This window comes from Salvelinus fontinalis, chromosome 1, assembly GCF_029448725.1.
Source record: "Salvelinus fontinalis isolate EN_2023a chromosome 1, ASM2944872v1, whole genome shotgun sequence".
In the NCBI taxonomy this organism is placed as follows: domain Eukaryota; kingdom Metazoa; phylum Chordata; class Actinopteri; order Salmoniformes; family Salmonidae; genus Salvelinus; species Salvelinus fontinalis.
In genome coordinates, this window is record NC_074665.1 from 89,364,063 (window position 1) to 89,485,958 (window position 121,896).

Below are 121,896 nucleotides of genomic sequence, written 5' to 3' on the forward strand. Positions count from 1 at the left end.
TAGGGAGGCTCGTCATTCTCATGACCTTTACCCTCCCCTCTACCAAAAGAGGTGGAGTCGGTTTGAGTGGCTATGGTTCTGTATCACCGACATATTAGCCACTTGGGAGCTGGAGGACCGAAATAGATAGATGGCTCCTCCCTCTGTGAGATACCTAAAAACAGCCCCTTGGACTCAATCCAACCCCCCCCCCCCCCCCCCATTACCACAGGGGGGGACACAGTACCATAAAGAGGCTCTAGACTTAGGGAGTTACATTTGGGACACAGACTTACACTTAGCCCTGAAGTAGTTTCAGAGATCACCTTGGAGCAACAGAAAATAAAACATTGCAAACCATTCAGGGAAACCATTTGAGAAGTACATGCATCAGCATTCTGACAATGTTTTATTTTATTTCTGATCCACATTTTAATGTACGGACAGATATAGAGGGGTACATGAAGTAGTTAAGGGCTCGAACCCGTCTCCGAGGTGGCATGTGATGAGCTTAAATTAACAGATGAAACTGACAACAATAATGCCGATCAAACTAGCAGTCTTTCAGCATTTGGTGAATTATGGACAAATCTTTAAAGCTCATGGATTTGCATCTCAAAATGCTTCATGCAATGAAACAGCCTCAACTGTGAAATGGAGAAGACTTTTTAATGGCCTCTTATATAACATGTGAAAAGCAACATCTACGATTACAACTTTATCTGTGCCTGCTATTTTGAGAGGCGGCAGTTTGGATGTCACTAAACTGAGCTATTAATTGAGTTACTTGTGTGATAACGCCAGGGCAAGTCCCAGACCAGAATCTTTTGCAGTAGGCAGCAGTCTCTCACCTTTGATCTGGGCACACTGAGCTTGTTCACTAACAGCCACATTCCTGGGCGCTCTCGGCCTGTCCCCTGCGAGGGGAGCGCAGCTGTCGCAGCGCCGCGTCTCCGTACTGGATCCCTGATCCCATCCGCTCCGGGTCCAACTCTCCTGGAAGAGAAGAGAGAGATTCAAAGAGAGAGAGAGAGAGAGAGAGAGAGAGGAAGGTTGAAATAAATTCCCTGAGCTGAAACAGTTCAGCTGGTAAACTATGCTTTCATTGCTGTTGGTTAAGGTGAGAAGACACTGATAGCCGAGAGATACCCGACTCTATCTTGTTGAGAATTTTCCTAGCACACTGCACAAAGGCCTCCTCCACGTTCTCCCCTGTCAGAGCACTGGTCTCCAGAAACATCAGCTCTGAAACAGACAAGACAGCGGGACACAATATTAACATTGACTATCCTTGATGGATAGGAAACCCAGTGCTCTATTCAATAAGTAAAGCCGAAGTGATACAGAATGCACAATGGAAATTTAAAAGGTAATTTCTGATTCAAATCAAATGTTATTTGTCATGTGCTCCAAATACAACAGGTGTAGACCTTACAGTGAAATGCTTACTTACAAGCCCTTAACCAACAATGCAGTTAAGAAAAATAAGTGTTAAGTAAAAACAAAAAATGTAAGTAACAAATAATTAAAGAGCAGCAGTAAAACAACAATAGCGAGGCTATATACAGGGGATACGGGTATAGAGCCAATGTGCGGGGGCACCGGTTTGTCGAGGTAATATGTACATGCAGGTAGAGTTAAAGTGACTCTACCTGGAGCGGACATAAGCAGTGTTTACCATGAATACAGTCACTGCTAATGCGAAAACATTGCCTTTAAATTTCAATCACGCTGCAACACTGAACTTCTGTGATATGGATTGAATAGAGCCCTAAATCAGCATTTAGCTGTGGAGGACATGAAGCTGCCAAGGTTCTGTGTGCACTAGTTCACACAGTGTTGTCCTACAGTGACCTCTAGTGGTGCATGGAAAACACTCAAATTAGGATCTTATGGTAATTGCTTCACCTTGGCGTCTGTGGAATTCCTAGACGTTCAGGTCTACAGTAGTGTCTAGAGGGTAGGAGCTACCTTTTTGGGTGATATATAACAAGCGTTTTAGAGCAGGAGTGCTGATTTAGGATCAGCTTAGCTTTCTTGAACACAATGACTAAAATGACAGAAGACCTGCTCCTAAATCAGCACTCCCAGTCAGACGCTTGATACATACCGCCGTTGGATTTCAGTGTTAAGCGGGATCATCATTCATTCTAAAACCCACCATTTTCCTGAGCAAAGCGAGACGCCTCCAGGAAGGTGACCTCCCTGTCTGCGTCCAAGTCCTTCTTGTTACCACACAGGATGATGACAATATTTTGGCTGGCCAGCATCCTGGCGTCTGTCAGCCAGTTGGTCAAGGCGTTGTAGGTTTCCCGGCTGAGGACGATGAGGTCAGATAGATAAAATAGATTGAGAGGACGAGAGCAGTGAAGACACAGATGAGATGGTTGTTTCCATGAATCAAATTTGACTTTAGAAAGGTTAGAGCAGTGTTTCCAAAAAAAGATGACAGGAGCCAATGTGCTACCAATGAGTCATATATCTAAACTCAGCAAAAAAATAAACGTCCCTTTTTAAAGGACCCTGTCTTTTAAAGATAATTCGTAAAAATCCAAATAACTTCGCAGATCTTCATTGTAAAGGGTTTAAACACTGTTTCCCATGCTTGTTCAATGAACCATGAACAATTAATGAACATGCACCTGTGAAACGGTGGTTAAGACACTAACAGCTTACAGACGGTAGGCAATTAAGGTCACAGTTATGAAAACTTAGGACACTAAAGAGGCCTTTCTACTGACTCTGAAAAACACCAAAAGAAAGATGCCCATGGTCCCTGCTCATCTGCATGAACGTGCTTTAGGCATGCTGCAAGGAGGCATGAGGACTGCATATGTGGCCAGGGCAATAAATTGCAATGTCCGTACTGTGAGATGCCTAAGACACCGCTACAGGGAGACAGGACGGACAGCTGATCATCCTCGCAGTGGCAGACCACGTGTAACAACACCTGCACAGGATCGGTACATCCGAAACATCACACCTGCAGGACAGGTACAGGATGGCAACACCAGGAACGCACAATCCCTCCATCAGTGCTCAGACTGTCCTCAAAAAGCTGAGCGATGCTGGATTGAGGGTTTATAGGCCTGTTGTAAGGCAGGTCCTCACCAGACATCACCAGCAACAACGTCACCTATGGGCACAAACCCACCGTCGCTGGACCAGACAGGACTGGCAAAAAGTGCTCTTCACTGACGAGTCGTGGTTGTCTCACCTGGGGTGTTGGTGGAATTCGTATTTATTGTTGAAGGAATGAGCGTTACACCGAGGCCTGTACTCTGGAGCGGGATTGAGTTGGAAGTGGAGGGTTCGTCATGGTCTGGGGTGGTGTGTCACAGCATCATCAGACTGAGCTTGTTGTCATTGCAGGCAATGACAACGCTGTGCGTTACAGGGAAGACATCCTCCTCCCTCATGTGGTACCCTTCCTGCAGGCTCATCCTGACATGACCCTCAGCATGACAATGCCACCAGCCATACTGCTCGTTCTGTGCGTGATTTCCTGCAAGACAGGAATGTCAGTGTTCTGCCATGGCCAGCGAAGAGCCCGGATCTCAATCCCATTGAGCACGTCTGGGACCTGTTGGATCGGAGGGTGAGGACTAGGGCCATTACCCCCTAGAAAAGTCTGGGAACTTGTAGGTGCCTTGGTGGAAGAGTGGGGTAACATCTCACAGCAAGAACTGACAAATCGGGTGCAGTCCACGAGGAGGAGATGCACTGCAGTACTTAATGCAGCTGGTGGCACACCAGAAACTGACTGTTACTTTTGATTTTGACCCCCACCTTTGTTCAGGGACACATTATTCCATTTATTTTAGTCACATGTCTGTGGAACTTGTTCAGCTTGTCTCAGTTGTTGAATCTTGTTATGTTCATACAAATATTTACACATTAAGTTTGCTGAAAATATACGCAGTTGACAGTGAGAGGATGTTTCTTTTTTTCCTGAGTTTAGGTCCCCTAGAGTCGTGCTCATGTACTAAATTCAATATGTCTTTTTAGAAACATTTGTTGTTTATTCACAAAGATGGATGACAGTGTAACGGATGTAAAATGGCTAGCTAGTTAGCGGTGTTGCGCGCTAATAGCATTTCAATCGGTTACGTCACTCGCTTTGAGACCTTGAAGTAGTGGTTCCCCTTGCTCTGTGGAGCGATGGGTAACGATGCTTCGTGGATGACAATGTGTGCAGACGGTCCCTGATTCGCGCGAGGGGACGGACATAAAGTTAAACTGTTACAACAGCTCCAAAACAGCATACTCCTTGAAGGTAACCCATAATAAAGCATGTATTATTTCTCCTGACTTACCTGGTGATGTCATACACAAGCAGCGCTCCTGCAGCGCCTCTGTAGTAACTCCGCGTCACAGATCTGGGAGAGAATAACAATTGTAACATCACTTTGAAATACATCATTGAACCACCTGGGACATTTTACACATCAGAACTGCATTTATTAAATTGACATTATCCATCTCCTACTCCAAATATAGCTAGCTATACATAACAGCATTTAGTGCTGTCCTCCAAAGATGATCAGGTGCCATCCAAGTCGCAAAACAAAATCCTACATGGTGCTCAGTAGTAGTGCTTCAGAATTTTAGCTGCACTCCACATTAGTAACTACCCAACATCAGCATTTTAGCAGCGCTAAAATAAATTATGGCCATATTGGCCATTATTTATTTCCTTACTGTTCTAAGGATCTGGCACCAGTTCTCTAATGGTCGCCTGGAGATTAAATGGTCCAAGTGTAACGGATGTGAAATGGCTAGCTAGTTAGCGGGTACGCGGTAATAGCGTTTCAATCAGTTACGTCACTTGCTCTGAAACCTAGAAGTAGTGGTTCCCCTTGCTCTGCAAGGGCCGCGGCTTTTGTGGAGCGATGGGTAACGACGCTTCGTGGGTGACTGTTGTTGATGTGTGCAGAGGGTCCCTGGTTCGCGTCGGGGTGAGGGGACGTACTAAAGTTATACTGTTACATTGATGCTGTTGACCCGGATCACTGGTTGCTGCGGAAAAGGAGGAGGTTGAAAGGGGGGTGAGTGTAACGGATGTGAAATGGCTAGCTAGTTAGCGGGTACGTGCTAATAGCGTTTCAATCAGTTACGTCACTTGCTCTGAAACCTAGAAGAAGTGGTTCCCCTTGCTCTGCAAGGGCCACGGCTTTTGTGGAGCGATGGGTAACGACGCTTCGTGGGTGTCAGTTGTTGATGTGTGCAGAGGGTCCCTGGTTCGCGCCCGGGTCGGGGCGAGGGGACGGACGTAAAGTTATACTGTTACACAAGCTGGTTTGAATAAAATGTCTGATGCCCTGCCACAGTATGAGTAGGTATGTGAAATGCTGTCTTGTATCATACCTGAATCTCTCTTGTCCTGCAGTGTCCCAGATTTGGAGTTTGACATATTTGTTCCCCACGTTGATTATCTTTGAGCCAAACTCCACTCCGATGGTGTGATTCGAATCGTCTTTGACTGCGATTTAAATTAAATCGTTTCATGTTAATAGCACAACACATCAGTTGATCACAACATATTTATTGATTCAAAGCTCTTTTAACCTTAAAGTGTAGCTTGTACCTAAAATACATGTTATAGCTAGCTAGATAGGAAGTACATGTCAGTACAATCCAGGCATTGGACAGGACTTACATCTCTTCTCAATAAACTGGTGAAGAAGACATGATTTTCCAGTTCCGGCATTCCCAATCACTAGGAATTTGAACAGGAAGTCTAGAAGAGGGAAAACAAACTTCATTTTTATTCATATTTCATATTCATTGTAATCATTAGATCATGCATATTCATTAGGCTAGTTGGATAGCTAGCTAGTTAACATGTGTACACGAACAACGCATTTGCAATGCCAATCATCCAGCAGCACAGCACCCGACTTAATCAGCTTGCTATAACTAACGTTAGCTGAACTAACGCATTTGTTTTGCTTCATGTATAACTAGCTATTTTTTCGCCGACATTTAACGTTAGCTACTGTCGCTCTCTGAAATGTAGAGGATTGTCTAGATAAGAAACCAATTAGCTAATGATGACATTTGACAGAGATGCAAGCTATCTAGCTAAAGCTATACCCCCATCAACGAGTAAACAGGAAACGCTAACGTTAGCTAGCTAGCATAGGCTATTTGTTTTGATAGAGACAGCAATGACGTTACACCTGCTCCATCGTCGCCTCTGGATATCTATTGTAATGCGACCTTACTGTACTAGTGAAGATTTCCTACCGTATGTCTCAGACATGGCCAGGGTTGTGTTTTGTTAGCTAGTTAAAATAGTTATGTCCACTTGTTTTTCTTGAGGCAAAGCAGCTTCGAAATAAAAATAAGAATTGAAGGAAAATCCCTAATGATATCCGTGAATCCTACAGGATTTTCACTCTCACTTCCCGTAGAACGCTTTTTCAAAATAAAAGTTGCATCAATCAACATAAAAATATCTATATATTATAGCAACTACAGTTATGTTGAAAGACATTTAACTTAATGTATTACTATTTTAGAGGAATCGGATTAGGCTACTTTTGTATTACTTCTATTTCTAACACCCAGATCTATATTTTAACCTGGAATAGGTACATTTTATTCAGAAAATGTGTGCTTTTTTCAACTATTACTATTGGTTTTAGATCTATTGTCTAGCTAGACATGTTGTTAGCATTTTGTCTTGATTAGACTATGCCTGGTCTCAGATCTGCTATCATTGTCAAGCCACACATGTTTGAATGACAATGAGTGACAAAGCATCGTTATGATGGCACAAACAGACTGGCTTTCAACAATATTTGGTCTCATAGTTGGCCACGATCTTAAAAGTCTAGTTGGTCTGGATCTAGGAGTAGAGGCCAAGTATGTTGGTCTATATACTGATATACTAAAGACTAGTTAGATGTCTAGTTGGTATGACTGGTTTGATTTAGTTGGCCTAGACCTAAATCTATAATGAACTTAGATATTTAGCTTGTCTAGTCTCGGTCTATGTTATAGTTAGATGTGTAGTTGTGCCTATCTATAATAAAGGATAGCTATTTATTAAGATTGATCAGTACACAAAGAACCTGCTGCTTGCAGCTTCTCATAAGAAGAGAAGCTTGGTGGTAAACATGGTATACTGTAGAACAGGTTGTTTGTGGTCTAATATACCGCGGCTGTTAGCCAATCAGCATTCAGGGCTCGGTGTCACACAGTTTATACTGTAGAACAGGTTGTGTGTTTATAGGTCATTTTCTTGTATGGTTTGCCCGATTCCTACAGAGCAAAGTACATGTACATTGAAGGTGAAATGCAAAGGCAATTACATAAATATTACTTCACAAGTTATACCTGTCTAATGGTTCATGTATGATTGAATCAGATTGTACATGAGCTTCTGTATAGACCTAGGCATATTGTTTGTCTCTGAATAAAATTGATATTGTCTACAAAATAAAAACAAGTAGCCTACCAATACGATGCAGAAAACTATAGTAAACCATTTACAGATAATATATGCAAAGAATACATATAAGTAGGAGAAGCTCAGTCTTCAGTGGTATATATAGCCTATAGTGGTACAGTTGAAGTCGGAAGATTCCATACACTAAGTTGACTGTGCCTTTAAACAGCTTGGAAAATTCCAGAAAATGATGTCATGGCTTTAGAAGCTTCTGATAGGCTAATTGACATCATTTGAGTCAATTAGAGGTGTACCTGTGGATGTATTTCAAGGCCTACCTTCAAACTCAGTGCCTCTTTGCTTGACATCATGGGAAAATCAAAAGAAATCAGCCAAGACCTCAGATAAAAAAAATTGTAGACCTCCATAAGTCTGGTTCATCCTTGGGAGCAATTTCCAAACGCCTGAAGGTACCACGTTCATCTGTACAAACAATAGTTTGCACGTATAAACACCATGGGACCAAGCAGCCATCATACCGCTCAGGAACGAGACGCGTTCAGCACCTTGTGAAGATGCTGGAGGAAACGGGTACAAAATTATCTGTATCCATAGTAAAACGAGTGCTATATAGACATAACCTGAAAGGCCGCTCAGCAAGGAAGAAGCCACTGCTCCAAAACCGCCATAAAAAAAGCCAGACTACGGTTTGCAACTGCACATGGGGACAAAGAGCGTACTTTTTTGAGAAATGTCCTCTGGTCTGATGAAACAAAAATAGAACTGTTTGGCCATAATGACCATTGTTATGTTTGGAGGAAAAAGGGGGATGCTTGCAAGCCGAAGAACACCAGCCCAACCGTGAAGCATGGGATGGCAGCATCATGTGTGCTTTGCTGCAGGAGGGACTGGTGCACTTCATAAAATAGATGGCATCATGAGGTGGGAAATTATGTGGATATATTAAAGCAACATCTCAAGACATCAGTTAGGAAGTTAAAGCTGGGTCGCAAATGGGTCTTCCAAATGGACAATGACCCCAAGCATACTTCCAAAGTAGTGGCAAAATGGCTTAAGGACATCAAAATCAAGGTATTGGAGTGGCCATCACAAAGCCCTGACCTCAATCCTATAGGCAGAACTGAAAAAGTGTGTGCGAGTAAGCAGGCCTGTAAACCTGACTCAGTTACACCAGCTCTGTCAGGAGGAATGGGCCAAAATTCACCCAACTTATTGTGGGAAGCTTGTGGAAGGCTACCCAAAACGTTTGACCCAAGTTAAACAATTTAAAGGCAATGCTACCAAATACAAATTGAGTGTATGTAAACTTCTGACCCACTGGGAATGTGATGAAAGAAATAAAAGCTGAAATAAATCACTCTACTATTATTCTGACATTTCACATTCTTAAAATGAAGTGGTGATCCTAACTGACCTAAGACAGGGAATTTTTACAAGGAATTGTGAAAAACTGAGTTTAAATATATTTGGCTAAGGTGTATGTAAACCTTTGCAATCATCTGTATTACCTCACAGTGGAGTGCAGAGGGTATGAATGGGTGTGTGGGTGTTCATAGACAAAACAAAGGCCTTAAAATGTCCAAAATCTTCTCGGCTACATGTCAATAGTACCACCCCACATCAATACAGTTCAAATAACAATACACAATAAACTTGCAAGCAACCTCCCTTTACCTAAAATGTCCACCCAAATACTTCTGGCAGGGCAATAATAGTCCAGCGACACTGAACATCAAAGGGAAGCGCATTGAAAAATAAATAAAGTCTGCTGTAGTGATGGGTAGTTCGTGAACGAGTCGGCTCTAAGAGCCGGCTCTTGTCGGTGAACGTTGGGAGCCGGCTCGCATATCAGAAGAGCCGAATCTATTTATAAGAATATTTTAAAATTAAGATATGAATAATCAAAAGATTAAAATTAATAGAATTAACTAATTCAATGAACGAAAAAATATGTTTAATAATATAGGCCTAAATGCTCAAGCGCACACATTCGTTCTGACTGTCTGCTCAGACTAACACCTGTTGTTCCTGTCAATCAGACACGCAGTGTCAACCAATGAACCAAAGATACGTGAGGTGAGGGAGGGCCAAGCTTTCTCACTCACAGTCACATTTAGCAGCCGAGGAGAGAAAGGTGATAGTGATAGTGGTGGAGCCACACGTGGAGATGTATCCACTCAGTCAAGTAGGCCTACTCCGCGACCCACAGCAACGCAGTCTTCTATGGACCAGTTTATGCTAAAGTCTATGTCTGTAGCAAAACAAGGCCAAATTGATATTGCATTGGCTAAAATGATTGCCACCGATTTCCAGACATTTTCTGTCATGGAGGACAGAGGTTTTAGAAATTATAGCAATAGTCTAAATCCAATGTACACAATTCCAAGCAGGAAAACCCTTTCAAAATCACTTATTCCACAACTGTACGAGAGCACACAATGCTCACAGTGCGGGAAATAGTTCAAAAAGCTACTGCAGTTTGCCTTACCACTGACTGTTGGACATCAAGGGTAACCACTTCTTACATGTCGGTTACATGTCACTTCATTGAAGATTTTTCGATGTCTAGCGGTCGTCTGGACTTCCTTCAGTTCAGCGACAGACACACCTCAGAGAACTTGGCAGAGGAACTGTTGAGAGTGGCCAGAGAATGGCAAATAGATGGAAAAGTGGTCTGTTGTGTTAGCTACAAAGCAGCTAACATAACCAAAGCCATGACCACATGTCTTGCCCACACAATCAACCTGATTGTAAGAAATGCTCTGAAGGTGATGAAGCCCACTGTGGACAAAGTGAAAGCAGCTGTGGAATACTTCCACAGGATCACAGTAGGTGCTGAAAAACTAAAGTCTTCGCAACAACAGATGGGGGTGCCTGAGCTGAGGCCTAAACAAGACTGCACTACAAGGTGGAATTCAACATTTTATATGTTGAAGTAGTTTCTTGAGTCAAAGGATACCATCATCTCTACCCTGACAATTGTCAATGCAGCTGTTGATGCTCTAACCCAAGAGGTATGGGAGGTGGTGGAGGAGGTGTGCAGAGTCCTGGAACCCTTTGAGCAGGTCACTGTGGAGATCAGTGGAGAGAAGTGGAGGAAGCAGTTATTACTACATCATTATTTAACCCAGTATTATATATTGTTACGTTCCCCAGTTTCTGTGCTGTTTTGGGTTTGTACGTGTTTGTGTGTGTGTGTTTCAGGATTGCTTCCTGGATTCCAAGCAGCTGATTGGTCGGCCCCATTGCAGATTGGTGCTCTGACCCCGCCCTCTCGTCAGGGGATACAGCTGTCTGCAATTACCAACTCCTTCTGCAGCTTGAAAAGCCAGTGTTCCTTTGTTAGGAGAGCTTCTTTGTATGTGCTGTGCTGGTTGTTGGTCTGGTAAATTTGTTGAAAAGTATTTTGTAGCCAGTCCTGCAGAGGTATGTGTTTGCTATAGTACCTAGTGTTTTTGGTTGATTCAAATTGTTCACTGAGTTTGGTGACTTATTCTGTTTAATTTGTTCCTAGGGGTAAAGGGGAAGGCACCTTGGGAGTGTTTAGGCAAGAGGCCTAAATATACTCTGTCTATGCACACTAGGTAAGACTTGGGTGGACCACCCCTATATTTTGGTTAGCGCGCCAGGTGGCGTTAAGAATAGGTAAGTAGTGGGTAGGCAGGTAAAGTAGGAGAGAGGACTTAAATTATTTTTAAATTAAATTACTTTTACTTTCTTTGCTTTGGTTCCATCCAGCCCCTTTCCCCCACATTTACCGTGTTATGGAAATAAATCCCCTTTTAACGGTAATATTCTCTGCCTCTGTCATCCTTACCCACACCTACAATCACATACCTCTTTCACTCTATGGGGAGTTGAGTTGTAGCAGGGTGTTGCGTTCCCTCTTCCAAGAGGCATACGTAACACAATGGGGGCTCATCTGGGATCTTTAAACCCACCGGATCCCGCTGCTCTTAGCTCTCTGTGATTGGTGATTGAGGTGTGATGGTAGGTTGTGAGTTTGGGTGACTTGTTTTGTTTGCGTTCAATAGGCTGCTGTGTACCATGGCTGCCTCAGCCGTCTCCCAGTTTATTGAAGCGCCCTCTGTTGGTGGGATTGCGTAAAGTAGACCTTTGCGCTATAGCTAACCATGAGAAAGCCCTAAAGTCTGAGCTTTTGGTGCTAATCGGGGAGGGTTTAGTGAGAAAATGAATTCTCATTGAAAGATGAGGAGAGGGAGGCTTCAGGAGAGGAGACGGATAGACCTTTCGATGCCAAGTCAGCGGAGGAAGGGGTTGCTCGTACCCCTTTTACATTGCCTCGATTCTACCCTTTATCTTCTGCTTTGGGTTGTTCAGACGGAACCGCCAGGTTAAAGGTGAGGCTGGCCCGTTTGGAAATGGAGCAAAAGGATAAAGAGCGCGTTAGACAGATGGAGTTTGATTTAGAAATTAGGGAAATGGAAGCCGACAAGGAGGTTAGGATCCGACAACTGGAGCTAGACACTGGCTCAAGTGCGACTCCACAACCTGCCCATCATCAAGCCTGCTTCGATGTAAGTAAAAAAATATTGCTTTAGTCCCTCCATTCCGGGAGTCGGAAGTTGATTCCTATTTCTCTGTGTTTGAAAGTGTGGCCGCTGCGCTGCATTGGCCACTCGAGGTTTGTCCCCTCCTGTTGCAATGTAAATTGTCTGGGAAAGCCCAGGAAGTAGTAGCCGCTCTCTGCCTGGAAGACAGTTTACAGTATGATATAGTAAAAACAACCGTCTTGCGGGCTTATGAGTTGGTGCCTGAAGCTTATAGGCAGCGCTTCAGTAACCACAAAAAACCCTCTTGTTGTACTTTTGAGTTTCCAAGGGACAAAGAGTCTCTGTTTAATCGCTGGTGTTCAGCCAGCAAAGCTAACACATTTGCTGATATTCAGGAGTTGATGCTGTTGGAGGATTTTAAAAGCAACCTGCCTGATAGGATTGTAGTTAATTTAAATGAACAGAAAGTGGCAACATTGGCCCAGGCAGCAGTGTTGGCAGATGAGTATGCTTTGACACACAAGACTGTCTTTGGTGCGCCTCGTTTTGAAGGCCAAACGATTACGTCATCAGTGCCTTGTTCGGGTTGCTTTTACTCCGAAAGACCCTTCGCACAAAATCCGTGATTGTTTTTACTGTCACCAAAAGGGTCACGCGATTGCGGACTGCCTGGTTTTGAAAAATAAACCGAAACAGTCCCTATCACCATCCCCTAAATTAAAAAGCGTGGGTTTAGTCCAGTCTTTGGCTCATCTGTTGGACCGAATTATTGATTCAGCATTTGGGAAACTGGATCCTATCTATGCTCCGTTTATCTCTGCCGGTTGTGTTTCCTTAACTGGAGAACAAGCTGATCAAAAGCCCATACAAATCTTACGAGACACCAGGGCGGCACTGTCAGTAATCGTTACTGATGCTTTACCCTGGTCTTCTGAAACGTATTGTGGCTTGCATGTCATATTACAGGGTATAGAGACAAAAACTGTACCTGTACCATTACACTGGGTCCACTTAGTCAGACTTGGTATCAGGACGTTTCCGTGTTGGTGAGTGTCTACACTACCAGTAAGAGGAGTCACATTGCTAGTAGGGAACAATATCGCTGGTGGTAACGTCACTCCTGTGTTAGAAGTAGTAGACAACCCAGAAATCAAAACTGCAGATAAATTGGTTCAAGCATTTCCCAATGTTTTTTCTGCCGAGGGCACAATCTCGCAAGCTGGAAGATGTGGTGGATTTGTCTAGTTCCATTTTTGAGAATGGTGAGGTAGAAGACAAGGTACCGAGTATTCCTTCTGCAAGGCCTATGGTATTTACCCCCTTAAACTAAGGCAGGGGAAAGCGAAATCGCGCCCCAACTACATGACATTCTTTTGTCTGTCACCCCCGAGAAGGTGATTTGAATGTCAAAAGGGAGACACCGGTCTTCGCAAGTGTATTGCTTTGGTAATTTCCATTGAGGAAGCTAAAACTAGGGAGACCGCCTACTTTACGGAAGCAGGAGTTTTGATACGTAAATGGGTAGCTCATGACACTGTTATTGACTGGAGTCAAGTGGTTGTTCCTACAGCTAGTGCTGTCACTCGCCCATGACCAGGTGTGGTTCGGACATTTGGGGATCATGAAGACCTATAACCGAGTCCTTCGACATTTTTTTCTGGCCAGGTTGAAGTCTGACGTGGTCCAATTTTGTAGAACATGTCATGTATGTCAATTCACTGGGAAAGCGAATCAAACAGTTCCTCATGCGCCCCTCTGCCTGATTCCTGTGGTGGGGGAACCGTTTGAACGAATTATAATTGATTGTGTAGGTCCGTTGCCGAAAACCAGGTCAGGTAACCAGTTCTTACTAACAATAATGTGCAGTGCTACTCGATACCCAGAGGCTATCCCTCTCTGTACTATAACGGCTACGACTGTGGTGAAGGCACAAGTGAAGTTCTTCTCTACGTTTGGACTCCCTATAGTTATCCAAACTGATCAGGGAACCAACTTTATGTCAACTGTTCTCAAATGTGTTAAAGACGCTGTGTATTTCCCATCAGGTCTCCAGTCCATATCATCTGGAGAGTCAAGGGGCCCTCGAACGCTGGCATCAGACGCTAAAGGCGATGCTACGCAAGTATTGCATGGATACCAGTACCGATTGGGATGAGGAGGTGCCCTTTGTCCTATTTGCTATTAGGGAAACAATACAAGAGTCCGTAGGGTTCAGCCCTGCTGACCTTGTGTTTGGACACACCCCACGGGGTCCGCTAAAAGTTTTGAAGGAGAATATCCTATCTCCTACACCCAGTAGCGCCCCTAAAAATGTGTTGGATTATGTCAGTAAGATACAGGAGAGACTGCACGCCGCATGTGCGTTAGCCCAAAAGTCTCTTCTCGTCTCAAAAACTCATGAAATTACATCATGACAAAGAGGTTGGTCTTTCTTTTTGCACCAGGGGATCAAGTTTTAGTTTTGTTGCCAATCCCTGGCTCATCTGTCGGCACGTTTTTCTGGGCCATATCTTGTGGAAAAGAAACTCAGTGACACCAATTATGTGATAAAGACCCCAGATCGTAGGTGTACTTCCCATGTGTGTCATGTTAACATGCTGATAGCATATTATATGCGTGACTCTCCAGACAGCTCCTCAGGTAAACCGGTCCAGCCCGCCATCTCCTGTGTGTATGCAGGGGTGCTGAAGCCTGGCTGGGACCTAGAGGAGGATAAGGAGGACGGGTTGGAGTTACGCCATACGTTACAGCAATGTGAACGCTTATGTAATTCGGAGATGCTGAAAAAGTTACCCTCTCAAATGGGACATTTGGATAACGATCAAACTAATGACCTTATCCTATTGATACTTCCTGCGCCGACAGAGATGGCCGCCTTGCTTCGCGTTCCTATGAAACTATGCAGTATTTTGTTTTTTTGTGTTATTCCGCTACGCATATAAGGCCCTCCCCTGCCCTCCTTTCGGAAAAGCTGACCACGAATCCATTTAGTTGCTTCCAGCATATAGACAGAAACTAAAACGGGACGCTCCCGTGCTCAGGTCTGTTCAACGCTGGTCTGACCAATCGAATTCCACGCTTCAAGATTGCTTCGATCACGTGGACTGGGATATGTTCCGCATTGCGGCGAACAACAACATTGACGAATACGCTGAGTCGGTGAGCGGGTTTATTAGCAAGTGCATCGGCGATGTCTTACCCACAGCATCTATTAAAACATTCCCAAACCAGAAACCGTGGATTGATGGCAGCATTCGTGTGAAACTGAAAGTGCCAACCACTGCTTTTAACCAGGGCAAGGTGACCGGAAACATGACCAAATACAAATAGTGTAGCTATTCCCTCCGCAAGGCAATCAAACAAGCTAAGCGTCAGTATAGAGACGAAATAGTGGCAATTCAACAGCTCAGACACGAGAGGTATGTGGCAGGGTCTACAGTCAATCACGGACTATAAAAGGAAAACCAGCCCCGTCGCAGACCAGGATGTCTTGCTCCCAGACAGACTAAACAACAAGATTCAGTAGATGTTATAGAGTACAGTATATACATATGAGATGAGTAATGTAGGGTTTGTAAACATATGAAGTGGCATTGTTTAAAGTGGCTAGTGATACATTTATTACATCAATTTTTCCATTATTAAAGTGGCTAGAGTTGAGTCAGTATGTTGGCAGCAGCTACTCAATGTTAGGGGTGGCTGTTTTAACAGTCTAATGGCCTTGAGATAGAAGCTGTTTTTCAGTCTCTCGTTCCCTACTTTGATGCACTTGTACTGACCTCGCCTTCTGGGTGATAGCGGGGTGAACAGGCAGTGGCTCGGGTGGTTGTTGTCCTTGATGATCTTTATGGCCTTCCTGTGACATCGGGTGGTGTAGGTGTCTTGGAGGGCAGGTAGTTTGCCCCCGGTGATGCGTTGTGCAGACCTCACTACCCTCTGGAGAGCCTTACGGTTATGGGCGGAGCAGTTGCCATACCAGGCGGTGATACAACCCGACAGGATGCTCTCGATTGTGCAGCTTTTCCAAAAGGAGGGCGGGGGAGGGCCTTATATGCGTCGCGGAAGTTAGAATAACAATGATCTAGGGTTTTACCAGCCCTGGTAGCACAATCGATATGCTGATGGAATTTAGGGAGTCTTATTTTCAGATTAGCCTTGTTAAAATCCCCAGCTACAATGAATGCAGTTTCAGGATATGTGGTTTCCAGTTTACATAGTCAAATAAAGTTTGTTCAGGTCGATGTGTCTGCTTGGGGGGGAATATATGCGGCTGTGATTATAATCGAAGAGAATTCTCTTGGTAGATAATGCGATCGACATTTGATTGTGAGGAATTCAAATTCAGGTGATCAGAAGGACTTGAGTTCCTGTATGTTATGTTCACACCACGTCTCGTTAATCATAAGGCATACCGCCCCACCCCTCTACTTACCAGAAAGATGCTTGTTTCTGTCGGCGCGAAGCGTGAAGAAAACAGCTGGCTGTACCGACTCCGATAGCGTGTCTCGAGTGAGCCATGTTACCGTGAAGCAAAGAACGTTAGTCTCTTATGTCTCTCTGGAATGCCACCCTTGCACGGATTTCGTCTACCTTGTTGTCAAGAGACTGGACATTGGCGAGTAGTATGCTCAGGAGCGGTGCGCGATGTACCCGTCTCCGGAGCCTGACCAGAAGACTGCTTTGTCTGCCCCTTCTACGGCGTCTTTGTTTTGGATCGCTGGCTGGGATCCGATCCATTGTCCTGGGTGGTGGGCAAAACAGAGGATCTGCTTAGGGAAAGTTGGATTCCTGGTCGTAATGTTGGTGAGTTGACGTTGCGCTTATATCCAATAGTTCCTCCCGACTGTATGTAATAAAACCTAAGATTACCTGGGGTAACAATGTAAGAAATAACACATAAAAAACTAAATACTGCATAGTTTCCTAGGAACGCGAAGCGAGGTGGCCATCTGTCGGCGCTGGAAGGTTTGTGTTGGGTTTTGTTATTGCGTGTTGGGTTTTGTTATTGCAAACTGGAAGTTTGCCGGTTTTGGGGTGGGCATGTTACGTTCCCCAGTTTCAGTGCTGTTTTGGGTTTGTGTGCGTGTGTTTCAGGATGGCTTCCTGGATTCCAAGCAGCTGATTGGTCAGCCCCATTGCAGATTGGCACTCTGACACCGCCCTCTCGTCAAGGGATACAGCTGTCGGAAATTACAGACTCCTTCTGCAGCTTGGAAATACAGGAAGCCATCCTGAAACACACACACACAAACCCAAAACAGCACAGAAACTGGGGAACGTAACATATATGTATATGCACAGTAGATGAGAATGTAGTGTCAGTAGACAAAACATGAACCTGAAATGCTAAGTTTCTGTTCTCTCTTTTCAGCTATGTGACAGCCTCAAAAATTATACTCCTGTGTAAGGGTCTGCAGCGAATCACAGCCAGCTGCCAGAGAAGCAAATGTAACCACAGGACATGTGACAGAGTTGGACACCCTATGTTAATCAATGGACAGAAAGTTCCACAGAATGGAATATAATGACGTGCTATCAGAAACCGCTACACTTGACCCCAGGTTTAAGAAGTTAGCCTTCAGTGATGCCAGAGCGATTGATGAGGCTCTTCAAAGAGGGACAGCCCCAGCAGTCAGCTGGCTCAGGCACCAGGACAACAAGAGGGATCAGATGGAGCAGAAGCACCAGTAGTGCCACAAACGTCTTCTGTTTGGATGCTGTTTGACGAGAGAGCAACTGGGAATGCAGCACGAAGGAATCCCTCAACTATCGCCGACTGTTTGACTTCTGTTTGATATTTTTTTTAAAGAGCCAGTTGGGAGCCAAAAGAGGTGGCTCTTTTTGGTGAGTTGAGCCGAACGAGCCAGCTCACTGAGAAGAGCTTGAATGCCCATCACTAGTCTGCTGCAGTGTAAAGCACTGGAATGATAGAGGGAAGAGAGGGGTCTTAGCTGTTGACTTCAGGCTTGCAGTTGCACTGTCTGTCCTTCTGATGGTTTGTTGGTTTTTGTCAAAGCTTCGCATCAATGTTGCTACTAATCAATACGATCCATAACCGGTGCGGTCTTAAAAAACAACCACGACCTAGAGCGGTAAAACAGATGATCGAGTTAAAAACTTCACAACCTAAGCATGCTGAAAATAAACTTCAGACTTTTGACAGCATTGCACACTATCAAACTGCCGCGCCAACAAAGACCTTTTCAACGAAAGCCGGAAGTGATATTTTTGTTTCCTCCTTTCTGACTGCTGATGCACTCTTAGTGGCAGCGCACGGTGAAGGCTCCGTGTTGGATTTCGCCACAGTATATATAGTCAATAGGGGTATATATAGACTATAGTGGTAAACTCAGCAAAACGTCCTGTCAACTGCGTTTATTTTAAGAACTTAACATGAGTAAATATTTGTATGAACATAAGATTCAACAACTGAGATATAAACTCAACAAGTTCCACAGACAAGGGACTAACAGAAATGGAATAATTGTCCCTGAACAAAGGGGGGGTCAAAATCAAAAGTAACAGTCAGTATCTGGTGTGCCACCAGCTGCATTAAGTACTGCAGTGCTTCTCCTCATGGACTGCACCATATTTGCCAGTTCTTACTGTGAGATGTTACCTCACTCTTCCACCAAGGCACCTGTAAGTTCCCGGACATTTCTGGGGGGAATGGCCCTAGTCCTCACCATCCGATCCAACAGGTCCCAGACGTGCTCAATGGAATTGAGATCCGGGCTCTTCGCTGGCCATGGCAGAACGAGCAGTATGGCTGGTGGCATTGTCATGCTGAAGGGTCATGTCAGGATGAGCCTGCAGGAAGGGTACCACATGAGGGAGGAGGATGTCTTCCCTGTAACGCACAGCGTTGAGATTGAGCTGTTGTCATTGCAGGCAGTCTGATGCTGTGACACACCGCCCAAGACCATGACGGACCCTCCACCTCCAAATCGAGAATCCAGAGTACAGGTCTTGGTGCAATGCTCATTCCTTCGATGATAAACACGAATTCGACCATCACCCCTGGTGAGACAAAACTGCGACTCGTCAGTGAAGAGCACTTTTTTGCCAGTCCTGTCTGATCCAGCGACGGTGGGTTTGTGCCCATAGGTGACGTTGTTGCCGGTGATGTCTGGTGAGGACCTGCCTTACAACAGGCCTACAAGCCCTCAGTCCCACCTCACTTATCATATTGTGGACAGTCTGAGCACTGATGGAGGGATTGTGTATTCCTGGTGTAACTCGGGCAGTTGTTGTTGCCATCCTGTACCTGTCCCGCAGGTGTGATGTTTTGGATGTACCGATCCTGTGCAGGTTTTGTTGCACATGGTCTGCCACTTCGAGGACGATCAGCTGTCCATCCTGTCTCCCTGTAGCGCTGTCTTAGGCGTCTCACAGTACTGACATTGCAATTTATTGCCCTGGCCACATATGCAGTCCTCATGCCTCCTTGCAGCATGCCTAAGGCACGTTCACGCCGATGAGCAGGGATCCTGAGCATCTTTTGTTTTTCAGAGTTCGTAGAAAGGCCTCTTTAGTGTCCTAAGTTTTCATAACTGTGACCTTATTTGCCTACCGTCTGTAAGCTGTTAGTGTCTTAACGACCGTTCCACAGGTGCACGTTCATTAATTGTTCATGGTTCATTGAACAGTGTTTAAAACCTTTACAATGAAGATCTGCGAATTTATTTGGATTTTTACGAATTATCTTTGAAAGACAGGGTCCTTTCATAAGGGACGTTTATTTTTTGCTGAGTTTATATATCGGCTATAGTGTATATATCCTGAAATTTCCATCCCTAACTATACATTTTTCAGACCAGCTAGAACTGCCAAATGGGGCGGCGTTAGCCTGCAGAGTTCTGTCATACTATCCAGGTCTGTGCCCAAACAATTCGAGCTTCTACTTTTAAAGATCCACCTTTCCAGAAAGAAGTCTCACCGTTGCCGCTTGTTATAGACCCTCTTCAGCCCCCAGCTGTGCCCTGGACACCATATGTGAATTGATCGCCCCTGTCTATCTTCAGAGTTAGTACTGTTAGGTGACCTAAACTGGGACATGCTTAACACCCCGGCCGTGCTACAATCTGAGCTAGATGCCCTCAATTTCACACAAATGATCAAGGAACCTACCAGGTACAACCCGAAATCTGTAACCATGGGCACTCTCTTAGATATCATCCTGACCAACTTGCCCTCTAAATACACCTCTGCTGTTTTCAACCAGAATCTCAGCGATCACTGCCTCATTGCCTGCATGCGTAATGGGTCTGTGGTCAAGCGACCACCCCTCATCACTGTCAAACACTCCCTAAAACAATTCAGCGAGCAGGCCTTTCTAATCGACCTGGCCCGGGTATCCTGGAAAGATATTGACCTCCTGTCAGGAGAGGATAATTGGTTACTCTTCAAAGTACTTTCCTCTCCATCTTAAATAAGCATGCCCCATTTAAAAAATTAAAAAATAAATAAATAAATGTAGAACTAAGAACAGATATAGCCCTTGGTTCACCCCAGACTTAACTGCCCTTGACCAGCACAAAAACATCCTGTGGTGTTCTGCATTAGCATCAAATAGCCCCCGCAATGTGCAACTTTTCAGGGAAGTCAGAAACCAAGATAGTCAGTTAGCTTTCCTAAGGCTAGCTTTTCAAACAGAAATTTGCTTCCTGTAGCACTAATTCCAAAAAGTTTTGGGACACTGTAAATTCCATGGAGAATAAGAGCAGCTGCCCACTGCACTGAGGATTGGAAACACTGTCACCACCGATGACATTCTCGATTATCGTAGATTTAATTAGCATTTTTCTACGGCTGGCCATGCTTTCAACCTGGCTACCCCTACCCCGGCCAACATCTCAGCACCATGTGCAGCAACTTGCCACCCCCCCACCCCCCGCTTCTTCTTCACCTAATCCAGAATGCTGACATTCTGAAAGAGCTGCAAAATCTGGATCCCAATAAATCAGTTGGGCTAGACAATCTGAACCCTCTCTTTCTAAAATTATCCGCCGAAATGGTTGCAACCCCTATTACTAGCCTATTCAACCTCTTTTTCGTATCGTCTGAGAGCCCAAAAGATTGGAACGCTGCCGCGGTCATCCCCCTCTTCAAAGGGGGAGACACTCTAGAGCCAAACTGTTATAGACCTATATCCTTCCTGCCCTGTCTTTCTAAAATCTTCACAAGCCAAGTTAATAAACAGATCACCGACCATTTCGAATTCCACCGTACCTTCTCCACTATGCAATCTGGTTTCGAGCTGGTCATGGGTGCACCTCAGCGATGCTCAAGGTCCAAAACGATATCATAACCGCCATCGATCATAACCGCCAACTGCTGCACTGTACTGTGCAGCCGTCTTCTTCGGCTTGGCCAAGGCTTTCGACTCTGTTAATCACCGCATTCTTATCCTCAGACTCAATATCCTTGGCTTGTCAAACGACTGCCTCGCCTGGTTCACCAACTACTTCTCAGAGTTAAATGTGTCAAATCAGAGGTCCTGTTGTCCGGACCTCTGGCAGTCTCTATGGGGGTGCCACAGGCTTCAATTCTCGGGCGATTCTTTTCTCTGTTTATATCAATGATGACGCTCTTGCTGCTTGTGATTCTCTGATCCACCTCTATGCAGACGACACCATTCTGCATACATCTGGCCCGTCTTTGGACAATGTGCTAACCTCAACGAGCTTCAACGCCATACAACAGTCCTTCCGTGGCCTCCAACTGCTTTTAAAAGCTAGTAAAAATAAGTGCATGCTCTTCATCTGATCGCTGCCCGCACTTTCCCGCCCGACTAGCATCACTACTCTGGATGGTTCTGACCTAGAATATGTGGACAACTACAAATACCTATGTGTCTGGTTAGACTCTAAACTATCCTTCCAGACTCACATTAAGCATCTCCAATCCAAAATGAAATATAGAATCGGCTTCCTATTCCGCAACGAAGCCTCCTTCAGTCATGCTGCCTATTCTACCGATCCTTGCCTTCGGCGACGTCATTTACAAAATAGCCCCCAACACTCTACTCAGCATATTGGATGTAGTGTATCAGTGCCATCGGTTTTGTCACCAAAGCCCCATATACTGCCCACCACTGCAACCTGTATGCTCTTGTTGGCTGGCCCTCACTACATATTCAGCGCCAGACCCACTGGCTCCAGGTCATCTATAAGTCTTTGCTAGGTTAAGCCCCACCTTATCTCAGCTCACTGATCACCATAGCAGCACCCACCCATAGCACACGCTCCAGCAGGTATATTGCACTGGTCATCCCCAAAGCCAACTCCTCCTTTGGCTGCCTTTCCTTCCAGTTCTCTGCTGCATATGACTGGAAAGAATTGCACAAATCTCTGAAGCTGAAGACTTATATCTCCCTCTCTAACTTTAAACATCAGCTGTCAGAGCAGCTTACCGAACACTGTACCTGTCCACAGCCAATCTGTAAATAGCACACCCAACTACCTCATCCCCATATTATTTACCCTCTTGCTCTTTTGCACCCCAGTATCTCTACTTACACATCATCTGCACATCTATCACTCCAGTATTAATGCTAAATTGTAATTATTTCACCTCTATGGCCTATTTATTGCCTACCTCCCTACTCTTCTACATTTGCACACACTACATGCATTTTTCTATTCTTGTTGACTGTACGTTTGTTTATCCCATGTGTAACTCTGTTTTGTTGCACTGCTTTGCTTTATCTTGGCCAGGTCACAATTGTAAATGAGAACTTGTTTTCAAATGGCCTAGCTGGTTAAATAAAATAGTCATTAGTCGTGTGTATATGTGTGTGTCTATATAGCCTATAGCGGTATTTATAAACTGGGTGGTTTGAGCCCTGAATGCTGATTGGCTGACAGCCATGGTATATCAGACTGTATACCATGGGGATGACAAAACATTTATTTTACTGCTCTAATTACGTTGGTAACCAGTTTATAATAGCAATCAGGCACCTCAAGGGTTTGTGATATATATGTCCAATATACCGCAGCAAAGGGCTGTGTCCAGGAATGTTAACTGTGGTATATTGGCCATATACCAAACCACCTTGGGCCTTATTGCTTAAATATAGCCTATAGTTTACAAGACATCAAGACGCATGCAACACGGTTTGACTACAAAATCTTCTTCAGACAACATTATTATATATATTTTTTTTTAGATGTTTATGGTTCAAAATTGGGAGTGAAGTGAATACTCCATGCAATCAAGTCTCCTAATGCAGACACCCAAACCACCACAAGGGTGCACTAGTAGATTAGCTATATCTGCCATATTCATATTCTCTGTATCAGTTTGCTTCAAATTCCTGTACCCCATACCCAGTCTTTCCCAGAGGAGGCTCACAAGGACCCCTACGGCAACATCCATTCCCCATAATAGTTTTTTCTGTAAAATCAACAGAAGCAGAAACGTCTTAAGGCAGGAGGAAAGAGTGGTTGAGGAACCACCATGGGGACACTGCTCACGCCTTTGGATTTCACAGAGCTGGTGTGTTGAATTCTGAGGGCTTGGGTCCTATGGTTTGAAAATGTACTGAATTACACATATGAAGTTCTCTGAGTTATAACTAGACATTCCAAGCCCCCACTTACCTCCCCCTACCCAGATGTAAAATGATGAGGACAGGACCTCAATAGGTGTTATTTTGAGATTTAAAATGGGTTTATTGGTAGCCAATTAAATTCTACAGTAGTTGTTTTGTCAAGTATTCAATAAACAAAGTAGCTTATCCCCAGATGAATATGAGTGGTATGTTACATCATGCCTAAGGATGTGTAAAGAAGTCTTACTGTCGCTACGTCAGATTTCCTGTTTAGTCAGACTCCTGAATGTACTGTATATGTTATGGACATCTGCTTGACCTTTCAATGAGATCTGACCAGACACAGTGCCCTACATTTCTATGTAAGTGCTACTACGAATATGTTGAGATAAGAGAATGCAAACTACCAATGCCACTGGGGTAAGAAAAAAGAACATATCCAAAATTCAATTAGTTCACCTCTAGGTTTTGAGGAAATTGTAATTGATTTAATTTGACAAAACTATTGTTGGATAGCTTCTAGTGTTGTATGTTTTCACAATCTTTTCCCATTGCAACAGAAAATAGTTTGATGCTATTTATTTCTAGGGAAATGAATGATGTTGGCTCCTACTTCATGCTACAGTACAACCATATCATATTATTCCAACCAGCATGTTGTAACATGAAACTACTAACTTTCTGCCATACTGAGAACAGCCTCTGAAGTCTCAATATACAGTAGACCGGCCTACTGTAGAGCCTTCTCTTTTTCAACTTGTAAGCTAGTTTAACACCATGGAACCTGCTCCCCCCGAGGACCAATGGTATCACTAGAAAACAATATAAACCAGGAAGAGGGGAAATGACCTGTCCTTGGAATCTAAAAATGTCATCAGGATGTTGCTCCAAAATATGGGAGGTTTCTTTCTGTGAATCAGTGAGAGGCTAGCATCTGTGTTCAGGTCAGACCCTGGGGCAGAGCACACTGAAGGTCTGGAAAGACAATGGTAATGACTGGGCGGTGGACATTGTGTATATGCTCCTACTTGTTACATCTATTTCTGGTCTAATATTTAAATTGGGGTATGATCATATATTCCAGCTATGGAAGAGCAACAGAGAAAGGGGACGGAGTTGTAAATGATGTTGCTTTACCTGTGTGGGCAGATGTATGTAACTATATAACAAATATAACTGACTAATATAATATCTTATTCAGATGATATTCAGAGTAGAACTGGTTGTGATACTCTCTCATTCACCAGACAGACTTGGGTCCTGTAACATAATACTGTAAGCCCTCTGTGGTTAGGGTTACTGTATAAATGTTTTTGAAATAATAGTGTGAAAATAAACACACCAATGGACTTTGTCCCTTTAAACAAAGAGCCCCTCCAAAACAACCAGCTCTCCATTGCCACAAGGGACCAGACTGTCAACAGTATCAACATTGTGACAGAAATTCCAAACAACCAAGCTAACTAAAGAATTATCTTTCTTTGGCCATGTTTAACAGGTGAGAGTGATTTGAGGAAAGACACCATGCATACAAGATATATGACTCGTGGTCATTCGATACCACACTGAACAAAACGGTACTTGTTACTTAAACTGGGGGAGACCTTAAGACTCCTGGCAGTATATGAATAAGGATGGCTCTCAGTTGAGCTGCCTGCAGACATTGCTGACCCCTGCTGGGGTATGATGGGCTGCTTTCCCACAGGCAAACTGGCCACCTCTAATGGTATTAACCTTATTTACCCCCCAGAAGAATGACTCTCTGGAACTGATGGAGAGCTGAAGCCTAGCACTCTTAACACCAGTGTCAAACAGTGACGCAGACGCCCTGAATGGTCTCCTTGTACAGGCTCCAGAGAAACTGCAAGTTGTCCTTAAACTTGACAGATTGCTCTGGAGACGGACCACAGGACCCCAGAACACTAGGAACCTAGAATTACAGGAGCACAGTCAGCTTGAAATGTCTGCTGCCAACAACATCTCCTTAATGGCTTACACTGCAGGTATTAATAAGCTGATCTAGCCTGTAAAAGGCAACAGTTTGTAATGCCTGGACAATAATATTGTAATGTTACGATGACTTGAAATGGTTTGGCGTCAAGACCACTCCAAATCAGTAGTGTGTAATTTTGTTGAAAACTACTTGCATAACAAGTTTGTCAGGGAAGTACATCCCCTCTTGATCCCCCAGCAGTCCAGATTTAGAGAGAATTCTGACTGAAATTCTTTCCTCAAGTTACTCAGCTAAAATATGTCTGCTGAATATTCTCAAGACAGATACAAGCAAAAAAGACTTGATGTTCATAGTCCCTCCCAGTCACAAAGTCCATTATAACTGTCTGCCTGGTATTTTTAGACCTTACGAGATGTGGGATATTTTTCATTATGCAATACAAATAAGCACACATATCAGATGTGCTATGCTGACCAGTAGACTTGTAGCTTAGAGGTTCAAAACAGTTTTAGCACTCAGTACATGTCCATTTGAATCGATGCCGGCAGTATTTTCCATTAAATTGGCACAGAGTTACATTACCAGAAAGAAAATTAACAATCAAAGAAACATTCCCTCCTACTGCTCATAGGCCCACGTTGAATGTCTTCTTTCAGGCGGTGATGCCCCCACAGTACTTCATTGTACACAGAGTTTGCCATTGTTCCACCTCACATCAATATTGGGGGATGGACAGCCTGGGAGGCAGTGGACAGAGAGCATCAAAAGCGTCGACCATGTAAGAGGAGGGCAAGGGTGTGGGACTTGGCTCTTTTTGATCACTTAAGTGTTCACTAAACACACACAAAGGAGCTGGGATCACTTGGCATGTCTACTGAGTGTCACTGGGAGCATTCTGGGCCCTGATGGGAACCCTGGCACTGCTAATCTTAAGAGGTCAGACAGGAAACAGGAAGTTGTCATGTGAGCTGATTCGTAAACCGCCAGCCTGGGTAGATTTCCATCCTGTCACTGTCATGTCATACCCCGTGTTTGAAGGGGATGGGGGATGGAATATCTACTTTGTGTGTCATCCTTGTCAGCAAGACAGAGCCTGATACAAAGTCCAGCAGAGGCTTCCACAATAACAGGAATGGCCTCTCCCCTGTCTGCCTACCACACCAACCCCTCATCTCTCACCCACCCTCCTTCCACCCTCTCTAGTTCATTGTTTGAGCATCAGAGGGCAGTGGCTTTGAGCTGGGTGATGCTGGCTGGTAAATGTTTGATAGTTGGGGGCCCTGAGGACCAAGGACACCATGACACCCTGCAATGAACAATGTATATTAAGTTGAACACCGGTCACTGTGCAAAAAATGTGACCAAGCAAGGGCCCCCTCATCTGAGATGTGAATATGAAATGGGGCAGATGCAACTCTCAGCCTACTGATCCACAAGTCAATTGTTTCATTGGTGGCCCTATTGAGCCATTTTAGTGAAAAGAGCCTGCATCCATTCACACTCATGGGAGACGGTTTATCAGGACTTACGTACTGCGGACAGGTATGTGCTGTCAGTGGGGTAGGATAGTCAATGGAAATAGTTTCCCCATGAGGACACTCTTCAAATTGACTTATTAGAAAGTTATGAATAACCCAGCGATAGCCAGATTAAAGATGGGGAAGTGCTGTATTAGTACTCTGGCTTCAAGCAGGCAAAATGTGCTTGGGAAAACAATAGAACCAGTAATTCTCTTCATCATCAGATGTGCTGATTTCAATGAGATGTAGCTTTGGATTCTTGTTTACTAGATCCATGAGAGTCCTCTTTAAAGGTCACCCTTGCTGAGAATAGAACCATCCCCCAACACACCCACACACATCCATGGGAAACACTAAAGACTTGACCGTTAGGGAGTTGACCATCTACTCAGGTCAAAGTTACCTTCCAACCAAAAGAGAACTTCACAGCAACATTTCCCTTTATTCGGTAGTACAAATCCTCGACATTTCATGCAACATCTAGAATAACAGTCTAACTGCAGCTTGGTCTGCTTGAGGACGTTCTCTAAGCATTCCTGTAGAGAGTGGGAAAGAGGCTGAGGCTTCCATTGGGTTCACATGAAAATGTCTGAATCAAGACACCCCTAAATCACAGCAAATGTGCTGCTCTGCCGTTGAGACTACAAAGTCCTCGCCGCCTCCTCCATGCGAACGCGTCACACTGCAGAACGCATTGACCTTTCAGATTTCATTAAGCATGAGGGGGCGTGAGGCCGGGGGAATATTCCCAGTGTGCTGTAATTAGAATCTAACAAGGGAAAAGTTGAGGGAGCATTAGCGAAGTGCCTGGTGGAGTTGACGGAGCATGAAGACCACATAGAAACAGTTGACAACGAAGATGAAGGGATTAGAGGGTCTACGACATCACAGGTTCATTTACCGACCAATTCAGCCTGTCTTCATTTCCCTCCATTCATGGTCAATCACCCTCTGTCCCAATGTAGCACATGCTATGGGCTCCACCCCCCATTACCAGAATGGATGATGAGTGTGAGTATGGGACTCAGTTAGGATGTCTCTGCTGTCAGCCTCACCTCTAGCATTGAATGTGAAAATGTGTGTCTAGTCTCCAGTAGACTAATTGTCCATTGGAACACGCATTTGTTGAAATACTGTCATTATAACCTGCTGCTTTTTTCATGAACCTCAGTTTGCTTCTGCTTTCCCCACAGTGTTTCTCATCCTCTGTCTAACCAGGCAACTGGAGCTGGTTTCCACAGTGTTTCTCATCCTCTGTCTAACCAAGGAACTGGAGCTGGTTTCCACAGTGTTTCTCGTTCTCTGTCTAACCAAGGAGCTGGAGCTGGTTTCCACAGTGTTTCTCGTCCTCTGTCTAACCAAGGAGCTGGAGCTGGTTTCCACAGTGTTTCTCGTCCTCTGTCTAACCAAGGAACTGAAGCTGGTTTCCACAGTGTTTCTCGTCCTCTGTCTAACCAAGGAACTGGAGCTGGTTTCCACAGTGTTTCTCGTCCTCTGTCTAACCAAGCAAATGGAGCTGGTTTCCACAGTGTTTCTCATCCTCTGTCTAACATAAGAACTGGAGCTGGTTTCCACAGTGTTTCTCGTCCTCTGTCTAACCAAGCAAATGGAGCTGGTTTCCACAGTGTTTCTCATCCTCTGTCTAACCAAGCAACTGGAGCTGGTTTCCACAGTGTTCCTTGTCCTCTGTCTAACCAAGCAACTGGAGCTGGTTTCCAAAGTGTTCCTTGTCCTCTATCTAACAAAGCAACTGGAGCTGGTTTCTTGCAGAGCCTCAGGCAGAGATGGTGTGTTGACTCAATGGCTGGCATTTAGGAAGAGAGACACAGTTGCTCTTTCAACCTCCAATCTGTTGGGAGAACAAATCCTGAGTCGTGTTGTTGGAATGTCCTTCTCACACATAAGCTTGACTGTATTGGGCTGGGAGGGGGCTGTCAGGGAGTGTGTGGGACACAGAAGATAAATTCAGTATGTGGAAACAAAAACATCTGACAGATCTGTTGTGGACGTGCTTGGCAGATTATGTCATGTCCCAGGCTTTCCGCTATCTGATTCTCATTCCAAAACACAAGAGTGGGCAAGAGGTATGACACAGTGGCTTGATGATAATGTAATAAACAATGTCTCGTAAATCATAAACATGTTCAGCAGGAGTCAGACGGTACATGAAAACATTTCTAAATTCTAGAGATGAAATAGTCAATTTACAGATCTCAAGTGCCGTACTGATGGTGGATTCACTTATTTTCATAGCCTTGAAGTCTGAAATGATATTATGCCCCAAGACAGACTTGTAATGAATGGCATTCAGCTCTATAACATGAAACTGAAGCTTTCTTCTTTGGAAACGATTACATGATTTTATGACCTGCAGAAAAATCTAAGTATTTCATGTGAAACTATGTGAAAATATGTGTTTTTGGAACACTTTACACGTGATCGCATGTGTAGTTTCATGTTATCAAATGTTGCTTTACATGTTGTCAAATATTATCACATTAACTTGTAATTATTGTATTGACAAATGTTACAAGAATGCTACTTTTGACTAAAAGTTTCAAGTTCACTCAATAAGTCATTAAAGTGTGATCTGTTCTAATACAAAAACATTTGTGATTTCTCCATTTTATGATGTAAGTGTAACAATGACTTAACAATGCAATTTGTTAAGACTGATCATGAGACAACCTAGGGGCTACAGTGAGTTTTGAATGAGTATGAATATTCACTGGCAATGAAGAACATTCAACTTGTGGGATTCCCCTTGTTCTTACAAATTCCCTTTAGCAAACAGACAGACCGTTGCACAACTGATTCCAGAATATAATCACAGACATATGGATTATTACATCAAGTGGTTTTGACTGAGATGTAGATGGTTTCAGTAAACCATACAATTCATTTGACATTTTTCCTCCCTCTCCTAAATTTAATCACATTTGACAAATATCCCTTTCAAACAGAGATGAAAACCGGCCAACTTTAGCATTCCCTCCAACTTTTTGCCAACTTTTCTTTATATCTGTAAGGTATTGCCGACAACAAAGCCTGTACTTTTATTTCAGCCAACCGACCTATTCATGATTGTGGTAATGCATTTAAAAGACCTGTCAAACCCTCAGTATAAACATTGGCCTTTTAATCTTATTGTCTTTGTTACATGTAATCTGTTACTCCCCAACCTGTCATACAGAGGGGTTGTTCACGCAGAGGCCTGTCTAATGCACACTGGTGACAAGCATATCTGTCTTCCAACAAGATGGAGCAGAAACTTCCCTTTATTGTGTCAATCACATGCTGTGACAGAGCAGTGCTCTCTGCTCTTTCCCTACAAACATGTATCTGGTAGAAGAGGGTATCTGTGTGTATAATCAGTCTATTGCATGTGATATCAACCCCTGGGCTCACCTCAATTCATCATCATCACACACTGAGACTCTCTATATTCCATTTAAAGTGTGGGTTAATGAAGTCTAACGTTTGTTATGTTACATAAAAGAGATACCCCAGCAGGTTTCTCACCCCACAGGTCATATTGGATCAATGTTCATAAAACCAGGGGAGGGTTTTATGAACATTGATCCAAAAATGTATATCGAATAAAAATGTTGTCGAATAAATGTAGACACACATATTTACAGCAGAAACATGAAATAGACAAGCTAGCATAAAAATCCAGGTTGTTGATTTGATTGGTCCACCAGGTTCCGAGGCATCTCTTTATTTTGCTGTAACAAACTACCACCAGATAATAGTTTCCAAATTAGAGGGGAAAGACAGTGGAATGACTGTATTAGCCACCTCATTGCAGATAACAGATTGGGTCCTGTGAACAGTGTTGGAATACATGCTGTCTGCAGCCCCCAGACACTGTCTGTGTCCAGGCAGCCGCCCCTGCCGCCCAACCGTGGCCCCATCACAGTTCTCCTGGTTAGGTCATTGCACTATCTATGCAGAAAACAGCTGCCTGCAGCTCCCTTCCCCTGACACTGTGCTGGGCAAAATCACCAAAATAGAGGAACTGGGTGCAGCCCATGGAAAACAATGATACTTGTGCCAACTCATAGGAATTGAAAAATTCATGGTTTAGAGGTCAACATTCCAGTAAACGTGCCAGTGACGTGGAAATTGTTAAGATGGTATTGCTTTTAGTAAATGTCTGTTTCTGTGTGCATCCGTATACAACCATACTTACAGTGCCTTCGGAAAGTATTCAGACCCCTTGACTTTTTCCACATTTTGTTAGGTTACAGCCTTATCCTAAAATGTATTAAATATTTGTTTCCCTCATCAATCTACACACAATACCCCATAAGTTTGCTAATTTATTGAAAATAAAAAACAGAGAAATGAGTGGCCCAGCCAGAGCCCGGACTTAAACCTGATCAAACATCTTTGGAGAGACCTGAAAATAGCTGTGCAGCAACGCTCCTCATCCAACCTGACAGAGCTTGAGAGGATCTGCAGAGAAGAATGGGAGAGACTCCCCAAATACAGGTGTGCCAAGCTTGTAGAGTCTTACCCAAGATGACTCGGGGCTGTAATAGCTGCCAAAGGCGCTTCAACAAAATACTGAGTAAAGTGTCTGAATACTTATGTAAATAAGGTATTTTTTTATAAATTAATGAAAAATTATTATCAACCTGTTTTCACTTTGTCATTATGGGGTATTGTGTGGAGATTGCTGAGGATATTTTATTTAAATTAATTTTATAAATGAATTTATAAAAGAATGGCTGTAACGTAACAAAATGTGGAAAAGTCAACAGATATAAATACTTTTCGAAGGCACTGTATCTGCATGGAAATATCGAAATTGATGCATATACATTTCAGTGTTGTTTTATTGACCCCAGGTACTAATGTGCTTGAGTAATCCATTGATTCAAAATTGTTTTTCATACTTCATTTTCTATTGGTCAGGCCCAGATTATCAGGTTTGCTCCTTTTGATCTGGACGTCTGATCACATCAGTTCATTGAATGTGTTCAAATGGAACTAACCGGTATAGAAACTGAACTAAACATGTTGATGTCTGTCACGCCCTGGCCTTAGTTATCTTTGTTTTCTGTAATATTTTGGTTTGGTCAGGGTGTGACAGGGGGGATGTTTGTCTGTATTTGTCTCGTCTTGGGTGGTTGTATGGTATAGGGGGGTTTTGGTAGAGTATATGGGTTTGTGTTTGAGTGTAGGTGTCTAAGTATGTCTATGGTTGCCTGAATGGTTCTCAATCAGAGACAGCTGTCATTCATTGTCTCTGATTGGGAGCCATATTTAAGGCAGCCATAGGCATTAGGCTATGGTGGGTAATTGTCTATGTGTAGTGTTTAGTGTCAGCACTATTTGTTTGTATAGCTTCACGATCGTCAGTTTGTTGTTTTTGTTTGTTTGTTGGTCTTCATTAAAGAAGATGTATTTCTCTCACGCTGCGCTTTGGTCCACTTTTCCTCAAAGTTACGACGATCGTGACAATGTCAGGCATCTCCGGGAGGTTGTAACGTATTCCTCCCAATCTTGGGGTCAAATTCAGCTCAAACTGTAAATTCAACTCACATTGTTCCATCATGTCTTAAAACCCCTTTACAATGCCTGCCTTTCATCAGCACAAGATCAGTCACTCAATACCAGGTCATCAGATCCCAACTGACAGTTTATTGGAGGCTCAGTGGCTTAAAGTATTAGCCAGTAAGACATGGGGGCAACCGATTGTAAACCACTTGCTGGTCATATGGGGTAAACGGATCAGATAGAGTTTTCAAGACAAAACACCTGTCTCAGTCAGCATTATACTGTAATTCAATGTGTTTAATGCAGTTTGGGATTTCATTACACCAATAGTTCCTAGCAGTGTGTGAGAGTTGTGTCAACTCTCTCCAATAATCTTTAATTTAAAATAATTCCTGCTGAAATTATGGAGATATGGTCATCTTATGTCGTGGAAAAACTATATTCATATGATGCAAATAGGATTGCCTATTTTTTCTCATCTTGTTTGTTTGCTGCAGAGCCTATTCTTTGAGGATGTGAGAGCCATAAGCTATGAGGTTACAGGAGGAGAATGTAGGTGGTTTGTTTTTTTCCCTCAAAAGCCTTGCCTGTTGTCTTCGTTTGCGTCAGCTCACAAATGTGGAAAACAAGACAAAGGTTCTGGTCCAGTGCCATGACTCTGACTGGTTCTGGTTCTGGTTCTGGTCCAGTGCCATGACTTTGACTGGTTCTGGCCAAGTGCCATGGCTGACTGGTTCTGGCCAAGCGCAATGAATTTGACTGGTTCTGGTCCAGTGCCATGACTTTGACTGGTTCTGGCCAAGTGCCATGACAGACTGGTTCTGGCCAAGCGCAATGAATTTGACTGGTTCTGGTCCAGTGCCATGACTTTGACTGGTTCTGGCCAAGTGCCATGACTGACTGGTTCTGGCCAAGCGCAATGAATCTGACTGGTTCTGGTCCAGTGCCATGTCTCTGACTGGTTCTGGTCCAGTGCCATGACTCTGACTGGTTCTGGTCCAGTGCCATGACTCTGACTGGTTCTTGCCCATTGCCATGACTCTGACAGGTTCTGGTCCAGTGCCATGAATCTGACTGGTTCTGGTCCAGTGCCATGACTCTGACTGGTTCTGGTCCAGTGCCATGACTCTGACTGGTTCTGGTCCAGTGCCATGACTCTGACAGTGTGCATAGAGGAGGGGGTGGAAGGGGTCGACCTGATGGTGGCTACATCTGGTTTCTAGGCCACAACTTAATAAAAACACCAGAGGGAGGCTGTTTTTTCCCTCCCTCTTCCCCTCTCTTAATATCATTTTTTGTCTTCTTTTCCCAGCAGCACGTTGTGTCCACACACTCTGCTGCTTTACAATTTCAAAATGTGAATATGTCAGAATCCTCACCTCATTTTTCTGGGAAGGATATAATATAACAAGCGTACAGAAGTTCTATTTGGATGACTGCTGAGACAGTGTGACAAGGGACAGGTTTAAGATAAAGTACAGTGGTAGTGACATCTTAAAGGCAAGGGTACGCTGTTGAAAAGGGTTTGGGACACTTTCCAACTGTTCTGCCAACACAGTAAATATGCACACGTCACACAGAAATAAACAACCTCTCGTCTATGTAATCATCCCATCCAAGAAAAACAACATTTGATGTTCCCCACAGTTGCTGCAACCTGGTCTCAGAGCATTTCATATCATTTTGTACTTAAATCCGAGACACTACATTTAGTATGATATGATATGTTTCGTATAGTATGTATTAATTTGTGAATGTCCATACTTCCGTTTCGTACAATATGTTACAAATTGAAATTCCTACAATATGTCACGAATTTGCTAAACATATGATATATTACGAATTCCAATTTCTTGTGGCTAACGTTAGCTAGGTGTCTAGGTTGCTAACGCTAGCTAGGCTAGGGGTTAGGACTAGGGATTAGGGGTTAAGGTTAGGGTTAAAGGGGTGAAGTTTAGGGTTAAGGGAAGGGTTAGCTAAATCAAATCAAGGGTTAGCTAAATCAAATCAAATCAAATGTATTTATATAGCCCTTCGTACATCAGCTGATATCTCAAAGTGCTGTACAGAAACCCAGCCTAAAACCCCAAACAGCAAGCAATGCAATGCTTCTGACTAGACAAACTAACTGCTGGTTACTGTATGATAATTAGTTCTGACTAGACAAACTAACTGCTGGTTACTGTATGATAATTAGTTCTGACTAGACAAACTAACTGCTGGTTACTGTATGATAATTAGTTCTGACTAGACAAACTAACTGCTGGTTACTGTATGATAATTAGTTCTGACTAGACAAACCAACTGCTGGTTACTGTATGCTAATTAGTTCTGACTAGACAAACTAACTGCTGGTTACTGTATGATAATTAGTTCTGACTAGACAAACTAACTGGTGGTTACTGTATGACAATTAGTTCTGACTAGGCAAACCAACCCCTGGTTACTGTATGATAATTAGAGCTCAGTTTAACGGACCATTACCCCTTTTGATTTGATGTGACTGACTGATCAGTCTGTGAAGGTCCGCATGGGTTTTAAAAGTAAAAGCATCTGGACATTGAAAGAGAGAGAGAGTTCTAGCCTTAAATCAGCTGGTCTGCAGTCATTTGGACTTTTGCCAATACATTACTTTTGTTGCAAAGAGCATGGTTTCAAGAAAGCAGTGATAAAATCTTAAAACGGCACTAATAATTGTGCTGACTGGGGACCTGATATGGTTCCCAATCAGAGACAGCTGTTTATCGTTGTCTCTGATTGGGGATCATATTTAGGTAGCCATTTTCCTCGTTTGTGTTGTGGGATTTTGTTCTATGTTTAGTTGCCTGTCTGCACTATTCGTATAGCTTCACGATTCATTCAGTTGTTTGTTGTTTTTTTAGGTGAATTTCAGTTGATTAATATTATGTGGAACTCTACTCACGCTGCACCTTGGTCTCATCTTTACAACGATCGTGACAGAAGATCCCACCAACAAAGTACCAAGCAGCGTGCCCAGGAGGAGTAAGTATCCTGGACTTGGGAAGAGATCCTGGATGGGAAGGGATCCTGGACTTGGGAGGAAATCCTGGCAGGACAGGACTACCTTCCTTGGCACGAGTCGCCTAGGAGCATGAGAGGACAGCAACGACGTCGGGGAGGAAGGCCACAGAAACCCCAAGAACATTTTTGGGGGAGGCACATGGAGCAGTCGGTGGAGCCGAGGAGTGAACCAGAGCCAGTCTGGGAGAAGAAGGAGAATTCGGAGGAGAGAGAAATGGGGGAGTTGTTGAGTTAGTGGAGGACGCACAGATTTGGAATAAAGGAACGTGTTGTCAGTTTGGTGCCACCTGAGTCAGCTCCCCGTACTCGTCCTGAAACGTGTGTTAAAGTTCCAGAACAATTGATGCCGACTATACACACCAGGTCTCCAGTATACCTTCACAACCCAGTGTGTCCTGTGCCAACTCCTCGCACTCTCCCTCAAGTGCGCTTTTCCAGTCAGGTGTGTCCTGTTCCTGCTCCTCGCACTCTCCCTCAAGTGCGTGTCCCCAGTCAGGTCCGTCCTGTTTCTCTTCCCCGCACTCACCCTGAGGTGCGTGTCATCAGCCCGGTGCCACCTGTACCGGTCCCACGCATCAGGTCTCCAGTGCGTCTCCACAGTCCAGTACGTTCTGTGCCTCCTCCCCGCACTCGCCCTGAGGTGCGTGTCATCAGCCCGGTGATACCTGTACCGGTCCCACGCATCAGGTCTCCAGTGCGCTTCCACAGTCCAGTACGTCCTGTGGCTCCTCCCCGCACTGAGGTGCGTGTCATCAGCCCAGTGCCACCTGTACCAGTCCCACGCATCAGGTCTCCAGTGCACATCCACAGTCCAGTACGTCCTGTGTCTCTTCCCCGCACTCGCCCTGAGGTGCGTGTCATCAGCCCGGTGACACCGGTACCGGTCCCACGCATCAGGTCTCCAGTGCGCCTCCACAGTCCAGAGTTTCCGGCGACAGTTCCCTGTCCAGAGCTTCCGGCGACAGTTCCCTGTCCAGAGCTTCCGGCGACAGTTCCCAGTCCAGAGCTTCCGGCGACAGTTCCCAGTCCGGAGCCTCCGGCGACGGTCACCAGTCCGGCGGAGATCCGCAGTTTGGAGTCTTCGACGACGAGCTGCAGTCCGGAGCCTTCAGTGGTGGTTCCCAGTTCAGAGCCTCCGGCGATGATCCCCGGTCCTGTGCCTCCAGCGACGAAGCCTCCAGCGACGGTCGGCGGTCCAGAGCCTCCAGCGACGGTCGGCGGTCCAGAGCCTCCGGCGACGGTCCAGAGCCTTCAGCAGGGGTTCTCATTCCAGAGCCTCCTGCGACAATCTACGGTCCGGTTCCTCCGGCGACGACCCATGGTCCGGAGCCTCCAGAGACGACCCACGGTCCGGAGCTTCCAGCGCTGCGTCCAGAACCGGAGCCGCCACCAAGGGTAGATGCCCACCCAGACCCTCCCCTATAGGTTCAGGTTTGCGGCCGGGAGTTTCATTCGGTTGTTTGTTGTATTGTTAGGTGAGTTTCTGTTGATTAACATTATGTGGAACTCTACTCACGCTGCGCCTTGGTCTCATCTTTACAACGATCGTGACAAGCATACTGAGTTTAAACGACTGGTATGAAGTGTACAAGCATACTGAGTTTAAACGACTGGTATGAAGTGTACAAGCATACTGAGTTTAAACGACTGGTATGAAGTGTACAAGAATACTGAGTTTAAACGACTGGTATGAAGTGTAAAAACATACTCAGTTTAAACGACTGGTATGAAGTGTAAAAACAAACTGAGTTTAAACGACTGGTATGAAGTGTAAAAACATACTGAGTTTAAACGACTGGTATGAAGTGTAAAAACATACTGAGTTTAAACGACTGGTATGAAGTGTAAAAACATACTGAGTTTAAATGACTGGTATGAAGTGTACAAACATACTGAGTTTAAACGACTGGTATGAAGTGTAAAAACATACTGAGTTTAAACGACTGGTATGAAGTGTACAAACATACTGAGTTTAAACGACTGGTATGAAGTGTAAAAACATACTGAGTTTAAACGACTGGTATGAAGTGTAAAAACATACTGAGTTTAAACGACTGGTATGAAGTGTAAAAACATACTGAGTTTAAACGACTGGTATGAAGTGTAAAAACATACTGAGTTTAAACGACTGGTATGAAGTGTAAAAACATACTGAGTTTAAACGACTGGTATGAAGTGTAAAAACATACTGAGTTTAAACGACTGGTATGAAGTGTAAAAACATACTGAGTTTAAACGACTGGTATGAAGTGTAAAAACATACTGAGTTTAAACGACTGGTATGAAGTGTAAAAACATACTGAGTTTAAACGACTGGTATGAAGTGTAAAAACATACTGAGTTTAAACGACTGGTATGAAGTGTAAAAACATACTGAGTTTAAACGACTGGTATGAAGTGTAAAAACATACTGAGTTTAAACGACTGGTATGAAGTGTACAAACATACTGAGTTTAAACGACTGGTATGAAGTGTACAAACATACTGAGTTTAAACGACTGGTATGAAGTGTAAAAACATACTGAGTTTAAACGACTGGTATGAAGTGTACAAACATACTGAGTTTAAACGACTGGTATGAAGTGTAAAAACATACTGAGTTTGTTCAAGGAATTTGATGTTGTGATAATTGGAAACACCTTTTCTTTTTCCGCCTGCTGCATACATGAAATGTTTGCCTTTTGAAACATGCAAGGTGCTAGTAATTGTTTACTATCTTACAGTAATTCTTACCACATTTAAGCACAGCTGTAGGCCTCAAAGCATAACAAACTGTTCAAACAATGTTCAAACAAGTTTGATCAACACCACAGTTTGTAAAGCTCCTTTCATCATCACAAAGGATTGACAATAGCCGACACAATATTGTAGTGCGTAAAAGCCATTGGCTTTGCTTACATACTCAAACCACAACAATGCAATGTGTTAGAGTAATGAAAAAAACCTGAAGGGAAAGTAAGATGGAGTAATTATGAGACTAGTATGTCTATAAGGCCCTTAATCATTCTAGTAAAGCAAGTCTACATTAGCCTCACTTCTGTAGAAGATCTAGATGGTAACTTAATAAACACATTATTGTTGTGTGGTTAATTGTTTGTTAAATGGAATTATTAAGGACAGTGTACTCAAGGAGGACATGGCAATTCTAAGGCCTTTCTTTCATGATTTCAAGTGGATATTGTCCACACAATTGAAAAGCCTGGACCCAATTATGTTGGTGGTGGTTGAAAGAGATGGCAGTTTGCCAAGGCCAGTACAAATGATCTGCTGCCAGGTTACCTGGGCTAGGTCTTTTGACCTGTTCATTTAACACACGCACGCACACACACACACACACACACACACACACACACACACACACACACACACACACACACACACACACACACACACACACACACACACACACACACACACACACACACACACACACACACACACACACACACACACACACACACACACACACACACACACACACACACGTTCCATAAACCAAAACAATAAAACATTGTTACATAAGCTATTACATCTTCAGTGTTCTCTTTAGTCCCTCCAGATGACATGGCAACACATGTATTACACTATCTTCAAATCTGGGGTGCCTTGCAATGTCAGTTATATCTGGCCGATATCATTTTGTTTGTTCCTCGGTCATAAAAAACAATTTTTGTGAACATTCTGGTTCCTCCCTTGGTTATATAACATCATATGACTGGTTGAGTTGTAATTGTGCCTGAAACCATAATGGTCTGCAATGCCCTCCTTTTTGGCCTGTGTCAGAATGCATGTTGCCCTGGCCGTGCTGTGTCATTACAGTTTACAGAGTACCGAGCAAATTCATTCTGTAATTCTAGGAGGAAGAAAGAGAGCAGTTGGAAATTTTCTAAAAAATACCCTTTCTCTACATGGGAATGGGTCTATATCTAGACTACTTGTTACTGTGGCTTAGTTTAGAGGCAAAACATGCCTGCATTAATTAAAGGGGAATGATGAGGGGAATGATGAGCAGCCATCTGTTACATCTGTTACTCTGTTACACTCCTCCTCATGGAAATGATGAACAGCCATCTGTTACTCTCCTCAGGGAAATGATGAACAGCCATCTGTTACTCTCCTCAGGGAAATGATGAACAGCCATCTGTTACTCTCCTACTCAGGGGAATGATGAGCAGGAATATATTACTCTGTTACACTCCTCCTCATGGAAATGATGAACAGCCATCTGTTACTCTCCTCAGGGAAATGATGAACAGCCATCTGTTACTCTGTTACTCTCCTACTCAGGGGAATGATGAACAGCCATCTGTTACTCTGTTACTCTCCTACTCAGGGGAATGATGAACAGCCATCTGTTACTCTGTTACTCTCCTACTCAGGGGAATGATGAACAGCCATCTGTTACTCTCCTACTCAGGGAAATTATGAACAGGGCCTTTTTCTCATCCAACATTTGGAATTGATTAAAGGAGCGCACACACACAACCTGTTTTGTGGTTATTCCAACCACTATTAACTTTAACACCCCAAACATTGCCTCTCAGATCCAATAAATAGCTGTGCTAACTCCCCATAAACAATCACATATGGTGACATTGTTTGCCACAACTATGGGTCCAGTCTCTTGAACAGCACACACTGTGTATATGCAGAATTTCATTGTCGGGTTTTGAGGATAACCAGACATGTCTGATGTGGACCCATTTAAAGACGTCATGGGGTGTCTTGTTTGCTCTTATGTAGACTTCTACCAGAGTGATCTGATAGTGGACTCAAGAGATATCTATTTTTGTAAATAACAGCCGGTGCAAGATATCTAAGGAAGTCTCGAGCTATTGCTCGCCTGAGGAAGAGTATCTCATAAGCTGTAGACCACACTACCTACCTAGAGAGTATTCATCTGTATTTTTCGTAGCTGTTTACCAACACAGTCAGAGGCTGGCACTAAGACAGCATTGAATGAGCTGTATTCCGCTGTAAGCAAACAAGAAAATGCTCATCCAGAGGCGTCGCTCCTAGTAGCTGGCGACTTTAATGCAGGGAAACTTAAATCCGTTTTACCAAATTTCTATCTGCGTGTTAAATGTACAACCAGAGGGAAAAAAACTCTGGACCACCTTTACTCCACAAACAGAGACGCATACAAAGCTCTCCCTTGCCCTCCTTTTGACAAATCTGATCTTTATTCTATCTCCAGATTCCTGCTTACAAGCAAAAATTTAAGCAGGAAGCACCAGTGACTAGATAAATAAAAAAAGTGGTCAGATGAAGCAGGTGCTAAGCTTCAGGACTGTTTTGCTATCACAGACTGGAACATGTTCCGGGATTCTTCCGATGGCATTGAGGAGTACACCACATCAGTCATTGGCTTCATCAATAAGTGCATTGATGACGTCGCCCCCACAGTGACCGTACGTACATACCCCAACCAGAAGTCATGGATTACAGGCAACATCTGCACTGAGCTAAAGGCTAGAGCTGCCGCTTTCAAAAAGCGGGACTCTAACCCGGAAGCTTATAAGAAATCCCGCTATGCCCTCCGACGAACCATCAAACAGGCAAAGCATCAATACAGGACTAAGATCAAATCGTACTACACCGGCTCCGATGCTCGTCGGATGTGGCGCAGCTTGCAAACCATTACAGAATACAAAAGGGAAGCACAGCTGCTCAGTGACACAAGCCTACCAGACGAGCCAAACTACTTCTATGCTCGCTTCGAGGCAAATAACACTGAAACATGCACGAGAGCACCAGCTGTACCGGAAGACTGTGTGATCACGCTCTCTGTAGCCGAAGTGAGTAAGACTTTTAAACAGGTCAACATCCACAAGGCCGCAGGGCCAGAAGGATTACCATGACGTGTACTGTGAGCATGCGCTGACCAACTGGCAAATGTATTCACCAACAGTTTCAACCTCTCCGTGTCCGAGTCTGTAATACCAACATGTTTTAAGCAGACCACCATAGTGCCTGTGCCCAAGAACACTAAGGTAACCTGCCTTAATGACTACCGACCCGTAGCACTCACGTCTGTAGTCATGAAGTGCTTTGAAAGGCTGGTCATGGCTCACATCAACACCAAACCCTAGACCCACTCCAATTTGCATACCGCCCCAACAGATCCACAGAGAATGCAGTCTCTATTGCACTCCACACGGCCCTTTCCCACCTGAACAAAAGGAACACCTATGTGAGAATGCTATTCATAGACTACAGCTCAGCGTTCAACACCATAGCACCCTCAAAGCTCATCAATAAGCTAAGGACCCTGGGACTAAACACCTCCCTCTGAAACTGGATCCTGGACTTCCTGACGGGCCAACCCCAGGTGGTAAGGGTAGGTAACAACACATCCGCCATGCTGATCCTCAACACAGGGGCCCCTCAGGGGTGCGTGCTCAGCCCCCTCCTGTACTCCCTGTTCACTCATGACTGCACGGCCAGGCACGACTCCAACACCATCATTAAATTTGCAGATAACACAACAATGGTAGGCCTGATCCCCGACAACGACGAGACAGCCTATAGGGAGGAGGTCAGAGACCTGGCCGTGTGGTGCCATGACAACAATCTCTCCCTCAACGTGATCAAGACAAAGGAGATGATTGTGGACTACAGGAAAAAGAGGACCAAGCATGCCCCCATTCTCATCGACGGGGCTGCAGTTGAGGAGGTTGAGAGCTTCAAGTTCCTTGGTGTCCACATCACCAACAAACTAACATGGTCGAAGCACACCAAGACAGTCGTGAAGAGGGCACGAAAAGCAGTATCGTAGCGCCAAGTCTAGGTCCAAGTGGCTTCTTAACAGCTTCTACCCCCAAGCCAAAAGACTCTTGAACACCTAATCAAATGGCTACCCAACTTTTTGCTTCCCCCCCCTATTTTACACTGCTGCTACTCTCTGTTGTTACCATCTATGCATAGTCACTTTAATAACTCTACCTACATGTACATATTACCTCAACTAACCGGTGCCCCCACACATTGACTCTGTACCAGTACACCCCTGTATATAGTCTCGCTATTGTTATTTTACTGCTTAATTACTTGTTACTTTTATTTCTTATTCTTATCCGTATTTTTTTTAACTCCATTTTTGGTTAGGGGCTCGTAAGTAAGCATTTCACTGTAAGGTCTACCTACACCTGTTGTATTCGGCGCATGTGACTAATAAAATTTGATTTGATTTGATATGTTTTCCTCATTTCACCCATCTTGTATTTATACACTATATTCAAAGAAGAGCATTAGTAGGTCTCGGATATTCAGACTAAGTCATCACTGTTGCCTTTCTCTGTCACGCACAGAGAAACAAGTGGATCATAACTTCCTGCTAGTGACGACCTGGCCAGCAGCCCAATTACTTTTCAACATCCATCCAGACTTGAGCCTCTTACAAGTCACAGCTTTACTTGATCTGCCAAGTCCCTCTGTTCTGCTTACAGTTCTATGCACCACGTTTGCAACTCTGGGATACCGTTGGCTTTTCTGCAGCTGTGCTGTACAGCTACTCTAGCAAATCTAGCAGGCCACCGGTATCTCTCCCCCACTCTTTAGGAAGTTATGGAACTTGTCTTGCAGGACATTCTTCATAGGTGAGTGTGGGCATCAGTGTGCATACATCAAAACATGTTATCTGTACCATCTAGACATCTGTCACATTTATTCTGTTCTAAGTTGAGGCAGTTATTTGTCATGTGGTTTTGTATGGTTGGGAAAGACCTCTACACATTGCACCGCCAAGACCTCTACACATCGCACCGCCAACATCTCTACACATTGCACCGCCAACAGCTCTACACATTGCACCGCCAACACCTCTACACATTCCACCGCCAACACCTCTACACATTCCACCGCCAACACCTCTACACATTGCACCGCCAACACCTCTACACATTGCACCGCCAACACCTCTACACATTGCACTGCCAACACCTCTACACATTGCACCGCCAACATCTCTACACATTGCACCGCCAACATCTCTACACATTGCACCGCCAACACCTCTACACATTGCACTGCCAACACCTCTACACATTGCACTGCCAACACCTCTACACATTGCACGTCCAACACACACACATCTTTGCAATATGAAACAATCACAGAAAAGTGGCCTTAAAATGTCTCAGTCATTCAGCAGGGCCAGCTGCGGGCTGAGAAAAAAAGAGCAGGCTGTCAGACTACAGAACGTTTGAGTGACTCACACAGACGCCAGATGAATTGGCCTAACGGCTCATAGAGTTGTGACTACAAGTGAAAGCATAAGAGGGCTTCCAAATCAACTTGTTTCTTCATATTTCCATTTCAACTGCATAAACTCTCCTTATTGAACTACATTTCTACAATATTGACAACCTTGGCATTTGTATAACCTTGGCATTCTCTCAACCAGCTTCACCTGGAATGCTTTTCCAAAAGTCTTGAAGGAGTTCCCACATATGCTGAGCACTTGTTGGCTGCATTTCCTTCACTCTGCAGTCCAACTCATGGCACACCATCTCAATTTGGTTGAGGTTGGGTGATTGTGGAGGCCAGGTCATCTGATGCAGCACTCCATCACTCTCATTCTTGGTCAAATAGCCCATACACAGCCCGGAGGTGTGTTGAGTCATTGTCCTGTTAAAAACAAATGATAGTCCCACAAATGATAGTCCCTAAACGCAAAACAGATGGGATGGTGTATCGCTTCAAAATGCTGTGGTAGCCATTCTGGTTAAGTGTGCCTTGAATTCTAAATAAATCATAGACAGTGTCACCAGCAAAGCACCCCCACACCATCACACCTCCTCCTCCATGCTTCACAGTGGGAACCACACATGCGGAGATCATCCATTCACCTACTCTGCATCTCACAAAGACACAACGGATGGATCCAAAAACCTCCAATTTGCACGCATCAGACCAAAGGTCAGATTTACACCTGTCTAATGTCCATTGTTTGTGTTTCTTGGCCCAAATAAGCCTCTTATTATTATTGGTGTCCTTTAATAGTGGTGTCTTTGCAGCAATTCGATCTCCTCTGAACAGTTGAGATGTGTCTGTTACTTGAACTCTTCTGTGAAGCATTTATTTCGGCTGCAATTTCTAAGGCTGGTAACTCTACTGAACTTATCCTCTGCAGCAGAGGTAACTCGGTTTTCCTTTCCTGTGGGGGTCCTCGTGAGAGCCAGTTTCACCATAGCGCTTGATGATTTTTGCGAATGCACTTGAAGAAACCTTCAAAGTTCTTGAAATGTTCGGTATTGACTGACCTTCATGTCTTAAAGTAATGATGGACTGTCGTTTCTCTTTGCTTATTTGAGCTGTTCTTGCCATAATATGGACTTGGTCTTTTACCAAATAGGGCTATCTTCTGTATACCACCCTACCTTGTCACAACAACTGATTGGCTCAAACACATTAATTAACTTTTAACAAGGCACACCTGTATCACATCCGGCCGTGACTGGGAGTCCCATAGGTTGGCGCACAATTGGCCCAGCGTCGTCCAGGTTTGGCCGGGGTATGCCGTCATTGTAAATAAGAATTAGTTCTTAACTGACCTGCCTAGTTAAATAAAAATAAATAAATGTGTAATTTAAATGCATTCCAGATGACTACCTCATAAAGCTGGTTGAGAGAATGCCATGAGTGTACAAAGCTGTCATCAAGGCAAAGGGTGGCTACTTTGAAGAATCTCAAATAGAAAATACATTTTGATTTGTTTAACCCTTTTTTGGTTACTACATGATTCCATATGTGTTATTTCATAGTTTAGATGTCTTCACTACTATTCTACAATGTAGGAAATAGTCCAAATAAAGAAAAACCCTTGAATGAGTAGGTGTGTCCACATTTTTGACTGGTACTCTAATCCCTGCAATACTGAGTAACTGGACATTGGAAGAAGTTTGAAAATGTATACCTTGTCTTTCATAAGGAGATAAAATCACTAGCTGTATATATTATTTATTCATGGTTATGATTAACATTGAACTGACCGTTGATGCAACATGGTCGACTAAGAGTGATCCAGTAAAACGTTAACTTCCCCATTGTCTGTCTTCCATTATTTTTCCCTTTCAGAGGTCCATCATACATCTAAGGAGGTGAACCTGATCACACATGAAACTGTATTGTTTAGCCCAAGGTTTAGTTTGGCATTCTACTGGAAGAGCTCAAGGCTTGAGTTACAATGCTTGAAAAACAAATCTCTGAAAGAGGTGACAGTTATCTCCATAGAGATCCTATTACATTACTACAGGGGCTATGTCATAAAACCTCAAAGCTACAGAATGGGGTCAAAATGGCAGCCATATTGGTCAGGGAGAAATTCAAAACCTGTAACGGGTGCGTGCTGGTGGCAGGGAAGTCAGGCGCAGGAGAACGAACTTGGTATAAACGGAGTCGTTTAATAAATGCTCACAAACTCCGAAAACCAACATATACAAAATAAAAAAAGTTAATACAAAACCCATCGCACACCAGAACATAACTTGCACCTAACATACAATCAAACAATCCCTGGCAAGGACAATGAGGGGTAACAGAGGGTTAAATACACAACATGTAATTGATGGGATTGGAACCAGGTGTGATGGAAGACAAGACAAAACTAATGGAAAATGAAAAATGGATCAGCGATGGCTAGAAGGTCGGTGACGTCGACCGCCGAACACCGCCCGAACAAGGAGAGGGACCGACTTCGGCGGAAGTCGTGACAAAACCAGTGTAATTAGAATTAATGGCAGTAGAGGCATAGGAGATGCATGTATCAGAAATAGAATTATAATCAACAAAAAATATTGTCATATAATTATAAATACAGTTTATACAGGTTTTATACCAACTTTCTGTATAAATAGCCTCTAAAATATATGTAAACAGACCATAAATGTCTCAGATTTTATTTTCTTGGAAAGTTGTGAGTGCTTTTATGATACAGTATCAGTAGTTGTTGCATTTACAAGTTGTCTCAGTCCTATCATCAACTGATTTCGGCCAGTGTACGGCTGTGGATTGACTGCATTGTTTGAATGGAATGTTGGCATATTGGCATTTAATTTGAACAATTAATGGAAAAATTCCTCTAAAACTGGCTGGCTAGCTAGCTAACAAACACACAGTACAGATAAATTCTACACATTCATTGTTTCACACCATATCTTATCACAGCACTGTCAAACCATAGTTGCCCAACTCCCTGAACAAAATGGCTGACCTTTGGACCATCTTAAGAATGTTCATGTCCATTTTAGTATTCTAATTCCTAATTCTATGGTTATCATTTTGAAATTCTAATAACCTCATCTCTATAGGTTAAATCAGAACACTGTATTGACAGAGATAGACATCACATATGCCACAGTGATAGGAAAATAGGTATTGACAACTTTTTTTCAACATAATACAAGATTATGGTATTGTTAAGCTTGCTTGGGACAATTAACATACTCTTTCCATGGTATTGGTTTCAGAAAGATATTGAATTATTTGCTCATAGTCATTAATAACTACCTTACTCTGCTAGCTGTTAAGAGTTAACGTTGACTCAGCTGCAGTCAGCCCTGTACAAAGTAAGGTAGTTAAAAGTTAACGTTGACTCAGCTGCAGTCAGCCCTGTACAGAGTAAGGTAGTTAAGAGTTAACGTTGACTCAGCTGCAGTCAGCCCTGTACAAAGTAAGGTAGTTAAGAGTTAACGTTGACTCAGCTGCAGTCAGCCCTGTACAAAGTAAGGTAGTTAATAATTAACGTTGACTCAGCTGCAGTCAGCCCTGTACAGAGTAAGGTAGTTAAGAGTTAACGTTGACTCAGCTGCAGTCAGCCCTGTACAGAGCAAGGTAGTTAAAAGTTAACGTTGACTCAGCTGCAGTCAGCCCTGTACAAAGTAAGGTAGTTAATAATTAACGTTGACTCAGCTGCAGTCAGCCCTGTACAGAGTAAGGTAGTTAAGAGTTAACGTTGACTCAGCTGCAGTCAGCCCTGTACAGAGTAAGGTAGTTAAGAGTTAACGTTGACTCAGCTGCAGTCAGCCCTGTACAGAGTAAGGTAGTTAAAAGTTAACGTTGACTCAGCTGCAGTCAGCCCTGTACAGAGTAAGGTGTTTGTTTAAAACTCCTCAGGTGGTGCTATGGTGAAGTGAACCAAAGGTCAACAAGTCTAGTTAGAATTCCAGCACATAGCTAGAGACTGTGACCCTCATATGAGCTTGGACAGAACACATGTCCTAATGTAAACAACAGCTAGAAATTCTGAAAAAATATTTTTGGAGAAAACAAATCTATGTTTCTATGTGGTTTGTACATTAGACAACAAGCCAAATGAGGCTCTCCAATATGGGCTGAAAGAACACGCATTAAAATATTGAACGTTACACAGTACTCTCCTCGCATTATCTGATTACTGCACAGATTCTTTTTTTTTACCATAGGCACTGCTAAATCGAAGAGATGGTAAATCCCACATCGGAAAGTTGACTCAATCTCATATGCTAAATGAATCTGAGTTTACATACTGTACACTTACCATGGGAAAGGTCAGAGTAAACCAGGTTAATAAAACAATGATATAACAACATAATCCCTCCTGGTTATCAAGAGGGCTTCATCTTCCACAGTAGTCCATGTAGAAGCTGTCCCGTCCCCCGTCCCCCCCCTGGGATCATGGATATAAGGCAATGGAAAGTCAATGAGTAGTCTTTGAGGGAAGTCAGCTCTGTCTCCAGTGCAGCTCACGTTGGTAAAGCAAAAATAGCATGGGGTCATTGAGGCCTAACCTACACATAACTCAGATACTTCAGACCAGACCTTCGTCCATATTCCAGTCACTGTTTTCCTTACTGCCCCTAAAGTCTGTTAACGTGCTGACATGGAAGCAAAATTGGAACCTATGCGTCCGTCCTGTCACACACACAGATAGAGGCTAAACCACGCAACAGTACTTCTTCCACCATGACTTAGAAAGCTTCTTCATCTTGTCTGGAGTCCGTTTTGTCAGTCGATGCTGCTGCTGCTGACTGTCAGAGTGCTGGATGCTGGCCACGATGGCTGCGTCAAACACCTCTTTGAGATTCTTCTGGGTGAGTGATGAGCACTCCATGTATGACACGGCCCTCATGTCCTCGGCACACTGCTGGGCCTCCTGGGGCACCACAGGCCTCTCTTTGTACTTGGCCAGCTCAATCAGAACATTAACATCCTCCCGCAGGTCTGACTGGGTGCCCACCAGAACCACCGGTGCCTGCGGGCAGTGCCGGCGAATCTCTGGCACCCATTTCTCTGTTACGTTCTGGAAGGAGGAGGGGCTGACGACACTGAAGCACAGCAGGAAGATGTCTGCGTTGGTGTAGCAGAGCGGACGCAGCTTGTCAAACTCATCCTGCAGGGAGGAATGGAGAGGAGAGGGGGGTTCATGGCACGACCTGATAACAAGTAGAATCGAGAATGGGCAAGCTCTACTCAATAGCTCTCCTTGTGAAAAGGTCCTTGAGTACACTTAGAAAAAAAGGTGCCATCTAGAACCTAAAAGGGTTATTTGGCTGTCCCATAGGAGAATCCTTTGAAACACCTTTTTTCGTTCCAGGTAGAACCCTTTCCACAGAGGGTTCTACATGGAACCCAAAAGGGTTCTACCTTAAACCGAAAAGGGTTCTACCTGGAACCAAAAAGGGTTCTCCTATGGGGACAGCCGAATAACCCTTTTTTCTAAGAGTGTAGAGGGTTGACAAGGGCATAGTCATAGCCAAGAGAAGGAAAATCCTGCCCTCATTGGATATGTCACCATGTGCATGGCTGTAACTAGTGGTGTCTCAGCCTCATGACAAAGTGTCTGTGGCAGGCAGGAACACACAATCTGTGTCCACAACCTGACAATCCATGACACCTGTATCAGTTTCAGTTAGCGTGACATGCCGTAGTGTGTCTGATTAGGGACAGCTTTTTCAGCGTAGCCTACAGTTGATTTTAATTTCCTCTATTGTTGCTGACTGACATGCCATTTAGTAATGAAGGTACTGTTCATGCCGACCAGCATATAATACACTAGCACGAATGCTAAATAGAAAAACTACCAATAGCTAAATTGTTGAGAGAGAGAGCATTGTTAAATTGCTAGAACATGACTATATTATATATTTAAATAATTATCCTGAACATAAAATATAAATGCAACATGCAACAATTTCAAAGATTTTACTGAGTTACAGATCATATGAGGAAATTAGGCCCTAATCTATGGATTTGACATGACTGGGCAGGGGTGCAGCCATGGGTGGGCCTTGGCCAACCAACTAGAAAGCCAGGTCCAGCCAATTAGAATCGGTTTTCCCCCACAAAAGGGCTTTATTACAGACAGAAATACTCCTTAGCACCCCCCCAACCAATCCTGCAGGTGAAGAAGCCGGATGTGGAGGTACTGGGCTGGCGTGGTTACACGTGGTCTGTGGTTGTGAGGCCGGAAGGACATACTGCCAAATTCTCTAAAATGACGGAGGCAGCTTATGGTAGAGAAATTAACATTCAAATATCTGGCAACAGCTCTGGTAGAAATTCCTGCAGTCATCATGCCAATTGCACACTCCCTCAAAACTTGAGACATCTGTGGCATTGTGTTGTGTAACAAAACTGCATATGGCCTTTTATTGCCCCTAGCACAAGATGCACCTGTGTAATGATCATGCTGTTTAATCAGCGTCTTGATATGCAACACCTGTCAGGTGGATGGATTATCTTGGCAAAGGAGAAATGCTCACTAACATGGATGTAAACAAATTAGTGCACAAAATTAGAGAAACAAGCTTTTTGTGCGTATGGGAAATATCTGGGATTTTTTATTTCAGCTCATGAAAACAACACTTTATATTTTTGTTTAGTATACATAAGACCATGAACCATAGTCCACACTTTGTCTGCCCCTGGAGCGGTGACATCATTTATATCACCAGCTAAAGAGTCCCTGAGTAGAGCAGTGACATCATTTATATCACCAGTTAAAGAGCCCCTGAGTGGAGTGGTGACATAATTTACATCACCAGCTAAAGAGCCCATCAGTGGAGCGGTGACATAATTTACATTACCAGTTAAAGAGCCCCTGAACAGAGCGGTGACATCATTTATATCACCAGCTAAAGAGCCCCTGGGTGGATAGGTGACATCCTTTATATCACTAGCTAAAGAGCCCAAGTGGAGTGATGACATAATTTATATCACCAGCTAAAGAGCCCCTTAACAGAGCGGTGAAATAATTTATATCCCATCTAAAGAGCCCCTGAGTGGAGCGGTGACATCTTTTATATCAGGTATAAGTGGCAGCTGGGCCATTGCACTGACGCCAATATGTGTGCTTATCTTTGCTAATGTGTGTTTAGTCATTTTATCTGGCAAACTTATTACACAACATTCATATTACGTTTGCATATCTCCAATACATCTTGTTCTATAGGAGGGAAGATAACGGTGGCATTCCACTGCGATTATATTTTGGTGTTAATTGACAAACGTGCATTCTATCACTCTCTCATCTGTTTCTCTGATACACCCAGCTTGTGTATACCCATTTCTTCCTGAGATTTTAATAGTGCATTTCCCTCCTCAGAGAGTAGCAGCAAAGGGTCTCCAGATCATTTCTGATTGGCTGGGAGTTAATTAGCGGTATCAGGAACCCAATGAGGTCAACAACATCCCCAGGAAGAGTAGCTGCTGCTTCAGCAACAGCTAATGGGGATCCCAATAAAATACTAAAACATTGACAGTGAGGGATTCTGTATTTGGTATTCAGGCAGTCTTCTGCATGCTTAGTACGCTAAATACATGGACTCAGTTATGCCCAGAGGAGCAGGCTGACATTGAGCATTGAAAAGGTAATAACAATTATTTTGTTGAATTGGCTCAGCCATTATCTCATATTTGTAGCACATCATAGGGTTGGGCGGGTGGTGCATGTGCTTTCACAATTATTTTGGTCTGTTTCATGAAAGCAAAATATTCATGCAAACGGAAATGTCATCTTGATTATTTTTCAATGTAACCAAGGTTCAACTATGTTATAACTAAGTTATAACTATGCTATTGCTTGCATTGTCTTGTAAAACATTATTTCAAAACAATTGAAAAGATAATTGGTGTCTAATGAAAAGCCCATCGTCTCAGAGCCTCGCTGCTCTTTCTGCAGAGACAAAGCAGAACCCTATGAACCCACAGAGCTCAGCCTCCAGCCAGGGGCTCTCTCTGCGTCTAGACAGAACCGCTCTGGATCTCTCTTTGCCTGCTTTCATGGGCTGTTTTCCACTGCCGACTCTCTCCAGCCTGCTCTGCTCCTCAGAAACAGACCCATCTCGCGTTTCCTCTGACCAGTCCCAGCTGTGCCGAAGATACGTTTCCTTTCCAGGCTCAGATTCAATTCATTACACTTATAAAGTTTCCTATCTGTAATCGCCCCAAGCCTGTTACCCCTTCACATGTGGGGAAGAGAGCATTTATCTGAGTAACCTAATTTCTGGTGCAGACTCATGACTGGACAAAAACACTACTGGAGCGCATCAATTTAGACAGATCCCTTATCTTCCCTACACTAGTAGACCATTTGAACCCATTCCGTACGTGTAGTTGCCTAGGGGGTTAGAAGAAGTTTGAGACATTTAGGAACAGCAAAAATGTCAACTTGTTTATTTTTAACGAATCCTTTACACTTCCAGGATTGTAGCGATCATATGAAACTGTCCTATAGGTGTATTTGAATTACAAACCTGTCCAGCTGTGTCACAAAGCTGCAGTTTCACTGGCTTGCCATCAACTGCCACGACCGCTGAAAGAAAAGATACAACAAATTATACATTTAATCAGCCAATATAACAAAGAATAAATTGGTAACTACAACGCAATTAAATACTGTTAAGGCCAGAATCGTGTTTTTATGGACAAACTATTGAGTATAACAATTACCATAGTCTTCCTGTTGCCAATGTACGGCAGCAGACAGTTGACAGAAATTTTACACAACAAAAACCGTTAGATTGTTGTAAATCTGAGGCTGTTCAAAAATAGAATTCATAGAAAACAAGGTAAGGTAACACCTGTGCTGTTAAAAGTGCCAGATAAAAACAATTAATTGCATAGCCGTTGGACCACAATAGGTCCTAATAGCCTACCCGACTTAAAAAGGCACATATTTGTCAAGTTACCTGAAAAATTATCAAAGGCAGTTGGGACATATTTAGTTGGATATCCATTTGTGGTGTAGCTGACAATCAAGCTCGTCTTCCCAACTGCGCCGTCACCGACAAGCACACACTTCACTTTACGCTCTCCGCCACCGGACCGACACTTGGAGCCCGAAAACGACTCTCTGCTCCGAACCCTCGGAGGAGGAACCGGTGGGACCGCCGCCGACACCGCTACAGGTTTATAATCTCCGTCGTCCTGGGGTGGCATCGCCTTGTTGTATCGCCAATGGAACTGTCCAGCAACCAGTTAATCCTAGTTACGCCAAACCATTCGTTTCCTAGATCTGACATCAACGGGACTTTCACAAGAACTGTCCCTTATCTCTTGTGGAGTTCCATGGCTGGAAAAAGTGTTGGCTTTCTACAAAGACGATGTAGACACCTTGATGTAAATCCCCCATTGTACAGAAATAAATTCCTCAAGCAATAAATCCAATAGGTGAAAATGTTTCCACCCTGTATGATTAGAAATGTATTTCCTGAATCTTTTCCAAAGTTGTAGTTTGCACTCCCCTCACCTACTCAGCCCTATGACTGTAAAAAAATCTCAGCCTTCTACTCGTGAGCAACATGACATCATCAAACACCAGAGTCAGAAAAAACATTGCACCATTGACCAATAGCAACAAGCAAGCCCCCCGTAGATTGCAAATATATCCTACTCTGTATGGGGTAGAATTTGATTATTTTTGTATAAAAATATTTTTTTATGAACTCATTTGTAAGGCTTCGTCTGTTCAATGGTTTCCAATGCTCTACTATTGATGGTTAAATTGGACACAATTCTTACATTTGTATCCCTCAGCCTGTTTGATCTCACCAACAGTACTTCTCTCGGATGAAACGACTGAGCGATGATACAGCAGCTCAAGTCTGCCATCTTGTGGACTGTGACATGAAAGACACTGTATTGAAAATCTCTAAGAACAAATTCGTATGTACAATGACGGCCTACACCGGGCAAACCCTCCCCTAACCCGGACGACGCTGGGCCAATTGTGCGCCGCTCTATGGGACTCTCGATCCCTGGTATCTTTCAAAAAGAGGGTGGTGTCATCTGCGAGCTGACATGATAATATCTGTCAACAATAGAGATCCCTTTTATATCGCTGGATTTTTAAAAATTTGTAAGAAGTTGGGTTGCAAGCAGGAAGAGGTAAATCGAAAATGGGCATCCTTGCCTAATTCCTCTTTTCAAATAAAATCTAGGAGAAGTGCCATGCTTTAATTGAACGGAACTGGTTCCATTCATATAAAGAATTTTAATAGTACTACAAAATATTTCCCCAAAACCAAATGTCTCAAGGGAGAGAAATAGAAACTCAAATTCCACTTCCAAGGCTTTATAAAAGTTTAAGAATACAATAAAGCTATCTTGGAAGTTTAGATCAGAATAGTTAATAAGGCCTAACACCAGTCAGATATTGTTAGATATATGTCTATTCCTCATGAAGCCAGATTGGGTATGTTCTATAATTGAGCACAATACTGCCTTCATTCATTTTGCAAATATAGAGGCTAATATTTTGTAGTCATAATTGAGCAGACAGATTGGACGCCAATTATCGAGAAGCAAATATTTATTGGGTTTAGGTATTAATGTAATCAGACCTTGAGTCAAACTGGGAGGGAGAGCATTATTTGCAATGCTTTCAGAAAAGACCTCCAACAGAAATGGGGCTAACTGTTGATAAAACGTTTGTAAAACTCAGCAGATATACCATCAGTCCATCAGTTTTAAGTTGTTCATTTATTCTTTATTCATTGATCTCTTCAACTATAATAAGGTTATCACACGGTTCCCTCTCTAAAGTGTTTTAATTGCAAATAGGCGATATGGCAGGAGCGCGAATTACAAGGAACGTTTGCCTCTTAAAAGTATTGTTCCACTCCGGACATATTTTAAAGTTACAACAGTGACGCACGTTGGAATTTGTTGACAGACAACTAACCAGCGATTGAAGGAATACGATCAAATCAACACTATGGCACAAACAGGGGTTGCTCTTGGCTTTTTGGAGGAGGCTGAACACTGGCAACTACAGAGTTATCAGTTCCCCAGCAAAGTTGGAGGCAAACCTGCATGGTTGAGTCAGTTGGACATCCCAGGTCTTCCTGAGTTAGCATGTGGGAAATGCCAACTTCCTACCGCATTTCTCATGCAAGTTTACGCTCCAATAACTGGACAGGATAGAAGTTTTCACCGAACTCTTTTTGTATTCTGCTGCAAGACACCAGACTGCTATTCACGAAACGACAGCCGTTGTCTGAAAGGTAAATAGCAGTTAGCTAACTAGCTATTGCATTTCTATCAACATCACACCTATAGTCACATGGTCAGGGAAGGAGAGGCTGGGATTATCCACCGCTCCCACCAGTGTAACGTTAGCTACTGCGGTGCAACAGTTGGGAGTGGGGTTTGAATTTGCAAACCTGTTAGAGGGCAAGCACATTACCACAAGTTGGAACAATGAGCCAGATATTTCACCGATTGAATAAGTGTGAAGCATCCGGTTGGCGTTTCCACTCACTACCAAATATGGTGAGAGGAAGCCCAGTGGTCGGCAGTGGAAGATGGAGCCAGATGGATTTTGCCCGACATAATGGCAATTTACTCATTGATGAAACGTTTGACGTTGAACGTTTTCTGTTCTCAAAACTATAATCAAACAGAGTGGACTAAATTTTGTAGATTTTACCAAAGTAAAAAAAAAAAAGTGGTTTAGAAGTAGTGCAACGGCAAATTGAGTTATTTCACACGTGCACTTCAGAGTAGGCGTTCCCTAACAGAAAAATGGAAATACATGCTTCAACGCACCAATAGGATCTCGCTAGCTCTGCCCCCTCTGACTCATTTGCTCCCTTTTAAAATACCAGGCTTTAGTCTTAGGTTAGTTATACAAATTTTTGACACTACCAAAGGTCCAGGTCCATTCCTTGGCAAGAGGAAGCTGTTTGGTAGTTGCAAAAAGCTGCTGGGATTCATAGTGAACTCTCCTTGTCCAGCTGAGCCTTGAGTGTAGTTATGATGTGCAACATTAATGATTATATTAATCAGAGGCAGGAATAAGCCTCGATCCACATCAACAGGACTGCAGTAGAGTCAGCTATTTTAAGTTCCTTGGCGTCCACATCACCAAGGACTTGACATGGACCAACACCACAACCCGTGTCAATATTTCCAAAGGCGGCTGATGAAATTTGGCATGCACCCCGGATCCTCTCCAAATACTGCTGCACCATCAAGAGCGTCCTGACCGGTTACATCACAGCCTGGAACAGGGAATTGCTCTGTCCGTGACCGCAAGGCCTTCCCGCAGGTGGTGAAGACGGCCCAGTACATCACTGGGGCCGTGTTCCCACCCATCGAGGACATCTACTTGAAACAATGCCTGAGGAAGTCCAACAGCATCATCAAGGACCCCACACACCTCAGCCATGAGCTGTTCATTCCCTTACAGTATTGTAGAATGAGGTCTGACACTAACATACTCAGAGAGTTTCTATCTACAAGTCATTAGAGCAGAGACTGCTGAACACTTGAACTGACCACCTGCTCTGACTCTCTGCACCTTATTACACACACCACAATGGCTGCTAGCAAACTCTTATTTACTATTGCTAATACTGCACAATTTAAACACTTATCCCCCAATACACATTAATATTGGACTAAAAATGGTCCCTTCCTGTATTATACTTATGCTAAAATGTTTATTCTATTGAGACATTTACTTTGTTCATATTTTTATTTCTTGTTGCATTGTTTCGAAGGAACCTGCAAGCGTTTCGTTAGACGGTGTATACCATGTTTATCCTGTACATACGACTAATAAAACTTGAAACTAATTATGTTCCTCTGCTTTTATTCTGCTCAAGCTGACATTGAGATTACTCTTTTCCAGTATTTCGTAGCCAGTTGCCAAGGAGAAACGACTTTTATCCCTACGATCCTCCATCTGATGAAGACCCCAATTGGACTGAGCATGACCCCTGTGTCCACGGTTCAGGGGTTAAACTATGCAAGCTATGTGGCTGTCCTGGCCAAAAAGTTTGCTCTAAATGCCATGCAGTGTCCTACTGCAGCAAAGAACACCAGACCATAGACTGGAAACACTGTCACAAGAAAGAGTGTTGCAAACAAGGTAATTATACCGCTACCATAAACTGTCATACTATTTGTAATAATGATGAAGTGTTTTCTTGCCGCCTGAAAGATAAACATTCAACTTTCAATACATGTTTAGTGCCGTCCAGTGCAGTGCCTTCCCCATTCCTGTTCCCCGAGTTGGAATTGGTCACAGAGCCTGAGGAACATCAGAAAGAAGAGTCTAGTCAACTGGTGGGGGATGCACAGAATAATGTGGAATGCTCCTCAGTTGACGGTAAGAAGTTATTAGACTGCATTGCATTTACATGCCTAGTCTTTTCAGATCCATTAAGACACCAAAAGGAGAAGGATGAGAGAAAATGTTGGCATTGGACCCAGCCTAAATAGGAGCCTATACATGATTACAATTTCTGTTGTAGAAAAGCATGCTTTCTATTCCACAGATTTGGCAGAGGCAGAACTTGAAAACATGGCCATGCATGAAACCGAAGATGTCAAAGTGTTCCAAAAGTTTAAACGGAGGATTGCATCAGAGCCACATCAGGTAACATAACTCTTCAAGCAGAATCCTCAGACATGAAGTGCATCAGAATTACTCAAATATATATTTGGCCATTGTGTAGATTACTCTGAAATGAATCTTTTTTTTTTTACTCTTAACGAATCGCTCGTGGACAGACGCACATCATTTAGGATGGTATCGTAGCTTCTGTCAAGACTGGGATGCAAAGACTTAACAGGAACTTGGTTCCTGTGCTCATATTTTTTTATGTCAGTGATCATTTGGACAGATCACAATTTCGCAGGTGTTCACATCTTTCGAATTTCATAAAGGGGGGGGGGGGGGGGGACATTCGGCGAATGCTCTGGCTGAGAGTTTCAATGTAGCCGGGTGGAGACTTATTAGTATATTTTCATACATGTCCCCCAGAACTTAATCGAGCACCTGATGCAATTACACACGATTTTAGTTCTGGGTTTCCTAGATTACTGAAGACCATAATTGTGTTATTGTAGGTTTTGCGATATTTCAGAGATGGCTCTCCTCTTTGGGTTTCGTCTGAACATGTTCCAGTGGAGAAGGGCATCCCGCATTGTCCCTGTGGTTCCAGGCGTATCTTTGAATTTCAGGTATTTGCAACAGTTTCTATTAAACAAAATAAGGTAGGTTCTTCAATTTCTTTGTTTAGATCCTAGAGTAAATGTTTTGCAGCGGTCTGCGACTAATGAATACACCTCATATTAAGCCTAATCCTGGACTAAACCACACTTTCAGTGAAGATCTTTGATCCAGGACAGAACTTAACCTGAATCCGGAAAACCAGACCTTAATGTTTCAACGTCTAAGGCTTGCTGTTTATAAAATGACAATGTGCTGATAGTGTTTTGCATCGCAACAGGTCATGCCCCAGCTACTAAATGATCTGAAAGTGGACAGCCCTGATGCCAGTATAGACTGGGGAACCTTGGCTGTCTACACATGTGCTGACAGCTGTGACAAAGGCAACAAGTACTCTTCTGAATTCATCTGGAAACAAGATTTCACAGAACAGAAATAATTGTATTAAAATCCAAATGTACCTAGTTAAGAAAATATTTTGTGGGGTTTTTGCATAGTTATACTGTCCCTTCATCTCAGTTTCTCTAGGAAAGGAAATAGCAACTATGCATAAACAGTCACAATCTGTTCCATTTCCAAACACTCATACATTTTGAGGAATATGACTTCAGGTTGTTACATTCTTACTTTATCACCATAAGCAAAAGACATGTCATTTGTTTTGCCATAGGACTAATAGTTTGCATAGTTTCAACAGGTTTAAAAACATTCTGTAATGCAATGTTATTTTTAGAGCATTAAAGCTCAAATTAAAACACACTTAGCATGTTAATGTCATGTGACATTGAGTCCATTCATTAAACTGGTCATGCACAGTCATTCCCTGGATTGTTGTAAATCTTGCCCTACCCTGAAGACAAAGCTTTTTAAACTAAAGGAGGGAGATCAATCGGTAAGGAAACATTTAACTGCACAAGGTAGCAAAATAACATTTAAAACTAGAACAAATTACTGACAAGGCTTTCATGGTAGACCAAAAATACAGTGTGTAAACTGAAACAAAATCCATAGTGAATTAGGCTAGTTAGTCCATTATAACATTAAAACATGAGGGTTCTTCAATCATGACCAAAAACTGAATGAGAAATAAGATATGACTAACATTCCTAAGATGCAGACTAAGGTTGTATGATTAATGTTCCATTTTTCTTGCCTTCAGTACCAGTCATCCAAACAATGTTCAAATAATGACAAATTGGGTAGTTAAGCCTTGCCCAAGTGAGATTCTTCATACAACAATGAAAAAGACTAAACACCATTTAAAGAATCTTAAAATGTCTATAGGGAATGTGTGGACAAAGACGCACAGAAACTGTAGGTTAACAATAAAACCTACTTTAGAAAAATTAAAAGCCAGCCAAGACTGCCTCATTTAATAACAAGCAAGAGTCACTTAAAAATAAATAAAACTGCTAAAATACAGCATTTCTCCTAGTATCACCTTTATCTACTCCCCCAGATTCAGATCTACTCGTGAATACGATGTGTGTCCAGCATGAAGGAAGTTAGAGGTAGTTTCGCGAGCCAATGCTAACTAGCATTAGCGCAGTGACTGGAAGTCTAGCATTAACTCACAAAACTACCTTTCACTTCCTTCATACTGGAAACAGACATAAAAATGGTATCCACGAGGTCATCTGACTAAGTAGATAAAAAGGCCTCATTGCCAAAATCTCAAAAGTATCCCTTTAAGGTGAATAGGAGGGGTCCCTGATTTGTTGATTAAACTGTACAGGTTCAATCAGAGTCCCAAAGTAACAGGTCACAACATAGGACAAGTGTCCCTGTGACTATTAAAACAAATTTAAAAAATAAATGGTCAGACATATTTACGTCGTCTTCCTGAATCCTTTCAAGATGGGGTAGATGTTTTCAAATGCTTCATAAATTTCTCCTCTCACCTTTGCACCTTGAAATAAGCAGCAACAATAGTAAAATACACAAGTTACATTTGACAAATTAAGGACAACAAAATTCCCTTTTTCTACAGTGGCTTCCCAAAGTATTCACCCCCTTGGCATTTTTCCTATTTTGTTGCCTTACAACCTGCAATTAAAATGAATTTGGGGGGGGGTTTGTATCATTTGATTTACACAACATGCCTACCATTTTGAAATATGAAACAAAAAAACAACTTATGTGCATAACTATTCACCCCCCCAAAATCAATACTTTGTAGAGCCACTTTCTGCAGCAATTCCAGCTGCAAGTCTCTTGGGGTATGTCTCTATAAGCTCCCGGGTGCCTCCCGGGTGGCGCAGTGGTCTAGGGCACTGCATCGCAGTGCTAGCTGCGCCACCAGAGTCTCTGGGTTCGCGCCCAGGCTCTGTCGCAGCCGGCCGCAACCGGGAGGTCCGTGGGGCGACGCACAATTGGCATAGCGTCGTCCGGGTTAGGGAGGGTTTGGCCGGTAGGGATATCCTTGTCTCAGTATGTAAAATGTAATGAAATGTAAAAAAATGTAATAAAATGTATACACTCTACTGTAAGTCGCTCTGGATAAGAGCGTCTGCTAAATGACTAAAATGTAAAAAAAAAAATGTAAATGTAAGCTTGGCACATCTAGCCAATGGAATTTTTGCCTATTCTTCAAGGCAAAACTGCTCAAGCTCCTTCAAGTTGGATGGGTTCTCAATTGGATTGAGGTCTGGGTGTTGACTAGGCCATTCCAAGACATTTAAATGTTTCCCCTTAACCCACTCAAGTGTTGCTTTAGCAGTATGCTTAGGATCATTGTCCTGCATGGAAGGTGAACCTCGATCCCAGTCTCAAATCTCTGGAAGACTGAAACAGGTTTCCCTCAAGAATGTCCCTGTATTTAGCGCCATCCTTCAATTCTGACCAGTTTCCCAGTCCCTGCCGATGAAAAACATCCCCACCACCATGCTTCACTTTGGGGATGGTATTCTCGGGGTGATAGGTTTGCGCCAGACATAGCGTTTTCCTTGATGGCCAAAAAGCTCAATTTTAGTCTCATCTGACCAGAGTACCTTCTTCCATATGTTTCGGGAGTCTCCCACATGCCTTTTATCAAACACCAATGGCTTTTTTTCTGGACACTCTTCCGTAAAGCCCAGCTCTGTGGAGTGTATGGCTTAAAGTGGTCCAATGGACAGATACTCCAACTCCAATCTCCACTGTGGAGTTTTGCAGCTCCTGCATGGTTATCTTTGTTGCCTCTGATTAATGCCCTCCTTGCCTGGTCCGTGAGTTTTGGTGGGCGGCCCTCTCTTGGCAGGTTTGTTGTGCCATATTCTTTCCATTTTTTAATAATGGATTTAATGGTGCTCCATGGGATGTTCAAAGTTTCAGATATTTTTTTATAACCAACTCTGAACTGTACTACTTCACAACTTTGTCCCTGACCGGTTTGGAGAGCTCCTTGGTCTTCATACTGCCCCTTGCTTAGTGGTGTTGCAGACTCTGGGGCCTTTCAGAACAGAGATCATGTGACACTTAAATAAAGTCCACCTGTGTGCAATCTAACTTATTATGTGACTTCTGAAGGTAATTGGTTACACCATTTCTTATTTAGGGGCTTCATAGCAAAGGTGGTGAATACATATGCACGCACCACTTTTCCATATATATATATATTTTTTAAACAAGTTAGTTTTTTCATTGCACTTCACCAATTGACTGTGTTTGTCCATTACATGAAATCCAAATCTATTTAAATTACAGTTTGTAATGCAACAAAATAAAGAAAAACGCCAAGGGGGTGAATACTGTATGTCATTAGGAAAAGGAGAAAAACTCACCTGTTAATACAACTTTCCCTGAAACGAATATCAACAGGACAATTCTGGGTTTGATCATTCTATAGATTAGCCCAGGGAATAACTCTGGTTCATAACTGAAAAACAACAAGAAAACAATTAGGCCTAGTACTGATATTTGCTCTCAGTACTAAATCACTTTAGGAATACCAATCGCAGTATTATAAATAATGAACAAAATGACAGAATTCCAAGTATGACAATGCTCAATCCTCAGATATTATATACTTTAGTATTGCAGTAGTGAATTTTACAAACCTGCTGAACTGCTGGTGAGTTAGTACAAGTCCCTCTAACCGAATGGGGAATTTGACATCACAGCTGCCCACCATGTTCTGTATCTTGAAATCAAGGAATTTGGCTGGGAAGCCCAACTTCTGCACAACTCTGGCATATTTCCTGGCCGCCAGGCGGGACTGCTCTTCGCTAGAGGGGGTAGAGGGAGCATGAGGCCTTTAAATAGATGTTCTCATACATTGTGTTTTTTCTTTGTTGAAAGAAGATACTAACCTTTTGGCTCCTGTGCACACCATTTTCCCAGAGCTGAAGATAAGTGCAGTTGTTCTTGGCTCTCGTATTCTCATGATAACAGCAGCAAATCGCTGTAAGACAAAGGTGCGAATTTTTCAATAGAACAGTGTCTTGGTGGGACATTCTCAGACCAGAAGCAACATGCCTTTAAGGCCCACTCTAGTTAGCATTTTAGCTTGGTCCCATTTCACCTTTCCCTGGGCCCTGACAATGATTTGGAAAAGGTATGTACAGCACTAGTTATTATATAGGATGAGCTGTGTATTCTTGACATGGGTCTGAATACTTTGCGAATTCCCTTTCCCACATTTTTAGAATAAGGCTGTAACGTAACATTGATTAAATTGTCTCTTAATCTACACACAATACCCCATTTTGACAAAGCAAAAACAGCTTTTTAGAAATGTTTCCAAATATGTAAAAAATAAATGAAATCACATTTACATAAGTATTCAGGCCCTTTCCTCAGTACTTTGTTGAAGCACCTTTGGCAGCGTTTACAGCCTCGAGTCTCCTAGGGTATGACACAACAAGCTTGGGGCACCTGTATTTGGGGAGTTTCTCCCATTCTTCATTGTAGATCCTCAAGCTCGTCAGAATGGATGGGAAGCGTCGCTGCACAGCTATTTTCAGGTCTCTCCGAAGATGTTAGATCGGGTTCAAGTCCAGGCTCTGGCTGGGCCACTCAAGGACTTGTCCCGAAGCCACTCCTGCATCGTCTTGGCTGTGTGCTTAGGGTCATTGTCCTGCTGGAAGATGAACCTTCACCCCAGTCTGAGGTTTTCATCAAGGACCTCTGTACTTTGCTCCGTTCATCTTTCCTTTGATCCCGATTAGTCTCCCAGTCCCTGAAAATCATCCCCACAGCATGATGCTGCCACCACCATGCTTTACCGTAGAGATGCTATTGGCCAGGTGATGAGCGGTGTCTGGTTTCCTCCAGACTTGACGCTTGGCATTCAGGCCAAAGTTTAATCACGGTTTCATCAGACCAGAGAATCTTGTCAGAGTCCTTTAGGTGCCTTTTTGGCAAACTCCGGGGCTATCATGTGCCTTTTACTGAGGAGTTGCTTCTCTTCACCATAAAGGCCTGCAGATATGGTTGTCGTTCTGGAACGTTTTCCCTTCTCCACAGAGGAACTCTGGAGTTCTGTCATAGTGACCATCGAGTTCTTTGTCACCTCCCTGACTAAGGTCCTTCTCCCCTGATTGCTCAGTTTGGCCAGGCAGCCAGCTCCAGGAAGAGTCTTGGTGGTTCCAAACTTCTTCGATTTAAGAATGATGGAGGACACTGCATTCTTGGGGGCCTTCAATGCTGCATTAATTCTTTGGTACCCTTCCCTAGATCTGTGCCTAGACACAATCCTGTCTGAGCTCTACGGACAATTCCTTCGACCTTATGGCTTGGTTTTTGCTCCGACTTGCACGGTCAACTGTGGGACCTTATATAGACTGATGTGTGCCTTTCCAAATCATGTCCAATTAATTGAATTTACCACAGGTGGACTCCAATCAAATTGGAGAAACATCAATGATGATCAATGGTAACAGGATGCACCTAAGCTCAATTTTGAGTCTCATAAATACTTATGTAAATAAGATAACTTTTTTTATTTGTAATAAATTTGCTTGAAAAAAACTGAAAAGATTGTGTGTAGATGAGGGAAAAATCTAATATAACCCATTTTAGAATAAGGCTGTAACAAAATGTGGATAAAGTGAAGGGGTCTGAATACTTTATGAATGCACCAACTACATTTAAATAATTTAGCAGACAAACTTATCCAGAGTGACTTACAGGAGCAATTAGGGTTAAGTGCCTTGCTGAAGGGCACAGACAGATTTTTCATCTAGTCAGCTCTGGGATTTGAACCAGCAACCTTTCGGTTACTGGCCCAACACTCTTAACCACTAGGCTACTGATGTACATACCCATTACTTATATATTGTCCATACTAACCACACACACCCCATATTTATATTACGGACTGACATTGCTTCTTCTGATATTTCTTGATTTCTTGTTTCTTTTTTGTGGGGGCCGGGGGGGTTTATTAGCATTGTACTGTTGGACACACCCTGCTGGAGCTAGAATCAAGCATTTCGCTGCACCTGCTTTAACTTATCACTCGTACCCATATACGGGTAGAAAACAGAAGATTTGAGCACTGATAAACAGCTAAATTGGAATGCGGTGGCTGTAGAGTAAAATGCCATACATGATGTTAGAGCTCTGGCTTTGCGCTTCACAGCACTGTATAGGTTCAGAGCTTGAGCATTTTGCACGACAAGACGTTGCCCCCATTCCTCCCGCAACTTTTGCACAAAAAAAAATGTCTGAGAGGTAAATGCTGTAAATTAAGAGGACTCAATGTATTTTGAAATATGAGATGTTGAGAACTATAATAAATACCTTTGATGTCATACATCAATATATACATATCTTGCATTACTCATCTCATATGTATATACTGTATTCTATGCTATCTATTGCATCTTAGCTTATGCCACTCTCACATACATATATTTATACATTGTTATTCCTTTCACTTAGAAGTGTGTGTATTAGGTTTTTGTTGTGGAATTGTTATATTACTTTAGATATTGCTGCACTGTTGAAAATAGAAGCACAAGCATTTCGCTACACTCGCAATAACATCTTCTAACCATGTGTATTGTGACCAATAAAATTTGATCCAATTAAGCCAAACGTGCACTTCACATTTCCATATAAAAAACTCATATACAGTGTCAACGTTTATGATCACCATGTTTGAGGTACAGTTACAAGACGGCATGACAACATACCCTTGGTTGTTCTGAACAGAATGCGTGTCTGTTGTGAAGAAAATTCACCACGGCACACACATCTGAATGCACTCATGACCCCTTTGCGCACCAAAATGATGACCCGTTTCCTTGAATTGCGAAAGCCTAACACTGTTGTCCTATATTATAACTTAGCTAGTCATGTTGACAATAGAACAGGTTTTCAAATGATGCCCATCTGACCCAGATTGCAAATTATAATGGACCACTTTTGGATTGCATAAACAGTAATTGTGTGATGGTGGGAATGTGTTCCAAACAAAGCACAATTGACATAGCGTCGTCCAGGTTAGGGAGGGTTTGGCCGGTAGGGATATCCTTGTCTCAGTATGTAAAATGTATGCACTCTACTTTAAGTCGCTCTGGATAAGAGTCTGCTAAATGACTAAAATGTAAAATGAGACACCAGTTAGTCCTCTCAAACAAACCCTTGTCATTTTTTATGTTGCACTTACCCCACATTCTCCAGAAATAGTCTTATGTTACTGAATGTATCCAGAGTATTTTCAGATTTCGTTATCAAATAATGTGGCGAATAGTACAGTAAATGTAAAATGCACATCAAATCAACAGTGTAATGTTTAGATTCAGTCATGAGTCAAGTGAACTGTTGACAAACTTTCAATAAACTGTTCCCTTTCCATTGTTACCATGGTCAATTCACACGACGGTAAATGGTTAGCATCTGCTAATCTGTGTAAGCAACAAATTAATTTTGATTTGCAAATGAATAATAACAATATGCTTACCTTTGGATTGTACTCAGCATTTCTAGCTCGGAGTGCTATTGTTTTTAAGTCAAGTTTGCAGCCCAAGTTCACAGTGGATACGATATTCCTAGAGGGAAGAAAATAAATCATGCAATCAGGATGGGAGATTCTCCTTTTTGATATGGTCACATCACTATAAAAATCAAATTCAAACCATCACTATTCACCTTAATCTTTTAGCTTCTTGTGTTTCAGCTTTATAGCAGTACCTACATAGTGGTTGACACTAACACATTATTCAAGAACACTTACTGTAGTTGTGGGACAATCCCAGAGCTCTCAGAGGCAGGTGTGGCAGGTGTGATGGGTGTCATGGGGGTTAGCGGTGTAGTGGTGTAGAGAGGGGTGTTTCCCGGCAGTGTGGTGGTGGTGACCGTTTGGGAGTGATAAAGCTGTGGCGTCTGTCCCGAGCCCCCTGACACCCCACCCTGCTGAGTCGAAGCCTGCTGCTGCTGTTGTTGCCGATGCTGCTCCTCCAGGAGAGAAAGGCTGTTGGTGTTCGTCACAGGTTGGGGAGTCAGACCACTGCCATAGGGCATCATGGGGCTGAAGATGGGCATTCCAGGGGTCATTGCCCCCTTTAAAAGATGTGAGAACAAGCCCTCCATTAGGCTAGTTGAATCTAAAACATTTGAGAACAGCTGTGTTGTGTGCTGTGCTGACAACAAAAACATCTCACTGAAATGTATTAATAGTCTAATTAGTTACCTGAGGGGAGGCAAGACCCTGGAAAGGAGGCAAACTGTTGTTCTGCTCCATGTCCTCAAAATTATGAAGCGGGACAGTTGGTTGACCGTCTCAAAGGAAAGAAATTCAGAGACCTAGGACTAGGAGCAATTCTGTATTTGAAAATGTCGACAAAAGTCATGTGTTGGAACAGAGCGTAGCAGCGAACCCCTTATCTAGATTATTTTGACCTGAAAGAATATTAGAAGAAAAAAAACACATAAAGTTAGCTAAGCAATTGAGACCGGTGAAATTGATACCAAGTAACACTGCTGTCAAGAAACTTGATCATGACTCAACTATACCACATTGTAGCAAGCGAAAAACTATTGACCGCTAACGTTAGCTAGCTAGTTAACAAGCTTAGCCTTTGCATACCTTCAGCTAGCTACAGACAGCAATAGTGGCGCACGAAATCCCTCTTAATATAGCTAGCACATGTTACAATGTATGCAGTTGTTCACAGAACGCGTGTGCGAGTAAAATTTGTTTGGTGCAAAAATCGCACCTGAATTGATGATCGGCAGAGCTGGCCAGTCTAACGTTAGCGTAGTATTTACACTAGCTAGCTACTCCCATGTCAACACTCATGTGGTCATAAGTGTTTTGCACACTAAGTGGTGAAGTTGTGAGCTGTTGAGATATGACAACGTTTTCAAATACTCACCACGTCTCTAAAACTGCACTTAAAATGTCACATTAAAAATCTAGCCGCTGTTTTCACTGGTTCATGCGCTCACTGGCTCAAAACAGTTATATCCGGTATGTTACTTGAACACTTCCGGTGTCAAAGTTCACATAACATTTTGGGTTATTTTATCTGGCAGGAGCAAAGGCAAAAGTTATCCAAAATTCATAACAGAAAGTGCCGTTCAAGAAAAAAGGGTTGGCATTATGCATTTTCTTTGGTTCAAACCCTGTTTCAGCAGTTCCCCTCAACCCTTACATATGTGGCAGCAGAAAAATAATCCCTGGTTTCTGTCCTTTGTCAGAAGCGTTACTCTTGGTTGCATAGGGGCAGTGGCGATTTTAGCATGTAAATCTTGGTGGAGCAAAAAAATAATAAGTGGGATGCATGCCAGCAAAGACACTACACAACACGAAATAGGACCATCGTTAAATCTCCAAGCTGTATACCAAAACCATCATTATTAACGTTGCACGTGAAAACGCTCGTAATCTAACGCTTGCCTCAGACCACTCGTAGAACAGCTACACGCATCGGTCGATTATTTTTCGCCCTCCCGTGTAACTTTATACACATGACATATTCGCTGAACAGAATCACGTGGTGATTCTACGTGGTGAATCAGCCTCTGTTCTCGCCGATAATTTAAGAACAAAATTGACTACAAATAAAGTTGCCAATGTCTTTACAAATAATACAAGCCAGCGACGTATAAAAATGCTTCAAATTAAAACCGAGATGACTGCAATAAAATATAAATACAGTAGGTTATAGGCATATTTACATTAAATTGACAAGTTTCATGCTCAATCAATTGAATTATATTTTGCTACTTGTAGGCTCTGTTGGCTAATATTTAATGTGTAGCCTAACGTACGCAATGATCTTGATTTAGTGCATTATTTTAGGTTAAGCGTTAGAATAAACCGACTCAATATTTGCAGCCATTGGTGATATCTTTCTAGGACCTGATCCGTCCTCAGTATTGTGGAATAATTCTAGTGGTATGGTAATTGGTAAGATTTGAATGGAGAAAGCTGATTCGAGACAACCAATAACAACCAGTTAGCAAGTCTGAAATGTCAGTTTCCTAGTTCCGACTAGCATCTGAATGCGGCATTACAGCTTCGGCTGGTGAAGGAAGGATGCATGATTAAAAAACTCGTAAACCTAAATTCCATTGCTATCGACAACCGCCCCCTGGTCAGTTATGGCACAGGTGGTAGTAGATTCAGTTCCGGCTTTCCAACCTCAATCTCTAAACACCCCTATTTGGCTAAAAGTATTATTGCAAGCCTTAACCAATTCTCGTCTAAGGAGACACTTCCAATCTTTGGACCGATGGCATATACAGTGGCAAGAAAAAGTATGTGAACCCTTTGGAATTACCTGGATTTCACCATTAATGCAAATTTGTTCTGATCTTCATATAAGCCACAACAATAGACAAACATAGTGTGCTTAAACTAATAAAACACGAATTATTGTATTTTTCTTGTCAATATTGAATACATAATTTAAACATTCACAGTGTAGGTTGGGAAAAGTATGTGAACCCCAAAGCCAATGACTTCTCCAAAAGCTAATTGGAGTCAGGAGTCAGCTAACCTGGAGTCCAATCAATGAGACAAGATTGGAGATGTTGGATTGAGCTGCATTGCCCAATACAAAATACTCACAAAATTTTTGTTTGCTATTCACAAAAGGCATTGCCTGATGTGAACCATGCCTCGAACAAAAGAGATCCCAGAAGACCTAAGATGAAGAATTTTTGACTTGTATTAAGCTGGAAAGGGTTACAAAAGTATCTCTAAAATCCTTTATGTTCATCGGTCCACTGTAAGACAAATTGTCTATAAATGGAGAAAGTTCAGCACGGTTGCTACGCTCCCTAGGAGTGGCCATCCTGCAAAGATGACTGCAAGAGCACAGCGCAGAATGCTCAATGAGGTTAAGAAGAATCCTAGTGTCAGCTAAAGACGTACGGAAATCTCTGGAACATGCCAGCATCTCTGTTGACGAGTCTACGATACGTAAAACACTAAACAAGAATGGTGTTCATGGGAGGACACCACGGAAGAAGCCACTGCTGTCCAAAAAAACCATTGCTGCATGTCTGAAGTTTGCTAAAGTTCACCTGGATGTTCCACAGCGCAAAATATTCTGTGGACAGATGAAACTACAGTTGAGTTGTTTGGTAGGAACACACAACACTATGTGTGGAGAAAAAAAGGCACAGCACACCAACATCAAAACCTCATCCCAACTGTAAAGTATGCTGGAGGGTGTGCCATGGTTTGCGAATGTTTTGCTGCCTCAGGGCCTGGACAGCTTGCTATCATTGATGGAAAAATGAATTGCTAAGTTTATCAAGACATTTTGCAGGAGAATGTAAGGCTATCTGTCCACCAATTGAAGCTCAACAGAAGGTGGGTGATGCAACAGGACATTGACCCAAAACACAGAAGTAAATCAACAACAGAATGGGTTCAACAGAAGAAAATACACCTTCGGGAGTAGCCTAGTCGGAGTTCTGACCTCAACCCGGTTGAGATGCTGTGGCATGACCTCGAGAGCAGTTCACACCAAACATCCCAAGAATATTGCTGAACTGAAACAGTTTTGCAAAGAGGAATGGTCCAAAATTCCTCCTGACCATAGAGAGAACGTTTGGTTGAGGTTATTGCTGCCAAAGGAGGCAGCAAATCCAATGGTTCACATACTTTTCCCACCATGCACTGTGAATGTTTACACACTGTGTTCAATAAAGACATGAAAATGTATAATTGTTTGTGTGTTATTAGTTTAAGGAGACTGTGTTTGTCTATTGTTGTGACCTAGATGAAGTTCAGATCAAATTTTATGACCAATTTATGCAGAAATCCATGTATTTCCAAAGGGTTCACATACTTTTTCTTGCCACTGTACACTACTGGTCAGTTTTAGAACACCTAGTCATTCAAGGGTTTTTATTTTTACTATTTTCTACATTGTAGAATAATAGTGAAGACAACAAAACTATATAATAACACATATGGAATCATGTAGTAACCCAAAAAGTGTTAAATCAATATATATTTTATTTTTGAGATTCTTCAAATAGCCACCTTTGCTTTAATGACAGCTTTGCACACTTGGCATTCTCTAAACCAGCTTCACCTGGAATGCTTTTCCAACAGTCTTGAAGGAGTTCCCACATATGCGGAGCACTTGTTGGCTGCTTTTCCTTCACTCTGTAGTCCAACTAATCCCACACCATCTCAATTGGGTTGAGGTCAGGGGATTGTGGAGGCCAGGTCACCTGATGCAGCACTCCATCACTCTCTTTCTTGGTAAAATACATTTTTACATTTTTTTTTACAGCCTGGAGGTGTGTTGGGTCATTGTCCTGTTGAAAAACAAATTATAGTCCCACTAAGCCCAAACCAGATGGGATGGCGTATCGCTGCATTTACAGTGCCTTGCAAAAGTATTCACACCCTTGGCGTTTTTCCTATTTTGTTGCATTACAACCTGTAATTTAAATTGATTTTTATTTGGATTTCATGTAATGGACATAAATAGTCCAAACTGGTGAAGTGAAATGAAAAAAATAACTTGTTTCCTAAAATAAAAAAATTAAAATAAATGGAAAAGTGGTGCGTGCATATATATTCACCCCCTTTGCTATGAAGCCCCTAAATAAGATCTGGCACAACCAATTACCTTCAGAAGTTACATAATTAGTTAAATAAAGTCCACCTGTGTGCAATCTAAGTGTCACATGATCTCAGTATATATACACCTGTTTAGAAAGGACCCAGAGTCTGCAACACCACTAAGCAAGTGGCACAATGAAGACCAAGGAGCGCTCCAAATAGGTCAGGGACAAAGTTGTGGAGAAGTACAGATCAGAGTTGGTTATAAAGAAATCTCTGAAACTTTGAACATCCCATGGAGCACCATTAAATCCATTATTAAAAAATGGAAAGAATATGGCACCACAACAAACCTTCCAAGAGAGGGCCACCCACCAAAACTGTGAAGCATTTATTTGGGCTGGAATTTATGAGGCTGGTAGCTAATGAACTTATACTCTGCAGCAGAGGTAACTGGGTCTTCCATGTCTGTGGTGGTCCTCATGAGAGCCAGTTTCATCGTAGCACTTGATTTAAAAAATAAGTCAGTTAAGGACAAATTCTTATTTCCAATGATGGCCTATACCAGCCAAACTCTGACAATTGTGCACCACCCTATGATACACCCAATCATAGCTGGTTGTGACAGTCTGGATTCGAACAAGTTTCTCACTAGCCACGCTTCTAGCACTGAGATGCAGCGTCTTGCGCCACTTGGGAGCAGCAAGTGTGACTGCACTTGAAGAAACTTTCAAAGCTCTTGAAATTATCCATACTGACTGACTTTGACTCAAAGTAATACTGTCATTTCTCTTTGCTTATTTGAGCTGTTCTTGCCATAATATGGATTTGGTCTTTTACCAAATAGGGCTATCTTCTGTATACCACCCCTACCTTGTCACAACACAACTGATTTGCTCAAACACATTAAGGGAAGAAACTCCACAAATGAATTTATGGCACACATTATTTGAAATGCATCGCTGGTTGAGAATGCCAAGTGTGTGCGCAAAGCTGGCATGAAGGCAAAATGTGAATATTTGAAGAATCTCAAATATATTTTAATTTGTTTAACACTTTTGGTTACTACATGTTTCCATGTGTGTTATTTCATAGTTTTGATGTCTTCACTATTATTCTACAATGTAGAAAATACAAATAAAGACCCTAGAATGAGTAGGTGTTCTAAACTTTTGACCAGTAGTGTATGTTGAGCAAGAATTTTCTTGATACATTTGAAAACGGTTCAGACTTCATTGTAATCAAATACATTTAACATTTCATGTTTCTTTAAAAAAAATTGATACTGACAACAGGAGAAAATTAACTACAGGGAACATTTTTATTCTTCAGCCAGAATGTAAAGAGAAAAGCAGGAGTAGGGTCCAAAATATGAAAAATCCAGACAAAAGCAGTAGCTTGAAATGGTGGCAGAAATAAGTTGTTCAGTCCTTCCTGAGTGGGACTGTCTCTTCTTTGATGCCCTCCTTGGTGACAATGCAGATCCTGAGGGCATCTCCGGTGTACACGTCTCTCTCAGCAGCAGAGATGAAGACATCTTTGACCAGCTGCACAGCCTTCTCCTGGTTCAGGGGCAGGTGCTGCACACCCTCCATGTTCTTGAATCCAATCTAGTTGTAAATTAAGAATAAAAGACAGACTAAGGGACAATACAGAAACAAAGGATGTTTGTCCCGAACCAAAGATATCTTGGTCACTAGAATGTCTAGGGTTTCCTTGCCACTGCTAAATTCTACATACACATTTGGTGTAACGGATGTGAAATGGCTAGCTAGTTAGCGGGTACGCGCTAGTAGCATTTCAATCAGTTACGTCACTTGCTCTGAGACTTTAAGTAGGGTTGCCCCTTGCTCTGCAAGAGCCGCGGCTTTTGTGGAGCGATGGGTAACGACGCTTCGTGGTTGACTGTTGTTGATGTGTGCAGAGGGTCCCTGGTTCGCACCCGTGTCGGGGCGAGGGGACGACGTAAAGTTACAACTGTGACATTGGCATACAAACATTCAATCATATTGGACAGAGGTGCTTTGAGGGGGAACAAAGCCCTCAAAAACTAATAGCAATGCTCAACTTATACGACTTTTTGGTTTCTTTACCTGGTTGTCAAGCAGAGGTTGCAGCATGGCACTCGCTGAGCCACCAGCTTTGTATGTGTCTCTCTGATAGGATCCCACAGGGTCAAAACTGTAAACAGCTCCTTTACCTGAAAAGCAAAAACAAACCAGTTCAGTTTAGAGTCATAAATAGTGGACTAGACTTAAAAGAACACATGCAGTGAATACCTTACACATATGGAACCAAGCATCTGATAATAGTAACAGCAGCAATAGAGCAAGAGTCATACCCTCCTCATCCAAGCCACCGATGATGTTGTAAACGTAGTAGGGGAAGAATCTTCTACCATACAGGATTGTTGACAGCATGGCTGCGATGGCTCCACTTGTCATGCTCTTGTTGTTTGAGTGCTTGTACATCTAAAAATACATTTCCCCATCAGATATTGGCTGATGTTAGAAAATTATACATTTACAAATGTTAACTTATTGTGTACGGCCATATGCCTTAACTTTCAGCTCAACTAACAATTTTGAAAGTGAAACAGTCTCAAGATGATCTCACCTTTAATCTTGCATCAATGATTTTGGTAAGAGTCAAGCAATCCCCATGGAATCCACTGCAGCCTATGACAGTTGTATTTGTTCTGTGAGAAATTAAACATGTATTAGTAACAACACCGTAATTTAGTGGTGAAATATTTAACATATAATTTATTATGATGTTCACAAGCATAGGCAGGATGCTTAATTATGATTTCTCCAGGACGAATTGTTTTTTTGTTCAGCTCAGAAAAAGATCTGTGATTGACCTGATTGGTCAAATGACCAATTTGTGAAATAATATCAGAATTGAGCTGCCTGTCTAAAAACAGCAATAGTGAGGCAGTACATGGGGTTAAACCACACCATCTGACAATTTGCCTTCGGTCATCCTTGGAAATTCAGTTGTGTGCACTTGACTTACAACTTGTAACATTTTGGAGAGTCACGACTGTGGATTGAATAGCCTTCACTCAAACGGGTGTCTGAGGCCACAATTGCAAAGTCTTCACCTGCAACAGCAAGCACAGTCCTGGAAACACAAAAACATGTCAAGTGTCAGTTGACATGATGCCCTAACAAACAAGTTGACGTTAGCTGATTTTAAGGTTTTGCCAAAACTATCAGACAAATGTAGATAACTAATTAACGTTAGCTACTGTAGCTAACTGAAATCGAAACCAGATAAACAACATGTATTGTTGTTCACGTAGTTAGCTAACGTTACTTAACTACGAACATCTATTGAGTAAGTGTTAGCCATTTGCACCATGACACATTACTAGTCAGACGCTAGTCAGTGTCCATTCTGCAGAACACAATTATGTACAGCATTGACGTTAGCTAGGTAACGTTAATGTAGCTTGCTATCATTTGGGCTACCAAAACGATTGTTAGTTGGATATTGACACTTACCCTCCGTTGAAGGAATATGGAGAGAATCTGTGCTCTACTGGTCCAGTATAGTGATACTCCTTCATTTTCCCATTATCTCCATAAACTTGTGTAGTAAACATTATGCCAGTTAAGGAGGAAACTCGAACTCTTCAACTTGCTGAGACAAATGGGAAATCTCGCTGTATCACTGCAATATGGCGGACGGAAATGCTTCTTCTTCATCATCATCAACAACCGACAAAACAAAAAAAAAGTTGTCTTTCCTACCACCCAGTGGCTGGAGTCATGGAGGGAGTTCGAAAAACCGGTGAGGGAGGAGCGCTCTCAAATCGAACAGTAATCTGCGCAGCTCAACAATGTTACCAAATCAGCAGAAACAATGTCCAGAAACAACTTTCAAACATATTTTCATTGGGAAAGCAGATAAAGCAGTTTTAAATAAAAAAAAATTCACTTTAGCATATGAAAATACAGATTCCTACTAATTACGTCACTTTGTATTGTGCCGACTTCGCCGTAGGACATAAAGGGGCACCTTACTCACGCACCGGAGGCATCCCGGTTACAAGTGGGTGTATGGAAAGCGAACAGCTAATTGGGAAAATGTGTTGCTACAAGACTGTTTTGCGTTGCTGCTTGGGCTGGGGTGTATTCATCACGTCTTACAACGGAAACCGTAAAGAACAAAACGGAAGCAAACGGTAACGAAACGGCGAGGGACCCTGGGGACAAGACAAGGAGTTTGGGCTATTCCTAGTTTTGGGACACTACATCGGGAGTCTGTGTATTCAGCCTGATCTCATAGACAAGACGTAACATAATAAACGTAAATCTGGAATAATCATTTGTATTACATGTTACGTTTGGTATGTAAGGTTCAATGCTTCATTAGTTAATCGGGAGGTGCCGGAACAAAAAGTGAGAGGGGGATGATCTGGAGAGCTCTGCGTTACTTACTTTTTCTCACCTTCATAATAATGCATTGCATGCATATCATTGCATTTGCTTTGTGGCATAGAGCAGTAGAGTAGAGGCACTTAGTCGCACACATGGGGAACATTTTAGTAGCCTAAAGCCATGTTTAAGGGTCAGGAAAAATGTGGCTTTTATAAATGGATTTCATGCTCTGTCATTTTACATGACTGGAGACTTTGGCAGATTATCTTTTAATACTGTAAATAATTGAAATGACAGGCTCCTTTGACACAAACTGAAAATCTGAGATCAATGAAAACGACCATGTGTTGAATCCATCAATAGACTAGGCCTAAGTGTGTGGAGACATATGTTGTAGGCTACAAAATGAGGAGGAAATTATAGTCCTAAAAATACTTTCCAGTTTCAGACTCACCCAATGATGTGGAACTCACTCACCGGTGATGGCCGACACTTTCGTGCCAAAAGCCTATATCTCTCGTGTGGATAGGTGATTTATATTTGTGGATTGGTGATTTTATATTTGTGAATATATTTGGCATGATATTGATCCCATACAGAAGCTCCACAATAGTTTTGAGCTAATATTCTATAAGCGGTGCAGGAGTTCAAGTAGAAGAACATTTGAGGTGCCGGAACTTGGCTCCGGTGAGCTTCTGCCCAAGTCGAGCACTGGTCGCAACTAGGGTTGCAAATTCAGGGAAAATCTTGGTTGGAGGTTCTGGATTTCCTGCTTATTCCCCTCTTGATTCAAGGAATCCTCCAACCAGGATTCCGGGAAAACCAGGGAATTTGCAACCATAGTCGTAACACAGAACAAAGTAAATTTCAGGTAAGTTTTTCCAGCTTTTCTCAAAAACTAGTTGTCCATTACCATGTCAATTAAAGCTTGAAAATAAGCGTAGACAATTCCCCGGATGTTGATGCTAACACATTAGCTGTAGGCACTCGCTGCTCCCCCGGGACTGCCACGCAGAGCGCAGAAGAAATATCAGCCCATGGAGAGATGCACGAGATTGAACTTCACTCAACTTTCTAATTTTCCCTGTTAACACTATCAACGTTTCCCTTTCCTGAGCAATTGTTATTGAATCAACGCAATATTAGCCACTTTCAGTGCAACATATCAAAACAAAACAAACTAAGCAAGAGGTTTTGTTTTAGGCAGAAATCATCGGAGTAGGATTCTATTGCGCACAACTCATCTGGTACTCTACACATACTAGTGCAGCATAACCAATCAGAGCTGCAGTAAGCCTGTATGCAAATAAATCATTGCCATATATGGATCTGTGCCATTTACTTTGAACTGGACTGTGTTTACAGCTTTGGCTTTGAGTATATGCTCACAGAATTTTCACAACTGTGAAGTTTGCGCTCAGCAGACCTGAAATTTCCTCAGTGTCTAATTGTTTTTGAGGGAACATTGGCTTTAGGCCCATTCGTTGCACTATGCTGCACCGCCCTATGGGGGTCATGGCCGGTTGTAACACAGCCTGGGAACGAACCCGGGTCTGTAGTGACGCCTTATTAAGCACTGCAATGCAGTGCTTTAGACCGCTGCGCCACTCGGGAGGCTGCCTAGGAGTATTTCTGTCTGTAATAATGCCCTTTTGTGGGGAAAAACTCATTTTGATTAGCTGGGCCTGGCTTCCAAGTGGGTGGGTCTATGCCCACCCATGGCTGCACCCCTGCCCATTCATGTGAAATCCATAGATTGGGGCCTAATGAATTTATGAAAATCTTCTATGAACTGTAACTCAGTAAAATCTTTGAAATTGTTGTGTTTATATTTTTGTTCAGTATATTTGTCGTTTGTGTTTGACAGCATATCACAGTGCGGAAAGCAGCTGATGGCCGTGTTGTTTCATCCAAGTTCCAGAAGTACCAATTGTATCATTGCCCCTTCTGCCAGCCCTCCATTTTCAAGACTATGCCAGTGTGTCGGCACACATTGAGTCTCACAGATTGAAGGCTGTGCTGCATAGAGGTAATCTCATCCATTCATAATGCTAGTTTAGCACATGATACCATGCTTTTTATCAACTGGGGAACTTTGGGTCCTGGATGCTGATTGTCCCCCCCCCCCATTTCAGAGTTCACAATATTCATATGCCATTTGGAGTGCAGAGCAGCAAAGCATTTTCACTGCCCATACTGCCCCAAGACCTATGTAAATAGGAGTGATTTTACCAAACACATTCCACAATGTGAGTCAGTATGTGGGCGAGACCCAGGTGCAACTGCGAGAGGCCCAGATGTAACCAGTGCAACTGCGAGAGGCCCAGGTTCAGCGTGTCCAGCTATGAGACCTGCAAGCAAGAGGAAAATCAAATGTCGTAACTGCAGTTTATGGCTTAACAAAAATAGCCTGAAGAAACATCAATTAAGGAAGCATACATCTGCTGAGAAGTACATTACTGCTCACTCCAATCTCAAAAGACAGTGCTTTGACCAGGACAATTGGGTGTTTGCAGAGGATCAACACATTTTCCCTGTCTCTCCTTCTCCTGGTGAGCAGCAATACATAATATATACACTGAGTGTACCACCATTATGAACACCTTCCTAATATTGAATTGCACACCCCCCTTTTCCCTCAGCCTCAATTCGTCGGGCCATTGACTCCACAAGGTGTCGAAAGCGTTCCACAGGGATGCTGGTCCATGTTGACTCCAATGCTTCCTACAGTTGTGTCAAGTTGGCTGGAGGACCATTCTTGATGCACATGGGAAACTGTTAAGCGTAAAAAATCCAGCAGCGTTGCCGTTCTTGACACACAAACCGGTGCGCCTGGCACGTACAACCATACCCTGTTCAAAGGCACTTAAATATTTTCTCTTGCCCATTCACCCTCTGAATGGCACACATACACAATCCATGTCTCAATTGTGTCAAGGATTAAAAATCCTTCTTTAACCTGTCTCCTCCCCTTCATCTACACTGATTGAAGTGGATTTAACAAGTGACATCAATAAGGGATCATAGCTTTTACCTGGTCAGTATGTCATGGAAAGAGCTGTTCCTAATGTTTTGTAAAATCTGTATATGATGATAATAAAATATATAATGTATTCCATTTACATATGCCAATACCTCACTCATATTTCAGTACCAGCGGTGGAGGGAGAGATGGGAAGGATGTGCCCATTCTACGCCGAGGTTACCCACTGGGCACAGACGTCAATTCAACGTCAATTCCACGTTGATTCAACATAATTTCATTGAAATGGCATGCAAACAACGTTGATTCAACCAGTGTGTGCCCAGTGGGTAGACACATCTTCCATGTCTCCCCTGCTCCTGGTGGGCAGCAATATACACTTACCTCATTCTTGTCTACCTTGTTGTGTTATAGATTAAATGCCCCTTAAAATGTCTTTCAGCGTTCATTCGGGAAATGCTTACCAAGCAAGAGGTGATACTGGAACAACAGACACTCATCCTACGACTGTTACAAACAGGACAGCAGAATGGAGCAGAATATGCGATTGAAAATGGCCTTCTGCCATTGAAGGATCAGCAAGGTCTCCAGAGCCTGGAAACTGATCTTCAGGGGGCTGACTTCAAACTTAAAATGGTGAGTTTCATTCCACTTTGAATCTTATGCTCTTTTTGAGATTCAATGGGAGTTTATGGGAATAAAATAATTGTTCAGTTAAATCACACTTTTTTTGTCTTGCTTATATCCACAAAATATTTTTTTATGTAAAGGCATCTCACTCCCCTGTAAAAACGTTTTAACTTGATGTAGGATAAAAGCATAATGTTTTGATGCTCAGAATAAGCATATGTGTTTCTTAGAACCATATATGCTACTCTCACCTGGGGAAAAGCGGCAGTCACTTGTGGCTTAAAGTTTTATGTCAATTGATACATTATTCAAATGTTTTTTCCTTTAGATTAACCACTTGAGACTAATTGGGGGATGCGACGTGAAAGATGCTGTGTGGCGTTTAATGATGCGCACAATTTCTAAACCCGCAAGCAAAAAACATGAATCGGAGAGGAGTAAATAGAAAAATGTCTCTTGCATCCCTTCGACTGTGGGAGGTTTTGGTAAGGATTTCTCATATTTACAAATGTCTCATCACGACACATTATATTTTGTGTTTTAAGTTATCATTTCAGTTTTACTTGGTGTTATCACTGTTACACACAAGAATTTTATTTTTGTTAACAGCTAAAACCAATGGTTAAAATCACTTTAGCAATGAGATGAACTGAGCAGTGGGTCTGCAAATGTACCGGATGTCACTCAGTCAGGCACTGTTGTGTGATACCTCAAAGTATGTGTGGGTAAAACACACACTCACACACACACACAAGGGTAAGGATGTTTTGAATCATTCTCACAGAAATGTAAGAACATAAGATGTAGTTCACAATGAAAGTTTCACACAGTGAAAATATGAGTGCCACACTGCAGAAGTAAAATGCAATTACCATGGCATTTTACAGTATTCCGTTCTCCCTGTTGCAACTGCCTTTTCACATCTTTGCAACCACTTGTGCTCTTGTTCATTAGCTGTTGTCTGGAAGAATCCGTTAACATCTAGAGCGTCTGAAAGCGATGCGGAGTCGGTCATGAAAAAGTGGTTGCAGCTGGCAGCATACCGGGAAAGAGTGAGAAGCAGACGAGACAGGAGTGTGGTGGCCATGATGGACTTGGGAAAGGGGTGCATTTAAGTGATAATGCCCAAGAAACCGTGGTCTGGAGATTATATACGTCAAGGGCCGGCAAACCGTGCTAATATAACCTCCAACAGCTTGCAGGGCATTATCACTTTTATACAACGGTTACCGACATATTCAAATACTGATTGACATATTTTCATTAAAAACGTTATTTTGATTAATTGACTCATACTATTTCCTTCCTTACATAAGATATAGTCCCAACACAAATCTAAGGTTCTTGTTGCCAGCCAAGCCAACTGGTTGTTGGTTCTATGCGTTCAATTTCACGCTATCTAAGCTAAATGACTAGAGTAGACAAAATAAAGACATAACGATGCTCTGACGAAGACACAACCCCTTTTCGTTCCCTTGCATGAATTGCGCAAGGGAACAGTGAAAAAGACAATGATGTGTAAGTTAGAAGTTAATATATTAATGCATAATTCGTATAGCCTATATATAAGTGTCCAGTGCCTTCAAAAAGTACTGAGACCCCTTGACTTATTCCACATTTTGTTAAAGTTTGAAATCAAAATGGATTCAATATATTTTCTCACATCTACACAATACCCCATAATGACAAAGTGAAAACATGTTTTTAGAAATGTTTGCAAATGTATTAATTTACAGAAATATCCAATTGACTTAAATAAGTATTCACACCCCTGAGTCGATACATGTTAGAATCAACTTTGGCAGTGACTACAGCTGTGAGTCTTTCTGGGTAAGTCTCTAAGAGCTTTGCACACCTGGATTGTACAATATTTGCACATTCTTTTAACAATTCTATGAGCTCTGTCAAGTTGGTTGATTTGTTAAATATTACTGCACTGTTGGAGCTAGGAACACAAGCATTTCGCTACACCTGCAATAACATCTGCTAAATAAGCCGATTTGTAAAAACTGTAACTAGGCCACATAAACAGTTAATGTCATCTTGGTAAGAGACTCCAGTGTATATTTGGCCTTGTGTTTTAAGTTATAGTCCTGTTGAAAGTTTAATTTGTCTCCCAGTGTGTTGGAAAGCAGACTTAACCAGGTTTTCCTCTAGGATTTTGCCTGTGCTTAGCTCTATTCCATTTATTTTTATCCCAAGAAAATCCCTAGTCCTTGCCGATGACAAGCACCACCACCATGCTTGAAAATGTGGAGTGGGTCTCAGTGATGTGTTGGATTGGCCCCAACCATAACGCTTTTGTATTCAAGACAGTTAATTTCTTTGCCACATTTTTTTGTAGTTTCAGTTTAGTGCCTTATTGCAAACAGGATGCGTGTTTTGGAAAATGTTTATTCTTTACAGGCTTCCTCCTTTGAACTTTGTAGTTACTCCACAATACTAACCTAAATGACAATGTTGTTGAGCCATCCTCAGTTCTCCCATCACAGCCATTAAACTCTAATTGTTTTCAAGTCGCCATTGGCCTCACAGTGAAATCCCTGAGCGGTTTCCTTCCTCTCCGGCAACTGAGTTAAGAAGGACGCCTGTATCTTGGTACATCCAAAGTGTAGTTAATATGCTCAGAGATATATTCAATGTCTGCTTTTTTTACCCATCTACCAATAGGTGACCTTTGCGAGGCATTGTAAAATCTCCCTTGTCTTTGTGGTTGAGTCTGTTAGAAATTCACTGCTCGACGGAGGGGACCTTACAATTATCTGTATGTGGGGTACAGAGATGAGGTAGTCATTCAAAAATCATGTTAAACACTTATTGCACACAGTGAGTCCATACAACTTATGTGACTTGTTATGCACATTTGTACTCCTTTACTTTGACTCTGACAATTGAGTACTTTTTCTAGCATTGATGAAACAGACCTTTTCTGAAGTAGTTCTAAAATCCCCTTTAGGGAAAATGAATGGTGAAAAAACGATTGGAACCATTTAAGTGTTTTACCAAACACACACATGTATACACTCATGCTACACATCACAACTGCTGCTACAGGAGTGTTATGATTGCTAAATACTGCACAATTTAAAAAACACTTGCCACCCAATCCCCCTTCCCCAAAACACGTGTTAATATTGGACTATAAATTGTGCCTTCCTGTATTATACTTATGCTAAAATGTTTATTCTATTCTACTGAGCCATTTACTTTGTTCATATTATCTTTTTTTTTTTTTTGCATTGTCGAGAAGGAACCTGCAAGTTAAGCATTTCGTTGGACGTGTATACCATGTGCATCCTGACTAATAAAACAAAAAACACAACTTGAGTCAATCACAACCTTTTAACCAATCACAGAGCGCTGATGATGCACCCACTTATTTCGCCACGCTCACTTTCCGCGTGTGCCGTTACCCATACTTGGTTGTCACTAGTTACCAAATCATCAAGTCATAATTATGGATAACCCCGCTAATTAATACAATTTATTTTCTCAAATTCATATTTTAAACATAACCTCAACCACACTGCAAACCTTGTGCCGAACCCTTAAATGAACACCTAAAAGCAACATTTTATTTTCATGAATTTGTACGACGTAGCCAATGTTGGCAAACATGTATTCCCCATCCAAAGACTTGCTTTACCGCCACTTGAAGATTTGTTCCTTGTCTCTGTTTCCAGTCGGTAACATTATTATCCTAGTGTGCATCTCTGAAGCTAGCAGCACAGTAACCGCTAAACATGGCTACTGTTCTCCCAACCAGACCTTGCGATAGCAACCCTGCAACCCCGGGAGCTCAGTCTGTAAAGGTAAACTTGGCAAAGATATCGGATCAGAAATACTAGTATAACGTTACACATTGCTGGCCACATACATATTGTGTTGAAGACACAACAGGCTAAGGTAGTTAACGTTAGTTAGCTGACAACACAACTGTTTAATTCAACCTACTGCCGTAGTTAAATACAACTGATAGCAATCTAGCTGTTGTGGGTCGATGTGTTCTAACTTTTGTGTCGTCGACTAGACAGTTTACGTTACTAGCTAGCCAGCCATCCATAACGTTACTTGAAGTTAGTTAGCTAGCATAGCATCTAGGCAGTTAACTACGGTAACGTTAGCTGTTTAGTAGTGTCCGCGTATCATTGTTTACTGTGGTAAAGACAGTTTCAAGTTGGATATTCGTGCTTTCAAACCTCCAAATAAGTGTCATGATGTTGAAAAAATTGCGCACATTGCACAGGAATTATTTTCACGATTTGGACATTAATTCGCTTTCCAAAGCTAATAAACATGTGGAAATGTGAGCAGCATTCTGTATTCCTAGTTGAATTAGTTATATATTAACATTTTTGAATTTCAATAGCTCCTTAGTCATGTGACGTACTTGACTCAAACAAGGTTCAGAATGTCCACTGACTACCCTTCTATATTGCACACCCTCTAGTTTGTCCATTTTCATCTCACATGATTTTACATGAATTTCTCCAAATTAAAAATGTCAATAGCTCCTTGGTCATGTGACCTACTGACTTCAAACAAGGTGCATAATGTACACTGACTACCCTTCTATATTGCACACTCTTGTTTGTGTACTGTAAAATCACTCGGTGTAATATACGTATTTCCAAACAAATGTGGACAAAAACATGACAATAACTATTACAAACAACAGCAAGTATTGCATGGAGTGCATAAGGATGACCAGTGTACAAGCAAACATAACTTTATTTTCTATTTTAGAGGCCACCCTTAGGCAAATGAGTCCGGTACATCTGGACCAGAACCAAGTTATTCTCCAGTGCTCTGACCTCATCAAAAGAAAAGTACTGAAAATAGTGATGACTCTACTGTCAGTACAACAGCATCCCCCTCTACTGTCCATATCACACAGCTGACTTAACATTTACCATTGCACTGAGCTGTAGTATTTCTTTATTAACATACAGCTGTGAAAGTGTTTTTCAGCTCCCATGAAGATTTTTATGCTGCATAGTCAAAATAAACAAAACTAGTTACTAGTATACATTTTTGAAATGACTTACCAGAGTCACACAATAAGCTTAGTCTTTGATATTTCAACAAAGTAAGGACAATAATGCTTTTAGACCTACAAGCTAAGAAGGCTGTGGATATGGGAATCTCAGTTGTCATGGTTCTTGGGGTGTCTACAGCTAGAGGGCTCTCATGGTTCTTGGAGTGTAGACAAATGATAGAAGGTGAGAGGGTGTTATGAAATGGGAGTGGGTTGGGGTGGTGCTTATAACATAATGACACCTGACTGGAGCGAGACTGAAAAGGCATGAATACCGTCCACTCAGCAGGACCTGAGAAAGCAAGAAACTGGAGACAACATTTTATGCCCGACCATAAAACTTACTAAAATGATAATGTTAACTCTGAATTTCAACCGTTACACAGTCATTGACTATCCTATTGAAGCTTGAGGACTGTTAGAAAGGAGTCTAGGGACCATCAAATGTCCTGCGTTGTGAGATTGTAATGTCCTGGAAGGGTTTGAGGGTACAAGGGGGTCAGACAGATAATAGTAATCACTGTTAACTACTCTATCAGTCAGATACACTCTTTTTCTCCAAATTACTTCTGAGTGTGGGTCTCAGGCTTACAGATTTAAGTCTTAATAGCATGAGATGAAAGTAGACAAACATCAAAGTGTGCGATTATGAAGGCATAGTCAGTGGACATTCCAAACCTTTTTTGAGATCATAAGGTCACATGACCAAGGAGCTATTGACATGTTAAAATTTTTAAAATTCATGTAAAATCGTGAGATGAAAATGGACAAACTAAAGGGTGTGCAATGTGTAGGCCCACTGAGTGGACACTCTGAAACTTGTTTGAAGTCAGTAGGTCACATGACCATGGAGCTATTGAAGTTTTACATTTGGAAAAATGTATGTAAAATCTTGTGAGATGAAAATGGACAAGCTAAAGGGTGCGTAATATAGAAGGGTAGTCAGTGGACATTCTGAACCTTGTTTGAAGTCAGTAGGTCATATGACCAATGAGCTATTGAAATTCAAAAATGTAAATAAATAATTTTAAATGGTGCGAGACGTAAATCAGATTGTGTGTCTATGCCATCGCGTTAGCTACAACTAGTTTTGAAAGTTTTTTTAGGAGTAATGGTTAAAGAGCTATTGAAATTTGAAAAATGTGATTTGTCACTATGTTGATGGTCCCTAACTGCTGTTGGTGGACGTAAGGAAAACTACAGGCGAATATCTGGCGAATATCCAACCTGAAACTGTCTTTACCTCTGTTCATTGTTTTTGTTTACATCGTGCATGTGTTGTTAGACCACAGTCCAAATCCAATCCTCTCTGTTTTGCCTCTAGGAATGCCTAAATCAGGTTGTGATAACAAGTATTGGTATACAGTCTGAAACAAAACGCAGCAAAAACTTGAAGTGTCCTTTATTTTTTATTTAACTAGACAAGTCAGTTAAGAACAAATGATTACTTACAATGACGACCTACCAAAAAGCAAAAGTCCTCCTGCGCTGACGGGGGCTGGGATTAAATATATAGGACAAAACACACATCACGACGAGACACCACACCACTACATAAAGAGACATAAGACAACAACATAGCATGGCAGCAACACATGACAACACAGCATGGTAGCAACACAAAACATGGTAGAAACATTATTGGGCACAGACAACAGCAAGGGCAAGAAGGTAGGGAGAACAATACATCACGTGAACGAACTACAACTGTCAGAGTGTCCATGATTGAGTCTTTGAATGAAGAGATGGAGATAAAACAGTCCCGTTTGAGTGTTTTTTGCAGCTAACGTTAGCTGTAGTGAACTGAAAATAGGAGAGACCCAGGGATGGGGTTACAATGCAGAATGTTTAATACAAGTACATTTGAATTTACTCTTCCAGTGCTGTTGGTACTTCATTTGGTCGAAATTAGAGACAAAATATCCGCAGGAAAGTGTTATTTACCTGACTTTGTGCCATGGCACATAAGCAAAACCATGTAAACACCTCCAATACTTCGGTTAGTATGCATTTGTCGCGTGCATGTACTTCCATCTTGTGCATTGTGTCATAAGCAAACAAATCTTGTTTGCCACAAACTCGCATTTTGAATTCGTTTAATAATGATTTCCTGTGGATATTTTGTCTTGGACAATGGACCATGGACAATCGGCAGAGTAAGTTGAAATATAATTTTATTCAACATTTGTGACAAACAAGCGATGTTTAGGGGTTTCTATGTGAGTGTGCATGCCTTTTGCTGTACACAGTGGAAGGCAATCAGGCTACCTCTAGGCCAGCTTTATCTAATGAGAGGGGGAATGGTGCTTGCTGGATCGACACAACAGAGGAAATTAACTCACCCCTTGAGATCTGAAAACGTCCCAAAAACATTATTTTTGGAGAAAACTATTAACTTTAACAAGTAGTAATAGTTCAGGTGTTTTGTGTATCCTAACTGTATTGGCTATCATTTTAGGATGACATCGAGGAAGTGTCCAATGATGGCAGTCAAGCTCCAAAAAGACAGCGCATGGGTTCAGGTGACAGTTCCAGAAGTTGTGACACCTCCTGCCAGGAACTTGGGTATGTGGTCAGTTTGTATCTGAAGGCGTAGTTTGAAATATTTTCATCACTACTTCCTAATAGACCATGTCCAATCCCCATTACAAACACTTAGGCTGCGTTTACACAGGCAACGCAATTCTGATATTTTTTCCACTAATTGGTCTTTTGACAAATCAGATAATTTCACATCAGATCTGCTTGGTCAAAAATATCATAATTGGGCTGCTTGTCTAAACGCAGCCTACGTGTCCAATAACATTTAGTCCGTCTTTCAAACAGGCTTAATACTTCTACCCTGCTCTTAACCTTTCAGTCATATGTGTTTCCCCAGGCCCACATACTTCTCAGCAGAAAATCTGACCGAGTACAGGTGGCCATCAGACGGTAGTGGGGAGTACTATATGTTACAAGAACAAGTCAGTGAATATCTGGGAGTCACTTCATTTAAGCGAAAATATCCAGGTAATGTGACTGAATGTTCGGCTTGTATGGTGTAGTAGGATCATTGCGTGTCAATTTGATGATTAGGCTAATAGTCTTGTTATAGCCTATCTGTAGATCATACTGGTCAATCTCTGACTAACCACGCCTTATCTCAATGGAAATAAGCCTCCAGGTTTGATTTGTTTTTATCCTCAATCATTAATGTTGTCTCTGGCTGGAGCAGTCTACTACTTTTAATTACCTAATCAACTCAATCAATCAATAAATTCTTCTTTTAGATTTGGAAAGGAGAGACCTCTCCCACAAGGAGAAGCTATATCTGAGGGAGCAAAATGTCATCACAGAGACACAGTGCACCTTGGGTGAGAAGTGAAAAACATGGAATTGTTGCATAATCAGGAAGAGCTTAGAGTTCAGCATAAACCACCAGGGCCTCAAGCCTTCCCAAGAGTTGTTTTGGGGAATTAGGCTACTCGTGGATACAATAATTAATTGTGAATATTGTTTTCCAGGCTTGACTGCTTTACGAAGTGATGAAGTTATTGATTTGATGATCAAGGAGTACCCAGGAAAACATGCTGAGTATTCTGTCATCCTCCAAGAGAGGGAGCGCCAGAGGATAACAGAAGAGTACTCTGTAAGCACTCTGTTCAGAGAGTATCACTATGTTAGTACTCTGTTCAGAGTACCACTAACGTTAGTACTCTCAGTTCAGTGAGTATTACTAAAGTTAGTATGCTCAGCAACATTGACACATTTTAATTGATGCGAAGTTAGCTTTGTGTTTGCTGATTTCTAGATCTTGTTACAGAAGTCTTGACTTGAGTTCCCCAAATATTTTTTTATATAAAAATAAATAAATAATATTTGGGGAACTCAAGTCCAATTTATTTTTTGTATACTCTACCGTTCAAAAGTTTGGGGTCACTTAGAAATGTCCTTGTTTTTGAAAGAAAAGCTTTTTTTTGTCCATTAAAATAACATCAAATTGATCAGAAATACAGTGTAGACATTGTTCATGTTGTAAATGGATATTGTAGCTGGAAATGGCAGATTTTTTTTATTTTTATGGAATTTTTATCTACATAGGTGTACAGAGGCCCATTATCAGCAACCATCACTCCTGTGTTCCAATGGCACGTTGTGTTAGCTAATCCAAGTTTATCATTTTAAAACGCTAATTGATCATTAGAAAACCCTTTTGCAATTATGTTAGCACAGCTGAAGACTGTTGTCATGATTAATGAAGCAATAAAACTGTCCTTCTTTAGACTAGTTGAGTATCTGGAGCATCAGCATTTGTGTGTTCCATTACAGGCTTAAAATGGCCAGAAACCAATAACTTTCTTCTGAAACTCGTCAGTCTATTCTTGTTCTGAGAGATGAAGGCTATTCCATGCGAGAAATTGCCAAGAAACTGAAGATCTCGTACAACGCTGTGTAATATTCCCTTCACAGAACAGCGCAAACTGGCTCTAACCAGAATAGAAAGAGGAGTGGGAGGCCCCGGTGCACAACTGAGCAAGAGGACAAGTACATTAGAGTGTCTAGTTTGAAAAACAGATGCCTCACAAGTCCTCAACTGGCAGCTTCATTAAATAGTACCCGCAAATCACCAATCTCAACGTCAACAGTGAAGAGGCGACTCTGGGGTGCTGGCCTTCTAGACAGAGTTGCAAAGAAAAAGCCAAATCTAAGACTGGCCAATAAAAAGAAAAGAATAAGATGTGCAAAAGAACACAGACACTGGACAGAGGAACTCTGCCTAGAAGGACAGCATCCCGGAGTCGCCTCTTCACTGTTGATGTTGAGATTGGTATTTTGCGGGTACTATTTAATGAAGCTGCCAAGGGTGATGGTTGCTGATAATGGGCTTATGTAGATATTCCATTAAAAAATCAGCCGTTTCCAGCTACAATAGTCATTTACAACATTGACAATGTCTACACTGTATTTCTGATCAATTTGATGCTATTTTAATGGACAAAAAATGAGCTTTTCTTTCAAAAACAAGATGAGGGAAAAAGGAAACTGCACACAGCTCTTGATAGTATCACTGATCTTTAAAAAGCTTACGTAACGGCCTTCGTCAGCTTTTGTGAGTTAAAAAACAATTCCACCCTTATGTAGACCTAGCCCCACCCACATCCGTTCCACGCAACGAAAGGGGTTGGAGGCGAAGGAAAACAAATAAGTGCTACCAAATATAACAATATGCATTTCATAAATATTAAAATAAAGTGGGTAAATAAGACTTATTAAACACGTCTGTTAAACCACAATGAGGACAAAGACCTACTGAGCAAGTTTCCATTAATCATTGGGTACATCGTACGAAAAACATCAGAGTAATCTGAAATAGGGGCATAATTCATGTTCAAATTTACAACATAACATACGTAGGCATTTCATCATTAAGACCTTTAGGAAATAATGTCTGGAGGGTGAAAATCACAAAACATTCTCTTTTGCTCAGAGTATTATTTATATCACCTCCCATGTCTGATATCTTAACTTTCTCTATGCCTCAAATCTAAAGGTAGAAATGTCATGTTTTAGGTCATTAAAATGTACTGCGACTGGATAATCCCTGTCGTTTCTCCTAATTGAACTTTATATTCACATATTCTCTGTTTGAGAGAACGAGAGGTTTTACCTACATAGCACAGCCCACATGGACATTTAATAATGTAAATAACATGGGTGGTGGAGGACCTAATAATGTAATTTATTTGGAACTGTTTTCCTGTATGTGGGTGGCAGGAATATTCACACTTAATTATATTGTTGCACTGTGCGCATCCCCTGCATTTATAGCTACCATTTGGAAGAGGGTGTAAAATAACCTGGCTGATTTTCTTTTTTGGTGGCAGTTGGTATGAACCAATTTATCGTGTAAATTGCGACCTCTCCTATACACAATAAGTGGTGGATTTTTAAATTCAGCCGCCAAAACTGGGTCCGGTGATAAAATATGCCAGTGTTTTTTGACCGCATCTTCCACTTTTCACGAGTTCAAAGTATGTTGTTGTGAACATTACGGAGTGTTCTTTAGCGGGTCTTTTTTGTAGCAGTTCATCTGGTGTTTTTCCCAATGCCAAATTAAGAGCTTCATCCACACACTGTGTGGACACACGAATAGCCTCTTAGAAACCTAACGTGCATCTCCGCTGCTTTTTCTAGATAATCCTCTGTGGAGTGGTATACACGGCGCAGTCTGAAAAACTGTCTTGTTGGAAGTCCTCTTTAATGGCTCAGGATGGAAGCTGTCACCCTGTAATAGAGTATTGCTGTCCGTTTCTTTTCTATACAGAGTTGTAAACAGGGTTCCATTTGATTTCTCAATCCACGTATCGAGGTAATGAACACGTTGAGTGTCCCATTCAGTAGTGAATTTGAGATTGGGGTCAATGTCATTGAGTAGTACCATAAAGTCTGACAGCTCTTTTTCCGTTCCTTCCTATATGCAAAAAATGTTTTCAATATATCGATACCACTTCAGGACTTTATTCAAAGATGGATTTTTGTTTTCATTATTAACAAAACATTCAAAAAGACCCACATAAAGGTTAGCATAGCTCGGAGCGAATGTGGAGCCCATCGATGTTCCATTCGTTTGGAGGTAGTATTCATCATCAAACCTGAAATAGTTATACGTCAAAACATATTCAGCCAGCTCTAGAATAAAGTTTGTTGGTGGATATTCGTTAGTATCTCTGTCTCCCAAACAGTGAGCTAGGGCTGCCAGCCCCCCCACATGGGGAATGCTGGTATATAGACTCTCGACATCTAATGTGACCAAAAACAAGGACATTTCTAAGTGACCCCAAATGCCTGAACTGTATTTTCATTTAAAGTTGACATGGTTATTCAATATGTTGTTGGTAAGTTTTTATTCAAAAAAATGTATCTCCTAGAAAATGCAGCAACAAAAGCCTCAGAAGGTTGAAGCCAGTAAAGTGCCAGAGTACATACAGAAAGCTGCCAAGAAAGCTGCTGAGTTCAACAGTAACTTCAACAGGGAAAGGATGGAAGAGAGAAGGGCCTATTTTGACCTTCAGACACACGTACGTTAATTCCTTGAAAAAAGACATATAGCTCCATTAGTCTTTTGTGTTTATAAGAACTCACTTGCCATGCTTGAGTAGATCCACTGAGTGTACAAGGCATTAGGAACACTTGCTCTTTCCCGGACATAGACTAACCAGGTGAATCCAGGTGAAAGCTATAATCCCTTATTGTTGTCACTTGTTAAATCCACTTCAATCAGTGCAGATGAAGGGGAGGAGACATGTTGAAGAAGGATTTTTAAGCCTTGACACAATTGAGACATGGATTGTGTATGTGTGCCATTCAGAGGGTGAATGGACTAGACAAAATATTTAAGAGCCTTTGAACGGGGTATGGTAGCAGGTACCAGGCACACTGGTTTGTGTCAACTGCAATGCTGCTGGATTTTTCACACTCAACAGTTTCCCGTGTGTTTCAAGAATGGTCCACCACCCAAAGGACATCCTACCAACTTGACACAACTGTGGGAATCATTGGAGTCAACATGGGCCGGTAACTCTGTGGAACATTTTCGACAGTTTGTGGAGTCCATGCCCGACAGATTGAGACTGTTCTGAGGGGAAAAGGGGGTGTAACTCAATATTAGGAAGGTGTTCCTAATGTTTTGTACACTCAGTGTTGATCGGTACATTCATAAACTGTATTATCTATGTGGAGTTGAACGTGCAATTGAAGGAGTAAAAGTTTCAACTAACTTTCTAACAGATTATCCAAGTACCCCAAGGGAGGTATAAAGTCCTTCCTCCAGAGAGAACTAAGACTGGACCCTATCCAGTGGCCCTCATCCCTGGGCAGTTCCAGGACTACTACAAAAGGTAAGGTTCACTAACCAAAAAACTAGTCTCATGAATGCAGGTCCTGACCTCTAAAGATATTTGAGTAGCTGATAAATTGATGTTCCTGTGTTTGATACAGGTACTCTCCCAACGAGCTGCGCTACTTGCCCCTGAACACAGCCCTGTTTGAGCCCCCCCTGGACCCGGAGCTGCCTGCCCTGGACAGTGATGGGGACTCGGACGATGCAGATGACAACAAGGGAGAAGAGGGCAAGAAAAATTCAGTAAGGAACTGGATCCTTGAACTGGTTTTACACAATTCACTTGATTTCAGAGCTAGAGATGCGAAGACATGTTGTATTGTATTAACAGTAAATGCCTAGAGATGCTCTGTAAGTTGATTCAATGTAAGCTCTTTTGCAGCTTGCTTGGAATAGTAAGAACTGAATTGTGTCTACAGGACAGCTCATCTGGAAACACCTCAGATGGGGACAGTCAGGACAGTGGAGTGCAGTCAAAGGGCAAGGCCAAGGACAGGACTGCCACCCCGGCTAAAGATGCCACCCCACGCCCCAACCAACACAAATCTGTCCCTGGGTACAAGGTAGAAGAAAAAAGTCCCTGACTTTCTCCAATAGCACTTCCCTTTCCCCTTCTTTACTACCCCTTCCAGCTTCTTCAGCACTTTCAATAGAGAGACTCTCCTTTGTTTTTCTGGCCCTATCACTCCTCACACATACACTCCACCAGGTGGCAATAGTTCTTATTTGGGGCAACACTCAAGTCTGTGGACTTGTTCTGCTTTCCCTCTTTCACTTGGTCCAGTTTGCTACTGATGGTTCCATATCAATCATATGGTTAAAATACTGATGGTTCTAGATCAACCATATGGTTAAAACCAATGATTTATATACAGTCTATACACTAGATGACTTAACATAAAAATAAGTATAAAAACATTGTCCTTAAAGCTAGAATCCTTAATTGAAACAATAAATAAACATACACCCCGTCTCTGTTTTGGTAAAAATCTGAGGGATGGGCCTGGAGAAATGTAACCACTCTCAAATTCATAGACAGAACTATGGATGGCAAGGACTGACCATCCATTATACCAAACGTATAGTTTTAACCATTTTGAGGCTATACAGTGTTCAAGTCAAATTGTATTGGTCACATACACATATTTAGCAGATGTTATTGCAGGAGTAGCGAAATGCTTGTGTTCCTAACTCCAACAATGCTGTAATAATTAACAATACACACATCTAAAAGTAAAATAATGGAATTAAGAAATATATACATATTACGACAAGCAATGTCGGAGTGGCATTGATACAGTAGAATAGAATGTGCTTCTACACCTGCATTCTAGCTGTTTGGGGTTTTAGGCTGGGTCTATGTACAGCACTTCGAGATATTAGCTGATGTACGAAGGGCTAAATAAAATAAACTTGATTGAATAGAATACAGTATGTAAACATTATTAAAGTGACCAGGGATTCCATGTCTATGTTTATAGGGCAGGATCCTCTAAGGTGCAGGATTGAGTAACCGGGTGGTACCCGGCTAGTGATGGCTTTTTAACTTTCTAAAGGCCTTGAGATAGAAGCTGTTTTTCAGTCTCTTGGTCACAGTTACTTTGTTTACAATTTACTTTGTTTACAAACAGTGGAGTAAAACAATCTTCTATTTTGGGTATTGATGGTGTAAAACAGTTGAACTAAGCTCATGAGGCATTTATAAATTATATTCTTCAAGAATCAATGGGTATAGATCATTAATTTAAATCCCAAAATTGATGTATCTACTAAGGATTCTAGCTTTAAGGTATTATTTTGCGAAAGTACTGTTACTGTCCCTGCTACTACAACAACAACATATTTACATGTAATTTTGTCCTTGAAACATTTTAATTGAAATACTGTGGAATTCCTATGGAAGACTGCTTCTTCTGGGCAGTGCCAATATGGTTGACTGGTGACTTCAAAGCCTCTCATTGGCCAAAACATAGCATCAGCAATCCAGGGTCTATATACATCATTGGTTGAAACACTGATGGTTCCATATCAGACTTTATAAGCAATAACAGTTTGGAGTAGTTCTTTCACATCTGGAACTTTTTCTTCACAGCACTTTCGATTGGTCCTGAAGACTTGTACATTTTTCACCGTATTCTTTGAATGTCTTAATATACCTCTTTTTTGTCTACTTGGCAACATACTAATTAAAGGGATAGTTCACCCAAATTACAAAATGACATTGGTTTCCTTACCCTGTAAGCAGTATATGGACAAGGTATGACAGCAATCCGTGCTTTGGTTTAGTTTCCATGGTATTGTTTCCAGATTTTAGCATTTGTGGCACATATCCATTTAAAGTCATGGGACCGATTTTATTAGCTTTTTCATGTTCAAATAATTTATAAGTGACTTCATGGAACTTCACAATACATTTCTGATACTTTTGGATGATTTGGGCGTGATGTGTGAAAAAATGCTAAAATCAGTCCCATGACTTGAAGCAACTTTGTGTTACAAATGTTAAAACTCTAGCATTTGGAAACGGTTCCTTTGGAAACCAAACCAAAGCATGGATTGTTGTCATACCTTGTCCATAGACTGTTTACAGGGTAAGGAAACCAATATGTCATTTGGATGAACTATCCCTTTGAGACATGTGAGCAGATATATTTGGCTGCTAGATTAATTGTTTTTAAACAACATACAGTATTTCTTGTTATGATACAGACTTTATAAGATGCATCCATTTGATTTAGTAGTAGCACTTCAACTACGGTAATACTTGAGTGTTTTGAACGTTTTATATTTCAAGTTGTCAATACTTTTAATGCCGTATTCTACGGTTGTTTGAAATAACCTTACATACTGTTCTTTGTTTGAGACTGGAAAACACAATGTTACTGTGCCAGAGGCCTGTTAATACACTTTCTCTATGTTGGCTTTTTTTTAAAAACTTTTGATTGCCTCTGAAAGTTATTGTTGTGTTCAGTTAGGAGTATGGCTTTTCTGGGATCAACATGATCAACCTTCTGGCAATTTACGCTCTGTCTTACTGCAAGGCTACATGAGACATTAATAAAAGTTAGTTTGCTAAAAATGACAGCAAGAGCAGTAAGCCCAAATGTGGCATGACTGGTATTACTACACTACATCCGGATTTGATCATTGGTCATTGATTGCTGTGGAGTGTTCATAACTTTCCACAGGGATTGATTTGTCTATTAACTTTCCAATCAGCATGTTTCCAAAGGGAATTTGAATCATTTACTTTGAGTATAAACCAAACTTTAGAAGTTTAAAAATGTTTCACTACTTACTTTTCATTTATTGTTGGTATGTAATGCGTACAAATAAACTATATATCTTAGATGTGTTCGGAATTTATCACTAACTTTCTAATATCGGCGCTCATTGAATTTAAGCCTAAAGTCAATACAGTACTTGCAGAATAATTACCTAGCTATAGATAACATGGCCTTAAAGTTGACTTTATTATAATTTTAATGCAAGTTAAGAGTTCAGGAGCTGTACAAAAAATGTATTCTTTTCATACTGATGATGATATGAATATCCTTAGTTGGCACTACACTGCAGGGGTAGCCATCTGAAGCCTAACAGAAAATATGTAGCCTTTTCTTCTTGTTTTGCACCAGTCAAAGGAAACATTTCAGGATGGCAACACCAAACGTTTGACATTTTGAAATCTGATTATATTTCCACGTACACATAGAAACCTACTTCATACTCATGGGCTATATCCTCCTAACTGATTGCACACTTGTCATTCCCAATATTTGTGCAGACTGTCTGCCTAAGTAGGTACAGTTTGTGTTCAATTTGTTCGTGACTTGTACATTTCTCTCTTAGAATGTCATGTCTTACATTTTTTATTTGAGTGTAATGGCAAAGGTGTCATACCTTCCTTTGGATAAATATTTCTCCTAGTTTAGCTGGCACCCCTCTTTCTGTGGAAAGGGTGCCAGCTAAATTAGCTGTCCTTTTATTAATTCAACTGTGTGTCTCTAACCTCCGGTTCACCCTCCCACAGGTTTCGTTGTTTGTTTTAGAAAGGCTTTTACTGTTCTTATCTAATCCAATACTCTTTATGTAGGAAAACCCTTTATGTCAGTCTTTAGACACAGTTCACCATTGAAATAAAAATTTCAAACAAATAGACTACAGAGATGTTTTGATTGTGTTAGCAGCACAGAGACTGTAATGAGGTCATGTAATGAAATACCTGCAGGGAAAGAGTTTTCCTCCCGTCAGAAATCACTTTGGCTAACTACCTTTTTATAAATGTGGGACCACACAATGTGTGGAAACAGCTCTGCGTCTACCGGAGGGACATTCAACTGTTTAACCTGTTATGAGCAGCTGTGGGGGACACCGTGGCACATCCAAATGGATCTTAAATCAGCTTGACCTCTTGGTGTTTGCCTTTTGGAGATTTTGAGATCTGAGAATCATAGACTCCCATTCCCCATGACTAGAAAGGGTTTGTGGGAGGTTCTTAAAAATGACAATGCTTTTCCTAGTCATTCTTCTTTGGGGTTGTGAAGTAAGAAGCACCTAACAAGATTGGATCTATTGTGAGTAAATTAATATATACCTCCTATCAGGCCTTTTAGGATTTAACACCTTGTATAATGTGTGTTGCCCAGAAGCCCTGTGTCACATGGTGCACTAGGCCTTGTTGCTAAACATGATAGCATTGTTCTGTCCTTGCAGCCTAAGGTCATGCCCAATGCTATTTGTGGCATTTGCCAGAAGGGTAAGGAGTCCAACAAAGAAGGAAAGCCAGAAGCTCTCATTCACTGCTCACAGTGCAAGAACAGTGGTAAGTGGAACTGCTTGTTTTTTTTATTAAAACTGACAAATTGCACAGGCTTGTTCATAATGACCATAACGCCGCTAAGATATGAGCAACAGAACTTAATCTGAATTGTTGGGATCACAAATTGGAATTATACAGTGTGTTTTGGAGAAGTGCTGTGGTGTGAGCGTTTGTCTGTGTGTGTGTGTTTGTGTCCGTCCCAGCTCACCCATCATGCCTGGACATGAGTGAGGAGCTGGTGGGTCTGATTAAGACCTACCCGTGGCAGTGCATGGAGTGTAAGACGTGCACGGTGTGTAAGCATCCCCACCACGAGGAGGACATGATGTTCTGTGACACGTGTGACCGGGGCTTCCACTCCTTCTGCGTGGGCCTGGACTCCATCCCTCTAGGTGAGCTCTCGCTCTGGGTCTGTTCAAATACTTTAAGGATGTATCATTCCTTCTTTCCTTGGTGAAACCTTTGTGATGGAATTGTTGCTTACGCCTATCAATATGTATTAGATCAGTGATTACTGGAAGGATGGAAGGGGGAGGGTATAAAAAAAATCTCTGTCTTTCTCTCTCATTGTAGCTAATGTAGTCTTTTTTGGAGTTTTGGGGTGATTTGAATTTCTGGTTTTATGTGAAAATAACATTAATTTGTATAGCCATCTGAACTTGGTGAATAATGCTAAATTAGAAATCTGTTTTTAGAGTTTTCCAAGACTGGCATTTAAGATTTTTTTTTGTGCAGTCAAGAAGGGTTGTGTGTTACCTCAACTTGCTATAATTAGCGTTGCTGCAAATGAAACACCAGAAAGTTCATGTTCGGAATCTGGTCAAAATGCTTTAGAAATGTTGAAATCAAATGTCAGAAAGTGCTGGTCTTAAATGCCTTTTAGTCTGATGGATCCCACAATGCAGTCTGTTTTCTAGCCTTTGGGTTGATGTTACGTATTACAGCTGGTCCACATCGTTTTTTTCCTCAGGTTGCTGGGTTTGTGAGTGTTGCAACAAGGAGTCCTCAACCCCCAAGAAGAAAAGAGGAAGAAAAAAACAAAAGTCTAAATCTGCATATAAATAGAATGTGATCAAATCAATAAGCTAACTGTTTTGATACTTTTTGTACTTTAGAATGTGTTAAGATTAAGTTTTGTAATCCTGTGTATATATATGGATTTCCTTTGTCTTAATTATATTTGAAATGTCATTGCCACTGAAGTAAAACATTTTTTGCCAGTAAATGTTTAAATTATTTAACCCATGACTGCCCTGAAGTTTAATTAAAACACAGATGATGTCCCTAAAATGCCCTTCCTACCATTGTGCCCCAATAACTTCTCATCAAAGTGGTGCCACCTAATACTGCCTATTCCTCTCTGATAAGTTACAAAAGAACTCTAAATCAACCACATGTTGTTGTTGTGACATGTCTAAGAACACAGTCAATACATCCACACATACAGCAGGCACCACAATAGCTGCTCATGCGTAAGGACTGGCTTAAGTGTGACCAATTAGTCACTTGGAGAGGTGGCCTTGTGTAGCATCTTAACAGCTCTGTTCAGGTGAGAGCCAAAGAGATCAGTTTGCCTCTTATGGTCCCTTTGGGCCCTGGTGTGAAGTCTTATAGCAGCTGCCACGTGGCGACCAGGTAGACTACACTAAGAGAGAGACGTACGCAGCTCCCTGTCATCTGATAGGTGAGAGTGTGGAGTACAATAGGCAGTTGGAAGCAGCAGCAAGACACTAACGATACGCGTGTGAACGCTCGCCGCATGGCATAGAAAGGTCAGTGTTCCACTCAACAACCACAGTTGTTTTTTTCTTTTTTTTAGGAGCCCATTCAGTTAACATATCAACGTTCAACAACTGAAGCCTGGCTTGTTCTGTTGTCAACTTGTATCAATTGCACTCTTATTTGCAATGTATATGAGCCAACAGTTGAAATTAGATACTTTCTATCATCTGGGCAAGAAGAGGAATGCCATTTTAGGCATGCTGGTCTAAACCTGGAGAGCAGTAAGAACTTGCTGTGCTTTAGCCTTAATGACCACTAGATGGAAACCAAAAGGTTTTGGTTGAGTCATCTTTGCTCTCTGTCAATATCCCTGGTTGGAATGAAGATGCTGTATAGTGAACAAATACCATATTCAATAGCGTGAAAGATTCTTGCTCTTGAAGGTTTGCACCAGAAGTTGTACCAGTTTGCGCTTTGTATTTAGGAAATAATAATGTTGCTTCGATGTTCGGGAACACAACAAACCAATATTCTGGGAAGAAGATGTGTTCCTAACCAGTGAGACAATATTCTGGGGAGAAGATGTGTTCCTAACCAGTGAGACAATATTCTGGGGAGAAGATGTGTTCCTAACCAGTGAGACAATATTCTGGGGAGAAGATGTGTTCCTAACCAGTGAGACAGTATTCTGGGGAGAAGATGTGTTCCTAACCAGTGAGACAATGTTCTGGGGAGAAGATGTGTTCCTAACCAGTGAGACAATGTTCTGGGGAGAAGATGTGTTCCTAACCAGTGAGACAATGTTCTGGGGAGAAGATGTGTTCCTAACCAGTGAGACAATGTTCTGGGGAGAAGATGTGTTCCTAACCAGTGAGACAATATTCTGGGGAGAAGATGTGTTCCTAACCAGTGAGACAATATTCTGGGGAGAAGATGTGTTCCTAACCAGTGAGACAATATTCTGGGGAGAAGATGTGTTCCTAACCAGTGAGACAATATTCTGGGGAGAAGATGTGTTCCTAACCAGTGAGACTATTCTGGGGAGAAGATGTGTTCCTAACCAGTGAGACAATGTTCTGGGGAGAAGATGTGTTCCTAACCAGTGAGACAATATTTTGGGGAGAAGATGTGTTCCTAACCAGTGAGACAATATTCTGGGGAGAAGATGTGTTCCTAACCAGTGAGACAATATTCTGGGGAGAAGATGTGTTCCTAACCAGTGAGACAATATTCTGGGGAGAAGATGTGTTCCTAACCAGTGAGACTATTCTGGGGAGAAGATGTGTTCCTAACCAGTGAGACAATATTCTGGGGAGAAGATGTGTTCCTAACCAGTGAGACAATATTCTGGGGAGAAGATGTGTTCCTAACCATTGAGACTATTCTGGGGAGAAGATGTGTTCCTAACCAGTGAGACAATGTTTTGGGGAGAAGATGTGTTCCTAACCAGTGAGACAATATTCTGGGGAGAAGATGTGTTCCTAACCAGTGAGACAATATTCTGGGGAGAAGATGTGTTCCTAACCAGTGAGACAATATTCTGGGGGAAATAAATGTTCCTAACCAGTGAGACAATGTTCTGGGGAGAAGATGTGTTCCTAACCAGTGAGACAATGTTCTGGGGAGAAGATGTGTTCCTAACCAGTGAGACAATATTCTGGGGAGAAGATGTGTTCCTAACCAGTGAGACAATATTCTGGGGAGAAGATGTGTTCCTAACCAGTGAGACAATGTTCTGGGGAGAAGATGTGTTCCTAACCAGTGAGACAATATTCTGGGGAGAAGATGTGTTCCTAACCAGTGAGACAATGTTCTGGGGAGAAGATGTGTTCCTAACCAGTGAGACAATATTCTGGGGGAAATAAATGTTCCTAACCAGTTGGTCAATGTTTGGGAGTACAGCAAACCAATATTTTGGGGAGATGTACCTAACCAGTGAGCCAATGTTTGCAACCTTTTTGTTGGGAAATTCGATGGAACCTTTTGGAAATGAGTAATTGTTCCGTTTTTATTCACTGCAGACTTCTTTATTGCTGTCAGATGTCAAAGCGATCTAAATGATCGGGTAAATGATTTTCAGCATAACATGTGAAACTCAGATTTTTTTATTGCAGTCTTTCAGACTGTATTACCCTGGAGTCTCGTTGGCCTACTGAAATAAGGACGTCCAAGGTCTTTATGACCAGGATTTATGGACAGACTCTGGGACACACTTTATAAAGTGGGAGTGAAAGTCCCATCTTTTTTGATAGATTGCCACACTTTTATGTGTTAAAATACTTTTAAACAATGTGTCATGAAATAAAACTGATCCTCTTATAAAGCCAGCAGCAGCTGTCAGAGAGATAACAGCCTGAGCATTGCTGGTTGTGAGAAAGTACCAGGCTGTATCACTCCTCTGGCTTGCATCTTCCTCTTGGGTCAAAGCCAACCCTGGATCACTTGCTACTATGTATTTTGTTTTCCTTTTTTTAACTAGGCAAGTCAGTTAAGAACAGATTCTTATTTACAATGACAGCTTGTGTGAACAGTGGGTAAACTGCCTTGTTCAGGGGCAGAATGACAGATTTTTACCTTGTCAGCTCTGGGGTTTTGAACTAGCAACCTTTCGGTTACTGGCCCAACGCTCTAACCACTAGGCTACCTGCCACCCCATCAATTATTGTATCAATTATTAATCGGGTAAGCTCATGGAAAATACAAACACTTTAGGGCTTTTAAATTAAAAGACCCCTCTGCTGTTTTGACTTGCGGTGGATAGCCAGGCTGTTAAACCAGGTGTAATGGTCCTCTCTTGTTGCCAGGCTGTTAAACCAGGTGTAATGGTCCTCTCTTGTTGCCAGGCTGTTAAACCAGGTGTAATGGTCCTCTCTTGTTGCCAGGCTGTTAAACCAGGTGTAATGGTCCTCTCTTGTTGCCAGGCTGTTAAACCAGGTGTAATGGTCCTCTCTTGTTGCCAGGCTGTTAAACCAGGTGTAATGGTCCTCTCTTGTTGCCAGGCTGTTAAACCAGGTGTAATGGTCCTCTCTTGTTGCCAGGCTGTTAAACCAGGTGTAATGGTCCTCTCTTGTTGCCAGGCTGTTAAACCAGGTGTAATGGTCCTCTCTTGTTGCCAGGCTGTTAAACCAGGTGTAATGGTCCTCTCTTGTTGCCAGGCTGTTAAACCAGGTGTAATGGTCCTCTCTTGTTGCCAGGCTGTTAAACCAGGTGTAATGGTCCTCTCTTGTTGCCAGGCTGTTAAACCAGGTGTAATGGTCCTCTCTTGTTGCCAGGCTGTTAAACCAGGTGTAATGGTCCTCTCTTGTTGCCAGGCTGTTAAACCAGGTGTAATGGTCCTCTCTTGTTGCCAGGCTGTTAAACCAGGTGTAATGGTCCTCTCTTGTTGCCAGGCTGTTAAACCAGGTGTAATGGTCCTCTCTTGTTGCCAGGCTGTTAAACCAGGTGTAATGGTCCTCTCTTGTTGCCAGGCTGTTAAACCAGGTGTAATGGTCCTCTCTTGTTGCCAGGCTGTTAAACCAGGTGTAATGGTCCTCTCTTGTTGCCAGGCTGTTAAACCAGGTGTAATGGTCCTCTCTTGTTGCCAGGCTGTTAAACCAGGTGTAATGGTCCTCTCTTGTTGCCAGGCTGTTAAACCAGGTGTAATGGTCCTCTCTTGTTGCCAGGCTGTTAAACCAGGTGTAATGGTCCTCTCTTGTTGCCAGGCTGTTAAACCAGGTGTAATGGTCCTCTCTTGTTGCCAGGCTGTTAAACCAGGTGTAATGGTCCTCTCTTGTTGCCAGGCTGTTAAACCAGGTGTAATGGTCCTCTCTTGTTGCCAGGCTGTTAAACCAGGCTGAGCGCAGACAGCAGTATGGTTATCGGACCTTCCTCATGCATATTTTACTGCCTCACACCTGTTGCCTCTCCACATCGAGAGTGCCTTCGCCCCGGTGGACGAGCGGCTTAAGTGAGGACTGGCCATACGGTAGGCACCTTTCACCGCCTTTGTCTCACCAGCTTTGAGTGAAGCAGTTAATGAAGGGGTGTCGGTTGAGGTAAAGGGTAAAGAAGGGAGTTTATGAATGGAGGGCGTTTACTGGTTTTGTTCCAGTGAGGTATCTTTAGCCAGGTATATTTTAGCTCCAGAATAAGGCCTAAACTCATGATAAACCACGTAGTGTTTGAAGCGTTGGCGGATCTCCCTCTGCTGTCTCCAATAATCACCCACAGGACCTAGACAGGTTCTCCAGTAGTCACCCACAGAACCTAGACAGGTTCTCCAATAATCACCCACAGGACCTAGACAGGTTCTCCAATAGTCACCCACAGGACCTAGACAGGTTCTCCAGTAGTCACCCACAGGACCTAGACAGGGGTTCTCCAGTAGTCACCCACAGGACCTAGACAGGGGTTCTCCAGTAGTCACCCACAGGACCTAGACAGGGGTTCTCCAGTAGTCACCCACAGGACCTAGACAGGGGTTCTCCAGTAGTCACCCACAGGACCTAGACAGGGGTTCTCCAGTAGTCACCACTCACTGCTTCGACCAACAGCTGGCTACAGCTGCTCTCCGGTTGTGCACCACATGCTTGAGTGAGGTAAGTGACTGGCTGCACAGACAGGTCCAGTAACCCTGCACAGCCAACACTTACAAATAATCTTTGCACAAGCTCCCCCTCAGCAGAGAAGACTGCAGATGTTTTGTTCAGCACTGGTGGCCACTTCACCCCTTTAGTTCTGCAGCCTGTATCAGTTAGTGTGAAATTCACTCCGGTGTCAGTTTAGACCTTATGGACTGAATCCTGGACTTTAGCAGCAGCATGATATAACTGAATACCACCTGTACTGTAATGTCCACTGTTTAATCAAATTTCTTTTTAGTATAAACTATATTCCTCAGTGTGTTAATGCGTGTTAATTTTGGGGCAGCTGTAAAATGGGAGTTGTTTATAGTTAGTATCGGTATAAGCAATAAACACCTTGATGTGCTGTCCGGCCTATCAGTGACGACCTCCCCTTTCGCCTGTTCCTCCACAGTGTGGTAACGAGGGCTGTGATAAGTTCCACTTTGATGTAAACCCTGTTCTCTCTGCTGAGTGTCTGTGCTGCTGCGTTAGGGGTGGGCTGGCAGGCTTCATTTTACAGCTCATTCCAGTTTCTTCGGCCTCTGGAACAGTTTCACAGTCCTGTTTGGAACAGTGGGCCCGCTTTGTCACTGAGCTGCTGAAGCACCTCTGGGACGCCCTGTGATTGAAGACAACATATGGACAATGCCCTCCCTTCCTGTTTCAAGGGAATGTTGTTCGGGCTGGGTGGACTCCTGGGAAAGGGAGTGCTACCTTTGACCTCTGGAATCACTAATTTACCCTGGGCCCAGCGAGAAGATGATGGGGTCTGCAGGAAGGGATGCAGCCAACCAGCTGTCACTAGAAACTCCCAGTGTTTCTGTGGCCATTCTCAGGGAGGAAGACAGGCCCTTCTGAGGGCAGAGCAGAGCAACATGGCCAAAGCGTTTGCCTGACGATCTGTGTTAGCCATTTCTATAGCTGCCTTCTACAATGCGGATTGTAGGCTTTTGGTACAAACTGTGAAGCCATGATGGGGTAGAGATAACAATATGTATGGGTATGCTGTTTTATTGGTGTTTTATGTGAAATGTAGTGCATTTCTCTAGTTTGTTTCATGGCTGTATTTCTATAATTATTTGTGTTGCAGCCAGCTTGAGGTTTGTGTTGCAGCCAGCTTGAGGTTTGTGTTGCAGCCAGCTTGAGGTTTGTGTTGTCCCAAAAGAAAAAAATCTCTTTTGGGATGCATTTCTCTTTCTCTGTCCTCTCTCACTTTACAATCCCCGTTACAGTCCTTGTTACAATCCCTGTTACAGTCCCCCGAATAGGCAGCTGTGGGTTTGACACCACATCCCAGACCTGTATCTGTCTGTGCACTAATTCAAGTAGCAACTATTTACGGACATCATCCGCTAACCTACCGTTTCTGATGTGTCTGTCTGTCAGTGGGCTGGGTGTGGGCAGAAACCTAAGTCGTTTACACAGTTCTCCAAACTATCCCCTGATAAGGAATAGGGGGTTATCATCCCTGACCCTGACCTGTTTGCTATGAGTTACCTGTTGTTTTCAATTGTTACTGATATTTAAAATACAGAAAACATTGTGGAGACATAGGAGAGGAGCACTTCTTTTGGTTATAGGTGTATGCTGTGATGTGATGTTTTGTCATGGGTGTATGCTGTGAGGTGATGTTTCGTCATAGGTGTATACTTTGAGGTGATGTTTCATCATAGGTGTATACTGTGAGGTGATGTTTCGTCATAGGTGTATACTGTGAGGTGATGTTTCGTCATAGGTGTATACTGTGAGGTGATGTTTCGTCATGGGTTTATGCTGTGAAGTGATGTTTCATCATGGGATGAAATAGAACAGAACTTAATGCTGGATTGTGAACAATGCCGAAAAGCCTTTGTTCAAAAAAACTTCCTGAAGGCACTTTCATATAGTGAAAACATTTCTACAGAACATATTGGGAAGTCAGTGTAACAGTATAACTTTAAACCGTCCCCTCGCCCCGACACGGGCGCCAACCAGGGACCCTCTGCACACATGAACAACGGTTGCCCACGAAGCACTGTCGTTACCCATCGCTCCACAAAAGCCGCGGCCCTTGCAGAGCAAGAGGCAACACTACTTAAGTCTCAGAGCAAGTGACGTAACTGATTGAAATGCTACTAGCGCGTACCCGCTAACTAGCTAGCCATTTCACATCCGTTACACTCACCCCCCTTTCAACCTCCTCCTTTTCCGCAGCAACCAGTGATCCGGGTCACGGCACCAATGTAACAGTATAACTTTAAACCGTCCCCTCGCCCCGACACGGGTGCGAACCAGGGACCCTCTGCACACATCAACAACGGTTGCCCACGAACCACGGTCGTTACCCATCGCTCCACAAAAGCCGCGGCCCTTGCAGAGCAAGGGGCAACCCTACTTAAAGTCTCAGAGCAAGTGACGTAACTGATTGAAATGCTACTAGCGCGTACCCGCTAACTAGCTAGCCATTTCACATCCGTTAAATCAGCAATATAATACAAATTATTTATTGATTACTGCATTGTTTGGTTTAGAGCGTGCAAGAAAGCCATTTCACTGTACTTGTGCATGTGACATTGAAATGTGTCTATAAGGCCCCTAAACCCCTGTAACTGTATTAGTTCAGGTTTGGATACCTAAACTGTTGTGAGACAGGATGAGTAATATATTTATAGTTGGACAGGGTCGAGGGGTTTACGTTTGACACATGCTGGTTGATTTGAATAAATGGTCACCGGTGTCTGCGGCTACTGCAGAATGTTTTCCAACCCAATAAACAGTTGAATCTACAGTAGGCTACCAGTGAATCTGGTATGTGGAACGGTTCATCCACAAGCAATGAAAATACTTTTATCTTTCATGTGCATGGTAAAACCGTCTTCTGTGGGTCAGTGACATGATTACTTTTCGGATAACAGAGTGTAGAAAAACATGTAACTGGGCTGGGATCAAAACACTGGGCTGGGATCAAAACGTTTGGCTGTGCTCAAAACACTGGGCTGGGATCAAAACGCTGGGCTGGGATCAAAACACTGGGCTGGGATCAAAACGCTGGGCTGGGATCAAAACACTGGGCTGGGATCAAAACAATGGGCTGGGATCAAAACGCTGGGCTGGGATCAAAACGCTGGGCTGGGATCAAAACGCTGGGCTGGGATCAAAACGCTGGGCTGGGATCAAAACGCTGGGCTGGGATCAAAACGTTTGGCTGGGATCAAAACGTTTGGCTGGGATCAAAACACTGGGCTGGGATCAAAACGCTGGGCTGGGATCAAAACGCTGGGCTGGGATCAAAACGTTTGGCTGGGATCAAAACGTTTGGCTGGGATCAAAACACTGGGCTGGGATCAAAACGTTTGGCTGGGATCAAAACACTGGGCTGGGATCAAAACGTTTGGCTGGGATCAAAACGTTTGGCTGGGATCAAAACACTGGGCTGGGATCAAAACGCTGGGCTGGGATCAAAACACTGGGCTGGGATCTGGGATCAAAACGCTGGGCTGGGATCAAAACGCTCGGCTGGGATCAAAACACTGGGCTGGGATCAAAACGCTCGGCTGGGATCAAAACACTCGGCTGGGATCAAAACACTCGGCTGGGATCAAAACACTGGGCTGGGATCAAAACGTTTGGCTGGGATCAAAACACTGGGCTGGGATCAAAACGTTTGGCTGGGATCAAAACGTTTGGCTGGGATCAAAACACTGGGCTGGGATCAAAACGCTGGGCTGGGATCAAAACACTGGGCTGGGATCTGGGATCAAAACGCTGGGCTGGGATCAAAACGCTCGGCTGGGATCAAAACGCTCGGCTGGGATCAAAACGCTCGACTGGGATCAAAACGCTCGGCTGGGATCAAAACACTGGGCCCGGGACTAAAACGCTGGGCCGGGATGCAAAAGAAGGCGCCAAACAGAGAGGGCCGCCTCGCTTCTAGTATTTTGTTTTTTATGTATTATTTCTTACATTGTTAGCACAGAAAATCTTAAGTGTAATTACATACAGCCGGGAAGAACTATTGATACCATTGCGACATCAACTTATCAGCACTACGACCAGGAATACAACTTTCCCGAAGCAGATACTTTGTCCAAACCACCTAGGGCATTTGAACTGATTCCAGAGGCTGACCCAAAACAACACCGCCGGAGAAGCGGTCTTCTGGTCAGACTTCGGAGGCGCGCACACCACCCACCGCTTCAGAGTATATTACTCGCAAATGTCCAATCTCTAGATAACAAGGTAGACGAAATTAGGGCAAGGGTTGCTTTCCAGAGAGACATCAGGTATTGCAACATACTCTGTTTCACGGAAACATGGATCTCTCGGGATATGCTGTCGGAGTCGGTAGAGCCACCTAGATTCTTTGTGCGTCGCACCGACAGGAATAAACATATCTCCAGGAAGAAGAAGGGCCGGGGTGTATGTTACATGATTAACGACTCATGGTGTAATTGTAACAACATACAGGAACTCAAGTCCTTTTGTTCACCTGACCAAGAATTCCTCACAATCAAATGCCAACCGTATTATCTCCCAAGAGAATTCTCCTCGGTTATTGTCACAGCCGTGTATATCCCTCCTCAAGCCGATACCACGACGGCCCTCAAGGAACTTCACTGTAAACTACATATCCTGAGGCTGCATTTATTGTAGCTGGGGATTTTAACAAAGCAAATTTGAGAACAAGGCTACCTAAATTTTATCAGCGTATTGGCTGTAGCACTTGCACTGGGAAAACACTGGATCACTGCTACTCTAACTTCCGCGATGCGTACAAGGCCCTCCCCCGCCCTCCTTTCGGCAAATCTGACTCCATTTTGCTCCTCCCTTCCTATAAGCAGAAACTCAAACAGGATAGTGCTAAGGACTATTCAAAGCTGGTCTGACTAATCGGAATCCACGCTTCAAGATTGTTTTGATCACGCGGACTGAGACATGTTCCGGGTAGCCTCGGAGAATAATATCGACGTATACGCTGATTCGGTGAGTGAGTTTATAAGGAACTGTATAGGAGATGTTGTACCTAATGTGACTATTAAAACCTACCCTAACCAGAAACCGTGGCTAGATGGCGGAATTCGTGCAATACTGAAAGTGCGAACCACCGCTTTTAACCATGGAAAGGTGACTGAGAATATGGCCAAATACAAACAGTGTAGTTATTCCCTCCGCAAGGCAATCAAACAAGTGCAATTTCAGTATAGAGACAAAGTGGAGTCGCAATTCAACGGCTCAGACACGAGACGTATGTGGCAGGGGCTACAGACAATCATGGACTACGAAAGGAAAACCAGCCACGTCGTGGACACCGATGTCTTGCTTCCAGACAAACTAAACACCTTCTTTGCCCGCTTTAAGGATAATACACTGACGCGGGCCGCAACCAAGGACTGTGGGCTCTCCTTCTCTGTGGCCGACGTAAGACATTTAAACGTGTTAACTCTCGCAAGTCTGCCGGCCCAGACGGCATCCCTAGCCGCGTCCTCAGAGCAGCTGGATGGTGTGTTTACGGACATATTCAATCTCTCCCTGTCGCAGTCTGTGTCCCCACATGCTTCAAGATGGTCATCATTGTTCCTGTACCCAAGAAGGCAAAGGAACTAAAGGACTATCGCTCCGTAGCACTCACTTCTGTCTTTTGAGAGAATAGTCAAGGATCATATCACCTCCACCTTACCTGTCACCCTAGACCCACTTAAATTTGCTTAATGCCACTATAGGTCCACAGACGATGAAATCGCCATCACACTGCACACTGCCCTATCCCATCTGGACAAGAGGAATACCTATGTAAAATGCTGTTCAGTGACTATAGCTCAGCATTCAACACCATAGTACCCTCCAAGCTCATCATTAAGCTTGAGGCCCCACCCTGTGCACCCCCACCCTGTGCAATTGGGTCCTGGACTTCCTGACCGGCCGCCCCCAGGTGGTGAAGGTAGGAAACAACATCTCCACTTCGCTGATCCTCAACACTGGGGCCCCACAAGGGTGCGTGCTCAGCCCCCTCCAGTACATGACCATATGACATTCTCCCAATCTTCTTCTGGATCATCCAAATGCTCTCTAGAAAACTTCAGACGTGCCTGGACATGTACTGGCTTAAGCAGGGGGACACGTCTGGCACTGCAGGATTTGAGTCCCTGGCGGCGTAGTTACTGATGGTAGGCTTTGTTACTTTGGTCCCAGCTCTCTGCAGGTCATTCACTAGGTCCCCCCGTGTGGTTCTGGGATTTTTGCTCACCCCACTCACCGTTCTTGTGATCATTTTGACCCCACGGGGTGAGATCTTGCGTGGAGCTCCAGATCGAGGGAGATTATCAGTGGTCTTGTACGTCTTCTATTTCCTAATAATTGCTCCCACAGTTGATTTCTTCAAACCAAGCTGCTTACCTATTGCAGATTCAGTCTTCCCAGCCTGGTGCAGGTCTACAATTTTGTTTCTGGTGTCCTTTGACAGCTCTTTGGTCTTGGCCATAGTGGAGTTTGGAGTGTGACTGTTTGAGGTTGTGGACAGGTGTCTTTTATACTGATAACAAGTTCAAACAGGTGCCATTAATACAGGTAACGAGTGGAGGACAGAGGAGCCTCTTAAAGAAGAAGTTACAGGTCTGTGAGAGCCAGAAATCCTGCTTGTTTGTAGGTGACCAAATACTTATTTTCCACCATAATTTGCAAATAAATTCATAAAATATCCTACAATGTGATTTTCTGGAATTTATAGTCATAGTTGAAGTGTACCTATGATGAAAATTACAGGCCTCATCTTTTTTTGTTGTTGAAATTTTATCCCCTTTTCTCCCCAATTTTCGTGGTATCCAATCGCTAGTAATTACTATCTTGTCTCATCGCTACAACTCCCGTACGGGCTCGGGAGAGACGAAGGTCGAAAGCCATGCGTCCTCCGAAGCACAACCCAACCAAGCCGCACTGCTTCTTTAACACAGCGCGCCTCCAACCCGGAAGCCAGGCGCACCAATGTGTCGGAGGAAACACTGTGCACCTGGCCCCCTTGGTTAGCGCACACTGCGCCCAGCCCGCCACAGGAGTCGCTGGAGCGCGATGAGACAAGGAAATCCCTACTGGCCAAACCCTCCCTAACCCGGACGAAGCTAGCCCAATTGTGTGTCGCCCCACGGACCTCCCGGTCGCGGCCGGCTGCGACAGAGCCTGGGCGCGAACCCAGAGACTCTGGTGGCGCAGTTAGCACTGCGATGCAGTGCCCTAGACCACTGCGCCACCCGGGAGGCCCCTCTCTCATCTTTTTAAGTGGGAGAACTTGCACAATTGGTGGCTGACTAAATACGTTTTTGCCCCACTGTATATACTGTATTTTAGACCATCTATTGCATCTTCCCCATTACGCTCTGTCAATGCTCATCCATATATGTATATGTATATATTCTTATTCCATTCCTTTACTTAGATTTGTGTGTATTAGATAGTTGTTGGGGAATTGTTAGATATTGCTGCACTTTCGGAACTAGAAGCACAAGCATTTCGCTACACTCGCAATAACATCTGCTAACCATGTATTTGTGACCAATATTTGATTTGATTTGAAACGCTGAGCCGGGATCAAAATTCTGGTCCGGGACCAAATTGCTTTGCCGGGACCAAAACGCTGGGCCCGGATCAAAATGCTGGTCCGGGACCAAAACACTGGGCTGGAAAGTAAAGTAAACAAGCAAACAAAAACACACAAACATACAGGTAAATGCCAAAAATACAGGAACCGCCAACAAAGTGTCTAAATAGGGCGTTGGGCCACCACGAGCCAGAACAGCTTCAATGCACATTGACATTAATTCTACAAGTGTCTGGAACGCTAGTGGAGGGATGTGACACCATTTCATAATTTGGTGTTTTGTTGAGGTGGAGGAAAACGCTGTCTCAGGCACCTCTCCAGAATCTCGCATAAGTGTTCAATTGGGTTGAGATCTGGTGACTGAGACGGCATTGGCATATGGTTTACATAGTTTTCATGCTCATCAAACCATTCAGTGAACTCTCGTCCTATGTGGGCATAGACATGGTAGCCAAAACAATGGCCTGCCAAGCATTTTTATCAATGACCCTAAGCATGATAGGATGTCAACTGCTTAATTAACTCAGGAACCACACCGATGTGGAAGCACCTACTTTCAATATACTTTATATCCTTCATTTACTTAAATGTTTCCATTATTTTGTCAGTTACCTGAATGTCAAGATGTCACAGAGGGGTGGAGAAATAGGAGAAGGCGTAGTTACTCTCCAAGAGGGACAATGCCTTATACAATAATACTGTATCACATCTGTAGGAGCAATTAAATCAAATAACAAATATAGCTCTTGTATGTCTTGGATGTTTTTCATTTATATGAAATACATTCAATGTTTGAAAAGTATGTATTCATAAACTCTGTAGCAGTATTTTCAAAGTGAAAATGAACCTTTGGCCATTTACTGAGTTTAGATCAAAATAGATCCAACAACGGTCTCATTTTCAGCCTGAGAACACCCTTCATCCAGTTAGTCTTTCAGAGAAAGAAGTGACCAAACAGCTCTGGTGTGGTGTGGCTGAGGCCGGGTGGCCAAAGGGGGCGGTTCCCCTTCGAGCAGGCCACTGTGGTGAGAGTGAGGCGCCATAGACAGGGGCTGGAGACCCACTGAGAAGAGAGAAAACATTCAGTGGCCCTGTCTGACACCAGGGGTCAGGGGTTCAGCCCCAGACACTGTAGGAAGCTTAGAAGGCAGGGCCCTCTTCCCGCTCCCCCCAGCGCCATCATTTTGAAGCCGGAGCAGCTGGCCGGTGTCAGGAGTTACAAAGGGCCATCTGTGCAGAGAGAACTGTCCCAACCATTCCTTCGCTCGCTACTTCATTAAACTTTCCACTTCATAAACCCAATCGGGCCAGCTCGCTGTCGCTGGCCAGCGTGTGGGCCACGCTCCCCAACTTTTTTTCCCAGGACTCACTCGGACAGTCCACATTGCCAACTATAAACAAGTGACAAGCCGCTTTTTCCCATCCTGGGCTGTTTTCTCTATTTGGCCAGTAGGAATAAAAACAAAACAACTTTTATTGGTGGAATTTTAAGATCAAAATAAATACATTTTGATATAAAGAAAACAAGTTGGAACTGTGTGTACTGAAGTGACTTTGCAAATATAGCTGCGAGCAGCAATGCACGGGGTTCACAGGGTGACAGAAAGGACACGATCAGTTGGATAACAAAACAAGCAGTGAAAGCGTTTATCTCTTAATACCCCAAGGATGATGCAAGTGAAGTTTAGTCTAGTGCTGTAACCCTGCCCAAGTACTTCCAGTTTATGTTTTCTAATACGGCAGCAATAGTGCAGATAATAGTCCCAATATTTAGTTTCAGTTATAATTATTTATTTTAATCTTAGAAAATACCCTTGTTTCGCAGCTCTTTCATATTGGACAATGCCAACATTGTAATACAAATATTTCACAATGTTTGTTAATCTGTTTGTGTATATGATTTAAATCCAAGTTGGTACACTCCACATTAGTGTTCCAAAATACTTCAATACACTCTCACAGCTGTAATATGGTAGGATTCTGGTTTATACATTTCCTGAATAAAATATCCACTTTTCACTACAACTATGTGATTATACAGATATACTAATCACAATATTTCACATTGTTTGTCTGCATAATTTAAATCTAATATTAATTTGCATGAGACAAAGTCAACTTGATAAATAGTCATTGCTCTAGTATCCTATGGTGCCAATGACATCTATAGAAGCACCAACTGTTCTGGTGCAGCCAACTAAGGTTGCAGTTACTTTATATTCCCTCACCTTCTAAGGACACATACAAAAGGTTTACATACAAAATTTCATGGACCCATGTCAAACGGTTCAGTTCTTACAGCCCTGGAGTGATATGGTGCCATCTAGTGATGTAGCTTGGCCGTCTTTGAATGCAGCAACTAATCATCCTCAAATTCATTAGAGGCTAGTTCATTGAGTCTATATACCAAATCTGGAGTCCATTTTACTAATGGTTCATGAGAAGAAGATTTTTAAAGTATTTTTTAGCATTTGTGCTAACGTGCATCTATAGGTACAGTGCAGCCATATTTGAATGCAGCAACTATTTTGAGAAGATTATTTTTATCATTAGCGTAACATATGCAAAGAATGAGTTGTTAATAGTCTCTTTGTTTTTTGAGATATCAATACCTAATTCAGTGACAAGTTTCAAGTTGATAGCCCACTGTAGAGTGGATTTACAGTGGTCAAGTATAATCTGATAATTTTTTGGTCAATAACGCCATCTATTGACCCTTAGCTTTTCTCAAACTATGTTAAGACATGTCCCATGGCCCTACCTTCTGAATTTGGTGTCATTTAGTCCTATGGTTCATGAGAAGAATATTATTTAAACTATTTGTTGCATATTTTAGCATATTAGCATTTGTGCTAATATACATCTACTGGTATAGTGTGGCCATCTTTGAATGCATCAATGTCATTTTCTCAAACTCTTTAGGGACTATTGTGATGAGTCCAAATACCTTATTTGGAGTGAATCTGACTTTTAGGCAGTGAGAAGAAGATTTTGTATTATTATTTTAAGCATTAGTATTACATAGTCAAAAAAGTGAATTGTTAATAGTTTCCTTTTTTAAAGATATCAATGCCAAACTTAGCATGGTTTTGAAGACCCTAAAACGTTTCACGTTAATAAGCCATTGTGGAGTTGATTTACAAATTATTTAAATGGACTTTTAAAATCTGATTTCCTTATTTATCAATAACTCAGCAATTTCTTAACTAATTCCTTAACTGTACCATGGGCCAACATACAACATGTTTGGTGTTATTTGGACTTACAGTTCATGAGAATACATTTTTCAAAGGTTTTCCAAAATGTCCAAGATGGAGGAAAATCTATCCTGACGAACCTTATGGGTCCTTAAGGCAAATTCGTTCCGCATGAGGAAAGACATCTACATACAAAGTTTCAAGTCTCTAGGTCAAACGGGGCGGTAGAAAATAGGGTTTAAGTGAGACTGCTTATAACAGTAGGCCAATCGGTGCCATTCTTTTTGACCAAGTTACTCATGGTGCTCTATTTTCGGCTGGAGTTAAGGCGGCGCTAGTGTCAAACACACATTAGTTTGCAATTCTGTCATGTAAAAACTGGCTCGCTGGCATTTTCCAGCCCTCATGCCAGGTTCAGCAATTTACCTTTCTAACAGCAGCACATTTGCGCTCAGATGGGAGGGGTGGAAATATTTGTGTCGTGTCCTTAAAAACAAGATCAAAAGTGTTAATTTCAGGCAGTGCAGGTAGGGATATTTAAGACTAACCAAAAGCTGGTTTTAGCAGTAATGCAGTTGGTTATGGCATGAAATTTGACACAAGAAACAGCCTATACAGCCATGACGCACAATGCCCATATGCGCATGTAACAATATATGATTTGGTGCCTGTATATTTTGTATTTAGAAAAATACAACACTAATGATTTTCCCCCATTTTATTTGATTAAAAACCAAGCATAGCCTCCCCTCCTCTCAATGGACTATGTTTTCTTTTTGTCCTGCACAATGTAAACAAGTAGGCTAGTCAAGACCAACAATAAAGTGTTTGGCTCGTGAGACCACTTGGAAATATATCTTAATCACCAAAGTTTTATTAAAATATCAAGTTTGATAGGAGCAAAACAGTGAGCTAATATTCCCTTTTTATCTATGTATTGTAGTCAGGCCTACATTATTTTAGCCAGTTGTTGGACGTGAGTAAAACCCCTTCCATGATGTAGGCTACATGTGTCCATGCCCATCATGAAACAAGAGATGAGAGCCTCTGTGAATACCGGTGAACCTTGTATTTACAAGTTATTTTACTCAACAATTGTTTGTTTTCCATTTCATATTTTTAAAACCCAAGCCCTACGTAGGATATACTTAACCTAGGCTCACTGTAACGAAGGCTGGTTCAACAGCAATGCATCATGTCTTTTTTTATGCTGGTGATTTTATGATATAATTACATTTTACATATATTTATTGTTGTTGAAAAAACACAGATTGCTTGTTTTTCGTTGAATTTGATGAAAACCAAACTTGTTAGACACAGCCATTTTATATTATATATTGTTTTGTAATTTGCACTGCACTATGTATTACACATATTATCTACTGTAGGTCTATGTACTAATACTGCTTGGTGGTGCGACCATCGCTCAGGGTGGTGTGCTGCCCAACATCCAGGCAGTGCTGCTCCCCAAGAAGACTGAGAAGGCTGTCAAAGCCAAGGAAATTCGCTACTGTGGCTTCAACTTGACTACTCAACCCCCAAGTAGTCAACTAAAATGGCGCCGGAGCAGAAGGCAGACGTTTTACGTGCCCCCAACCGATTGTGTTTTTTGTTTGTCTGCGTTGTTTGTAACTTATTTTTTTACTCATTTTGTACATAATGTTGCCCCTACCATCTCTTATGACCGAAAATAACTTCTAGACATCAGGACTGCGATTACTGACCACGGACTAGCAGAATAATTTTTCTTCTTTCACGACTCTGACGAGCGCAAGGCGGAGGATATACGGCTCCCTCAGGAACAGGCCGGGAGCCCCATGATCTGCGTGAAAAGGAGGCGGAGAAAGAGAGACCGGAGAGTGGGCTGCCTGCTGAGAATTCTAAGGCGATCAAATAAACCCCCACTTCCCTCAATTCTTTTAGAAAAATGTGCAATCTTTGGACAATAAAATCGACTAGTTACACGGAAGATTAAACTACCAACGGGACATTAAAAACGAACATCTTATGCTTCACTGAGTCGTGGCTGAACGACGACAACATCAACATACAGCTGGCTGGTTATACGATGTACCAGCAGGATAGAACAGTGGCGTCTGGTAAGACAAGGGGCAGCGGTCTATGTATTTTTGTAAACAACAGCTGGTGCACGATATCTAAGAAAGTCTCGAGCTATTGCTCGCCTGAGGTAGAGTTTCTCATGATAAGCTGTAGACCACACTACCTACCGAGAGAGTTTTCATTCATATTCTTTGTAGCTGTTTACATACCCCCACGGTCAGAGGCTGGCACCAAGATAGCTTTGAACGAGCTGTATTCCGCCATAAGCAAACAAGAAAACGTTCACCCAGAGGCGGCGCTCCTAGTAGACGGGGACTTTAATGCAGGGAAACTTAAATCAGCTTTACCAAATTTCTATCAGCATGTTAAATGTGCAACCAGAGGGAAAATAACTCTGGACCACTTATACTCAACACACAGAGACGCATATAAAGCTCGCCTTCCATTTGGCAAATCTGACCATAATTTCATCCTAATGATTCCTGCTTACAAGCTAAAATTAAAGCAGGATGCACCAGTGACTAGATCAATAAAAAAAGTGGTCAGATGAAGCAGATGCTAAGCTATAGGACTGTTTTACTAGCACAGACTGGAATATGTTCTTGGATTCCTCCAATGACATTGAGGAGTACATCACATCGGTCATTGGCTTCATCAATAAGTGCATCGATGACGTCATCCATACAGTGACCGTACGTACATACCCCAACCAGAAGCCATGGATTACAGGCAGCATCCGCACTGAGCTAAAGGCTAGAGCTGCCACTTTCAAGGTGCGGGACTCTAACCCGGAAGCTTATAAGAAATCCTGCTGTGCCCTCTGACAAACCATAAAACAGGCAACGCATCAATACAGGACTAAGATCGAGTTGTACTACACCGGCTCTGACGCTCGTTGGATGTGGCACGGCTTGCAAACCATTACAGAATACAAAAGGGAAGCACACCCGAGAGCTGCCCTGTGACACGAGCCTACCAGACGAGCTAAACTACTTCTATGCTCGCTTTGTGGCAAATAACACTGAATCATGCATGAGAGCACCAGCTGTACCAGAAGACTATGTGATCATGCTCTCCGCAGCCGATGTGAATAAGACCTTTAGACAGGGCAACATTCACAAGACCGCAGGGCCAGACGGATTACCAGGACGTGTACTGCGAGCATGCGCTGACCAACTAGCAAGTGTCTTCACTGACATTTTCAACCTCTCCCTGTCCGACTCTATAATACCAACATCTTTTAAGCAGACCACCATAGTGCCTGTGCCCAAGAACACTAAGGTAACCTGCCTAAATGACTACCGACCCGTAGCACTCACGTCTGTAGCCATGAAGTGCTTTGAAAGGCTGGTCATGGCTCACATCAACACCATCATCCCAGAAACCCTAGACCCGCTCCAATTTGCATTCCGCCCCAACAGATCCACAGATGATGCAGTCTCTATTGCGCTGTACTGTTAGATTTCATTGCAGCCTTTGATATTATTGACCATAACCTGTTGTTGTTGAAAAAACTTAGGTGCTATTGCTTTTCAACCTCAGCCATAACGTGGATTCAGAGCTATCTATCTAATAGAACTCAAAGGGTTTTCTAACGTCTCTAATGTCAAACATATAAAGTGTGGTGTACCTCAGGGCCGCTCTCTAGGCCCTCTACTCTTTTCTATTTTTACCAATGACCTGCCACTGGCATTAAACAAAGCATTTGTGTCCATGTATGCTGATGATTCAACCATATACGCATCAGAAACCACAGCTAATGAAGTCACTGAAACCCTTAACAAAGAGTTGCAGTCTGTTTTGGAATGGGTGGCCAGTAATAAACTGGTTCTGAACATCTCTAAAACTAAGAGCATTGTATTTGGTACAAACCATTCCTTAAGTGCTTGACCTCAGCTGAATCTGGTAATGAATGGTGTGGCTGTTGAACAAGTTGAGGAGTCTAAATTACTTGGCGTTACCTTAGATTGTAAACTGTCATGGTCAAAACATATAGATTCAATGGTTGCAAACATGGGGAGAGGTCTAGCCGTAATAAAGAGATGCTCTGCTTTTTTGACACAACACTCCAAAAAGCAAGTTCTGCAGGCTCTAGTTTTGTCTAATCTTGATTATTGTCCAGTCGTGTGGTCCAGTGCTGCAAGGAAAGACCTAGTTAAGCTGCAGCTGGCCCAGAACAGATCGGCACGTTTTGCTCTTCATTGTAAGCAGAGCTGATATAGATACTATGCATGCCAGTCTCTCTTGGCTAAGAGTTGAGGAGAGACTGACTGCATCACTTCTTCTTTTTATAAGAAACATGAATGTGTTGAAAATCCCAAATTATTTGCATAGTCAACTGACACACAGCTATGACACACACACTTATCCCACCAGACATTCCATCAGGGGTCTTTTCATAGTCCCTAAATCCAGAACAAATTCAAGAAAGCGTACAGTATTATATAGAGCCATTATTGCATGGAACTTCCTTCCATCTCATATTGCTCAAATAAACAGCAAACTTGGTTTCAAAAAACAGATGCAGGAACACCTCGCGGCACAATGCTTCTCCCCTATTTGACCTAGATAGTTTGTGTGTATGCATTGATATGTAGGCTACATGTGCCTTTTTTAAATGTATGTAGTTCTGTCCTTGTGCTGTTCTTGTCTAATGATGTTCTGTAAATGTCATTCTGTATTATGTTTCATGTTTTGTGTGGACCCCAGGAAGAGTAGCTGCTGCTTTTGCAACAGCTAATGGGGATCCTAATAAAATACCAAATACTCCACACTGCCCTTTCCCACCTGGACAGATGGGAAAGGGCAGCTCAGCGGACAACACCATTGTGCCCTCACCACCTACAGCTCAGCGTTCAACACCATTGTGCCCTCAAAGCTTATCAATAAGCTAAGGACCTGGGACTAAACACCTCCCTCTGCAACTGGATCCTGGACTTCCTGAAGGGCTGCCCCCAGGTGGTAAAGGTAGGTAACAACACATCCGCCACGCTGATCCTCAACACAGGAGCCCCTCAGGGGTGCGTGCTCAGCCCCCTCCTGTACTCTCTGTTCACTCATGACTGCATGGCCAGGCACGACTTCAACACCATCATTAAGTTTGCCGATGACACAACAGTGGTAGGCCTGATCACCGACAACAACGAGACAGCCTATAGGGAGGAGGTCAGAGACCTGGCCGTGTGGTGCCAGGACAACAACCTCTCCCTCAACGTGTTCAAGACAAAGGAGGGGATTGTGGACTACAGGAAAAAGAGGACCAAGCACGCCGCCATTCTCATTGATGGGACTGCAGTGGAGCAGGTTGAGAGCTTCAAGTTCCTTGGTGTCCACATCACCAACAAAGTAACATGGTCCAAGCACACCAAGACAGTCGTGAAGAAGGCACGAAAAAACCTATTCCCCCTCAGGAGACTGAAAAGACTTCGCATGGGACCTCAGATCCACAAAAGGTTCTACAGCTGCACCATCGAGAGCATCCTGACTGGTTGCATCACTGCCTGGTATGGCAACTGCGCGGCCTCCGACAGCAAGGCACTACAGAGGGTAGTGCGAACGGCCCAGTACATCACTGGGGCCAAGCTTCCTGCCATCCAGGACCTCTATACCAGACGGTGTCAGAGGAAGGCCCTAGAAATTGTCAAAGGCTCCAGCCACCCTAGCCATAGACTGTTCTCTCTGCTACCGCACAGCAAGTGGTACCGAAGCACCAAGTCTAGGTCCATGAGGCTTCTAAACAGCTTCTACACCCAAGCCATAAGACTCCTGAACATCTAGTCAAATGGCTACCCAGACTATTTGCATTTCCCCCCTCCCCACACCACTGCCACTCTGTTGTCATCTATGCATAGTCACTTTAATAACTCTACCAACATGTACATACTACCTCAACAGACCGGTGCCCCCGCACACTGACTCTGTACTGGCACCCCCCTGAATATAGTTAATTTTTTTTACTGCTGCTCTTTATTTACATGTTACTTTTATCTCTTATTCTTATCTGTATTTTATTTGAAACTGCACTGTTGGTTAGGGGCATTTAGTCAATGTGCGTAGGTACAGGTTAGTCGAGGTAATTTGTACATGTAGGTAGGGGTAAAGTGACTATGCATAGATAATAAACAGCGAGTAGCAGCAGTGTAAAAACAAACGTGTGGCCATGTAATTAATTGTTCAGCAGTCTTATGGCTTGCGGATTGAAGCTGTTAAGGAGCCTTTTGGACCTAGACTTGGCGCTCCGGTACCCCTTGGCGTGCAGTAGCAGAGGGAACAGTCTATGACTTGGGTGACAGAATTTTTTTAGTCTTCCTCTGACACCGCCTAGTATATACAGTGCCTTCTGAAAGTATTCATACCCCTTGACTTTTTCCACATTTTGTTACGTTACGGCCTTATACTAAAATGCGTTAAATAAAACATTTTCCTCAGCAATCTGCACGCAATACCCCATAATGACAAAGCGAAAACAGGTTATAAGAAATTTGGCCAAATGTATAAAAAATGTAAGCATAAATTCAGACTCTTTGCTATGACACTCAAAATTGAGCTCAGGTGCATCCTGTTTCCATTGATAATGTTTCTACAACGTGATTGGAGTCCACCTTTGATACATTCAATTGAATGGACATGATTTGGAAAAGCACACACTTGTCTATATGAGGTCCCAAAGTTGAAAGGACATCAGAGCAAAAAACAAGCCATGAGGTCGAACGAATTGTCCGTAGAGCTCCGAGACAGGATTGTGTTGAGGCACAGATCTGGGCATGGGTACCAAAAAAGTTAAATTAAGCCTCTTCTTGACACACTGCTCGCTTAACCCGAAAGCCAGCCACACCAATGTGTTGGAAGAAACTCCATACAACTGGAGACCCTGTCACCATGCATGCGCCCAGCCCGCCACAGCAGTCGCTAGAGCGTGATGGGACAAGGACATCCCGGCCGGTCAAACCCTCCCCTAGCCCGGACGATGCTGGGACAATTTTGTGTCGCCTCTTTGGTCTCCCGGTCGTGGCCGGCTGCGTCACAGCCCAGAATCAATCCCAGATTTATTTTGACGCCACAAGCTCTGTGATGCAGTGCCTTAGACCGCTGCGCCACTCAGGAGGCCCAGCTGTAGTATGTTTTGAGGATCTTGGGACCCATGCCAAATATTTTCAGTCTTCTAAGGGGGAAAAGGCATTGTCGTGCCCTCTTCACAACTTTCTTGGTGTGTTTGGACCATGATAGTTTGTTGGTGATGTGAACACCAAGGAACTTAACTATCACCCGCTCCACTACAGCCCTGTCAATGTGAATGGGGGCTTGTTCGACCCTCCTTTTCCTGTAGTCCACGATCATCTCCTTTGTCTTTCTCATGTTGAGAGAGAGGTTGTTGTCCTGGCACTGTTGTGTCGTCAGCAAACTTAATGATGGTGTCAAAGTTTTTTCTTTCCACGCAGTTGTGGATGAACAGGGAGTACAGAAGGGGATAAGCACTCATCCCTGAGGGGCCCCCGTGTTGAGGATCAGCGTTGCAGAAGTGTTGTTGCCTACCATTACCCCCTGGGGGTGGCACATCAGGAAGTGCAGAATCCAGTTGCAGAGGGAGGTGTTTAGTACCAGGGTCCTTAGCTTGGTGAGGAGATTTGTGGGCACTATGGTGTTGAACGCTGAGCTGTAGTCAATGAACAGCATTCTCACATATGTGTTCCTTTTGTCCAGGTGGGAAAATCCAGTGTGGAGTGCGATTTAAGATTGCGTCATCTGTTGGTCTGTTGGGGAATTGGAGTGGGTCTAGGGTTTCTGGGATGATGGTGTTGATGTGAGCCATGACCAGCCTTTCAAAGCACTTCATGGCTACCGACGTGAGTGATATGGGGCAGTAGTCATTTAGGCAGGTTACCTTCTCTTTCTTGGGCACAGGGACTATGGTGGTCTGCTTGAAACATGTAGATATTACAGACTTGGCCAGGGAGAGGCTGAAAATGTCAGTGAAGACACTTTCCTGGTAATCCGTCTGGCCCCGCGGCCTTGTGAATTTGGACCTGTTTAAAGGTCTTGCTGACTTTGGCTACAGAGAGCATAATCACACAGTCTTCTGGAACAGCTGGTGCTCTCATGCATGCTTCAGTGTTGC

The 121,896-nt window shown here is 42.7% G+C and overlaps 6 protein-coding genes and 1 long non-coding RNA gene across 11 annotated transcripts in view; 3 read left to right on the forward strand and 4 right to left on the reverse strand.

Annotated features, from left to right (window-relative positions):
- Positions 1-6,417, reverse strand: part of LOC129863469 (ras-related protein Rab-4A-like) — a 7,789-nt gene extending 1,372 nt beyond the window's left edge. The window contains exons 1-7 of one of the 2 annotated variants that reach the window (XM_055935502.1): positions 6,229-6,417; positions 5,639-5,719; positions 5,347-5,461; positions 4,296-4,358; positions 2,141-2,295; positions 1,129-1,224; positions 831-972 (exon numbers count right to left, since the gene is read on the reverse strand). In XM_055935502.1, the coding sequence (XP_055791477.1) occupies positions 860-972; positions 1,129-1,224; positions 2,141-2,295; positions 4,296-4,358; positions 5,347-5,461; positions 5,639-5,719; positions 6,229-6,244 (639 nt within the window). In that variant the 5' untranslated portion in view covers positions 6,245-6,417 and the 3' untranslated portion in view covers positions 831-859. Of the gene's footprint in view, positions 1-830; positions 976-1,128; positions 1,225-2,140; positions 2,296-4,295; positions 4,359-5,346; positions 5,462-5,638; positions 5,720-6,228 lie in introns of both variants that reach the window. The other variant, XM_055935496.1, reaches the window with a different exon arrangement.
- Positions 6,418-46,375: 39,958 nt separating this feature from the next.
- On the reverse strand, positions 46,376-53,519 carry LOC129863508 (rho-related GTP-binding protein RhoU-like). The gene is made up of 3 exons (XM_055935555.1): positions 52,660-53,519; positions 52,225-52,283; positions 46,376-48,860 (listed from the first exon to the last, which is right to left on the reverse strand). Exons 1-3 carry the CDS (start codon positions 52,907-52,909, stop codon positions 48,405-48,407), a joined length of 765 nt encoding a protein of 254 aa, XP_055791530.1. The 5' UTR covers positions 52,910-53,519; the 3' UTR covers positions 46,376-48,404.
- A 1,072-nt stretch (positions 53,520-54,591) lies between these two features.
- Positions 54,592-58,751, forward strand: pdcd2 (programmed cell death 2). The gene is made up of 6 exons (XM_055935514.1): positions 54,592-54,975; positions 56,607-56,846; positions 56,949-57,086; positions 57,256-57,356; positions 57,830-57,943; positions 58,213-58,751. Exons 1-6 carry the CDS (start codon positions 54,687-54,689, stop codon positions 58,369-58,371), a joined length of 1,041 nt encoding a protein of 346 aa, XP_055791489.1. The 5' UTR covers positions 54,592-54,686; the 3' UTR covers positions 58,372-58,751.
- LOC129863492 (TATA-box-binding protein) lies at positions 58,539-67,805 on the reverse strand. Of its 3 annotated transcripts, none has more exons than XM_055935541.1 (8): positions 67,235-67,805; positions 66,550-66,758; positions 66,094-66,463; positions 65,821-65,908; positions 62,222-62,313; positions 61,970-62,137; positions 61,694-61,788; positions 58,539-59,841 (listed from the first exon to the last, which is right to left on the reverse strand). In XM_055935541.1, the coding sequence occupies exons 3-8, from the start codon at positions 66,447-66,449 to the stop codon at positions 59,762-59,764; spliced, it is 879 nt and encodes a 292-aa protein (XP_055791516.1). In that variant the 5' UTR covers positions 66,450-66,463; positions 66,550-66,758; positions 67,235-67,805; the 3' UTR covers positions 58,539-59,761. The 3 variants fall into 3 exon arrangements, with proteins under 3 accessions (XP_055791516.1, XP_055791507.1, XP_055791499.1); XM_055935532.1 differs by having other exon boundaries at positions 66,094-66,419; positions 66,550-66,668; positions 67,235-67,804; XM_055935524.1 differs by having other exon boundaries at positions 66,094-66,419; positions 67,235-67,804.
- Positions 67,806-72,190: 4,385 nt separating this feature from the next.
- On the reverse strand, positions 72,191-74,596 carry LOC129863515 (proteasome subunit beta type-1-B-like). Its single transcript, XM_055935566.1, has 6 exons — positions 74,403-74,596; positions 73,912-74,019; positions 73,510-73,591; positions 73,235-73,364; positions 72,987-73,093; positions 72,191-72,503 (listed from the first exon to the last, which is right to left on the reverse strand). The coding sequence occupies exons 1-6, from the start codon at positions 74,501-74,503 to the stop codon at positions 72,318-72,320; spliced, it is 714 nt and encodes a 237-aa protein (XP_055791541.1). The 5' UTR covers positions 74,504-74,596; the 3' UTR covers positions 72,191-72,317.
- A 2,780-nt stretch (positions 74,597-77,376) lies between these two features.
- On the forward strand, positions 77,377-79,742 carry LOC129855513 (uncharacterized). The gene is made up of 3 exons (XR_008759520.1): positions 77,377-78,900; positions 79,223-79,379; positions 79,504-79,742. It is a non-coding gene; the product is annotated as an uncharacterized LOC129855513 (long non-coding RNA).
- Positions 79,743-82,506: 2,764 nt separating this feature from the next.
- Positions 82,507-97,871, forward strand: LOC129863526 (PHD finger protein 10-like). 2 transcript variants are annotated; one of them, XM_055935575.1, is made up of 12 exons: positions 82,514-82,706; positions 86,391-86,497; positions 86,811-86,941; positions 87,202-87,285; positions 87,436-87,560; positions 90,841-90,990; positions 91,700-91,809; positions 91,910-92,054; positions 92,231-92,374; positions 96,525-96,633; positions 96,834-97,022; positions 97,601-97,871. In XM_055935575.1, exons 1-12 carry the CDS (start codon positions 82,638-82,640, stop codon positions 97,693-97,695), a joined length of 1,458 nt encoding a protein of 485 aa, XP_055791550.1. In that variant the 5' UTR covers positions 82,514-82,637; the 3' UTR covers positions 97,696-97,871. The 2 variants fall into 2 exon arrangements, with proteins under 2 accessions (XP_055791557.1, XP_055791550.1); XM_055935582.1 differs by lacking the exon at positions 90,841-90,990 and having other exon boundaries at positions 82,507-82,706.
- Positions 97,872-121,896: the final 24,025 nt, after the last annotated feature.

Excerpts from the sequence above, each read along its gene's own strand:
- LOC129863508 (XM_055935555.1), bottom strand. The coding sequence starts at position 52,909 with ATGCCACCCCAGGACGACGGAGATTATAAACCTGTAGCGGTGTCGGCG. Across the intron at positions 52,284-52,659 it reads TGCCTTTGATAATTTTTCAG|CGGTCGTGGCAGTTGATGGC; the intron begins GTAACTTGACAA and ends CTTTTCTTTCAG. Across the intron at positions 48,861-52,224 it reads TTTGTGACACAGCTGGACAG|GATGAGTTTGACAAGCTGCG; the intron begins GTTTGTAATTCA and ends TCCTCCCTGCAG.
- pdcd2 (XM_055935514.1), top strand. The coding sequence starts at position 54,687 with ATGGCACAAACAGGGGTTGCTCTTGGCTTTTTGGAGGAGGCTGAACAC. Across the intron at positions 56,847-56,948 it reads GAAAGAGTGTTGCAAACAAG|TGCCGTCCAGTGCAGTGCCT; the intron begins GTAATTATACCG and ends ATACATGTTTAG. Across the intron at positions 57,087-57,255 it reads GGAATGCTCCTCAGTTGACG|ATTTGGCAGAGGCAGAACTT; the intron begins GTAAGAAGTTAT and ends TCTATTCCACAG.
- LOC129863492 (XM_055935532.1), bottom strand. The coding sequence starts at position 66,600 with ATGGAGCAGAACAACAGTTTGCCTCCTTTCCAGGGTCTTGCCTCCCCT. Across the intron at positions 66,420-66,549 it reads AGGGTCTTGCCTCCCCTCAG|GGGGCAATGACCCCTGGAAT; the intron begins GTAACTAATTAG and ends CATCTTTTAAAG. Across the intron at positions 61,789-61,969 it reads ACTCACCAGCAGTTCAGCAG|TTATGAACCAGAGTTATTCC; the intron begins GTTTGTAAAATT and ends GTTGTTTTTCAG.
- LOC129863515 (XM_055935566.1), bottom strand. The coding sequence starts at position 74,503 with ATGTTTACTACACAAGTTTATGGAGATAATGGGAAAATGAAGGAGTAT. Across the intron at positions 73,592-73,911 it reads TCTCCAAAATGTTACAAGTT|AACAAATACAACTGTCATAG; the intron begins GTAAGTCAAGTG and ends AATTTCTCACAG. Across the intron at positions 73,365-73,509 it reads TCATTGATGCAAGATTAAAG|ATGTACAAGCACTCAAACAA; the intron begins GTGAGATCATCT and ends ATGTATTTTTAG.
- LOC129863526 (XM_055935575.1), top strand. The coding sequence starts at position 82,638 with ATGGCTACTGTTCTCCCAACCAGACCTTGCGATAGCAACCCTGCAACC. Across the intron at positions 82,707-86,390 it reads CGGGAGCTCAGTCTGTAAAG|GATGACATCGAGGAAGTGTC; the intron begins GTAAACTTGGCA and ends CTATCATTTTAG. Across the intron at positions 92,375-96,524 it reads AATCTGTCCCTGGGTACAAG|CCTAAGGTCATGCCCAATGC; the intron begins GTAGAAGAAAAA and ends CTGTCCTTGCAG.